At 41.6% G+C, this 144,179-nt stretch overlaps 34 non-coding genes across 34 annotated transcripts; 28 read left to right on the top strand and 6 right to left on the bottom strand.

Annotated features, from left to right (window-relative positions):
- Positions 1 to 37,700: 37,700 nt before the first annotated feature.
- Positions 37,701 to 37,773, bottom strand: TRNAR-UCG (transfer RNA arginine (anticodon UCG)). The gene has a single exon. It is a non-coding gene; the product is annotated as a tRNA-Arg (tRNA).
- A 6,421-nt stretch (positions 37,774 to 44,194) lies between these two features.
- Positions 44,195 to 44,267, top strand: TRNAR-UCG (transfer RNA arginine (anticodon UCG)). Its single transcript has one exon. It is a non-coding gene; the product is annotated as a tRNA-Arg (tRNA).
- Positions 44,268 to 48,020: 3,753 nt separating this feature from the next.
- TRNAR-UCG (transfer RNA arginine (anticodon UCG)) lies at positions 48,021 to 48,093 on the top strand. The gene has a single exon. It is a non-coding gene; the product is annotated as a tRNA-Arg (tRNA).
- Positions 48,094 to 54,750: 6,657 nt separating this feature from the next.
- TRNAR-UCG (transfer RNA arginine (anticodon UCG)) lies at positions 54,751 to 54,823 on the top strand. The gene has a single exon. It is a non-coding gene; the product is annotated as a tRNA-Arg (tRNA).
- A 3,786-nt stretch (positions 54,824 to 58,609) lies between these two features.
- TRNAR-UCG (transfer RNA arginine (anticodon UCG)) lies at positions 58,610 to 58,682 on the bottom strand. Its single transcript has one exon. It is a non-coding gene; the product is annotated as a tRNA-Arg (tRNA).
- Positions 58,683 to 60,994: 2,312 nt separating this feature from the next.
- On the top strand, positions 60,995 to 61,067 carry TRNAR-UCG (transfer RNA arginine (anticodon UCG)). Its single transcript has one exon. It is a non-coding gene; the product is annotated as a tRNA-Arg (tRNA).
- A 2,907-nt stretch (positions 61,068 to 63,974) lies between these two features.
- TRNAR-UCG (transfer RNA arginine (anticodon UCG)) lies at positions 63,975 to 64,047 on the top strand. Its single transcript has one exon. It is a non-coding gene; the product is annotated as a tRNA-Arg (tRNA).
- A 2,912-nt stretch (positions 64,048 to 66,959) lies between these two features.
- TRNAR-UCG (transfer RNA arginine (anticodon UCG)) lies at positions 66,960 to 67,032 on the top strand. Its single transcript has one exon. It is a non-coding gene; the product is annotated as a tRNA-Arg (tRNA).
- Positions 67,033 to 73,131: 6,099 nt separating this feature from the next.
- On the top strand, positions 73,132 to 73,204 carry TRNAR-UCG (transfer RNA arginine (anticodon UCG)). The gene has a single exon. It is a non-coding gene; the product is annotated as a tRNA-Arg (tRNA).
- Positions 73,205 to 76,391: 3,187 nt separating this feature from the next.
- Positions 76,392 to 76,464, top strand: TRNAR-UCG (transfer RNA arginine (anticodon UCG)). Its single transcript has one exon. It is a non-coding gene; the product is annotated as a tRNA-Arg (tRNA).
- A 1,543-nt stretch (positions 76,465 to 78,007) lies between these two features.
- TRNAR-UCG (transfer RNA arginine (anticodon UCG)) lies at positions 78,008 to 78,080 on the top strand. Its single transcript has one exon. It is a non-coding gene; the product is annotated as a tRNA-Arg (tRNA).
- Positions 78,081 to 81,693: 3,613 nt separating this feature from the next.
- TRNAR-UCG (transfer RNA arginine (anticodon UCG)) lies at positions 81,694 to 81,766 on the top strand. Its single transcript has one exon. It is a non-coding gene; the product is annotated as a tRNA-Arg (tRNA).
- Positions 81,767 to 85,407: 3,641 nt separating this feature from the next.
- Positions 85,408 to 85,480, top strand: TRNAR-UCG (transfer RNA arginine (anticodon UCG)). The gene has a single exon. It is a non-coding gene; the product is annotated as a tRNA-Arg (tRNA).
- A 5,563-nt stretch (positions 85,481 to 91,043) lies between these two features.
- Positions 91,044 to 91,116, top strand: TRNAR-UCG (transfer RNA arginine (anticodon UCG)). Its single transcript has one exon. It is a non-coding gene; the product is annotated as a tRNA-Arg (tRNA).
- A 1,380-nt stretch (positions 91,117 to 92,496) lies between these two features.
- TRNAR-UCG (transfer RNA arginine (anticodon UCG)) lies at positions 92,497 to 92,569 on the top strand. The gene has a single exon. It is a non-coding gene; the product is annotated as a tRNA-Arg (tRNA).
- A 1,507-nt stretch (positions 92,570 to 94,076) lies between these two features.
- TRNAR-UCG (transfer RNA arginine (anticodon UCG)) lies at positions 94,077 to 94,149 on the top strand. Its single transcript has one exon. It is a non-coding gene; the product is annotated as a tRNA-Arg (tRNA).
- A 1,637-nt stretch (positions 94,150 to 95,786) lies between these two features.
- TRNAR-UCG (transfer RNA arginine (anticodon UCG)) lies at positions 95,787 to 95,859 on the top strand. Its single transcript has one exon. It is a non-coding gene; the product is annotated as a tRNA-Arg (tRNA).
- Positions 95,860 to 97,545: 1,686 nt separating this feature from the next.
- TRNAR-UCG (transfer RNA arginine (anticodon UCG)) lies at positions 97,546 to 97,618 on the top strand. The gene has a single exon. It is a non-coding gene; the product is annotated as a tRNA-Arg (tRNA).
- A 1,143-nt stretch (positions 97,619 to 98,761) lies between these two features.
- Positions 98,762 to 98,834, top strand: TRNAR-UCG (transfer RNA arginine (anticodon UCG)). Its single transcript has one exon. It is a non-coding gene; the product is annotated as a tRNA-Arg (tRNA).
- A 1,618-nt stretch (positions 98,835 to 100,452) lies between these two features.
- TRNAR-UCG (transfer RNA arginine (anticodon UCG)) lies at positions 100,453 to 100,525 on the top strand. Its single transcript has one exon. It is a non-coding gene; the product is annotated as a tRNA-Arg (tRNA).
- A 1,444-nt stretch (positions 100,526 to 101,969) lies between these two features.
- On the top strand, positions 101,970 to 102,042 carry TRNAR-UCG (transfer RNA arginine (anticodon UCG)). The gene has a single exon. It is a non-coding gene; the product is annotated as a tRNA-Arg (tRNA).
- A 1,789-nt stretch (positions 102,043 to 103,831) lies between these two features.
- TRNAR-UCG (transfer RNA arginine (anticodon UCG)) lies at positions 103,832 to 103,904 on the top strand. Its single transcript has one exon. It is a non-coding gene; the product is annotated as a tRNA-Arg (tRNA).
- A 1,752-nt stretch (positions 103,905 to 105,656) lies between these two features.
- On the top strand, positions 105,657 to 105,729 carry TRNAR-UCG (transfer RNA arginine (anticodon UCG)). Its single transcript has one exon. It is a non-coding gene; the product is annotated as a tRNA-Arg (tRNA).
- A 1,779-nt stretch (positions 105,730 to 107,508) lies between these two features.
- On the top strand, positions 107,509 to 107,581 carry TRNAR-UCG (transfer RNA arginine (anticodon UCG)). The gene has a single exon. It is a non-coding gene; the product is annotated as a tRNA-Arg (tRNA).
- Positions 107,582 to 110,080: 2,499 nt separating this feature from the next.
- On the top strand, positions 110,081 to 110,153 carry TRNAR-UCG (transfer RNA arginine (anticodon UCG)). Its single transcript has one exon. It is a non-coding gene; the product is annotated as a tRNA-Arg (tRNA).
- Positions 110,154 to 112,273: 2,120 nt separating this feature from the next.
- On the top strand, positions 112,274 to 112,346 carry TRNAR-UCG (transfer RNA arginine (anticodon UCG)). The gene has a single exon. It is a non-coding gene; the product is annotated as a tRNA-Arg (tRNA).
- A 2,696-nt stretch (positions 112,347 to 115,042) lies between these two features.
- TRNAR-UCG (transfer RNA arginine (anticodon UCG)) lies at positions 115,043 to 115,115 on the top strand. Its single transcript has one exon. It is a non-coding gene; the product is annotated as a tRNA-Arg (tRNA).
- A 2,350-nt stretch (positions 115,116 to 117,465) lies between these two features.
- TRNAR-UCG (transfer RNA arginine (anticodon UCG)) lies at positions 117,466 to 117,538 on the top strand. The gene has a single exon. It is a non-coding gene; the product is annotated as a tRNA-Arg (tRNA).
- Positions 117,539 to 119,447: 1,909 nt separating this feature from the next.
- TRNAR-UCG (transfer RNA arginine (anticodon UCG)) lies at positions 119,448 to 119,520 on the bottom strand. Its single transcript has one exon. It is a non-coding gene; the product is annotated as a tRNA-Arg (tRNA).
- Positions 119,521 to 123,257: 3,737 nt separating this feature from the next.
- TRNAR-UCG (transfer RNA arginine (anticodon UCG)) lies at positions 123,258 to 123,330 on the bottom strand. Its single transcript has one exon. It is a non-coding gene; the product is annotated as a tRNA-Arg (tRNA).
- Positions 123,331 to 129,889: 6,559 nt separating this feature from the next.
- On the top strand, positions 129,890 to 129,962 carry TRNAR-UCG (transfer RNA arginine (anticodon UCG)). The gene has a single exon. It is a non-coding gene; the product is annotated as a tRNA-Arg (tRNA).
- Positions 129,963 to 134,248: 4,286 nt separating this feature from the next.
- TRNAR-UCG (transfer RNA arginine (anticodon UCG)) lies at positions 134,249 to 134,321 on the bottom strand. Its single transcript has one exon. It is a non-coding gene; the product is annotated as a tRNA-Arg (tRNA).
- Positions 134,322 to 136,728: 2,407 nt separating this feature from the next.
- TRNAR-UCG (transfer RNA arginine (anticodon UCG)) lies at positions 136,729 to 136,801 on the top strand. The gene has a single exon. It is a non-coding gene; the product is annotated as a tRNA-Arg (tRNA).
- A 5,937-nt stretch (positions 136,802 to 142,738) lies between these two features.
- TRNAR-UCG (transfer RNA arginine (anticodon UCG)) lies at positions 142,739 to 142,811 on the bottom strand. Its single transcript has one exon. It is a non-coding gene; the product is annotated as a tRNA-Arg (tRNA).
- Between the last annotated feature and the right edge of the window lie 1,368 nt (positions 142,812 to 144,179).

Raw genomic sequence — 144,179 nt, 5'->3', positions numbered from 1 at the left:
GAGGTAAGTTTGAATGGAGAAAAACTGGAGGAAGTAAAGTGTTTTAGATATCTGGGAGTGGATCTGGCAGTGGATGGAACCATGGAAGCGGAAGTGGATCATAGGGTGGGGGAGGGGGCGAAAATTCTGGGAGCCTTGAAGAATGTGTGGAAGTCGAGAACATTATCTCGGAAAGCAAAAATGGGTATGTTTGAAGGAATAGTGGTTCCAACAATGTTGTATGGTTGCGAGGTATGGGCTATGGATAGAGTTGTGCGCAGGAGGATGGATGTGCTGGAAATGAGATGCTTGAGGACAATGTGTGGTGTGAGGTGGTTTGATCGAGTAAGTAACGTAAGGGTAAGAGAGATGTGTGGAAATAAAAAGAGCGTGGTTTAGAGAGCAGAAGAGGGTGTTTTGAAATGGTTTGGGCACATGGAGACAATGAGTGAGGAAAGATTGACCAAGAGGATATATGTGTTGGAGGTGGAGGGAACGAGAAGTGGGAGACCAAATTGGAGGTGGAAAGATGGAGTGAAAAAGATTTTGTGTGATTGGGGCCTGAACATGCAGGAGGGTGAAAGGAGGGCAAGGAATAGAGTGAATTGGATCGATGTGGTATACCGGGGTTGACGTGCTGTCAGTGGGTTGAATCAGGGTAAGCTTTTACGTTACTTACGTTACTTACTCTATCCACAGCCCACGCCTCGCAACCATACAACATTGTTGGAACCACTATTCCTTCAAACATACCCATTTTTGCTTTCCGAGATAATGTTCTCGACTTCCACACATTCTTCAAGGCTCCCAGGATTTTCGCCCCCTCCCCCACCCTATGATCCATTTCCGCTTCCATGGTTCCATCCGCTGCCAGATCCACTCCCAGATATCTAAAGCACTTTACTTCCTCCAGTTTTTCTCCATTCAAACTTACCTCCCAATTGACTTGACCCTCAACCCTACTGTACCTAATAACCTTGCTCTTATTCACATTTACTCTTAACTTTCTTCTTTCACACACTTTACCAAACTCAGTCACCAGCTTCTGCAGTTTCTCACATGAATCAGCCACCAGCGCTGTATCATCAGAGAACAACAACTGACTCACTTCCCAAGCTCTCTCATCCCCAACAGACTTCATACTTGCCCCTCTTTCCAAAACTCTTGCATTCACCTCCCTAACAACCCCATCCATAAACAAATTAAACAACCATGGAGACATCACACACCCCTGCCACAAATCTACATTCACTGAGAACCAATCACTTTCCTCTCTTCCTACACGTACACATGCCTTACATCCTTTTCACTGCTTCTAACAACTTGCCTCCCACACCATATATTCTTAATACCTTCCACAGAGCATCTCTATCAACTCTATCATATGCCTTCTCCAGATCCATAAATGCTACATACAAATCCATTTGCTTTTCTAAGTATTTCTCACATACATTCTTCAAAGCAAACACCTGATCCACACATCCTCTACCACTTCTGAAACCACACTGCTCTTCCCCAATCTGATGTTCTGTACATGCCTTCACCCTCTCAATCAATACCCTCCCATATAATTTACCAGGAATACTCAACAAACTTATACCTCTGTAATTTGAGCACTCACTCTTATCCCCTTTGCCTTTGTACAATGGCACTATGCACGCATTCCGCCAATCCACAAGCACCTCACCGTAAGTCATACATACATTAAATAACCTTACCAACCAGTCAATAATACAGTCACCCCCTTTTTTAATAAATTCCACTGCAATACCATCCAAACCTGCTGCTTTGCCAGCTTTCATCTTCCGCAAAGCTTTTACTACCTCTTCTCTGTTTACCAAATCATTTTCCCTAACCCTCTCACTTTGCACACCACCTCGACCAAAACACCCTATATCTGCCACTCTATCATCAAACACATTCAACAAACCTTCAAAATACTCACACCATCTCCTCACATCACCACTACTTGTTATCACCTCCCCATTTGCGCCCTTCACTGAAGTTCCCATTTGCTCCCTTGTCTTACGCACTTTATTCACCTCCTTCCAGAACATCTTTTTATCCTATATATATATATATATATATATATATATATATTTTTTTTTTTTTGCTTTGTCGCTGTCTCCCGCATTTGCGAGGTAGCGCAAGGAAACAGACGAAAGAAATGGCCCAACCCACCCCCATACACATGTATATACATACGTCCACACATGCAAATATACATACCTACACAGCTTTCCATGGTTTACCCCAGACGCTTCACATGCCCTGATTCAATCCACTGACCGCACGTCAACCCCGGTATACCACATCGATCCAATTCACTCTATTCCTTGCCCTCCTTTCACCCTCCTGCATGTTCAGGCCCCGATCACACAAAATCTTTTTCACTCCATCTTTCCACCTCCAATTTGGTCTCCCACTTCTCCTCGTTCCCTCCACCTCCGACACATATATCCTCTTGGTCAATCTTTCCTCACTCATTCTCTCCATGTGCCCAAACCATTTCAAAACACCCTCTTCTGCTCTCTCAACCACGCTCTTTTTATTTCCACACATCTCTCTTACCCTTACGTTACTTACTCGATCAAACCACCTCACACCACACATTGTCCTCAAACATCTCATTTCCAGCACATCCATCCTCCTGCGCACAACTCTATCCATAGCCCACGCCTCGCAACCATACAACATTGTTGGAACCACTATTCCTTCAAACATACCCATTTTTGCTTTCCGAGATAATGTTCTCGACTTCCACACATTCTTCAAGGCTCCCAGGATTTTCGCCCCCTCCCCCACCCTATGATCCACTTCCGCTTCCATGGTTCCATCCACTGCCAGATCCACTCCCAGATATCTAAAACACTTTACTTCCTCCAGTTTTTCTCCATTCAAACTTACCTCCCAATTGACTTGACCCTCAACCCTACTGTACCTAATAACCTTGCTCTTATTCACATTTACTCTTAACTTTCTTCTTTCACACACTTTACCAAACTCAGTCACCAGCTTCTGCAGTTTCTCACATGAATCAGCCACCAGCGCTATATCATCAGCGAACAACAACTGACTCACTTCCCAAGCTCTCTCATCCCCAACAGACTTCATACTTGCCCCTCTTTCCAAAACTCTTGCATTCACCTCCCTAACAACCCCATCCATAAACAAATTAAACAACCATGGAGACATCACACACCCCTGCCGCAAACCTACATTCACTGAGAACCAATCACTTTCCTCTCTTCCTACACGTACACATGCCTTACATCCTCGATACAAACTTTTCACTACTTCTAACAACTTGCCTCCCACACCATATATTCTTAATACCTTCCACAGAGCATCTCTATCAACTCTATCATATGCCTTCTCCAGATCCATAAATGCTACATACAAATCCATTTGCTTTTCTAAATATTTCTCACATACATTCTTCAAAGCAAACACCTGATCCACACATCCTCTACCACTTCTGAAACCACACTGCTCTTCCCCAATCTGATGCTCTGTACATGCCTTCACCCTCTCAATCAATACCCTCCCATATAATTTACCAGGAATACTCAACAAACTTATACCTCTTATATATATATATATATACATATATATATTTTTTTTTTTTTATACTTTGTCGCTGTCTCCCGCGTTTGCGAGGTAGCGCAAGGAAACAGACGAAAGAAATGGCCCAACCCCCCCATACACATGTATATACATACGTCCACACACGCAAATATACATACCTACACAACTTTCCATATATATATATATATATATATATTTTTTTTTTTTTTATACTTTGTCACTGTCTCCCGCGTTTGCGAGGTAGCGCAAGGAAACAGACGAAAGAAATGGCCCAACCCCCCCCCATACACATGTATATACATACATCCACACACACAAATATACATACCTACACAGCTTTCCATGGTTTACCCCAGACGCTTCACATGCCTTGATTCAATCCAGTGACAGCACGTCAACCCCGGTATACCACATCGCTCCAATTCACTCTATTCCTTGCCCTCCTTTCACCCTCCTGCATGTTCAGGCCCCGATCACACAAAATCTTTTTCACTCCATCTTTCCACCTCCAATTTGGTCTCCCTCTTCTCCTCGTTCCCTCCACCTCCGACACATATATCCTCTTGGTCAATCTTTCCTCACTCATTCTCTCCATGTGCCCAAACCACTTCAAAACACCCTCTTCTGCTCTCTCAACCACGCTATTTCCCGCAATAGCGAGGTAGCATTAAGAACAGAGGACTGGGCCTTTGAGGGAATATCCTCACCTGGCCCTCTTCTCTGTTCCTTCTTTTGGAAAAAAAAAAAACGAGAGGGGAGGATATATATATATATATATATATATATATATATATATATATATATATATATATATATATATATATATATATACATATATATATATATATATGTATATATATATATATATATATATATATATATATATATATATATATATATATATATATATGTATATGGAACCTTCTAAATCACCAATAACCCCTCTTCCTACAACCTTATATCACAGATATCATTAAAAAAATGATTGAAATGAAACATCCCACTCTCACCCATGCAGCATTCCTTCAAACCCAAACACACTACCATCTCAGTATAAATATTACCTAGCAGGAAATAAGTTTCAAGATTCTGTGGGAAAAGAACTAAGAGTTGACACTGTCCTTAACCTGTCCATGACCTCTACTCAGACATCCCCCAAACCCCAACAAATAGAGCACTAGTAAAACATACACACACCGACATAATCTGGTAAGCACTAAACAAATGACCTCCCAACTCAAGTCTTACATTCCAACCCACTAGAGATACACCCAGTCAGAATCTACACTCACTAGACAACCATGAATTACCTTCTCCCTCTCACTTTTCTATTAACTCTTTCTGCTGCTTTAAGTGCAGTGACCAAACCTGAGAAGCATGTTCTGGTTTTGGCTTTATGCAGGATATGTACAGCTGGCTAAATACTTATTCATACACCTGAAAGATATCTCGCTGGTGTTGGAGTTACAGCATCTTCCACAGTGAAAAGACTTTTGAACTTATCCTTCCATACTTTTGAACTTATCCTTCCATCTCATCCATCTTCTCCATGTTCACCCAACATCCCCCTTAGTTAGTCTTTCCTTACTCATCCTTTCCATAAGTCTGTGGTGAACCCCACAGTTTCAGTTTATTCACATTAATTCTCAACTTCTTCCTTTCACCCACTCTCCCAAACTCAGACATTAGCTTCTACAGTTTCTTATCTGAGAATGCCACCACAGCCATGTCATCTGCAAACAGCATCTGACTGCAGACCTGCCTCTCTCTCTAAAACTCACATTTACATCTCTTACTACCCTATCCATAAACTGGTTGAACAGCCATCTTCACTGGGAACCACTTACCTTCTCTCTTCCAGCTCAAGCACATACCTTACTCTCTCGATAAAGACTTCTTAATCATAACAAAAGTACCGGGAGATTATTCCATATTCACTGAAACACTACACTCTTCAGGCTGCACCACAATTGAGAAAGCAATCATCTGAAAAAAAATAAATTTACAATTTACTTTGATTCCTAAATTTCATTCAAAGGCACACCACACTTTCCTTCAATGCATCCTATTCTTCAAAAACACCAAGGTTGTACTAGGAGAAACCACTTGAAGCACTAAAGCATTGAATTTTGCTGGTGTCCTGCATGTGTTTGTATCAGCAGTAATGAAATAGCAAATAATGGGGCTAAAGCAGCTATATTTTACAATATGTATATGAGACTTACACCTTCCAATGATTTTATGTTCAGAATAAAAGATTTTGTTTGAAGTACAGGGGAAGCTAGATGAAACTTGAAAGCCCCTCATCTCTCAAAAAGAAAGGAATAATAATAATGATAACAATAATAAGAGAGATGGGTGATTGTTGGTGCCTATGCACCTGGTTATGAGAAGAAAGATCATGAGAGGCAAGTGTTCTGGGAGCAGCTGAATGATTGTGTTAGCAGTTTTGATGCACAAGATCAGGTTATGGTGGTGGGTGATTTGAATGCAAAGGTGAGTAATGTGGCAGTAGAGGGTATAATTGGTGTACATGGGCTTGGAGATTTGTGTGCTGAAAAGGACTGAAGATTGGGAATGAAACCTGGTTTAAAAAGAGATATACATATGTAAGTCGGAGAGATGGCCAGAGAGCATTATTGGATTATGTGCTAATTGATAGTTGTGTGAAAGAGAGGCTTTTGGATGTAAATGTGCTGAGAGGGGCAGCTGGAGAGATGTCTGATCATTACCTTGTGGAGGTAAGGTGAAGATTTGTAGAGGTTTTCAGAAAAGAAGAGAGAATGTTGAGGTGAAGAGAGTGGTGAGAGTAAGTGAGCTTGGAAAGGAGACTTGTGTGAAGAAGTACCAGGAGAGATTGATTGAAGAATGGCAAAAGGTGCGAGCAAATGACATAAGGGGAGTGGGGGAGGATTGGGATGTATTTAAGGAAGCAGTGATGGCTTGCGCAAAAGATGCTTGTGGCATAAGAAAGGTGAGAGGTGGGATGAAAAAGTAAGATTGTTAGTGAAAGAGAAGAGAGAGGCGTTTGGACAATTTTTGCAGGGAAGTAGTGCAAATGACTGCGAGATGTATAAAAGAAAGCGGCAGGAGGTCAAGAGAAAGGTGCAAGAGGTGAAAAAGAGGGCAAATGAGAGTTGGGGTGAGAGAGTATCATTAAATTTAGGGAGAATAAAAAGATGTTTTGGAAGTAGGTAAATAAAGTGCATAAGACAAGAGAACAAATGGGAACATCGGTGAAGGGGGCTAATAGGGAGGTAATAACAAGTAGTGGTGACATGAGAAGGAGATGGAGTAAGTATTTTGAAGGTTTGTTGAATGTGTTTGATGACAGAGTGGCAGATATAGGGTGTTTTGGTAGAGGTGGCATGTGAAGTGAGAGGGTCAGGGAGAATGGTTTGGTAAACAAAGAGGTAGTGAAAGCCGTGCAGCAGATGAAAGCCGGCAAGGCAGCGGGGTTGGATGGTATTGCAGTGAAATTTATAATAAAAAAAAGGGGGTGACAATGTTGTTGATTGGTTGGTAAAGATATTCAATGTATATATGGTTCATGGTGAGGTGCCTGAGGATTGGCAGAATGCATGCATAGTGCCATTGTACAAAGGTAAAGGAGATAAAGGTGAGTGTTCAAATTACAAGGGTATAGGTTTCCTGAGTATTCTGGGAAGTTATATGGGAGGGTATTGATTGACAGGGTAAAGACATGTACAGAACATCAGATTGGGGAAGAGCAGTGTGGTTTCCGAAGTGGTAGAGGATGTGTGGATCAGGTGTTTGCTTTGAAGAATGCATGTGAGAAATACTTAAAAAAACAAATGGATTTGTATGTAGCATCTATGGATCTAGAGAAGGCATACAATAGGGTTGATAGAGATGCTTTGTGGAGGTACTAAGAGTATATGGCATGGGAGGTAAGTTGCTAGAAGCAGTGAAAAGTTTTTACCAAGGATGTAAGGCATATGTATGAGTAGGAAGAGAGGAAAGTGGCTGGTTCCCAGTGAATGTTGGTTTGTGGCAGGGGTGTGTGATGTCTTCATGGTTGTTTAACTTGTCTATCGATGGGGTTGTTAGGGGATGAATGCAAGAGTTTTGGAGAGCGGGGCAAGTATGCAGTCTGCTGTGGATGAGAGGGCTTGGGAAGTGAGTCAGTTGTTGTTTGCTGATGATACGGCACTGGTGGCTGATTCGGGTGAGAAACTGCAGAAGTTGGTGACTGAGTTTGGTAAAGTGTGTGAAAGAAGAAAGCTGAGGGTAAATGTCAATAAGAGCAAGGATATTAGGTACAGTAGGGTTGAGGGCAAGTCAATTGGGAGGTAAGTTTGAATGGAGAAAAACTGGAGGAAGTGAAGTGTTTCAGATATCTGGGAGTGGATTTAGCAGCAGATGGAACCATGAAAGCAGAAGTGAGTCACAGTTTGGGGGAGAGGGCGAAGGTTCTGAGAGCATTGAAGAATGTGTGGAAGGCAAGAATGTTATCACAAAGAGCAAATATTATTATTTTTGAAAGATAGTGGTTCCAACAATGTTATATGGTTGTGAGGTATGGGCTATAGATAGGGTTGTGCGGAGGAGGGTGGATGTGTTGGAAATGAAATGTTTGAGGACAATATGTGGTGTGAGGTGGTTTAATCAAGTAAGTGATGTAAGGGTAAGAGAGATGTGTGGTAATAAAAAGAGTAAGGTTGAGAGAGCAGATGTGTTGAAATTGTTTGGTCACATGGAATGAATGAGTGAGGAAAGATTGACAAAGAGGATATATGTGTCAGAGGTGGAAGGAACAAGGAGAAGTGGGAGACCAAATTGGAGGTGGAAGGGAGGAGTGAAAAAGATTTTGAGCAATCAGGGCCTGAACATATAGGAGGGTGAAAGGCATGTGAAAGGCATGCAAGGAATGGAGTGAATTTTAACGATGTGGTATACGGGGGTCGATGTGCTGTCAATGGATTGAAGCAGGGTATGTGAAGCATCTGGGGTAAACCATGGAAAGTTTTGTGGGGCCTGGATGTGGAAAGGGAGCTGTGGTTTCGGTGTATTACACATGACAGTTAGAGACTGAGTTTGAACGAATGTGGTCTTTTTTATCTTTCCCTGGCACTAACCTGTGGGGGGGGGGGTGCTATTTCATGTGTGGCAGTGAGGCAACGGGAATGGATGAAAGCAGGAAGTATGAATATGTACATGTTTATATATTCCAATGAGTCCACGGGGAAAATGAAACACAGTAAGTTCCCAAGTGCACTTTCGTGTAATAATCACATCATCAGCGGAGATACAAGAAAGAAATATAAGTCAGCTGATATACAACGAAGAGATGTAGCTAGGACACTATTTGGTAAACATGTGATTGTCCTAGCTAGTCTCTTCGTTGTCAATCAGCTGACTTATATTTCTTTCTTGTATCTCCCCCAATGATGTGATTATTACGCGAAAGTGCACTTGGGAACTTATCATGTTTCATTTTCCCCGTGGACTCATAGGAATATACTTGATCACACGCAAAATTGTGATCCTTTCCAAAATGTGTATACATGTATATGTCTGTGTATGTATATGTTGAAAATGTATAGGTATGTATATGTGTGTGTGTGTGTGGGCGTTTATGTATATACATATGTAAGTAGGAGGATTGGGCCATTCTTTCATGTTTCCCTGTGCTACTTTGCTAACCTGGGAGATGGCGATTAAGTATAATAAGGTAATAAATAATAAATGATAATAACCTACAAAGGATAAAGCAAGTACAGAATATATGGAATTCCTCCTTTAACAAGAATCACCATTCTGAGATAATTCTTTGTTAAATAGAGATCTGCCCCAGTATGTGACACATGCAATTGCAATAATATGGTGGAACATGTAATAACTGAACACCCAAAAAATAGAGCCTCATAGTCAAATATGAATTATACAATAACAATAGGGATCAAAGTATTGAAGATTATTTTACAATAATGTTGATGTAAATAGTCTTACAAACTTTTGAAGGAAGCTAAAATATATCATTTCATGTAAACAGTTTAAGTTTTTAGATATCTTTTAAAAGAAGCCAAAATAAGTAATGCTAAGTAAAAAGCTATATGTTTTTTGACATTTTTAATGCTAAAAACTGGATTAAGTTCTAGCATGCTACAAATGCCACAAAATCAAATCCTCTTACACCATATATTTGTGGCATCTTCCACAAAGCATCTATCTCAAAATCATCATGCACTTTCTCACGATAAATAAATACTACATAGAAATCCTTATCTTTCTCTCTGTATTTCTCTTACAGATTTTTCAAAGAAAAACTCTTGGTTCACACATATTCTACCATTCCTGAATCCAAATTGTTTGTCTCTAATCTGATGCTCTATGCATGTCTTTACCCATTCATACAACTTATCAGGCATACTGAAATTTATACCTTTGTAATTTGAACACTCACTTTTCTCCCCTTGCTTATTTCCAATGGTACTATGCAAGAACTTCGAAACTCCTCTGGCACCTCATGTTGACCCAAACTTACAATAAAAATCCTAGTTAACCAATCAACAAAACCGTCATCCAGTTTCTTAAGAATTCTGATGGCAATCCCAACCACTCCAGTTGTTTTACCAGATTTCATCTTATGCAAGGCTTTCACAACCTCTTCTCTTTTCACTAAACAATATGCCTTGACTACCTTGCTCTGCATACCTTCACATTGGACATACACCTCCCTTTATACCACCCTACCATCCAACATTCAACAGCGTCAAAATACTCACTCCATCACCTTTTCACTTCAGCTCTGCTTGTTACCGCTTCCCTATCTGCTCCTGTCACTGATGCTCCCATTTGTTCTCCTCAAATTCTTCAGCTTCTTTCAAACATTTTCTTATTCTCGCTGAAGTTTGTCAGTATCCTGTCATCTCTTCTCTCACATGCCCTCTTTCTTAGTCCCTACACCTTCTTGACCCCCTGTTGCTTCCTCTTTTATGTGTCCCATTTACTCGCACTCCTTTCCCAGCTGGTAATGCTCATAATACTTTCTTTTCTCTTTCCCTAGCAACATAACTTCCTCATCTGGCCACTCACCACCCTATCTCACTTATCCACATCCCATTTTCTGCATCATACCACACACTTAAGAATTGCTTCCATTTCCAGAGACCAACCTACCTTCGTTTCTCCCTCTTGCCACATTTCTCTGTCTCTCCTGTCACCTCCTCACATGCATCTTTTTTCAAAGCTCATTCACTTTCACCACTCTCTTCCCATTTATGTTATTTCCTGTCTTCTTAAAGCCTTTACAAAATGTTACCCACATTTCCAACAGGTAATAATACATCCCACCAGCTGCTCTTAGCACAGTTACAGCCAAGATTCTCTCCCTAGTGCATCCACAAATTAGTACATGATCCAATAATGCCAGCTCACCATCTAAACAAGCGTTTAGTATGCCAGTAAAACAATTCATCTGCTCCATCCTAAATTAACCTCAACTACTTGGTCATCTACTGTCAAAAGCAAATACAGACAATCTGCAGAACATGCAAAGTAGAGCAAGTAGAATGAGCACTGGCCGCTTTAAAACCATAAACATTCAGCATCTACAAAGTGGATCTAAAATACTTCTAATACAATCATCTCTTTATGCTTGGCATTCCTCTCTTTGTAAAGGAAGTATGAGAAGGTGTGTGAAAGGAGAAGACTGAGTGTAAATGTGAACAATAGTAAGGTAATTAGGTAAAGGAGGAGGTTGAGACAAGAAGGTTTAAGATTGAATTGGGACAATCTGGAGGAAGTGGAGTGCTTTAGGTACTTGGGAGTAGGACAAAGAGTGGGAAGAGGATGTGAGGTCCTGGTTGCATCAAGAAGCAAGTGGAGGGAGAGTTAGTATCTGAATGGGTAATGATGGTTTCGTATGAAGGTATAGTAATACTGATTATATGGATGTTGGTTATGGGCTTTCAACACACAAAAGAAGGAAAAGAGAGGACGTGCTGGGAATGAAATGCCATTGGATGATATGTGGTGTAAGGTGGGCTGACTGTGTAAGGGATGACAACATAAGTGAAAAGTGTTGTAGTAGGTGCCATCTGACTAAAAAAAAAAAGTTGATCAGGGTATGCTGAAATGATTTGGAAATATGGAGAAGATGAGCGAAGAAGGCTTAGAGAATGTTTTTGTCAAAATTGGAGAGAACAAAGTGGATAAGGAAGACCAAAGGGGAAATGTATAAGGGCCACAAACTACGAAACAACACATCACAGTCCAGTGTTAGGCTTCTCCTCAACCTATAAGAGCATCTGATATGGCCTACGGCCATACAGTACCACTCTTATTTTCCGTAATTTTTTCTCGTTGGAGGCATGGCTCACTTTCAGTTTCTTTCAAACTGTACTCACTGCAGAGCGGGCCACACTGGCCACACTAGCTCTTGCCATCTTCCTGTTGGCATAAATTATTCCAAAGGGTTCCTTTGCCAAGGTAGGTACATTTAAATTTTATCATAATTAGTCCAGGTGCTAATTAAACGGTTAATATTATGAATAACAGTCTTTTGACTCCAAATACTTAAATACCATATAAAATACCATCTATACACAGATTTTCACTAAAATCTGAGGAAGTTGAAAATTTGAGCAAAAAAAAAAAAAATGCTAGGCTAGCCTTGCATTTTTCTTTATTTTTTTGAAAAAATAGATTTTCTTGAAATTTTCAGCATAGATACTTTTATGTAAGCTGAATACTAATCTGAGGTCAAAATCTAAAAGTACGTATAATTAGTCGAGTAATTAGCATTTAAATTTTATCATAATTAGTCCAGGTGCTAATTAACCGGTTAATATCAAGAATTACAGTCTTTTGACTCCAAATACGTAAATACCATCTAAAATAACATCTATACACAGATTTTCATTAAAATCTGAGGAAGTTGAAAAATCTGAGCAAAAAGAATGCAATGCTATAGCCTTGGATTTTTCTTCATTTTTTTTGAAAAATAGATTTTCTTGAAATTTTCAGCACACATACTTTTATGTATGCTGAATAGGAATCTGTGCTTAAAATCTAAAAGTTCGTATAATTAGTCGAGTTATTAGCATTTGAATTTTATCATAATTAGTCCAGGTGCTAATTAAACGGTTAATATCATGATTTAGAGTCTTTTGACTCCAAATACGTAAATACCATATAGAATAACATCTATACACAGATTTTCATTAAAATCTGAGGAAGTTGAAAATCTGAGCAAAAAAAAAAAAAAAAATGCTAGGCGATAGCCTTGGATTTTTCTTGATTCTTTTAAAAAATAGATTTTCTTGAAATTTTCAGCGAAAATGCTTTTATGTGTGCTGAATACGAATCTGTAGTCAAAATAAAAAAATTCGTATAATTAGTCGACTAATTAGCATTTGAATTTTATCATAATTACTCCAGGTGTTAATTAAACGGTTAATATTATGAATAACAGTCTTTTGACTCCAAATACTTAAATACCATATAAAATAACATCTATACACAGATTTTCATTAAAATCTGAGGAAGTTGAAAATCTGAGCAAAAAAAATGCAAGGCATAGTATAGCCTTGGATTTTTCTTGATTTTTTGCTAAAACAGATTTTCTTGAAATTTTCAGCATAAATACTTTTATGTATGTTGAATACTAATCTGTGGTCAAAATAGAAAAAAAAATCGTATAACTAGTCGAGTAATTAGCATTCAAATATTATCATAATTAGTCCAGGTGCTAATTAAACGGTTAATATTATGAATAACAGTCTTTTGACTCCAAATACTTAAATACCATATAAAATAACATATATACACAGATTATCATTAAAATCTGAGGAAGTTGAAAATCTGAGCAAAAAAGATGCTAGGCTATAGCCTGGGATTTTTCTTGATTTTTTTGAAAAAATAGATTTTCTTCAAATTTTCAGCATAGATACTTTTATGTATACTGAATACTAATCTGTGTTCAAAATCTAAAAGTTCGTATAATTAGTCGAGTAACTAGCATCTAAATTTTATCATAATTAGTCCAGGTGCTAATTAACCGGTTAATATCATGAATTACAGACTTTTGACTCCAAATACGTAGATACCATATAAAATACCATCTATACACAGATTTTCATTAAAATCTGACGAAGTTGAAAATCTGAGCAAAAAAAATTGGATTTTTCTTGATTTTTTTGGAAAAATAGATTTTCTTGCAATTTTCAGCATAAATGCTTTTATGTGTGCTGAATACGAATCTATGGTCAAAATAAAAAAAATCCTATGATTAGTCGAGTAATTAGCATATGTATTTTATCATAATTAGTTCAGGTGCTAATTAACCGGTTAATATCATGAATTACAGTCTTTTGACTCTAAATACGTAAATACCATATAAAATACCATCTATATACAGATTTTCATTAAAATCTCAGGAAGTTGAAAATCTGAGCATAAAAAAAATGCTAGGCATTTTTTTGATTTTTTTGGAAAAATAGATTTTCTTGAAATTTTCAGCATAAATATTTTTATGTATACTGAATACGAATCTGTGGTCAAAATAAAAAAATCGTATAATTAGTCGAGTAATTAGCATTAAATTTTATCAATTAGTCCACGTGCTAATCAAACGGTTAATATTATGAATAACAGTCTTTTGACTCCAAATACTTAAATACCATATAAAATACCATCTATAAACAGATTTTCATTAAAATCCGAGGAAGTTGAAAATCTGAGCAAAAAGAATGTAAGGATTTTTCTTGATTTTTTTGGAAAAATAGATTTTCTTGAAATTTTCAGCATAAATACTTTTATGTGTACTGAATACGAATCTGTGGTCAAAATAGAAAAAAAAATCGTATAATTAATCGAGTAACTAGCATTTGAATTTTATCATAATTAGTCCAGATGGTAATTAAACGGCTAATATTATGAATAACAGTCTTTTGACTCCAAATACTTAAATACCATATAAAATACCATCTATACACAGATTTTCATTAAAATCTGAGGAAGTTGAAAATCTGAGCAAAAAAAATGCCAGGCTATAGCCTTGGATTTTTCTTGATTTTTTTGAAAAAATAGATTTTCTTGAAATTTTCAGCATAAATACTTTTATGTATACTGAATACGAATCTGTGGTCAAAATCTAAAGGTTCGTATAATTAGTCGAATAATTAGCATTTAAATTTTATCATAATTAGTCCAGGTGCTAATTAACCCGTTAATATCATGAATTACAGTCTTTTGACTCTAAATGCGTAAATACCATATAAAATAACATCTATACACAGATTTTCATTAAAATCTGATGAAGTTGAAAATCTGAGCAAAAAAAATACTTGGATTTTTCTTGATTTTTTTTAAAAAAAATAGATTTTCTTGAAATTTTCAGCATAAATACTTTTATGTATACTGAATACGAATCTGTGGTCAAAATCTAAGAGTTCGTATAATTAGTCGAGTAATTAGCATTTAAATTTTATCATAATTAGTCCAGGTGCTAATTAACCGGTTAATATCATGAATTACAGTCTTTTGACTCTAAATAAGTAAATACCAAATGAAAATAACATCTATACACAGATCTTCATTAAAATCTGATGAAGTTCAAAATCTGAGCAAAAAAAAATACCAGGCTATAGACTTGGATTTTTCTTGATTTTTTTTGGCAAAATAGATTTTCTTGAAATTTTCAGCAGAAATACTTTTATGTATACTGAATACGAATATGTGGTCAAAATCTAAGAGTTCCTATAATTAGTCGAGTAATTAGCATTTAAATTTTATCATAATTAGTCCAGGTGCTAATTAACCGGTTAATATCATGAATTACAGTCTTTTGACTCTAAATACGTAAATACCATATAAAATAACATCTATACACAGATTTTCATTAAAATCTGAGGAAGTTGAAAATCTGAGCAAAAAAAATGCCAGGCTATAGCCTTGGATTTTTCTTGATTTTTTTGGAAAAATAGATTTTCTTGAAATTTTCAGCATAAATACTTTTATGTATACTGAATACGAATCTGTGGTCAAAATCTAAGAGTTCCTATAATTAGTCGAGTAATTAGCATTTTAATTTTATCATAATTAGTCAGGTGCTAATTAACCGGTTAATATCATGAATTACAGTCTTTTGACTCTAAATACGTAAATACCATATAAAATACCATCTATATACAGATTTTCATTAAAATCTCAGGAAGTTGAAAATCTGAGCATAAAAATAATGCTAGGCATTTTTTTTATTTTTTTGGAAAAATAGATTTTCTTGAAATTTTCAGCATAAATACTTTTATGTATACTGAATACGAATCTGTGGTCAAAATAAAAAATTCGTATAATTAGTCGAGTAATTAGCATTAAATTTTATCAATTAGTCCACGTGCTAATCAAACGGTTAATATTATGAATAACAGTCTTTTGACTCCAAATACTTAAATACCATATAAAATACCATCTATAAACAGATTTTCATTAAAATCCGAGGAAGTTGAAAATCTGAGCAAAAAGAATGTAAGGATTTTTCTTGATTTTTTTGGAAAAATAGATTTTCTTGAAATTTTCAGCATAAATACTTTTATGTGTACTGAATACGAATCTGTGGTCAAAATAGAAAAAAATCGTATAATTAATCGAGTAACTAGCATTTGAATTTTATCATAATCAGTCCAGGTGCTGATTAACCGGTTAGTATCATGAATTACAGTGTTTTGACTCTAAATACGTAAATACCATATAAAATACCATCTATATACAGATTTTCATTAAAATCTCAGGAAGTTGAAAATCTGAGCATAAAAATAATGCTAGGCATTTTTTTTATTTTTTTGGAAAAATAGATTTTCTTGAAATTTTCAGCATAAATACTTTTATGTATACTGAATACGAATCTGTGGTCAAAATAAAAAATTCGTATAATTAGTCGAGTAATTAGCATTAAATTTTATCAATTAGTCCACGTGCTAATCAAACGGTTAATATTATGAATAACAGTCTTTTGACTCCAAATACTTAAATACCATATAAAATACCATCTATAAACAGATTTACATTAAAATCCGAGGAAGTTGAAAATCTGAGCAAAAAGAATGTAAGAATTTTTCTTGATTTTTTTTGAAAAATAGATTTTCTTGAAATTTTCAGCAAAGATACTTTTATGTATACTGAATACGAATCTGTGGTCAAAATCTAAGAGTTCGTATAATTAGTCGAGTAATTAGCATTTAAATTTTATCATAATTAGTCCAGGTGCTAATTAACCGGTTAATATCATGAATTACAGTCTTTTGACTCTAAATACGTAAATACCATATAAAATAACATCTATACACAGATTTTCATTAAAATCTGAGGAAGTTGAAAATCTGAGCAAAGAAAATACCAGGCTATAGCCTTGGATTTTTCTTGATTTTTTTGGAAAAATAGATTTTCTTGAAATTTTCAGCAGAAATACTTTTATGTATACTGAATACGAATATGTGGTCAAAATCTAAGAGTTCCTATAATTAGTCGAGTAATTAGCGTTTAAATTTTATCATAATTAGTCCAGGTGCTAATTAACCGGTTAATATCATGAATTACAGTCTTTTGCCTCTAAATACGTAAATACCATATAAAATAACATCTATACACAGATTTTCATTAAAATCTGAGGAAGTTGAAAATCTGAGCAAAAAAAATGCCAGGCTATAGCCTTGGATTTTTCTTGATTTTTTTGGAAAAATAGATTTTCTTGAAATTTTCAGCATAAATGCTTTTATGTGTGCTGAATACGAATCTATGGTCAAAATAAAAAAAATCCTATGATTAGTCGAGTAATTAGCATATGTATTTTATCATAATTAGTTCAGGTGCTAATTAACCGGTTAATATCATGAATTACAGTCTTTTGACTCTAAATACGTAAATACCATATAAAATACCATCTATATACAGATTTTCATTAAAATCTCAGGAAGTTGAAAATCTGAGCATAAAAATAATGCTAGGCATTTTTTTTATTTTTTTGGAAAAATAGATTTTCTTGAAATTTTCAGCATAAATACTTTTATGTATACTGAATACGAATCTGTGGTCAAAATAAAAAATTCGTATAATTAGTCGAGTAATTAGCATTAAATTTTATCAATTAGTCCACGTGCTAATCAAACGGTTAATATTATGAATAACAGTCTTTTGACTCCAAATACTTAAATACCATATAAAATACCATCTATAAACAGATTTTCATTAAAATCCGAGGAAGTTGAAAATCTGAGCAAAAAGAATGTAAGGATTTTTCTTGATTTTTTTGGAAAAATAGATTTTCTTGAAATGTTCAGCATAAATACTTTTATGTGTACTGAATACGAATCTGTGGTCAAAATAGAAAAAAATCGTATAATTAATCGAGTAACTAGCATTTGAATTTTATCATAATTAGTCCAGATGGTAATTAAACGGCTAATATTATGAATAACAGTCTTTTGACTCCAAATACTTAAATACCATAAAAAATACCATCTATACACAGATTTTCATTAAAATCTGAGGAAGTTGAAAATCTGAGCAAAAAAAATGCCAGGCTATAGCCTTGGATTTTTCTTGATTTTTTTGAAAAGATAGATTTTCTTGAAATTTTCAGCATAAATACTTTTATGTATACTGAATACGAATCTGTGGTCAAAATCTAAGAGTTCGTATAATTAGTCGAGTAATTAGCATTTAAATTTTATCATAATTAGTCCAGGTGCTAATTAACCGGTTAATATCATGAATTACAGTCTTTTGACTCTAAATAAGTAAATACCAAATAAAATAACATCTATACACAGATCTTCATTAAAATCTGATGAAGTTCAAAATCTGAGCAAAAAAAAATACCAGGCTATAGACTTGGATTTTTCTTGATTTTTTTTTTGCAAAATAGATTTTCTTGAAATTTTCAGCAGAAATACTTTTATGTATACTGAATACGAATATGTGGTCAAAATCTAAGAGTTCCTATAATTAGTCGAGTAATTAGCGTTAAAATTTTATCATAATTAGTCCATTTGCTAATTAACCGGTTAATATCATGGATTACAGTCTTTTGCCTCTAAATACGTAAATACCATATAAAATAACATCTATACACAGATTTTCATTAAAATCTGAGGAAGTTGAAAATCTGAGTAAAAAAAATGCCAGGCTATAGCCTTGGATTTTTCTTGATTTTTTTGGAAAAATAGATTTTCTTGCAATTTTCAGCATAAATGCTTTTATGTGTGCTGAATACGAATCTATGGTCAAAATAAAAAAAATCCTATGATTAGTCGAGTAATTAGCATATGTATTTTATCATAATTAGTTCAGGTGCTAATTAACCGGTTAATATCATGAATTACAGTCTTTTGACTCTAAATACGTAAATACCATATAAAATACTATCTATATACAGATTTTCATTAAAATCTCAGGAAGTTGAAAATCTGAGCATAAAAATAATGCTAGGCATTTTTTTTTTATTTTTTTGGCAAAATAGATTTTCTTGAAATTTTCAGCAGAAATAGTTTTATGTATACTAAATACGAATCTGTGGTCAAAATAAAAAATTCGTATAATTAGTCGAGTAATTAGCATTAAATTTTATCAATTAGTCCACGTGCTAATCAAACGGTTAATATTATGAATAACAGTCTTTTGACTCCAAATACTTAAATACCATATAAAATACCATCTATAAACAGATTTTCATTAAAATCCGAGGAAGTTGAAAATCTGAGCAAAAAGAATGTAAGGATTTTTCTTGATTTTTTTGGAAAAATAGATTTTCTTGAAATTTTCGGCATAAATACTTTTATGTGTACTGAATACGAATCTGTGGTCAAAATAGAAAAAAAAATCGTATAATTAATCGAGTAACTAGCATTTCAATTTTATCATAATTAGTCCAGATGGTAATTAAACTGCTAATATTATGAATAACATTCTTTTGACTCCAAATACTTAAATATCATATAAAATAACATCTATACACAGATTTTCATTAAAATCTGAGGAAGTTGAAAATCTGAGCAAAAATAATGCCAGGCTATAGCCTTGGATTTTTCTTAATTTTTTTGAAAAAATAGATTTTCTTGAAATTTTCAGCATAAATACTTTTATGTATACTGAATACGAATCTGTGGTCAAAATCTAAGAGTTCGTATAATTAGTCGAGTAATTAGCATTTAAATTTTATCATAATTACTCCAGGTGCTAATTAACCGGTTAATATCATGAATTACAGTCTTTTGACTCTAAATGCGTAAATACCATATAAAATAACATCTATACACAGATTTTCATTAAAATCTGATGAAGTTCAAAATCTGAGCAAAAAAAAAAAAAATACCAGGCTATAGACTTGGATTTTTCTTGATTTTTTTTGGCAAAATAGATTTTCTTGAAATTTTCAGCAGAAATACTTTTATGTATACTGAATACGAATATGTGGTCAAAAGCTGAGAGTTCCTATAATTAGTCGAGTAATTAGCGTTTAAATTTTATCATTAGTCCAGGTGCTAATTAACCGGTTAATATCATGAATTACAGTGTTTTGCCTCTAAATACGTAAATACCATATAAAATAACATCTATACACAGATTTTCATTAAAATCTGAGGAAGTTGAAAATCTGAGCAAAAAAAATGCCAGGCTATAGCCTTGGATTTTTCTTGATTTTTTTGGAAAAATAGATTTTCTTCCGATTTTCAGCATAAATGCTTTTATGTGTGCTGAATACGAATCTATGGTCAAAATAAAGAAAAATCCTATGATTAGTCGAGTAATTAGCATATGTATTTTATCATAATTAGTTCAGGTGCTAATTAACCGGTTAATATCATGAATTACAGTCTTTTGACTCTAAATACGTAAATACCATATAAAATACCATCTATATACAGATGTTCATTAAAATCTCAGGAAGTTGAAAATCTGAGCATAAAAATAATGCTAGGCATTTTTTTTATTTTTTTGGAAAAATAGATTTTCTTGAAATTTTCAGCATAAATACTTTTATGTATACTGAATACGAATCTGTGGTCAAAATAAAAAATTCGTATAATTAGTCGAGTAATTAGCATTAAATTTTATCAATTAGTCCACGTGCTAATCAAACGGTTAATATTATGAATAACAGTCTTTTGACTCCAAATACTTAAATACCATATGAAATACCATCTATAAACAGATTTTCATTAAAATCCGAGGAAGTTGAAAATCTGAGCAAAAAGAATGTAAGGATTTTTCTTGATTTTTTTGGAAAAATAGATTTTCTTGAAATTTTCAGCATAAATACTTTTATGTGTACTGAATACGAATCTGTGGTCAAAATAGAAAAAAAATCGTATAATTAATCGAGTAACTAGCATTTGAATTTTATCATAATTAGTCCAGATGGTAATTAAACGGCTAATATTATGAATAACAGTCTTTTGACTCCAAATACTTAAATACCATAAAAAATACCATCTATACACAGATTTTCATTAAAATCTGAGGAAGTTGAAAATCTGAGCAAAAAAAATGCCAGGCTATAGCCTTGGATTTTTCTTGATTTTTTTGAAAAAATAGATTTTCTTGAAATTTTCAGCATAAATACTTTTATGTATACTGAATACGAATCTGTGGTCAAAATCTAAGAGTTCGTATAATTAGTCGAGTAATTAGCATTTAAATTTTATCATAATTAGTCCAGGTGCTAATTAACCGGTTAATATCATGAATTACAGTCTTTTGACTCTAAATACGTAAATACCATATAAAATAACATCTATACACAGATTTTCATTAAAATCTGATGAAGTTGAAAATCTGAGCAAAAAAAATACCAGGCTATAGACTTGGATTTTTCTTGATTTTTTTTGGCAAAATAGATTTTCTTGAAATTTTCAGCAGAAATACTTTTATGTATACTGAATACGAATATGTGGTCAAAATCTAAGAGTGCCTATAATTAGTCGAGTAATTAGCATTTAAATTTTATCATAATTAGTCCAGGTGCTAATTAACCGGTTAATATCATGAATTACAGTCTTTTGACTCTAAATACGTAAATACCATATAAAATAACATCTATACACAGATTTTCATTAAAATCTGAGGAAGTTGAAAATCTGAGCAAAGAAAATACCAGGCTATAGCCTTGGATTTTTCTTGATTTTTTTTGGAAAAATAGATTTTCTTGAAATTTTCAGCAGAAATACTTTTATGTATACTGAATACGAATATGTGGTCAAAATCTAAGAGTTCCTATAATTAGTCGAGTAATTAGCGTTTAAATTTTATCATAATTAGTCCAGGTGCTAATTAACCGGTTAATATCATGAATTACAGTCTTTTGCCTCTAAATACGTAAATACCATATAAAATAACATCTATACACAGATTTTCATTAAAATCTGAGGAAGTTGAAAATCTGAGCAAAAAAAAATGCCAGGCTATAGCCTTGGATTTTTCTTGATTTTTTTGGAAAAATAGATTTTCTTGAAATTTTCAGCATAAATGCTTTTATGTGTGCTGAATACGAATCTATGGTCAAAATAAAAAAAAATCCTATGATTAGTCGAGTAATTAGCATATGTATTTTATCATAATTAGTTCAGGTGCTAATTAACCGGTTAATATCATGAATTACAGTCTTTTGACTCTAAATACGTAAATACCATATAAAATACCATCTATATACAGATGTTCATTAAAATCTCAGGAAGTTGAAAATCTGAGCATAAAAATAATGCTAGGCATTTTTTTTATTTTTTTGGAAAAATAGATTTTCTTGAAATTTTCAGCATAAATATTTTTATGTATACTGAATACGAATCTGTGGTCAAAATAAAAAATTCGTATAATTAGTCGAGTAATTAGCATTAAATTTTATCAATTAGTCCACGTGCTAATCAAACGGTTAATATTATGAATAACAGTCTTTTGACTCCAAATACTTAAATACCATATAAAATACCATCTATAAACAGATTTTCATTAAAATCCGAGGAAGTTGAAAATCTGAGCAAAAAGAATGTAAGGATTTTTCTTGATTTTTTTGGAAAAATAGATTTTCTTGAAATTTTCAGCATAAATACTTTTATGTGTACTGAATACGAATCTGTGGTCAAAATAGAAAAAAAAATCGTATAATTAATCGAGTAACTAGCATTTCAATTTTATCATAATTAGTCCAGATGGTAATTAAACGGCTAATATTATGAATAACAGTCTTTTGACTCCAAATACTTAAATACCATAAAAAATACCATCTATACACAGATTTTCATTAAAATCTGAGGAAGTTGAAAATCTGAGCAAAAATAATGCCAGGCTATAGCCTTGGATTTTTCTTGATTTTTTTGAAAAAATAGATTTTCTTGAAATTTTCAGCATAAATACTTTTATGTATACTGAATACGAATCTGTGGTCAAAATCTAAGAGTTCGTATAATTAGTCGAGTAATTAGCATTTAATTTTATCATAATTAGTCCAGGTGCTAATTAACCGTTAATATCATGAATTACATCTTTTGACTCTAAATAGTAATACATAAAATAACATCTATACACAGATTTTCATTAATCTGATGAAGTTAAAATCTGAGCAAAAAAAATACTTGAATTTTTCTTGATTTTTGCAAATGATTTCTTGAATTTTCGCAAAATCTTATGTATATGAATACGAATTGTGTCAAATCTAGAGTTCCTATAATTAGTCGAGTAATTGCGTTAATTTTTATAATAGTCAGGTGTAATTAACGTTAATATAGATTACAGTTTTGCTCTAAATACTAAATACCATCTTTGGAAAAATATTTTTTGAAATTTCACATAAATCTTTATGTTCTGATAGAGCAAAAAAATCTATATAGCGAGAATATTAATTATATTATGTGCTATACGGTATATATGAACCTTGTCAATAAAACATATAATACTCTATAATTCTTAAATAGAATTGAAATTAGAAAATAGGATTTTTTATTTTTGAAATGATTTTGATTCACAATTTTTTTATACAATATAGAGGTATTAACGGTAATATGAATATCTTTGACTAAATACTAATCATAAAATACATCTAACAGATTTTCATAAACGAGATTGAATTAGCAAAAAAATAGGTTCTTGTTTTTTTTGAAAGATTTTTAAATTTTCAGAAAAATTTGTACTAACGATTGTGTCAATAGATCTTAATAGTCGATAAGTTATTTTTCATAATATCAGTGCATTAGTTATATATGATACATCTTGCTTAATAAACTATAAAACATTATAAAATTTAAAATTGAGAAGTTAATCGAGAAAAAAACGATTTTTATTTTTGAAATGATTTTTTGAATTTGGAATACTTATGTTATATACGAAATGGTCAATCAGAGTTCTTATTGCGATAATACGTTTAAATTTATCATATTATCGTGCATTAACTAATAATGAATTACAGTTTTTGCTTAATACGAAATACCATTAATACATCTACACAGTTTATAAATAGAGTTGAAAATTGCAAAAAATCAGGCACCTGATTTTTTTGTTTGAAAGTTTCTTGATTTTCGCAACTTATTTCTGAATAGGGGGGGGGGGGGGGGGGGGGGGGGGGGGGGGGGGGGGGGGGTTTTTTTTTTTTTTTTTTTTTTTTTTTTTTTTTTTTTTTTTTTTTTTTTTTTTTTTTTTTTTTTTTTTTTTTTTTTTTTTTTTTTTTTTTTTTTTTTTTTTTTTTTCATAATTAGTCCAGATGGTAATTAAACGGCTAATATTATGAATAACAGTCTTTTGACTCCAAATACTTAAATACCATATAAAATACCATCTATACACAGATTTTCATTAAAATCTGAGGAAGTTGAAAATCTGAGCAAAAAAAAATGCCAGGCTATAGCCTTGGATTTTTCTTGATTTTTTTGAAAAATAGATTTTCTTGAAATTTTCAGCAGAAATACTTTTATGTATACTGAATACGAATATGTGGTCAAAATCTAAGACTGCCTACAATTAATCGAGTAATTAGCATTTAAATTTTATCATAATTAGTCCAGATGCTAATTAACCGGTTAATATCATGAATTACAGTCTTTTGACTCTAAATACGTAAATACCATATAAAATAACATCTATACACAGATTTTCATTAGAATCTGATGAAGTTGAAATCTGAGCAAAAAAAATAAAAAAAAAATACCAGGCTATAGACTTGGATTTTTCTTGATTGTTTTTTGGCAAAATAGATTTTCTTGAAATTTTCAGGAGAAATACTTTTATGTATACTGAATACGAATATGTGGTCAAAATCTAAGAGTGCCTATAATTAGTCGAGTAATTAGCATTTAAATTTTATCATAATTAGTCCAGGTGCTAATTAACCGGTTAATATCATGAATTACAGTCTTTTGACTCTAAATACGTAAATACCATATAAAATAACATCTATACATAGATTTTCATTAGAATCTGAGGAAGTTGAAAATCTGAGCAAAGAAAATACCAGGCTATAGCCTTGGATTTTTCTTGATTTTTTTGGAAAAATAGATTTTCTTGAAATTTTCAGCAGAAATACTTTTATGTATACTGAATACGAATATTTGGTCAAAATCTAAGAGTTCCTTTAATTAGTCGAGTAATTAGCGTTTAGATTTTATCATAATTAGTCCAGGTGCTAATTAACCGGTTAATATCATGAATTACAGTCTTTTGCCTGTAAATACGTAAACACCATATAAAATAACATCTATACACAGATTTTCATTAAAATCTGAGGAAGTTGAAAATCTGAGCAAAGAAAATACCAGGCTACAGCCTTGGATTTTTCTTGATTTTTTTGGAAAAATAGATTTTCTCGAAATTTTCAGCATAAATGCTTTTATGTGTGCTGAATACGAATCTATGGTCAAAATAAAAAAAAATCCTATGATTAGTCGAGTAATTAGCATATGTATTTTATCATAATTAGTTCAGGTGCTAATTAACCGGTTAATATCATGAATTACAGTCTTTTGACTCTAAATACGTAAATACCATATAAAATACCATCTATATACAGATGTTCATTAAAATCTCAGGAGGTTGAAAATCTGAGCATAAAAATAATGCTAGGCATTTTTTTATCTTTTTGGAAAAATAGATTTTCTTGAAAGTTTCAGCATAAATACTTTTATGTATACTGAATACGAATCTGTGGTCAAAATAAAAAATTCGTATAATTAGTCGAATAATTAGCATTAAATTTCATCAATTAGTCCACGTGCTAATCAAACGGTTAATATTATGAATAACAGTCTTTTGACTCCAAATACTTAAATACCATATAAAATACCATCTATAAACAGATTTTCATTAAAATCCGAGGAAGTTGAAAATCTGAGCAAAAAGAATGTAAGGATTTTTCTTGATTTTTTTGGAAAAATGGATTTTCTTGAAATTTTCAGCATAAATACTTTTATGTGTACTGAATACGAATCTGTTGTCAAAATAGAAAAAAAATCGTATAATTAATCGAGTAACTAGCATTTGAATTTTATTATAATTAGTTCAGATGGTAATTAAACGGCTAATATTATGAATAACAGTCTTTTGACTCCAAATACTTAAATACCATAAAAAATACCATCTATACACAGATTTTCATTAAAGTCTGAGGAAGTTGAAAATCTGAGCAAAAAAAATGCCAGGCTATAGCCTTGGATTTTTCTTGATTTTTTTGAAAAAATAGATTTTCTTGAAATTTTCAGCATAAATACTTTTATGTATACTGAATACGAATAAGTGGTCAAAATCTACGAGTTCGTATAATTAGTCGAGTAATTAGCATTTAAATTTTATCATAATTAGTCCAGGTGCTAATTAACCGGTTAATATCATGAATTACAGTCTTTTGACTCTAAATACGTAAATACGATATGAAATAACATATATACACAGATTTTCATTAAAATCTGAGGAAGTTGAAAATCTGAGCAAAAAAAAATGCCAGGCTAAATATAGCCTTGGATTTTTCTTGATTTTTTTGGAAAAATAGATTTTCTTGAAATTTTCAGCATAAATGCTTTTATGTGTGCTGAATACGAATCTATGGTGAAAATAAAAAAAAATCCTATGATTAGTCGAGTAATTAGCATATGTATTTTATCATAATTAGTTCAGGTGCTAATTAACCGGTTAATATCATGAAGTACAGTCTTTTGATTCTAAATACGTAAATACCATATAAAATACCATCTATATACAGATTTTCATTAAAATCTGAGGAAGTTGAAAATCTGAGCATAAAAAAATGATAGGCATTTTCTTATTTTTTTGGAAAAATAGATTTTCTGAAATTTTCAGCATAAATACTTATATGTATACTGAATATGAATCTGTGGTCAAAATAAAAACTTCGTTTAATTAGTCGAGTAATTAGCATTAAATTCTATCAATTAGTCCACGTGCTAATCAAACGGTTAATATTATGAATAACAGTCTTTTGACTCCAAATACTTGAATACCATATAAAATACCATCTATACACAGATTTTCATTAAAATCCGAGGAAGTTGAAAATCTGAGCAAAAAGAACGTAAGGATTTTTCTTGATTTTTTTTGGAAAAATAGATTTTCTTGAAATTTTCAGCATAAATACTTTTATGTATACTGAATACGAATCTGTGGTCAAAATCTAAGAGTTCCTATAATTAGTCGAGTAATTAGCATTTAAATTTTATCATAATTAGTCCAGGTGCTAATTAACCGGTTAATATCATGAATTACAGTCTTTTGACTCTAAATACGTAAATACCATATAAAATAACATCTATACACAGATTTTCATTAAAATCTGATGAAGTTGAAAATCTGAGCAAAAAAAAAATACCAGGCTATAGACTTGGATTTTTCTTGATTTTTTTTGGCAAAATAGATTTTCGTGAAATTTTCAGCAGAAATACTTTTATGTATACTGAATACAAATATGTGGTCAAAATCTAAGAGTTCGTATAATTAGTCGAGTAATTAGCATTTAAATTTTATCATAATTAGTCCAGGTGCTAATTAACCGGTTAATATCATGAATTACAGTCTTATGACTCTAAATACATAAATACCATATAAAATAACATCTATACACAGATTTTCATTAAAATCTGAGGAAGTTGAAAATCTGAGCAAAGAAAATACCAGGCTCTAGCCTTGGATTTTTCTTGATTTTTTTGGAAAAATAGATTTTCTTGAAATTTTCAGCATAAATGCTTTTATGTGTGCTGAATACGAATCTATGGTCAAAATAAAAAAATCCTATAATTAGTCGAGTAATTAGCATATGTATTTTATCATAATTAGTTCAGGTGCTAATTAACCGGTTAATATCTTGAAGTACAGTCTTTTGACTCTAAATACGTAAATACCATATAAAATACCTTCTATATACAGATTTTCATTAAAATCTGAGGAAGTTGAAAATCTGAGCATAAAAAATGCTAGGAATATTTTTTTTTTTGGAAAAATAGATTTTCTTGAAATTTTCAGCATAAATACTTTTATGTATACTGAATACGAATCTGTGGTCAAAATAAGAAATTCGTATAATTAGTCGAGTAATTAGCATTAAATTTTATCAATTAGTCCACGTGCTAATCAAACGGTTAATATTATGAATAACAGTCTTTTGACTCCAAATACTTAAATACCATATAAAATACCATCTATAAACAGATTTTCATTAAAATCCGAGGAAGTTGAAAATCTGAGCAAAAAGAATGTAAGGATTTTTCTTGATTTTTTTGGAAAAATAGATTTTCTTGAAATTTTCAGCATAAATACTTTTATGTATACTGAATACGAACCTGTGGTCAAAATAGAAAAAAATCGTATAATTAATCGAGTAACTAGCATTTGAATTTTATCATAATTAGTCCAGATGGTAATTAAACGGCTAATATTATGAATAACAGTCTTTTGACTCCAAATACTTAAATACCATATGAAATACCATCTATACACAGATTTTCATTAAAATCTGAGGAAGTTGAAAATCTGAGCAAAAAAAAAAAAAAAAATGCCAGGCTATAGCCTTGGATTTTTCTTGATTTTTTTGAAAAAATAGATTTTCTTGATATTTTTAGCATAAATACTTTTATGAATACTGAATATGAATCTGTGGTCAAAACCTGAGAGTTTATATAATTAGTCGAGTATTTAGCATTTAAATTTTATCATAATTAGTCCAGGTGCTAATTAACCGGTTAATATCATGATTTACAGTCTTTTGACTCTAAATACGTAAATATCATAAAAAATAACATTTATACACGGATTTTCATTAAAATCTGAGGAAGTTGAAATCTGAGCAAAAAAAAAAAAAAAAAAAATGCCTTGGATTTTTCTTGATTTTTTTGAAAAAATAGATTTTCTTGAAATTTTCAGCATAAATGCTTTTATGTGTGCTGAATACGAATCTATAGTCGAAATAAAAAAAAATCCTATGATTAGTCGAGTAATTAGCATATGCATTTTATCATAATTAGTTCAGGTGCTAATGAACCGGTTATTATCATGAATTACAGTCTTTTGACTCTAAATACGTAAATGCCATATAAAATACCATCTATATACAGATGTTCATTAAAATCTCAGGAAGTTGAAAATCTGAGCATAAAAATAATGCTAGGCATTTTTTAATTTTTTTGGAAAAATAGATTTTCTTGAAATTTTCAGCATAAATACTTTTATGTATACTGAATACGAATCTGTGGTGAAAATAAAAAATTCGTATAATTAGTCGAGTAATTAGCATTAAATTTTATCAATTAGTCCACGTGCTAATCAAACGGTTAGTATTATGAATAACAGTCTTTTGACTCCAAATACTTAAATACCATATAAAATACCATCTATAAACAGATTTTCATTAATATCCGAGGAAGTTGAAAATCTGAGCAAAAAGAATATAAGGATTTTTCTTGATTTTTTTGGAAAAATAGATTTTCTTGAAATTTTCAGCATAAATACTTTTATGTGTACTGAATACGAATCTGTGGTCAAAATAGAAAAAAATCGTATAATTAATCGAGTAACTAGCATTTGAATTTTATCATAATTAGTCCAGATGGTAATTAAACGGCTAATATTATGAATAACAGTCTTTTGACTCCAAATACTTAAAAACCATAAAAATACCATCTATACACAGATTTTCATTAAAATCTGAGGAAGTTGAAAATCTGAGCAAAGAAAATACCAGGGTATAGCCTTGGATTTTTCTTGATTTTTTTTGGAAAAATAGATTTTCTTGATATTTTTAGCATAAATACTTTTATAAATAATGAATATGAATCTGTGGTCAAAACCTGAGAGTTTGTATAATTAGTCGAGTAATTAGCATTTAAATTTTATCATAATTAGTCCAGGTGCTAATTAACCGGTTAATATCATGAATTACAGTCTTTTGACTCTAAATACGTAAATACCATATAAAATAACATCTATACACAGATTTTCATTAAAATCTGAGGAAGTTGAAATCTGAGAAAAAAAAAATGCCTTGGATTTTTCTTGATTTTTTTGAAGTAGATTTTCTTGAAATATTTAGCAAAGGTACTTTTTTGTATGCTGAATACGAATCTGTGGTCAAAATGCTAAAGTTCGTATAATTAGTCGAGTAAATAGCATTTAAATTTTATCATAATTAGTCCAGGTGCTAATTAAACGGTCAATATTATGAATAACAGACTTTTGATTCCAATACTTAAATACCATATAAAATACCATCTATACACAGATTTTTATTAAAATCTGAGGAAGTTGAAAATCTGAGCAAAAAAAATACCAGGCCTTGGATTTTTCTTGATTTTTTTGGGAAAATAGATTTTCTTGAAATTTTCAGCATAAATACTTTTATGTATGGCGAATACGAATCTGTGGTCAAAATCTAAGAGTTCCTATAATTACTCGAGTAATTAGCATTTAAATTTTATCATAATTAGTCCAGGTGCTAATTAACCGGTTAATATCATGAATTACAGTCATTTCATTCTAAATACGTATATACCGTATAAAATAACATCTATACACAGATTTTCATTAAAATCTGAGGAAGTTGAAAATCTGAGCAAAAAAAGATGGATTTTTCTTGATTTTTTTTGGAAAAACAGATTTCCTTGAAATTCTCAGCATAAATAATTTTATGTATACCGAATACGAATCTGTGGTCAAAATAAAAAAAAAATCGTATAATTAGTCGAGTAAATAGCATTTAAATGTTATCAATTAGTCCACGTGCTAATCAAACGGTTAACATTATGAATGACAGTCTTTTGACTCCAAATACTTGAATACCATATAAAATACCATCTATACACAGATTTTCATTAAAATCTGAGGAAGTTGAAAATCTGAGCAAAAAGAATCCAAGGCTTTTTCTTGATTTTCTTGGAAAAATAGATTTTCTTCAAATTTTCAGCATAAATTCTTTTATGTGTGGTGAATACGAATCTGTGGTCAAAATAGAAAAAAAATCGTATAATTAGTCGAGTAACTTGCATTTGAATTTTATCATAATTAGTCCAGGTGGTAATTAAACGGTTAATATTATGAATAACAGTCTTTTGACTTCAAATACTTAAATACCATATAAAATACCATCTATACACATATTTTCATTAAAATCTGAGGAAGTTGAAAATTTTTCTTGATTTTTTTGAAAAATAGATTTTCTTGAAATTTTTAGCATAAATACTTTTATGTATACTGAATACGAATCTGTGGTCAAAATCTAAGAGTTCGTATAAATAGTCGAGTAATTAGCATTTAAATTTTATCATAATTAGTCCAGGTGCTAATTAACCAGTTAATATAATGAATTACAGCCTTTTGACTCTAAATACGTAAATACCATATAAAATAACATCTATACACAGATTTTCATTAAAATCTGAGGAAGTTGAAAATCTGAGCAAAAAAATGCCAAAAAATGCCTTGGATTTTTCTTGATTTTTTCGGAATAGATTTTCTTGAAATTTTCAGCATAAATGCTTTTATGTGTGCTGACTACGAATCTATGGTCGAGACAAAAAAAATCGTATAATTAGTCGAGTAATTAGCATCTAAATTTTATCATAATTAGTCCAGGTGCTAACTAACCGGTTAATGTCTTGCATTACACTCTTTTGACTCTAAATACGTAAATTCCATATAAAATACCATCTATATACAGATTTTCATAAAAATCTGAGGAAGTTGAAAATCTGCCTTGGATTTTTCTTGATTTTTTGAAAAAATAGATTTTCTTGAAATTTTCAATATAAATACTTTTATGTATACTGAATACGAATCTGTGGTCAAAATCTAAGAGTTCCTATAATAAGTCGAGTAATTAGCATTTAAATTTTATCATAATTAGTGCAGGTGCTAATTAACCGGTTAATGTCATGAATTACAGTCTTTTGACTCTAAATACGTAAATACCATATAAAATAACATCTATACACAGATTTTCATTAAAATTTGAGGAAGATGAAAGTCTGAGCAAAAAAAAAAATGCCTTGGATTTTTCTTGATTTTTTTTTGTAAAATAGATTGTCTTGAAATTTTCAGAATAAATACTTTTATGTATACTGAATACGAATCTGTGGTCAAAATCTAAGAGTTCCTATAATTAGTCGAGTAATTAGCATTTAAATTTTATCATAATTAGTTCAGGTGCTAATTAACCGGTTAATATCATGAATTAGAGTCATTTGACTCTAAATACGTAAATACCGTATAAAATAACATCATACACAGATTTTCATTAAAATCTGAGGAAGCTGAAAATCTGAGCAAAAAAAATGCCAGGCTGTAGCCTGGGTTATTTCTTGATTTTTTGGAAAAATAGATTTTCTTGAAATTTTCAGCTTAAATGCTTTTGTGTGTGCTGAATACGAATCTATGGTCAAAATAAAAAAAAGAATCCTATAATTAGTTGAGTAATTAGCATCTGTATTCTATCATAATTAGTCCAGGTGCTAATTAACCGGTTAATGTCATGAATTACAGTCTTTTGACTCTAAATACGTAAATACCATATAAAATGCCATCTATATACAGATTTTCATTAAAATCTGAGGAAGTTGAAAATCTGAGCACAAAAAATGCCTTGGATTTTTTTTGATGTTTTTGGAAAAATAGATTTTGTTGAAATTTTCAGCATAAATACTTTTATGTATACCGAATACGAATCTGTGGTCAAAATAAAAAAAATCGTATAATTAGTCGAGTAATTAGCATTTAAATCTTATCAATTAGTCCACGTGCTGATCAAACGGTGAATATTATGAATAACAATTTTTTGACTCCAAATACTTAAATACCATATAAAATACCATATATACACAGATTTTCATTAAAATCTGAGGAAGTTGAAAATATGAGGAAAAAGAATGCAAGGCTTTTCCTTGATTTTTTTGGAAAAATAGATTTTCTTGAAATTTTCAGCATAAATGCTTTTATGTGTGGTGAATACGAATCTGTGGTCAAAATAGAAAAAAAATCGTATAATTAGTCGAGTAACTAGCATTTGAATTTTATTATAATTAGTCCAGGTGGTAATTAAACGGTTAATATTATGTATAAAAGTCTTTTGACTCCAAATACTTAAATACCATATAAAATACCATCTATACACAGATTTTCATTAAAATGTGAGGAAGTTGAAAATTTGAGCAAAATAAATGCCAGGCTATAGCCTTGGATTTTTCTTGATTTTTTGAAAAAATAGATTTTCTTGAAATTTTCAGCATAAATACTTTTATGTTTACTGAATACGAATTTGTGGTCAAAATCTAAGAGTTCGTATAATTAGTCGAGTAATTAGCATTTAAATTTTATCATATTTAGTCCAGGTGCTAATTAACCGGTTAATATCATGAATTACAGTCTTTTGATTCTAAATACGTAAATAACATATAACATCTATACACAGATTTTCATTAAAATCTGAGGAAGTTGAAAATCTGAGCAAAAAAAAAATGCAAGGGTATAGCCTTGGATTTTCCTTGATTTTTTTTGAAGAAATAGATTTTCTTGAAATTTTCAGCATAGATACTTTTATGTATACTGAATACTAATCTGTGGTCAAAATCTAAGAGTTCGTATAAATAGTCGAGTAACTAGCATTTAAGTCTTATCATAATTAGTCCAGGTGCTAATTAACCGGTTAATATCATGAGTTACAGTCTTTTGACTCTAAATACGTAAATACCATATAAAATACCATCTATATACAGATTTTCATTAAAATCCGAGGAAGTTGAAAATCTGAGCAAAAAAAATGCCTGGCTATAAGCCATGGATTTTTCTTGATTTTTTTGGAAAAATAGATTTTCTTGAAATTTTCAGCATAAATGCTTTTATGTGTGGTGAATACGAATCTGTGGTCAAAATACAAAAAATTTCGTATAATTAGTCGAGTAACTAGCATTTGAATTTTATCATAATTAGTCCAGGTGGTAATTAAACGGTTAATATTATGAATAACAGTCTTTTGACTCCAAATACTTAAATACCATATAATATACCATCTATACACAGATTTTCATTATAATCTGAGGAAGTTGAAAATCTGAGCAAAAAAAATGCCTGGCTATATAGCCTTGGGTTTTTCTTGATTTTCTTGGAATAATAGATTTTTTTGAAATTTTCAGCACAAATACTTTTATGTATACTCAATACGAATCTGTGGTCAAAATCTAAGAGTTTGTATAATTAGTCGAGTCATTAGCATTTGAATTTTATCATAATTAGTCCAGGTGCTAATCAACGGGTTAATATCATGAATTACAGTCTTTTCACTGTAAATACGTAAATATCATATAAAATACCATCTGTATACAGATTTTCATTGAAATCTGAGGAAGGTGAAAATCTGAGCAAAAAAAATGCCTTAGATTTTTCTTGATTTTTTTTTTGGAAAAATAGATTTTCTTGAAATTTTCAGCATAAATGCTTTTATGTGTGGTGAATACGAATCTGTGGTCAAAATAGAAAAAAATCGTATAATTAGTCCACTAACTAGCATTTGAATTTTATAATAATTAGTCCAGGTGCAAATTAACCGGGTAATATCATGAATTAGTCTTTTGACTCCAAATACGTAAATACGATATAAAATAACATCTATACACAGATTTTCATTAAAATCTGAGGAAGTTGAAAATTTGAGCAAAAAAGAAAAAAATGCCAGGCTATGTCTTTGGATTTTTCTTGATTTTTTTTTTTTTTTTGGAAAAATAGATTTTCTTGAAATTTTCAGCATAAATACTTTTATGTATGCTGAATACGAATCTGTAGTCAACATAAAAAAATTCGTATAATTAGTCGAGTAATTAGCATTTAAATCTTATGATTGGTCCAGGTGCTAATTAACCGGTTAATATCAGGAATTAGAGTCTTTTGACTCCAAATACGTAAATACCATATAAAATAACACGTATACACAGATTTTCATTAAAATCTGAGGAAGTTGAAAATCTGAGCAAAAAAAAATGCCAAGGCTATATATATAGCCTTGGGTTTTTCTTGATTTTCTTGGAATAATAGATTTTCTTGAAATTTTCAGCATAAATACTTTTATGTATGCTGAATAAGAATCTGTGGTCAAAATAATAAAATTAGTATAATTAGTCGAGTAATTAGCATTTGAATTTCATAATTAGTCCAGGTGCTAATTAACCGGTTAATATCATGAATTACAGTCTTTTGACTCCAAATATGTACATACCATATAAAATATCATCTATACACAGATTTTCATTAAAATCTGAGGAAGGTGAAAATCTGAGCAAAAAAAAAAAAAAATAGAAAAACAAAATGCAAGGCTTGGATTTTTCTTAATTTTTTTTGGAAAAATAGATTTTCTTGAAATTTTCATAATAAATACTTTTATGTATGCTGAATACGAATCTGTGGTCAAAATAAGAAAAAATATTATAATTAGTCGAGTAATTAGCATTTAAATTTGATCATAATTAGTCCAGGTGCTAAAAAATCGGTTAATATCATGAATTAGAGTCTTTGGACTCCAAATACGTAAATACCATATAAGATACCATCTATACACAGATTTTCATTAAAGTCCGAGGAAGTTGAAAATCTGAGCAAAAAAAAAAAAAAAAAAATATTTTTCTTGATTTTTTTGGAGAAATAGATTTTCTTGAAATTTTCAGCATAAATACTTTTATGTATGCTGAATAAGAATCTGTGGTCAAAATAAAAAAAATCGCATAACTAATCGATTAATTAGTATTTAAATTTTATAATTAGTTCAGGTGCTAATTAAACGGTTTATATCATGAATTACAGTCTTTTGACTCCAAATACGTAAATACCATATAAAATACCATCTATACACAGATTTTCATGAAAATCTGATGAAGTTGAAAATCTGAGCAAGAAAAAATGCCTTGGACATTTCTCTATTTTGTTGGAAGAATGGATTTTCTTGAACATTTAAGCATAAATACTTTTATGTATGCTGAATATGTATCTGTGGTCAAAATCTAAAAGTTCGTATAATTAGTCGAGTAATTAGCATTTAAATTTTGTCATAATTAGTCCAGGTGCTAATTATCCATTTAATATCATGATTTACAGTCTTTTGACTCCAAATTCTTAAATACCATATAAAATAACATCTATACACAGATTTTCATTAAAATCTGAGGAACTTGAAAATCTGAGCAAAAAAAATGTAAGGCTATAGCCTCGGATTTTTCTTGATTTTTTTTTTTTTGAAGAAATAGATTTTCTTGAAATTATCAGCATAGATACTTTTATGTATGCTGAATACGAATCCCTGGTCAAAATCTTCAAGTTCGTATAATTAGTCCAGTAATTAGAATTTAAATTTTATCATAATTTGTCCATGTGCTAATTATACGGTTAATATCCTGAATTACAGTCTTTTGACTCCAAATACGTAAATACCATATAAAATAACATCTATGTACAGATTTTCATTAAAATCTGAGGAAGTTGAAAATCTGAGCAAAAAAAATGAAAGGCTATATATAGCCTTGGATTTTTCTTGATTTTTTTTGAAAAGTTGATTTTCTTAAAATTTTCAGCATAAATACTTTTATTGATGCTGAATACTAATCTGTGCCTAAATATAAACAAATTAGTATAATTAGTCGAGTAATCAGCATTTAAATTTTATCATAATTAGTCCAGGTGCTAATGAACCGGTTAACATCATGAATTAGAGTCTTTTGACCCCAAATACGTAAATACCATATAAGATAACATCTATACACAGATTCTCATTAAAATCTGAGGAAGTTGAAAATCTGAGCAAAAAAAATGCCTTGGATTTTTCTTGATTTTCTTTGGAAAAATAAATTTTCTTGAAATTTTCAGCATAAATACTTTTATGTATACTCGAAATGATCATGGAAAATATATCACAATGCTCTAAGTTACCAATACATATCCAGTAAATTCGATGTAAAGGAGCAGAAAATGTCTTAAAATTGATTTCATTTAACAGCTTAAATGATTGTCATAAAGACGAATAAACGATATTTTAACATCAGATTTGTATTCAGCATGAAAGTTACTTCTTATACTGAGTTTTAAATGAAATCTATCTATCTGAGAAAAATGCCAAAAACCGAAGGTTTTTTAGTCCAAAAAACTTTCTGTTTCAAAATTGAAAGATAAGATATTAAAACACATCTACACTTGAAATAATCATGGAAAATATATCATAATGCTCTCTGTTACAGATACATATCCAGTAAATACGATGCAAAGGAGGAGAACATATCTTAAAATTGACTTCATTTAATAACATATAAATGTCTCAAAGACGAATAAATTATATCTTAACACTAGATTTGTATTCAGCATGAAAAATACTCCTTACACTAAGCTTTTTAAAGGAAATCTATTTTCTGAGAAAAATGCCAAAAACTGAAGGTTGGGATTTTTGGATTTTTGGGACTTTTCATCCCAAAAAAACTTTGTTTCAAAATTGAAAGATAAGATATTCAAACACATCTATACTTGAAATGATGATGGAAAATATATCATAATGCTCTAAGTTACCGATACATATACAGTAAATACAATGCAAAGAAGCAGAAAATATTTTGACGGTATACTAAGGCATGAAAATATCTGTGGCTTGAATCGCTCCGAACAAAACGATCCACCGACCGTGACAGGATTCGAACCTGCAATCTTCGGATCCGAAGTCCGACGCCTTATCCATTAGGCCACACGGTCACATGTATTTCTAACGTCCTCAAAAGAAGTTTGAATTGCATGCCAGTATGACACGATGACAAAATGATTAATATCAATAACAGATGACAACTATCATCGCTAAGAGTAATTATTCGGTTGCCTCACAAACAACTGACTCCTAATGTCGTATCTATTCAGAAAGGCGAGGCTTAAGGTGCCACATTGCTGAAGAGGTATCGTACTTCTCTGATGAATGGATGTGACTAATGTTATTCCTCAGAACAATTGCCCAACAGTCCAATGATCAACATAGTCAACAAACATCAATAAGGCTGCTACTCACACAAACACACACACACACACATACACACACACACACACACACACAGTTTGTATTTTCCAACTTCCCGCCAACACCAGACTTATGCCCTCGGCTCTTCAGTAAAACCAATAGAGGAAATTAATCAAAGACAAATGATTTCCTGGTAAATCTCGACATTTTCGATTTGAATGATTCTTCCAGCTGCCGCGCATCCTGCTGACGTCAAGCCCGGGTGCCTGACGTCATATTTGCTGTCTCACGCGAGCTCTCTCTCTCTCTCTCTCTCTCTCTCTCTCTCTCTCTCTCTCTCTCTCTCTCTCCATATATAATATATATATATATATATATATATATATATATATATATATATATATATATATATAATACCCTTTTCATATTTGTTAGCCGTTTCCCTCGTTAACGAGAGAGCGCTAGGACATGCGTCATGTCATGTGTAATACACTGAACCACTAACCCCTATCCACAACCAGGCCCCGCAGACCTTCTTCTTCATGGCTTCCCTCGGACGCTTCACATACCCTGGTTCAGTTTATCGACAGTACGTCGCTCGCTATATACTACATCGCTCTAATTCACTCAATCCCGTGCAAGCCCATAACCCTCCAGCATGTTCAGGCTGCCAGCACCCAAATATTTCATTGATTCCATCCTTCCATTCCACTTTAGTTTCCTCCTTCTCCTTGTCCCTTCCAATTCGGACACATGTATCCTCTTTGTCAACCTTTCCCCACTCATTATCTCCATATTTCCAAACCAATTCAGCATGCCCTCTTTAGTTTTCTTAAACACAAAATTATATCGAACAACCAACAAGGTTTTCGTAATAGAAGATCCTGCCTGACGAATTTGCTGGAATTATTCAATGTTATTCATCAGAATTGGGGCGAAAATTTACCATCTGATGTCGTATATTTAGATTTCCAAAAGGCTTTCGATAAAGTACTTTACAAGAGACTTTTACTCAAACTCAGGGCAGAGAGAATCGGTGAAAAACTCTGTATTTGGATCAGAGACTGACTTACCGGAAGAAAGCAGCGTGTAGTATTAAACAGCGAAACTTCAGATTGTCTAGATGTAACGATTGGGGTGCCATAGGGATCGGTCCTAGGCCCAATTCATTTCATAATATACATTAATGACCTAGAACTCGGTCTCATACCTAAGATCTTCAAATTTGCTGACGATACTAAACAAGGAGGTAGAATTGTAAACAGGCGGGACAGCAAAATGATTCAAAGAGATCTTAACTTACTAACACAGTGGTCAAACAGATGGAGAATGAAGTTTAATGTAGACAAGTGTAAAGTTATGCACTCTGGAGACAAGAATATACGTTACGACTACAATCTATCCGGAAACTCGCTAACTTAAGTAAATGAAGAAAAGAACCTTGAGGTTGTCATTAGCAACAATGTGAATTACACTAAACAGTGTCAAACAGCAAGTGAAAAAGGCAACCAAATGTCAGGTTTCATAGCCAGGAACATAGATTACAAGACACCAGAAATAAATTCTGACAATTTATAAGTCTCTAGTAAGACCACACCTTGAATATGCAGTCCAGTTTTGGTCCCTAAACTACATAAAAAAAAAAAAAAGACGAGGAAAAATTAGAGGGAAAACAAAGACGCACGACAAAATTGATCCCATCCTTGGAAATCTGGCATACGAGGAAAGACTAAAACGACTGGATCTCTTCTCCCTTAAAAATCGTAGCTATCTCGGTGACTTAATCCGAGTGTTCAAAATCCTGAACAAGTTCGATAAAGATTAAGCCACGAACATCTTTTCGAAATACAAGAAAATACGTTTACCGGGACAAATGGAATAAAACTCAAGGCTAAAAGATGTAGTAAGAACGTGGGAAAAAGCTTCTTTTCCTATAAGTGTGTTGAACACTGGAATAATTTACCGTCAAACGTAGTAAATGCTAGGACTATATACATACCTTCAAAGGCGTTTAGACAGATATTCTATAAACTTAGGTATTTTCTGAGAAAAACGTCAGAAATACACTAAATTAACAACGGCGGTAAACCTTCTCATACCACATATTTTCCTCAAGCATTTCATATCCAACACAATTACCCTCCACCGTACAATATCATATATAGCTTCTATACAGCACCGTTGGGACTACTGTACCTTTAGATATAACCATATTCTCCCTCCCAGGCAACGACTTCTCTTTCCACCCATTCCTTTATGCTCCCAGAGCCTTCACTCCATCACCCACCCAATGACACCTCATTTGCCATGGTTCCATGCGCTGCCACGTCCACTCTCAGTTATCTAAAACATTCCACTTCCTCCAGGTTTTCTCCATTCAGTGACACGCCCCAATTAACCCGTCTCTCTCAAGGGCTTAACCTAATAACCTTGCTTTTAGTCACATTTACGCTTAACTGTCCTTTTGCACATTCTCTCAAACTTAGATACGAACTTTTGTATAGACATATACATTGTGTGTGTGTGTGTGTGTGTGTGTGTGTGTGTGTGTGTGTATTTCGTTTAAGGTATGAAATTAACTTCATAACTTGAAGTAATTAATTTCATAACTTGTTTTTTTTCTTGCGAATATGCTGTAGGGAGGCTGCATAGGAAGTCTCCGTGGGTGTCGAATAAGTAAATTTCCATAAAACTCAATGAACGGTTGTATAGATGATCGTAACGATAACAGGAAACTTTCAGGCAAATATAGTAAAGTTATCTTACCAAGGTCTTGATAGGATTATGGGAAAATTAGAATTAACAAAACAGTTGAAAAGCACGAACCCGTCTATCCCACACAAGCATGGCTTTCCCATCACCCCCCCCAATAGGCACAAGTTGCCCCGCTCAGCCTTGTTCTCTCCACTAATGTGCAGATGTTACGTCTAAGCTAAATGGCTGGCCATTCACTTGTCACTAGGTGTAGACAGTGCATTATCTCCACACATTATATATTGGCCAAGCTTCTGTGAAAAGAAAGGTATGTTTGGAACTACCTACGGATCAGTTTGTCAACTGTATTTCTTTATTTACAAAAAGTGCCAATTGTTACTGCCATCCACCTTTTCAAACTAAGTCCAACTCATCCGCAAAAACAAAAAACTATTTCCGATTCTCTAAGCTGTGTGGAGGGTAATATTTCATGGTTGCAGGTACATATTCCAGGCAAAATATCGTTTGGCTGTGAGAAACCCCTTGTCTTCTGGCTAGTCTATTCATAAAGTATTCTGAAACTACTTTATTGTCCCAAATACCTTTGTTCCAACCATGTCTTCTGTTTGGTCCACTAACTGAAAATCTGATGAGCTGTTAAAGCTTCACGTCGTGCATTACTCTATGAATTAAAGTCTGAATAGAAAAATGAGAAGATACACTTGTTAGATGTCATGATATAATAGTGAAAAACACAATCTAAGATTCTAAGTACAAAGGACACGAAAAAATTCTAAATCATACTTTCACACACAGAACTAAGCAGGTGTTATGACGTCGCGTAAAACCTGCCCACTTTTCAACCTGACTCATTCCTGAAGAAGTTCTCATGACATAAAAGCGAATTCTTTTTATAAGAAGCTTGTTCTAGATTACGGGTTTTACGTCTTGAGCAAAAAAATTGGAACATTTAATATCAACAGTGAAGTCAGGTACAAACAATGACATCAGTGCTGATTTCTTCTTTCGCAGATCGCAAGTATCTGCACACACACACACACACACACATATGTATATATATATATATATATATATATATATATATATATATATATATATATATATATATATATATATATATATATATATACACGAATTTAGCGCATACGAACGCACACTTTCACAGAACATACAAACCATCAACAAACAGCCAGGCTCGAACCCGGGAGTGCTCATCCTCTTCGTAAGCTCGCATTAAGGTGTCTAAATGTGTGTGGATGTAACCAAGATGAGAAGAAAGGAGTTATTGGTAATATGTTTGTGGAAAGGAAGTTGGATGTTCTGGCTCTGAGCACCTAGTCCAGAGAAGAAATATCATTAGAGGCAAAGGTTTTTAGAAGAAGCTGAGTGAGTGTGTCAGCAGATTTGATGTAACAGACTGGGGTATCATTAATGACATGCGATTTGAATGTGAAAGTGAGCAATGTGGCGATTGAGTGTATAAACGGGGGGCATAGGGTATTCAGTATTATGAAGAGAAATAGTGAACAGCTTGTGGATGTGTATGCTGATGATATACTGCTGATCGGGAATACCTGGTTTAAAAAGAGGGACATGCACAAGTATACGTATGTGAGCAGGAGAGACAGTCAGCGGGCAACATTGGATTACGTATCAATTGATCTGCATGGAAAAGAGAGACTTTTCAATGTAAATGTGCTGAGAGGGGTAGTCTGATAACTAACTTGTGGAGGCGAGAGTGAAGACTTGTAGAGGTTTTCGGAAAAGAGGATATGAAGTCGGTGAGAAGAGCATAGTGAGAGTAAGTGAGCTTGGAAGAGACTTGTGCAAAGCAATACATCAAGAGAGATTGAGTGTAGAATCGCAAAAGGGGAACTGCAAATGTAGGTGACTGGGTTTGGACAAGTAATTGAAAGCAGTAAGTTGAGGGTAAATGAGAATAAAAGTAAGGTTATTAGGTTCAGCAGAGTTGAGAGACAGGTTAGCTGGGATGTGAATTTGAACGGAGAAAACCCAGAGGAAGTGAAGTGTTTTAGATGCCTAGGAAAGAATTTGGCAGCAAATGGAACCATAGAAGAAGTGAGTCACAGGGTGGGTGAGGGGGCAAATGTTCTCGGAGGACTGAAGATTGCGTGGAAAGAGAGAGAACGTCGTCTGGGAGGGCAAAAATGCGTATGTTTGAAGGTATAGTAGTCACAACTACATTGTATGGATGCGAGGCATGATATGTGCAGAGGAAGGCGGATGTGTTGGAAAGGAAATCTTTGACTGACAACAATATTTTGTGTGAAGTGGGTTGATTGAATAAGTAATGAAAGGGTAAAAAAGACGTGTGATAAAAAGAGTGTGGTAGAGAGAGCTGAGGAGAGTGTTCTAAAATGGTTTAGACATACGGAGAGAATAAGTGAGGAATGATTGACAAAGAGGATATACATGTCAAAAATGAAGAGGACAAGGAGAACGGGGAGACCACACTGGAAATGGAAGGATGAAGTAGAAAATCTCTGGTGCAATCGGGGCCTGAACATGCGAGATGGTGAAAGGCGTGCACGCGATAGAATAAATTGGAACGATGTGGTATACTGGGGTCAGCAGAAGCGGCCAGGATAAACCATGGAAGGTCTGTGGTGCCTGGCTGTGGATAGGGAGCTGTGGTTTCGGGTGCACTACACATGACAGCTAGAACATGGATGTGGGCAGATGAAACCCTGCTTCCTCTCTCTGTTCCTGGGGTTACCTCACTGACGCTGGAAACGGCAATAACTATATACATACCTCGCTGGAGTGGGTTGGGGGGGGGGGGGATTCTGTTTTTTGTGTGGTGGGGTGGCGACGAGAATGGATGAAGGCAACAAGTGTGAATATGTACATGTGTATATATGTCTATGTCTGTGTATGTATATGTTGCAATGCATATGTATGTATATGTGCGTTTATGATCGTTTATATATATATATATATATATATATATATATATATATATATATATATATATATATATATATGTGTGTGTGTGTGTGTGTGTGTGTGTGTGTGTGTGTGTATGAGGGGTTGGGCCATTCTTCGTCTGTTTCCATGCGCAACCACGCTGGCGCAGGGAACGGCGATTAAATATAAATGAATAAATGAATAATTAGATAAATAAATGAATATATATATATATATATATATATATATATATATATATATATATATATATATATATATATATATAGTTTTTGTCTTGATAAGGGAAAAAGTGTATCAGTATAACACAGCACACCCATGTGTGACACGGAATCTTTAACCTTTGACCTTTCACTTTCATTAAAGTAACCCAGGTAGATTATGTCCAGGTTTATTATCACACTTACTGTGACCTCCGTCATTTCATCCACTGTTGATGGCTGGCGTAAATTGTCAGCTATGAATTTGCGAGAAATGTTACTAGACCAAACCCATCCGACCTCACATGACCGTGTGGCCTAATGGATAAGGCGTCGGACTTCGGATCCGAAGATTGCAGGTTCGAATCCTGTCACGGTCGATGATTAACCACCTCCCACATCAAAATCTTTCGACTGCCTACCCTAGCATACTCTTTCATGTGGATTTTGCTTTCCATACTGAGATCACCGAAAAAAAAAAAAGAAGAATCATTGACGGATCTTTTAAACTGTTTCACCGCGCACTGTGAGGCCAGAGTCTCTCGTCTCCCTTCGGTATCACGACTCCTTCATGAACAGTGTCTGGAAGTTCACACAGGGTCTTGCATGTGGGTAAGAATAAAAGGTCAACGGCTAACCCTTTTAACACGATGATACAAACCCTTGGGTATGATACCTTGACCTTTTAACCTAACCATATAGGACCATGTCGTGGGTCACGACATCATACCCAGTGGTCGCACCGACGTCCTCAAGGGTCATGCCCTTCTGCCCAAAGGTCAAAACCATCCTGCCCAAAGGTCACACGTGTCTTTCTCTTTTGCGAGACGAGTCGGCACGAGCAACGGAAACCTTAATCGAGGCGAGGAACGCGAACCAATACACCATGGAGGTGGTTGCATGGACGAGTATTTGGAATCCTCCTCTTTGTCCTTATTGTCTGTCGTTTCTTAGAGTTATGTAATTGTGGAAGGGTGGGAGGCTGTTTGTATTGTATGGGTGGGAGGCTGTTTGGACTTAGCAGCAAATGGAACCATGGAAGCGGAAGTGTGTCACAGGGTGGAGAAGGGGTCGAAGGTTCTGGGAGCGATGAAAATGAAAAATATGTGGAAGGAAAGAACGTTATCTCGAAGAGCAAAGATGGGTATGTTTCAAGGAAAAGTAGTTCAAACAATGTTATATGGTTGCGAGGCAAGGGCTATAGATAGGGTTGTGCGGAGGAGAATGGATGTGTTGGAAATGAAATGTTTGAGGACAGTATGTGGTGTGAGGTGGTTTGGTCGAGTAAGTAATGAAAGGGTAAGAGAAATGTGTGGAAATAAACAGAGTGTGGTTAAAAGAGCAGAAAAGAGTGTGTTGAAATGGTCTGGACATATGGAGAGAATGAGCGAGGAGAGATTGACAAAGAGGATATATGTGTCAGAGGTGGAGGGAGCAAGAAGTGGGACACCAAACTGGAGGTGGAAGATGGAGTGAAAAAGATTTTGATCGATCGAGGCCTAAACATACAGGAGGGTGAGAGGCGTGCTAGGAATAGAGTGAATCGGAACGATGTGGTATACCGGGATCGACGCGCTGTCAATGGACTGAACCAGGGCAAGAGAAACGTCTGGGGTAAACCCTGAAAAGGTTTGTGGGGCAGGGGTGTGCATAGGGAGCTGTGATTTCGGTACATTACAAACGACAGCTAGAGACTGGATGTGAATGAATATGGCCTTTTTTTTTTTTTTGTCTGTTTTCCTGGCGTTACCTCGCTGAAGCAGGGGGTAGCGAGGCTGCATCCTATGGGACGGGGTAGCGACTAGAATGGATGAAGGCAAGCATATATTAATATGTACATGTGTATATATGTATATGTCTGTGTATGTGTATGTATGTATGAGAATATGTTGATATGTACATGTATGTCCATGTGTGTGCATGAGCGTTTATATATATATATATATATATATATATGTTTGAAGGAATAGTGGTTCCAACAATGTTGTATGGTTGCGAGGCGTGGGCTATGGATAGAGTTGTGCGCAGGCAGGATGGATGTGCTGGAAATGAGATATTTGAGGACAGTGTGTGGTGTGAGGTGGTTTGATCGAGTGAGTAACGTAAGGGTAAGAGAGATGTGTGGAAATAAAAAGAGCGTGGTTGAGAGAGCAGAGGAGGGTGTTTTGAAGTGGTTTGGGCACATGGAGAGAATGAGTGAGGAAAGATTGACCAAGAGGATATATGTGTCGGAGGTGGAGGGAACGAGGAGAAGAGGGAGACCAAATTGGAGGTGGAAGGATGGAGTGAAAAAGATTTTGTGTGATCGGGGCCTGAACATGCAGGAGGGTGAAAGGAGGGCAAGGAATGGAGTGAATTGGAGCGATGTGGTATACCGGGGTTGACGTGCTGTCGGTGGATTGAATCAGGGCGTGTGGGGCGTCTGGGGTGAACCATGGAAAGCTGTGTAGGTATGTATATTTGCGTGTGTGGACGTATGTATATACATGTGTATGGGGGGGGGGGTGGGGCCATTTCTTTCGTCTGTTTCCTTGCGCTACCTCGCAAACGCGGGAGACAGCGACAAAGTATAATAAAAAATATATATATATATATATATATATATATATATATATATATATATATATATATATATATATGTGTGTGTGTGTGTGTGTGTGTGTGTGTGTGTGTGTGTGGATGGGCCATTCTTTGTCTGTTTCCTAGCGCTACCTCGCTGGTGCGGGAAACAGCGATCAAGTTTGCTAAATCAAAGATTATATATATATATATATATATATATATATATATATATATATATATATATATATATAGAGAGAGAGAGAGAGAGAGAGAGAGAGAGAGAGAGAGAGAGAGAGAGAGAGAGAGAGAGAGAGAGAGGCGACGGAACCGCGGGAGGGGTGAAGGCTGGAGAGACAGCCAGATGCAGAAACTTCCGACCTACTCAAGAAGTATATACTAAGACGCCGCACCGCCGACTGGAGCCACACCCTTCACGACCTTCCCGCAGTCATGTGTCATAAATGCACGGAAACCACAACCACAACCAGGCCCCTACAGACCTTTCCATGGTTTCCCCCCGGCAGCTTCATATGCCCTGGTGCAGCCTACTGACAACACGTCGTACCCTGTAAACCACATCGCTCCAATTCGCCCTGAGCACGATACTGTCATCAACAGTAAGTACATCTATCAAAGATGTATCATTCTGGATGAAAAAGACACACAAGGATCCCATCTTTATGAGGCCTGTAGGGCGATACAAACGGTATGTTAAGAGGACGATATTTTCCTCTTCATTTTCGTCTTACTTTGAGGTTTTCCACATACTTAAACCACTAATTAATGTCTGAGAGAATTTTTCTTTTCGATAAAAGTGAATATAGGTCAGACTTTTTCATACACGATAATGTTGTTTACAGTATTCAAGATCGGGAGATATTATTGTGATGCATATATTGTGAAACATTTCTGTTTGCCATTTCGTAAGTTTATCCACTTCATGTCGTTCTCATTTGCATCTATAATAACGCAAGAATACGATGATATTATATATGTAGTAACCCAGCAGAGAGAGAGAGAGAGAGAGAGAGAGAGAGAGCGAGAGCCATCGTATGTAAGTTACGTCAGGCGCCCCAGCTTGACGTCAGCAGCGCTGCGCGGGAGTTGGCGCGGCAGATCATTCGAATCGTAACTGCCAAGATGTATGTACCTGGTGATCACTTGTCTTTAAGTGACTTCCTCAGCAGCAGGGAAGAGACTTGCTGATGTCATAAGTCTGGTGGTGCTCGGGACGCTAGAAAATACAAACTGACGTGTGTCTGCAGCCTACATTGATGTTCATGACGCACTACATTACGCTTCTAATAGTTTATAACTATGGATGGTCAGTTGTAAACGTTTTATTAATTTTTTTTTTCAGAATCTTACCATCACTGCAATAATGTAGGTTCTGTAGATATAAGACAGATAGAACGTTAACAATGAGTCGGTTGTTTAGTAACTGAATCATACACAGCGAAGAGTAATATTGAGTCTATAACTAATGAATAGATTATTGATCTCAACGAATAACTGATCCCCACATTACAAAAGCAATATAATTATTTTAATCATCCACCGTGCTTACAGCAGACCGTGTGGCCTAATGGATAAGGCGTCGGACTTCGGATCCGAAGATTGCAGGTTCGAGTCCTGTCACGGTCGAGGTCATGTTTTATTTAGGTAGACGTTCAAACCCGACTGTCAGGCCTACAAACGTGTTCCTACCTGGGCCCAGCCTACCTGGGCTCCGTCACCAGGTACGGTATATTGATCATGTAGCGGTGGTGGTGGTGGCGGTGGTGGTAGGCAAGGCAGGGCTGAGTAAGGCAGTAAGGTTGCAACTCTAGCAGGGTGACGTCATCTCCCTGGTTGTCGTAATGTTGTGGTCGTAATGGTTCAGGATTTGTAAGTGGTGATGGTCCTGTGGTCGTGGTGATGATGGCAGTCGTCGATGGTTTATCTGTCGTCGTTGTGTCGCCGTCGTGATGTCGTGGTGGTTAGGCTAGTAAGTGATCGTCATCGTCACGGAGATCATGTTCTTTATACATTTTGTTGTCGTGGTTGTCATGTTCATGGTGACGAATGGTGATAGTTGTCGTTGTTGTAATGCCTGTGGTGGTGAACGACGTGGTCACCTGTATTGTGTGTGGGTGTGATGTTCACCATAGACAAGAGAAGTTACTCTCGATGTCGTAATGTTCTACAGTCAGTGTTACTGATAACCTTATCAGTTGGTTGTAGACAGCAGCGGCTCAGGGAAGTACTACCCTCCTGACGGGATTGTGTATATACATAGATATTTCTGTTTCAGGAACTTCTAATGATACTCTTACAGCGCACAAGAACCTACTGGTGGTCACGTCCACCAGGCGGAACCACACGTTAAGAAGTGTGGTGGTGTGAGTTTGTCTGTTAGGGAGCGATGTGAGTTTGTCTGTGTGAGGTAAACACAAGACAGTTAAGGAGCAAGTGTTATGTGTCCTTCAGATTGGAAGTTGCATCCGGGGTATGACGGATCCTGTGATATGTTGAATCTGTGTTTGGTGTGTTGTGGAAATGGCTGGTGTCCAGAATGCAAATGAAATAAAGGTTTGCCCACACTGGGCCACACATGACCGGAGAGTTTAGTTTCAGATGGTAGTATGTCTAGTGAGTTACGATTTAATCAATACTAGGCTGGGTGGGAGGTTGTTTCATGCTCGGAGAGTCACTGTTGTGTGGTGGAGCTTTTTCAATGTGATGCTTGCTGGGGGAAGAGGGGATCTGCGAGTACTGGTTGCTGAAAAGTGAGGCAGTGGTAAGTTATGTTGTGGGTGGGAAGAGTTTAGTGCTGTTGTAAAGAACTGGATGTTAAGACTATGGAGGTGTGACTGCACGGGAGGTATTTTTGTTTTGTTGTTCTTGAATGTTTGTGGTTGCTAGACGGTAAGTAATTGTTTTAAGAGCCTTATCGTTTTTGCTTTGCAGTTTTATCACGTTTTCTTTTGAGGAGGTATACGTGAAAGCAGGTGAGGCGTGGTTTAGTGTGGAGTAGATGAACTGTTCATGAACTGTCCAGATTGGTGCCAGCAAGTGTTCTGAGAGCAACTGCTAAGTATAAGACTTATATTCGTGTTTGTGGGGTGAGGGAGTGAATGACAAGTGCGTGTCTTATGTGATAACCAGTGTGGTTGAAGTTCTGCTAAGATAAAAGTGGTAGATCCTTTAGGGTTATAGCAGGTTGCAGGTTAGATTCGTGCCTGTCTAAGAGTTAAAATGGTGATGGTGGATTTCGGTTGGGTTGCAAAAAAAAAAAAAAATCTGATTTGTGTGAGCTAGTGTGCTAATGCTTATTAATAGTTGCTTGAGTGGTGAAGGGTAAAGTGGTGTGACTGTGAGGTCGTATGCTGAGATCTTCATCCGTGTGATCTGTTGAGGGGTGATGGGAGGATATTTGGCAAGGCTGGAGAAAGAACTGCTTCCTGGAGAATTCTGCAGTACAGTTACAACGAGACGTCATTTATGCTACAATCTTTTTTTTTAGGCGATCAATCCAGCGTCCGGTGATCAAAACCCGCCTTTTATGCACCAATACTTAAGAATACAACAAAGTGCATGCATGCTCATAACTCCTTATATGATTTCAAGAGTACATATGAGTGGTCTGCGACGATACTTGAGCCTGCCAGCCAGTAAATTTGAACCAAAAAAATAACTGACACATACGAAAAGAGGGTTCTGTGTCGAAACTGTCGAAGAGAGAGGAATCTGGCAACCACTATCAAAAGAGATAGTGGAGTTCTGTCCTCAGTTTAATCACAGAACCACACATGCAATTGTTTAATACGCAGTTGGGGAACAGGCTACGAAGTAAACTGGCTTGCCTCTAACTTGTCTGGCTGGAGCAGTTATTCGATACTGTCTGTACCTAGGAAACGTCTTGTTCTACTTTGTCCATTCAGGACAACGACGCTCTGCTCGTAGAAGCGGACTCGCAGATATCTAGTCCGTAAGTATTGCGGTGCAGCGTTGCACCCTGTTGCTCTTACTAGAAATAACACTTGTGTACAGATTCTAGCTCAGATCTTACCAAGAACCCGAGACTATGGGTTAGAGTATAATTGGTTACATGTCTCATGGTTGAGACAACCTTCGATGGTAAGTCTTAATTGTTTAAAGCACAGTAAACTACTGATAAAACTCGTGGATGTTGGATACATATTTGTTCCTCAGGACTTATGCAAACATGCGCATCATTTATTTCATCTGAAACGGCACGGACAAATGAATGCCCCAATCAAGCTCATCTCATCAAAGCTACATATTCAAGCTAGGATTGCTCCTCCTCCTCCTCCTCGCAGGCTCAGGCTCGGGTGTCTGAATGTGCATGGATGTACCCAAGATAAGAAGGGAGGGATAGGTAGTATGTTTCATGAGAGGACCCTAGATGTTCTAGCTCTGACTGAAACAAAGTTCAAAGGAAAGGGGGACGAATGGTTTGGGATTGTCCTAGGGGTAAAGTCTGGGGTTAGTGTTAGGGCAAGAGCTGAGGAAGAGGTAGCACTTCTGACGCAGGTTGTAGAAATGTGGGTATAAATGAAAGTCATAAATGAGAGGTGGGTGAATATTATTAGTGCTTATGTAACTGGAAACGAAAGGAATAAGGAAGATAGGAGAGCGTTTTAAGAGGAGCTGAATGAGTCTGTCTGCAGTTTTGAAGCGAGGGAAAGAGTATTAGAGATGGGTGATATAAATGCAAGAGTGGGTAATGTGGCAGTTGGGGGTACGCCTCCGGGGCAAGGGGTATCCAGGGTTGTAAATGAAAATGGTGACTAGCTTGCGGATTTGTGCTGAAAAAAAAAAGATTGAAGACTGGCAATACATGGTTTGATAAGAGGAACATACATAAGTAAACATGGTGAGTTGGAAAGATGGTAAGCAGTCATTGCTGGAATATCTGCTAACTGATAGACGAGCAAAAGAGAGACTTTTGGATTTGAATGAGCTTAGAGCAGCTGTGGGATGTCTGATCACCACTTAATGGAGGTGTGGGTGAAGGTTTGTAAAGGTTTTACGAAAAGCGGAGATTATATGGGTGAGAAAAGGATGACGAAAGTGAGTGAGCTTGGAAGAGAGGCTTGTTTGAAGATATACCAGGAAAGGTTGAGTGTAAAATGACAAAATGTGAGAGTAATTGAAGCTTGGGGAGTGAGTGAGGAATGAGAGGTATTCTAGGGAAACAGTGCAGGCATGTGAAAGGAAATAGGTGGCACGCTGAGTTCGGAGGTGAGCATACATGAAACGGTAGTGAGTGGTGGGATAAGGAAGTAAAGTTGCTTGTGAAAGAGAAAAGAGAGGTGTATAAGCGTTACTTGCAGGGGAGTAGTACGAGTGATTGGAACTATAACAAAGATATTATAGCAGTTCTAAATACATGTGTGATATCGATTTCCATTGGATAGAAGGCTGACAGTATCTTTTTCTTTTTTCAAGAATGCATGGCTAAAGTATCTATATAATTTCTCGAGAAATCCATTGTAACCTCGGCCTCACTGCCTCGATATTAGGCAACAAGAAACTCATTAGTGAATCAGTCATCTTCTTTGCAATTCAAATTTCAGTTGATTATCTCTTTTCTAGAACTTGTTTCAACATTAAAAAAAAAACATAGCAAATTATTACTACATAATGATATGCCTAAACCAAAGTCACTTGCTCGTATTACCTTAAGAAATATCCTCATCAGTTTATGTATTTAGGCAAGTCATTTATTGATATAAACAAGTTACATTGGTTTAGGCAAGTTATTGACATAACGAGCAAGTTCGTGTACTATGAAACGGATGTTATTGACCTGAAAAGCGACCGTGACAGGATTCCAAACTGCAGTCTTCGGATCAGAAGTTCTCCGGCGGCTTATCCATTTGGCCACACGGTGATGATAAAAATTCCAGTCACTGTAACCTAGAATCCCATACGGGCGTCCCTTTCTCAGAGACGTTTTGGCGTCCGTAGCGGCTTTCCAGTCGCTACATGGACGAATGACAACTCTTCTCACGCTCTAGAATTTTGCATCAACCTCACCCACTCCTGAGCCCTGCAGACATACTCTACTCTCCAAAGGTTTACATATATACAAACATGTAAACATAATCCAGCATCTTATTCACTCAGAGTTAAACAGACTATTTCTTAATTTTTCTAAAACTTCAGTTTTCTCCTGTTTCTTCATACTGTGCAGGTTCGTTCCCTACCAAAGATGTAAAGAAGAACCCTCTCCCCATCAGAAGATATACAGCAACCAGTTCCTTCCTATAGTTACACAGGAACCCAGTTCCCATCAAAAGCTGAACATGCTTTTATCGTACCTTTCTAAAGGCGTGAAAGAACTGTTCCTTTATAAAGCTATACAAGCACGTCGTTCCTTTATGAAGGTATCTAGTTATTCCACTGTATAAAGCCATGTTCCCCTCTGAAGCTATATAGCCACCTTGCTTATCTACAAAAGTAAACAGGTACTCTCTTCCTTTTCAGAGATATACAAGTATCCTGTTTACCTTCAGAGCTCTGCAAAGTACTCCTATCCCACCCAAAGCCATACATGCATCCCTCTAAAGCTATTCAAGCGCCCATGTTCCAACTCGAAGTTGTACAGGTAGGTTGTTTCCATTCAAAGTCATACTAGAATATCGCACTTCATCTAGAGTACTGCGAGTACCATCTCTCTGTCCTGAGTTGTCTGTCTTCAGAGCTGTATGCCAATCAAACTTCTTCCAGACATCTCCAAGGTAGCACGTAGGCCCCTCTCTTCATTCAGATCGACACAGATGCCTCCTCTCATTCCAGCGATACACATCTGACTCTTCGTCCCTCCAGATCCTTACACGCACTCCTACCCATACAGGTGTAAGGGCAGCCACCAAACCTTCCTCCAGAACGAACCCAGAATTTCTTTCTTCGCCAGAACTATAGACGTATGCACGTTCCTCTACAGAGTTTTATAGGCTCATCTTTAGAGCTAAGTATGCAATCTTCCCCTTCCTGAGATGTACATACATCATCACCTCTTCACCCTCTAAACCTCAGCAGAAGGAATCTTTGTACCCGTCACAGCCCCTCCATATCCTTATAGAGGCCTTCCTTCCCTCCTGTAGGTCTACAGGCCCCTCCCTCCCTGTCATGAGAGCTTCAAAGCCCCTTCCCCTGCAGAGCAGAATGGTTACCACTTCCCCTGCAGAGTAGAATGGCTACCACTTGCCATGACATTTGCGGCGGTGTACAAGCAGACACTAAACAGTTCAGTAGTCCTGCAGGGTTGTGCAGGCGCCCTCACGCCCCTCCAGAGATGCACCCAAGACATGAATCACCTGATTGTAGTGAAATAAATCTACCTTTGTGACGGTGCCATCAACATGAGATGCCACTAATATGATGGTAGGTGTCATTCTAACACCATCACAAGTGGACGGAGGTTTGAGAACAAAACTGAGTGAGGTTCAAGTGTTCTCATAACGAGGATCAAAGGTCATAAACAGAAACAACGTAAAAAAAAAAGAAATGTACGGTGAGGGAGAAGTGTAATGTATTAATAAAACGTGTGTTCCTGGGTGTCCATATTCTGGTTAGTCTAGCTGACGCCTCTTGCATCACTCCACCAGCTGGGCATGACGCTAGTGTTATCATTGGGCCTCAATGGTGTCGTTATGGGGATTGCTTCATGAGGTCTTTGGCATGACTCTAGCAAGCTGGTGGGCTTGACGACGACGCTATCTGGGAAGTGTGCCTCAGATCACTGATGTCATGGGAGGTCTTCATGGCGTCCGGGAAACGTCCGTCGAACCGGTGGTGTTGATGTGGGAGTGCGGGCGGCGTCAATGGCGTTGATGGAGCAGTTGTGGACGACGACAGTGGCGTCATTGTAAGAGCTGTGGGCGGCGTCAGGGGCGTCGCTGCGGGAGTCGTGGGCGGCGTCCGTGGCGTCACTGTGGGCGGTGTCGTAGGCATCACTGTGGGCGGTGTCGTAGGCGTCACTGTGGGCGGTCTCGAAGGCGTCACTGTGGGCGGTGTCGTAGGCGTCACTGTGGGCTGTGTCGTAGGCGTCACTGTGAGCGTCGTCGGTGGCATTCTCCTGGGGTTGGTGTACAGCGTTGGTGACGTCAGGGTTTTTGTGTGACTACGGTGACGTCGCACGTGACATCATTTCAGAGGCTCGAGATGACGTCATTGGTGTTATTCTGGGAGCTCTAGTTGTCAATACTGGCAACCAGGAACACGCCCCCGGCACTACAGAAGGGGCGCCTGTATGGATCTTTTCGCCACAATGATCAGTACGTTCCATACGACCGTGTGGCCTAATGGATAAGGCGTCGGACTTCGGATCCGAAGATTGCAGGTTCGAATCCTGTCACGGTCGAGTTTCTTGAGTTTAGTATCATTACATTTTGACAAGTTCCTAGTTTGTGATACCTCCTGCCGCTGTCATTGACCTGCTGACACTCCGCCCTGATACTGAGGCAGGGAGGTCGTAGTGGGTTGAGGTCGCTGAGTTCAGCAACATTAGCTTTATAACTGCCGGCCTTGAACCTACCTGCTTGGGAGGCCGAGGGGACTGTGTCGGTTGTTTTAGGCATGGTGCCGGTTGTTTAAGGTATGGTTGGTGCCTTTGTTCTAAAAATGGTTCCGGTCGTTCTCGGTTCGGTGTCCAATCTCTCAGGTACAATACAGGTTGTCTTAGGCACGGTGCCCGTTGTTCTAAATATATGGTCTCCGTTGTTCTAAATAGGGTGCCAGTTGTTCTAGGTACAGTGTAATTCTTCATGGTTCGAGGCCGGTTGTTCTAGGCAAAGTGCCGGTTGCTTTAGGTACGGTGTCGGTCGCCTTAATTACAAAAGCGTCATTAAACTTTTTCCACCGAGTGCCTGAGAGAAAGGTGGACCAAAAACTCACCATTATCAATAATGAGACTGCAGCAGTTGGGATCCTAGAAGAGTAAACAGATACTCGAGTAATGAGTTTCTCAACTGATAACAAGAAAATATATTTGTTGGTCCACCGAACACACAAATCGACGTCGTAATTGTAACGTTGAAATAATTTGTTTGAAGTGTTAACTGAGTGAAGTAAGCTCCTATCATAGATGTAAGTTTTGTATACTAGTAAAGAAATTTTTTTGTAAGCAAATGGATGGTATAAAATTCTTATTAAGATATAAGACAGGCTGAAAGATAGGAGCGGAGGTAAGACAGAAGAGAACTGGGTAGGGAGAGGGTTCACATACAGTCATTATTGACACTGTGAAAGAGAAATATTGTACGAGCAGAATATGAGGGAACGATGCCACGAGGGTGAGGTTTGAAACTGGCGTATAAGGGAAGAGGTAAGTGTGAGGGGTACAGTCTAGGGCTGGCAAGGAAGATGGTGTCTTTACGCCTTAAGAATCTATGGCAACCTCAGTATAGGAAGCTCTACACCCCAATATGTGTATGGCAACATCATTCTGAGAGCCTCATTTTCGGGAGTTCTGCATGGCAATACTATTCTGGAGTCTCTTTACGGCTACATGAGTTTAGTGTCTGTGTATGGCGGCGTCATGCTGGGATCTTGTTCATGGCAGGTGACTGTAGGAGTTATGCACGTTAGCATCTTCAGGGAGTTATGCATGGCAGCTCACTCTGAAAGCTGTGCCTGGCTGGGGTATTCTGATATTTCTGAACTGCTGAACGATTCCTAAAACACTTCATGGCTACAGATTCTCCTGAGATCTCTGCATGGAATCTGCATAATTCCAGACTATTCTTCAATCTGGGGGCCATAACCTCCAAGGGGATTAAAAAGCAGTCTAAAAATCTTCACAAGGGGACGCGCGGAATGCACCGAAATTGTACAAGATATGACTTAGTCATTCAGAAGATCTCATGGTGGTGGCATGTTGCCAAGTTCCAGAGGAGCGTAGAGTTGTCCATCCTTCTTGCCATGAGTGATCATGTTGAGGAAACGAACACCATCATCCTCGTCAGACCTGTACAAATTCCCTCTCTTCATCGTACGAGAACTTATATTCCTCTAGAGCTGTAAGACCGTCCTCTTCAGAGCTTAATAGACATCCTTCCACCTTCAGAGATGAATGTACAACCTTCACCTTCAAGTCCTCTACTGGGGCTTTCCAAATGTATGGCCCTGTACAATACGACGTCAGACCCTCCCTATACCCATAGGTGTCTTCCTTGCCCTCTGGAGGTTTCCATATCCCTCCATCTTCCCTGTATAAAGCTGCACATCACCCCTTCCCTCTCCAGGGCGGCATGCAGCTCCCATCTCACTCCATAGTTTGTAAACATGTGATGCGTGGCTCCCTCTTGGCGGGAGGGTGGCTGGGAGTGGGTGGGTGAGAGGCGTGAGGTGAGGAAGGAAAGTAGACGGGGCGCTTAACAATGATCATCCCACACCCCACCCTCCCTTGAGCGATACATTACACAGTGAAGCTAATGATGATGATGATTAATGTCTTTATGCAAATAGTCTAATTGGGACAAGACAGTGAATGAGTTGGTAAATTACATACTAAGTAAAGTTTACGACAGTTGAACAACAGTGATCGGATTACGTATCTAGATAAGAAAAGATCTATTTACAATAAGTAAATCTATGATACTTTTCAAGTATCCGAGATAGAATATTGATATGTATGAAATGTTTGCACATATCTTCTAAATGAATCAAAGCTTGAGAAAGTAAATAATGAAACTATGAGTTAAAACTTACACAACTTTCGGTGCTCTCCAGGTGTGCCTTTTGAAACTTTTTAGACGGCTTTCCAACACCCTTGGGGAATCGTGCAGACACCATTCAGAGGTCTCAAGAGAATGTAGCCTTGAAGTGTTTTAGGAATCATACAAGAACTGCAAAATATCAGAACACTCCAAGCCATGCACAGCTTTCAGAGTGAGCTGCCATGCAAAACCCCCAGAAGGATGCTAACGAGCATATCTCCTACAGTGACCTGCCATGAACAAGATCCCAGCATGACGCCGCCATACACAGACACTAACTCATGCAGCCGTAGAGAGACTCCAGAATAGTATTGCCATGCAGAACTCCCGAGAATGAGGCTCTCAGAATGATGTTGCCATACACATATTGGGGTGTAGAGCTCCTATACTAAGGTTGCCATAGCTTCTTAAGGCGTAGAGACACCATCTTCCTTGCCAGCCCGAGACTGTACCCCTCTTACTAACCTCTCCCTTATTCGTCAGTTTCTAACCTCACCTTCATGTCATTATTCCCTCATCCTTTAATCACACCTTATTTCTCTTTCCTAATGTCAATATTGATCTTCTGTGAACCCTCTCCTTACCCAATACTCTTCTGTCTCATCTCCGTCACACCATTCATCTTTTTTTTTTTATATATCTAATAAGAGTTTTATACCATCCATCCATTTGCTCAAGAATAGGAAACTTACATTTACAGTATGTTTACCATCCTCAGGAACCACCGCAAGCAAATTAACTTAATATTTCAGACCTAATTACGACGTCGCTTTGTGTATGTTTCGTAAACTAACGAGTATTTTCATATCATTAGTTGACGAACTCGTTACTAGAGTATCTGTTTACTGATGCGGTCTTAATATTGATAATGGCGAGTTTGTCGGTTCGACTTTCTCTCAGGCACTCTGTAGAAAACGTTTAATGACGGTTTACTATTTAAAGCAACCGGTACCGTACCTTGAACAACCAGCACCGGACCTGGAGCAACCAACACCGTGTTTAGAACAACGGACAACCACATCTATAACAACCAGCACCATACCTAGAACAACTGGCACCGTATTTAGGACAGCCGCCACTGTACCTACGACCACCGGTATTGTGCCTAGTTGAGTGGACACCGTACCGAGAATGACCGGAACCATACCTACAACAAAGGCACCATCCCTTAAACAACCGACATCAGACCTTCACACTACAACCGGCACTGTCCCCTCTGCCTCCGAAGCAGGTGGGTTTAAGGCCGGCTGTATAAAGCTAATGTTGCTGAACTTAGCGACCCGCCCATGACCTCCCCGCCACAGTATAAGAGCAGAGTGTCAGCAGGTTATAACAGTGGCAGGTGGTAACGAATATAGATGAAATTATAGTGTTTTTGTACAACATACTTACAGCTTGTTAAAACGATATGATACTATACTCAAGAAAATCGACCGTGACAGGATTCGAACCTGCAATCTTCGGATCCGAAGTCCGACGCCTTATCCATTAGGCCACACGGTCGTATGCAACTATGTTGACGTTACTGTTGCTCAATATACAGGCGCTCCTATCACAGAGGTTGGGCGCCCGGGGCGTGTTCCAGGTTGCCAATATTGACTACTAGAGCTCCCAGAATAACACCCCTGACGTCATCTCGAGTTTCCGGAGTGATGTCATGCGCGACGTCACTGTAGTCACACAAAATCCCTGACGTCATCAATACTCTACACTAATCCAAGGACAATGTCACCGTCGACGCTGACAGTGACGTCTACAGTGACGCCATCGTTGCGCCCACAGCTCCCATCGTGACGCCACCGACAAAGTTCATAGCTCCCATGTTGCCACTATTGACGTCACTCATAACTCCCTCAGTGACGCCACAGACGCTACCCACAGCCCACACAGTGACGCCACCGAGGGGCTACCACAGTGACTCCGCTAACAAAACGCACTGCTCATACAGTCCACCCACCGACGCCGCCCACAGCTCCCACAGCAACACCACCAGTTTGACGGACATTCCCCCGAATGATTCCACGGACGCCATGCTTTCCTCTCATGACAACAGTGATCTAAGGCACAGTTACCAGATAACATCGTCCTGTTATGCCCACCAGCTGCTGAAGTCATGCATGCTGCTCTGGATAGGGAAGGGATGATGTACAGCTTTCTCCAAGGAAGGAGGGATCTGGAAACCTCCAGAGGGTAAGGTACCTATGGATATATGGAAGGTCTGACGTCTACACACAGCCATACACTAGGAAAGCCCATGCAGAGGACTTAAAGGTTGTATGTTCGTCTCTGGAGGTGGAAGGATGTCTATTTTCGTTCTGGAGAGGACGGACATACAACTGTGAGGGAATACAAGTTCTTGTACGATGGAAAGAGGACATTTGTACAGGTCTGACGAGGATTATGGTGTTCGTCTCCTCAACTTCCTCACTCATGGCAAGAGGATGGACAACTGTACGCTCCACAGGAACGTGGCAAGATGCCACCACTATATCTCCCTTACTCAGCTAAATCTGATTTTGATTTTTGCAGCAACTGCGGCTACCTATTTTTGCACTCCTACCCATCCTGTAAGCGGTGAGGCAATAGAGGATACAGAGTGCACAAAAGGTCAACATGGTTTGGGCAACACAATGAATGATTTAGTGAATTACATGGTAAGTGAGGTTTACAACAGTTGGAGAACAGTTGCGCATCTAGATAAGAAAAGAACCTTTTTTACAACAAGCAAATCCACGATACTTTTCAAGTATCCGAGGTAGAACATTGTTATGGATGAAAGGTTTGCACATATCTGGTAAATGACTGAAGTCTTGACAAAATAAATAATGAAGCTATGAGCAAAAACTTACACAACTTTCGGTGCGTTCCGAGTTTTCCTAGTTCAACTTTTTAGACACCAAGTGGACGGAGGTTTGAGAACAAAACTGACTAAGATTTGGGTGTTACAACACTAAGATCAAAAAAGTTTTTAGCGAGAAAACAAAGTTAGTGACAAATGTACAGTGAGGGAGAGGTGTAATGTTATGATAAAACATACAGTGAGGGAGAGGTGTAATGTTATAGTAAAACATGTGTTCCCGGCTGTCCATATTCTGGTTAGTCTGGCTGACGCCTTCTTCATCCCTCCACCAGCTGGGCATGACACCAGTGGTGTTATCATGGGTTAAGCTGTTCATGGGGTGTGTGTGTGTGTGGGGCATGACTCTAGCAGCTGGTGGACATAACATGACGACGACGTTATCTGGGAACTGTGCCTTAAGTCCCTTGGTGTCGTAGGAGGTCTGCATGGCGTGAGGGGGGATCATTTTGAAGAATGTCCGTCGAACTGGTGCTGTTGATGTGGGAGCTGTGGGCGACGGCTTCACAGTGAGAGCACTGGGTGGCAGTAGTGGCGTGATTGTGGAAGCTGTGGGCGACGTCAGTGGCGTCACTGTTGGGAGCTGTGGGAGACGTCAGTGGCGTCAATGTAGGAACTGTGAACACTGTTAGAGGCGTCACGATGGGAGCTGTGGGCGTCACTGTGAGCGTCGTCAGTGACATCATATTGGAGTTAGTGTATAGTATTGATGACGTCAGGGATTTTGTGTGACTACAGTGACATCGCGCGTGACATCACTCCGGAAGCTCGAGATGACGTCAGTGGTGTTATTCTGGGAGCATCCAGAAACACGCCCAACCTCTGTGATGGGGGAGCATATATATATATATATATATATATATATATATATATATATATATATATATATATATATATATATATATATATATATATATATATAATGTTCAGCAACAGTAACATTAATTTAGTCCCATACGACCGTGTGGCCTAATGGATAAGGCGTCGGACTTCGGATCCGAAGATTGCAGGTTCGAATCCTGTCACGGTCGATTTTCTTGAGTCTAGCATCATATTTTAACAATCTTCCAGTATTTCATATAAAAGCACAAAAATTTTATATTCCTTACCTCTTGCTACTATTATGACCTGCTGACACTCTGCTCTTATACTGTGGCGGGGAGGTCATGGTGGGGGAAGATCACAGAGTTCAGCAACACTAGCTTTATACAGCCGGCCTTAAACCCACCTGCTTCGGAGACAGTGGGGACAGTGCCGGTTGTAGTATGAAGGTATGATGTCGGTTGTTTAAGGCATGGTGCCTTTGTTCCAGGTATGGTTCCGGTCATTCTCAGTACGGCGTCCGCTCTTCTAGGTAAAGTACCGGTTGTCGTAGGTACAGTGGCGGTTGTCTTAGATACGGCACCAATTGTTCTAAAGGTATGGTGCTGGTTGTTATGGATGTAGCTGTCCGTTGTTCTAAACACGGTGTTGGTTGCTCCAGGTCCGGTGCTGGCTGTTCAAGGTACGGTACCAGCTGCTTTAAATACAAAACTGTCATTGAAAACTTTTTCCAATGAGTGCGTGAGAGAAAGACGGACCAACAAACTGGCCATTATCAATAATGGGCTCCTTGAAAAGAGATACTATGGTAACGAGTTTCTCAAGTAATTACATGAAAACACTCGTTAGTTTACTAAACATACACAAAGCGACGTCGTAATCAGGTCTGAAATATTAAAACAATTTGTTTACAGTGGTTCCTGAGGACAGTAAACTCATATCGTAAATGTAAGTTTCAAATTCTCAAACAAATAGATGGATGGTATAAAGCTCTCATTAAGATACGAGAAGCTAGAAGATAGGAAAGATGAGAGACAGAAGAGTACTGGGTTGGGAGAGGGTTCACATAAGATCATTACTGATATTAGGAAAGAGAGATATTGTATGAGTAAAAGAGGAGGGAATGATGACACGAAGGTGAGGGGAACAGTCTGGGGCTGGCAAGGAAGATGGTGTCTTTACGCCTTAAGAATGCATGGCAACCTCAATATAGGAGCTCTACACCCCAATATGTGTATGGCAACATCATTCTGAGAGCCTCACTCTCGAGAGTTGTGCATAGCAGCACTAATCTGGAGTCTCTTTACGGCTGCATGAGTTTAGTGTCTGTGTACGGCGGCGTCATGCTGGGATCTTGTTCATGGTAGGTCACTGTAGGAGCTATGCACGTTAGCGTCCCTCTGGGAGTTTTGCATGGCAGCTCACTCTGAAAGCTGTGCATGGCTTGGGTTATTCTGATATCTTTTAATTGTTTTAATTCCTAAAACATTTCATTGCTATATTCTCTTGAGGCATCTACGTGTTATTTGCATGATTCGAGAGAGTAATCTTCAATCTGGAGACCATGATCCCCCAAGGGGTTGGAAAGCAGTCGTAAAAATTTTCACAAGGAAAACTCGGAACGCACCGAAATTTGTGTAAGTTTTAGCTCATAGCTTCAGTATTCGTTTTCTTAAGCCTTCAGTCATATACAAGATACGTGCAAACATTTCATCCATAACAATGTTCTACCTCGGATACCTGAAAAGCATCATAAATTCACTTATTGTAAATATATCTTTTCTTATTTATCTAGATACGCATTCCGATCACTGTTGTTCAACTGCTGTAAACTTCACTTACCAGGTAAACTGCCAAATCATTCATAGTGTGGCCCAAACCATGTTAACATTTTTCTAACTACGTAACCTGGACCTTTTGTGCACTCTGTATCCTCTATTGCCTCACCGCTTACAGGATGGGTAGGAGTGCAAAAAATAAAGTGGCCGCAACTGCTGCAGAAATCAAAATCGGTCTTATCTCAGTAAGGGAGACAATAATGCTGGCTTTTTGCTAAGTTCCTATGGAGCGTACAGTTGTCCATCCTTCTTGCCATGAGTGAGGAAGTTGAGGAGACGAACACCATAATCCTCGTCAGATCTGTACACATTTCCTCTTTCCATCGTAACAGGAACTTGTAATCCCCCAGACCTGCATACAACCCCTCACCTTTAAGTCCTCTACAGGGGCTGACCCAATGTACGGCAGTGTGTACGACCTCAGACCCTCCATATATCCATAGGCTTCTTATTTGCCCTCTGGAGTTTTCTAGATCCCTCCTTCCTTATAGAAAGCTGCACATCATCTCTTCCCTCTCCATAGCCGTATGCATGACTTCAGCAGCTGGTGGGCATAACATGACGACGTTATCCGGTAACTGTGCCTTAGATCATTGGTGTCATGAGAGGAAGGCATGGCGTCCGTGGAATCATTCTGGGAAATGTCCGTCGAACACTGGTGGTGTTGCTGTGGGAGCTGTGGGCGGTGTGGGTGGGTTCACTGTGCGAGCAGTGGAAAATGTCCGTCGAACACTGGTGGCGTCACTGGGGGAGCTGTGGGTGACGTCAATAGCGTCAATGGGGCAGCTGTGGGTGGCGTTAGTGGCTTCATTGTGGGAGTAGTGGGTCACGGCAGTAGCGTCACTGTGGAAGCTGTGCGCGACGTCAGTGGCGTCACTGTGGGTAATGTGGACGGCGTCAGTGGCATCACTGTGGAAGCTGTGGGCGACGGGAGTGTCGTCAGTGTGGGAACTATGACCATTGCTGGTGGCATCACGATGGGAGCTGTGGGCGACGTCAGCGACGTCAATGTAGGAACTGTTGGAGGCGTCACGATGGGAGCTGAGGGCGTCACTGTAGACGTCACTGAGAGCGTCGTCGGTGGCATTATCCTGGAGTCAGTGTATAGTGTTGATGACGTCAGGGTTTTTGTGCATGACTTCACTCCGGGAGTTCGAGATGACGTCAGTGGTGTTATTCTGGGAGCTCTAGCAGTCAATATTGGCAACCACGAACACGCCCCGGGCGCCTAACCACTGTGGAAAGGCTGGCTGCATATATTGAGCTACAGTAATACATGACCGTGTGGCCTAATGGATAAGGCGTCGGACTTCGGATCCGAAGATTGCAGGTTCGAATCCTGTCACGGTCGATTTTCTTGAGTTTAGTATCATATCATTTTAACGATCTGCGTCATACAAAAACACTATACTTTCATCTATATTCCTTACCACCTGCCATTGTTATGACCTGCTGACACTCTGCCTTTATACTGTGGCGGGGAGGTCATGGGCGGGTCGCTAAGTTCAGCAACATTAGCTTGGGAAGCCGAGGGGACAGTGCCGGTTGTAGTATGAAGGTATGATGTCGGTTGTTTAAGGGATGGTGCCTTTGTTGTAGGTATGGTTCCGGTCATTCTCGGTACGGTGTCCATTCAACTAGGTACAATACCAGTTGTCGTAGGTACAGTGGCGGCTGTCCTAAATACGGTGCCAGTTGTTCTAGGTATGGTGCTGGTTGTTATAGATGTGGTTGTCCGTTGTTCTAAACACGGTGTTGGTTGCTTCAGGTCCGGTGCTGGTTGTTCAAGGTACGGTACCGGTTGCTTTAAGTAATAAACCGTCATTAAACGTTTTCCACTGAGTACCTGAGAGAAAGGCGGACTAACAAACTCACCACTATCAATAATGAGACTGCAGCAGCTGGGCTTATGAAAGAGTAAACAGATACTCTCGTAATGAGTTCCTCCACTAATGATATGAATATATTCGTTAGTTTACTAAACACACACAAAGCGACGTCGTAATTGGTTATGAAATTTTTACAATTTGTTTGCAATAGTTCTTGAGGATAGTAAACTCATATCGCAAATGTAAGTTTCCTATTATTAAGCAAATAGATGGATGGTATAGAACTCTTATCAGGATATAAGAGAAGCTGAAAGATGGGACGGAGGTGAGACAGAAGAGTACTGGGTAAGGAAAGGGTTCACATAAGAAATATTGCATAATTAAAGGACGAGGGAATAATGACACGAAGATGAGGTTAGAAACAGGAATAAGGGAGACGTTAGTGTTAGGAGTACAAATATCGGAATGGTAAGGAAGATAGTGTCTTTACGCATCAAGAATCTATGGCAACCTCAGTATAGGAGCTGTACACCCGAACATGTGTACAATATGTGTATGGCAACATCACTCTGAGAGCCTCACTCTCGGGAGTTCTGCATGGCAACCCTATTCTGGAGTCTCTTTACGGCTGCATGAGTTTAGTGTCTGTGTATGCTGGCGTCATGCTGGGATCTTGTTCATGGCAAGTCACTGTAGGAACCATGCACGTTAGCGTCTCTCTGGGAGTTATGCATGGCAGCTCACTCTGAAAAGTGTGCATGGTTTGGGTTATTCTGATATTTTTTGAACTGCTGTATCATTCCTAAAACACTTCATGGCTACGTTCTCCTGAAACCTCGGTATGGTATCTGCATGATTCCAGACAGCAGTCTTCAACTTGGATGCCGTGACCCCCAAGGGGTTGGAAAGCAGTCTTTGAAAGTTTCACAAGGAAAACTCGGAACGCACCGAAAGTTGTGTATGTTTTAGCTCATAGCTTCAGTATTTGTTTTCTCAAGCCTTCAGTCATATACAATATATGTGCAAATATTTCATACGAAGCAATGTTCTACCTCGGATACATGAAAAGCATCATAAATTTACTTATTGTAAATACATCTTTTCTAATTCATCTAGATACGCATTCCGATCACTGTTGTTCAACTGTTGTAAACTTCACTTATCATGTAAACTGCCAAATCATTCATTGTGTTGCCCAAACTACGTTAACACTTATTCTCACTATGTAACCTGTACTGTATTTCAGTCTCTGAATGCCCTACAGTCCCTGGACCTTTGGTGCACACTGTATCCTCTTTTGCGCCATGGCCCACAGGATGGGGAGGAGTGCACAATAAAGTAACCGCAACTGCTGGAAAAAATCAATGTAAGTTCTAGCACCGTCAGGCGGATCTCATAGGGGTGGCTTGTTGCCACGTTCCTGTGGAGCATACACTTGTCCATCCTTCTTGCCATGAGTGAGGAAGTTGATAAGATGAACACCTTAACCCTCGTCAGACCTGTGCAATTCTCTGTTTCCATCGTACGAGAACTTGTTTTCCCCCAGAGTTGTATGGTCGTCCTCTCCAGAGCCAAATAGACATCCTTTCTACCTCCAGAGATGAACATACAACCCTCACCTTTAAGTCCTCTACAGGCGCTGACCCAATGTACGGCTGTGTGTGCGACCTCAGACCCTCCATATATCCATAAGCTTCTTACTTGCCCTCTGGAGTTTTCCAGATCCCTCCTTCCCTGTAGAAAGCTGCACATCATCCCTTCCCTCTCCATAGCCACATGCATGACTTCAGCAGCTGGTGGGCATAACATGACGACGTTATCTGGTAACTGTGCCTTAGATCACTGGTGTCATGAGAGGAAGACATGGCGACCGTGGAATCATTCTGGGAAATGTCCGTCGAACTGGTGGTGTTGCTGTGGGAGGTGCGGGCGGTGTGGGTGGGTTCACTGTGGGAGCAGCGTTTGTGGTGTCACTGTGGGAGCTGTGGGCAGCGTCTGTGGCGTCACTGAGGGAGCTGTGGGTGACGTCAATAGTGTCAATATGGGAGCTGTGGGTGGCGGCAGTGGCGTACTGTGGAAGCTTTGGACAGCGTCAGTGGCATCACTGTGGGAGCTGTGGGCGACGTCAGTGACGTCAATGTAGAAACTGTGAGCACTGTTGGAGGCGTCACGATGGGAGCGTGGGCGTCACTGTACGCGTCACTGTGACCGTCGTCGGTGACATTATCCTGGAGTTAGTGTATAGTGTTGATGACGTCAGGGATTTTGTGTGACTACAGTGACATCGCGCGTGACGTCACTCCGGGAGTTCGAGATGACGTCAGGGGTGTTATTCTGGGAGCTCTAGTAGTCAATATTGGCAACCACGAACACGCCCCGGGCGCCCAACCACTGTGGAAGGGGCGGCTGCATATATTGCGCTACATCTACATACGACCGTGTGGCCTAATGGATAAGGCGTCGGACTTCGGATCCGAAGATTGCAGGTTCGAATCCTGTCACGGTCGATTTTCTTGAGTTTGATATCATTCCATTTTAAGAAGTTGCTAGTTCGTGATACAGGAGCACTGCTAGTTTATCTAGGTTCCTTACCTCCTGACACTGTTATGACCTGCTGACACTCTGCCCTGTTACTATGGCAAGGAGAGCGGGGTCGCTGAGTTAACCAACATTAGCTTTATACAGCCGGCCTTGAACCTACCTGCTCCGGAAGCCGAGAGTGCCGTTCGTTCTAGGCATGGCGCCGGTTGTTTAAGGTATGGTGCCTTTGTTGTAGATATGGCTACCGTCGTTCTCGGTATGGTGTCCAACCTCCCACGTACAGTAGAGGTTAAGTAAAGTGCCCATTGTTCTAGACATATGGTGTTCTAGATATGGTGCCAATTCCTCTAGGTACGTTGCCATTGTTTATGATCGAGGCCGGTTGTTATAGGCAAAGTGCCGATTGCTTTAGGTACGGTGCCGGTTGCCTTTAATACAAAAGCGTCATCAAACGTTTTCCACCGAGTGCCCGAGTGAAAGACGGATCGACAAACTCACCATTATCAATAATGAGACTGAAGCAGTTGGGATCCTTACAGAGTAGATGGATTTTTTTTTCCGTGTTGAAGGCTCCAGTAACGGACAAAACTCCCCATCAAGGCCGGGCCTTAACTGAAGTACAGAGAGGATGATGAAAGGAAAAAAGAAGAGACAAGGGAAAGTATTTACAAATTTTGGAGGAAGCCAAAAAAAAACACCCACCTTTAAAGATATATGCCAATTCATAGTTATTGGGAAAGACATGTGAAGGCAGAGAGTTCTAAAGCTTCGAGGTGTTGGGGAAGAAAACAATGATCAAAACGGCCCACCCTTGAGTTGTCGACGGCCACGCAGCTCATGTGACGTAGCAGCTTGCCGAGCATGACGTGGTGTAGCTAGTAGTGGGGGCACACAAGCAGCCAGCTCACGGGAGCAAAAACCAAAGTAATACCTTTGGGGAAGGGGAAAGTGAACCAACATTGCAGCGATTCGATTCAACCCTGTCAAGTAAGGATACAAAGCAAGAACACTACAGATGTGAGAGCAGAACTCCATAAAAGGACGAATCATATCCTTTGCATTAACGGAGCAACTGTTTAGAAGAAAAGAAATTTCGATATCTAAACAGGACACCCAGTTTTATAGAGGCAGACTTAGCTATTTCCTTAATGTAGGGTTTCCAAGAAAGAGCGGATGTTACAGTAATATTAAGTATGGTCATTATGTCAAGATGTGCAATTACAGAATCGTCAAAGGAGAGGCAAGAGTAGTGAAATTTCCCACTAATAATGTGAAAATACTTGTTAGTTTATTATGCATACACAAGGCCACGTCGTTATCGGTTCTGAAACGTTGAATTGATTTGTTTGTATTAGTTCCTTGGGATACTATACTCATTATCAAATCTACGTTTCCTGTAGAAATAACATTTTGCAACTGCAAATTCTTAAACAATTGAGTGGTATAAGACTCTCATCAAGAAATAGAGAGGCTGAAAGATGGGGAGGAGGTGAGACAGAAAAGTACTGGATGGAGAGAGGGTTTACGTTAAAAAAGGGAAATAAGATATGAGTAAAAGACGAGGAAATGATGACACGACGGTGAGGTTATAAGATGGGGACGAATGGAAGAGGTCAGCGTGAGGGGTACAACTGCGACTGACGACAAGTAAGACGGTGTCTTTGCGCCTTAAGAAGCTATGGCAACCTAAGTATAGAGGCTCTACACCCCAATATGTGTATGGCAACATCATTCTGAAAGCCTCACTCTCGGGAGTTCTGCATGGGAACACTATTCTGGAGTCTCTTTACGGCTGCATGAGTTTAGTGTGTGTGTACGGCGGCGTCATACTGGGATCTTGTTCATGGCGGGTCACTGTAGGAGCTATGCACGTCAGCGTCTCTCTGAGGGTTATGCAAGGCAGCTCATTCTGAAAGCTGTGCATGGCTTGGGGTATTCTGATATTTCTGAACTGCTGTATGATTCCTAAAACACTTCAAGGATACATTTTCCTGACATCTCTGCATGGTATCTGCATAATTTCAGAGAGCAGCCTTCCACCTGGGGGCAGAGATTCCCCCAAAGATTTAGAAAGTCGTCTAAAAAGTTTCACAAGGGACACCCAGGAACGCACCGAAAGTTAAGTTTTAGCTGGGTCACTCGTAAGGTCTCGTGGTGTTGGCTTGTTGCCACGTTCCTGTGGAGGCTGCTGGAGGTGGTGTCCATCATCCATCTTACCATGAGTGACGAAGACGAGCAACAAGTTGAGGGTGGAACCTGACCTGCGTTCTTGCCCTAACCTGTGGCGTTGTCCTGACGTGTAGAATTTTCCTGAACTGAGGTGCTGTCCTGACCTGCAGGGTGGTCATGACCTGCGAAGTTGTCTCGACCAACAAAGTTATTCTGATCTACAGAGTTGTCTTGACCTGTCTCGTTGTCCTGTCGTATGATATTGTCCTGAGAAGAGGTGTAGTTTTGAACTGAGATATAGTCCTAATCTATGGCATTATCATGACTTGTGATGTTGCCCTGACTTGCAAGTGTTTGCCTGACTTGTTATATTGTTCTGACTTATGATGTCTTGACCAGTGGTGTTGTCCTAAGCTTATATTGTCCTGACCTGCGGTGTTCGCCTGGCCTGTGGTGTTCCCTGACCTGTGATAATGTTCTAACCTGTGATACTGATGACCAGTGATATTGTCCTGACCTGTGGTGTTCGCCTGACCTGTTGAGTTCGCCTGACCTGTGATTATGTCCTAACCTGTGATACTGATGACCAGTGATATTGTCTTGACCTGCTGAGTTCGCCTGACCTGTGATTATGTCTAACCTGTGATACTGATGACCAGTGATATTGTCCCTGACCTGTGATGTTGTCCTTACAAGTGATATTGACGTGGCCCGTTACACTGTCCTGACTTAAAGGTGAAGGTTGTACAGTTCAGCTCTGGAGAGGACGACCACAGAGCTGTGGGGGAAATCTAAGTTCTCGCACAATGGGAAGAGAGACTTGTACAGGTCTGACGAGGGAAATGGTGTTCGTCCCGCTCTCGAGTTGAAGGTAGGAGTTGTATTTATAACTTTATAGGAAGAGATAATTCAGGTACAATGTGGAAGGAGCGGAGACATGTGCACATCGCTGCCTCTTGTCTAGTTCTGAAGGGATAGTAGGCGTCTGTGCACTACTGAAGATGTATGGGGAAGGTATACGCACAGCTCCGAAGTCAGTTAAGGAGAGACGCAGAGGGTGGCTGTGAAACTCCAGAGGGAGTGAGGAAAAACCACCGATTAGGACCTGGCATGAATCATGTTTGGCTTCGGAGTAGAAAACGGGTATAGTATGGTTCAGAATGTGGAGGAGGTTATCTGTCTAGATATGGGAGGGAAAGAAATCCGATACCACTGCAGCTTTACAAAGAAAATGGTGTTTCTCTCTCTCTCTCTCTCTCTGCTTTGGGTGGGGGTGGTGGGATGACAGGGAGCCTGAATAGCTTTGGAAGGAAAGGAGATGCGTGCGTTACTTTGGAGAGTAACGGGGTGCACAGGTTCCAGAATTATTTACTTATGAAGTTCCCACACTGATGCTGCCATGCACATCTCCCACACCGATGCTGTCATGCACATCCCTCAGACTGATGCAATAATGAACATCTCCCAGAGTTATGCAATCGCGCACAGCTCCTCGTAAGATATAGTTTTGCAGAAACTCGAGAATGAAATAAACCTATAAATATTCAGGCACAATACAGTCATTCTGATAACATAGAATGACGCAGTCATGCAGAGATCCTAGACTGATGCAGCTATGAAATGATACTGAAATCATGCTGTCATGCACAACCACCAGAATTCATTTCTTTCTCACATAAGGCTCAGAGTGATACTGTCATGCAGAACCTACAACATTATGGTTTTCAGCCTTAGTCTGTCTCGTTGTCTCCCCCTACCCTCTAACCTCCCACAACCAACTCGATCTGGACGCGCCTCATCTTGAGAATTCAAAATACTCAGTTCAACATTTTTTTTTAGGCTTTGAAATGTCACGTTTGTGTATACTACTTTCTCAAATCTGGATTCAGTCATTCGAAATGATAATTCCACACTTGCTTTGTTACAGCTGGTGACATGGTTGACCTTCCAGTTGACCCAACAAGTAACCACATTTGGGTTGAATCACAGCGAGACAACACAGTAGGTCAAGGACAACACCGGAGATAAGGACAATATCACAGGTCAGGACAATATCGCTAGTCAGGCAAACATAACACGTCAGGAAAAGGTCAAGTCAGGACAGCACCACAGGTCGAGCAAAAACTGAAGGTCAGGACAATATCTGAAGTCAAGACAAAATCGCAGGTCATGACCACCCTGCAGGTCAGGACAACACCTCAGTTCAGGAAAACTCTACACTTCAGGACAACACCACAGGTTAGGGCAAGAACGCAGGTCAGGTTCCACCCCTAACTTGTTGCTCGTCTTCGTCACTCATGGTGAGATGGATGATGGACACCACCTCCAGCAGCCTCCACAGGAACGTGGCAACAAGCCAACACCACGAGATCTCACGAGTGACCCAGCTAAAACTTACACAACTTTCGGCGCGTTCCGGGTGTCCCTTGTGAATTTTTTTAGACAGCTTTCCAACTCCTTTAAGGATTTTTTTTCCCCAGGTGGAAGAATGCGCCCTGAACGTAGCCTTGGAGCGTTTTAGGAGTCATACAGCAATTAAAAGATATCAGAATAACCCACGTCATGCACAGATTTCAGAGTGAGCTGCCATGCATAACTCCCAGAAAGATGCTAACGTGCATAGCTCCTACAGTGACCTGCCATGAACAAGGATCCCAGCATGATACAGACACTAAACTCATGCAGCCGTAAAGAGACTCCAGAATAGGATTGCCATGCAGAACTCCCGAGAGTGAGGCTCTCAGAATGATGTTGCCATACACATATTGGGATGTAGATCTCCTATACTGAGGTTGCCATAGATTCTTAAGGCGTAAAGACACCATCTTCCTTGCCAGCCCCAAACGGCACCCTTCACACTAACATCTCTCTTCGTCCACATCTTTTGACCTCACCGTCGTGTCATCATTCCCTTATCATTCACTCATATCTTATTTGTCTTTCCTGATGTCCATAAACACCGTATGTGAACCCTCTCCCTACCCACTACTCTTCTGTCTCACCTTCGCTCCCATCTTTCAGAGTTTTATACCATCCATTTGGTTAAGAAGCTGCAGTTACAAAATTTCATACCAATACAGGAACGCCACATCTATTTATGTATCTTATTCTATCTTAACGCTTCAGAACTAATTACGATGTCGCTTTGTGTGTTTAGTAAAGTAACGAGTATTTTCATATCATTAATTGAGGAACTCATTACTAGAGTATCTGTTTACTCTTTCAGGGTCCCAACTGCTCCGGTCGTGCTATTGATAATGGCACTCAGTGGAAAAGTTTATGGACTTGTTTTTACTTAAGGCAGCCGGCACAGTACGTAGAACAACCGGCACAGTACCCAAAACAACCGGCACCATACTGAGATCAGCAGCACCGTACCTAGATCAACAGGCACCATACCTAGAAAAACAGACACCATATCTAGGACGACTGGCACCATACTTAGAACAACGGGCACGGTATCTAGAACAACCGGCACCGTACCTAGAACAACCTGTACTGCAACTAGAACGACCGAGAACGACTAGGTACCATATCTAGAGCAAGGGTACCATACCTTCAAACAGCTGCCAGCACCATCCTTAAAAGTGACCGGCCCCATACGTATAAAAACCGGGCATCATAAGCGACCGGATTCATAGACAAAACAGCGGTGACATTTTGAGGGCGTTCATGGGGTGTCCGGCATCACGGTGGCAATTGGTAGACATAACATGACAACGTTTTTCTGGGACGTGTTCCTTGGATCACTGGAGTCGTGGGAAGAATGCATGGCGTCCGTGGAATCACCCTAGGTAATGTCCGTCAGACCTGGAATTGGTGCTTGGCACTGGTTTCATCAAGGGTTTAACATATCTACACTCTACTGGAGGGCTGTGCACGGTTGTGTTCTTCATGACCGTGTGGCCTAACGGATAAGGCGTCGGACTTCGGATCCGAAGATTGCAGGTTCGAATCCTGTCACGGTCGATTTTTACAAACAACATTATCCGTCTCATATGAAACGTGTTGGTATAACCTAATTGTTACAAATGTAGAAGTCATGGTACATTGAAATACCTTGCCTCCTGCCACTACTATCATGGCTTGCCTGCGCCAGTATGATGATATACAGCTCAGAGTTCCGCATGAGTGTGAGGGTAGCAGCAGGTTCTCAGTCAGACTGTATGTAGTACAGTTGGTGTGGCACAGAAGATAACTGACTCGCTGAGGAATGTGTTAACGTTGTACTGATACCGTAGCGGACATGTCGTCTGCTGAGGCAATCAACACTGTTTGTACAACACCTGGGTTCCTGAGGCGATATATATACCTGCTCTTGCAAGGTGTGTCCTAAACTGATATGAAAATACTTGTTAAATGTTTTATTTATGTATGTATATATGTACATGTGTTTGTATATATGTATCCTTGTATGTATGTATGTATGTATATATGTATGTGTGTATGTGTGTATATTTTTATGTCTGTCTGTCTGTATGTATGATTTATGTATATATTAATGTATGCATGTATGTATGTATGTATCATCGTTCCTCCATCCCCAGCCTGATGGAACTAAACAGGTACACAAAGCCTTCTCAACATGACTAGCGCACATCATGAACTCGTGTCTAGTGTGTTATGTGAACCATGACCTTTTACGCTTACGAAAACCCTTCTTACTTTTCACTCTTCACTCTAACAAAAACGCTTCTTACTTCTCACTCTTCACACTTGGTGGTTTCGTCACTCAACACCCAAACCTCCATTCATAGCAGCGCCACACGCAAAATGCTTCCGTTGCATCGGATCTTTCTCTATTCATTCCCGTAACAATCTTCATCTAGACATATTCAGTGGTGTAGTGATTGCTCCTGATCTCATATAGTAATAATCTGACTGGCAGCACCTTTCTCAGCGCGGTAATTCGTACCTTAGAAGCAGGTCTCTGAAGTAAGTTAGAATTTTGTACTAATAATAATGCATCGTATCAAAGCTCCCGGATTTCATAAACTAGTTTGAGTATTGTTTTAAACTTCGATCCTCTGAAACAACACCAGCAGCGTAGCTACTCCCCGGCGTCTGTGACTCAGTCCCCTGTCACACCTGCCAAACATGTCTTTATGAACATCTGTAACAGGCGTAACCTTACGTTATGAACATCTGTACCACTAACATTTGTCGTCATTATCTCCTTCAGGATTCGCCTGCTCTGGCATAATCTGTATAATCAAGACTTACAATTCTAATGATTATGAATAACTGGGAAGCCAAATTTCCCAGTACAGAGATAACACGACTGACTTGTCGTCATGCTGGAGATAATCGAATAAATCCAACTGTGATGTACATAGCGTGTGGCCTCCACTTCATGGGTATCTCTTGCGCTCCTTAAAGTTTAGGTAGGCGCTTGCTGCGCTTCCTACGCGCACGTGACCTAAGAAGTAGCTTCTTTTCCTTTTCAAGTATCAACCTTTTAACACCTGTCATTTGGAATGAGCAGCATAGAAATGCTACGTGAACAGATCCAGAAAGAGAAAGAAATTTAGAAAAAAGGCGATCAAGGCTGGCGAGGGTAGGGAAAGGGGGTGACACGAGAAAATTATACGTATTAGGAATGTAAAATGAGAAGTAACTAAGAGACGAGGGAATGATGATATGTGAAGGTGAGGATGGAAGTTGTGGGAAGAAGGGACGACGCGTCAGTGCTGGGTGTACAGCGTGAATGAGGGCAGGCAAAGAAGATGGGAGTCTTTGCAACCTCAGTGAGGAGACTGTGGCAACATCAGTGTAGGAACTGTACACTGCAGAACTCCGGGTACTGTGTACAGCAGCAATATCATTCTGAATGTTGCAGACAGTTAGTTTCCGTAGGTTTGAGAAACTGCCCGCGATAGCATGACTACATGATTCAGATAACCTATTAGCCTGTAATCTGTACTATTATGTAATCTATTGAAGGTTGCTCAGTTTGGGGAGTGTAGGATTGCAATAGCTGGGTCATTCTAAAGTCTTAAATAGTTGATTCATCTTTAAACCACCGTAAGTCTGCGTCAAACTAGAATTTCCTAGTAACAGTTGCATTGTTTTGAGAGCTATGTATAACTGACTACAATCACGATCCCATCCGCTCTCAACTACGATGGGACTCGATCCCTTTAACACAGTATTCCAGGCTTGTGTTAAGGAATCATTACATAAATACATCATTCTTGGATCTATCGATGTCTATACAACTCGGGGATCCCTGCATGACAGTGCTATTGTGGGAGCTGTGGAAAAATAGATCATTCTAGAATTTCATATTGCAGAATCATTCTATGATCCAGGCATGTCTCTCACCATTCTAGAACATCTTTATGGCTACATCATCCTTGTGCGCCATTGCGTACCTGCGTCATTCTGAGAGATGTGCATGACTCCTTCCTTAGTGGAGGCATTGGGGCGTTATTCTTGATACTGTGGCATGGTATCAATGGCGTTATTCATTGATATTCTGCATGATATCAGTAGCGCTATTCTCGCTACTGTGCATGGTATCAGTGTCCCTTTCTTGATGCCGTGCATGGTATCAATGGCGTTCATTTTGAGGACGATGCCTGGTAACTGTGGCGTAACGCCTCTGGTGGTGCATGAAGCCTTATGTGTGAACACTGGGGTTATGCGCGTCTTCGTCCCCAACATTGTCGGAACAGCGCATGACGAATGTCTTCTGGTGTGTCCGTGATGGCATCAATCTGTTTTCCTGGTGTGTCCGTGATGGGGTCAGTCCGTCGTCTAGTGTGTCCGTGATGGCATTAGTGTGTTGTCTGTTATGTCCGTGATGGGGTCAGTCAGTCGTCTGGTGTGTCCGTGATGGCATCAGTCTGTCGCCTAGTGTGTCTTTGATGATTTTCGTCTGTAGTCTCGTGTGTCCGTGATGGTACCAGTCAGTCTGTTGTCTGTTGTGTCCGTGAAGGTATCAGTCTGCCGTTTGGTGTGTCCGTGATGACATTAATCTGTGTGTTGGTATGTCCGTGATGGTATCAGGCTGTCGTGTGGTGCGTTCGTGATGACAGTCCGTGGTTGGTGGGGGGGTGGTGTACGTGGCACAAGCCGACAACCAGAGGGACACCACCTGAGCCACAGCTCTCCTGACAGGTCTGCAGAGGAGAACGAACCTCCACTCGCACAGGACCGTGTGGCCTAAGGGATAAGGCGTCGGACTTCGGATCCGAAGATTGCAGGTTCGAATCCTGTCACGGTCGATTTTCTTGCCAACAGCTAACCCCATCCAACTATTGAGCTGCTCTTGCCCAAGGCGTTTCCCTGACGTTAGTAGCTATGTAGAATCAACCGGCTGCGTGGCTCCACCTTGCTCTTGTTAACAGTTACGAGCTGCCCGAACCAATTTCCTGATGGTAGAGCCCTGTTGGACGTTCCCACCGACGTCACGGTAACAGAGAAGTCGGGGGGGATAAAGAAGATTATGGACGAACGAGAGCCCTGTGTTGTTGATTAGCAATGAAGTGCGAAAATCCCGAACCAGCGACTCAGTCTTGAGCAGTAGGATCCTTCAGTGGACACATCGACGTATTGTTATCAGAGTTCCCAGAGAGTTCATGCGAGATCGCATGAGGTCGTTTCGTAAACAGACTGATATTGCAACAGTGGTTTCCCCGAACTGTATGATTTGTTACAGTGGAGTTCACAGTGGGATGAACGAATATCATGGCAGTGGATTCCTCGAACAAATTAATTCATTCTGTAGCAGAGGGTGTCCTTGTCTAGCAATATATACATCACAAGATGGAATTCATATACTTGTGAATATATCTAAGCAACAGTCATCGTACATGATATTATTAGTGTTACAAGTGGAACAACTGCCCCAGAAGAACGTAAAAAACGAAAAAAAAAGAATAGAAACCAAGAGAAAAGACAGCTTGAAAAGATAATGCAAGAAGAGCTAAGAACGTTCTAGAGAAAGCAAAAGAAGAAAAAGAGAAAGGAATGAGAAAACGATAAGAATGGTCAACAAACGATGGAAGAGAAACAAAAGATGTTTTGATAAGACGTTGAGGACGTCTTCCCCCGCGAGGCAAGGTTTGAGGGGAACAGGCGAGAGTGTATCAGACCAGCCAGTTCTGAGCGGCCAGGGGGATTGTGAAGACGCCTTAGACCAGAAAGTCCCGAGTGGCTGGAGGAAGGACTGTGGACGCCTCACACCCGCTCGTTCAAAATAGACGGGGACTACTGACGCCTTAGATCAGCAAGTTCCGATTGGCCGGGTACTTAAGGCGCCTCAAATCAGCTAGTTCTAAAAGGCCTCGTCAGCTGAATCTGAGGGACCAAGAGCATTGCAATAGCCTTAGACAAACGAGTTCTGAGTGGTTAGGGTCTTAGTACGCCTAAGGCCAGTTAGTTTTGAGTGGACGAGGGAGTGTTGATGCATTAGACCCGCTGGCTCTGAGTGACTCGACACTACAGATGCCTAAGATCTGCTATTTCTGAATGGCTAGGGACTGTAGGCGCCTCACTATCAGCTAGATCTGAGGAGTCTTGGTACTGTGGACGCCTCAGATCAGCAAGGTTTGAGTGGATGGGCGCCTCAATATATCAGGTATCTATGAGTGGGAGGGGGGCTATGGACGCATCATTCTAATGTGTTCTGGTATTGCTGACGGCAGCGTGAAGGATGCATGTACGTGACCAGAGCCGACAACCAGAGGTGTACCACCTGAACAAAATCTCTCCTGACAAGGTCGACTTCACAGACCTGTAGAGCAGAGTGAGCTCCCTCGCTCGTACGACCGTGTGGCCTAATGGATAAGGCGTCGGACTTCGGATCCGAAGATTGCAGGTTCGAATCCTGTCACGGTCGATTTTCTTGCAAAACAGCTTCCATATCCAGCCAATGGGCAGTTACTGCCTAAGGGATTTCCCTGATATTAGCAACCAGCTGATCAGGGTCATGTGACTGTACCTTGCTCTTGTTACACTTACAAGTTGCCCGAACCTGTATAATGATGTTACAGTTCAGAGTTGGACATTCTAATGATGTTACTGTGACGGCTCAGGGTCTCAAGACGTGTGTGGCTGATACTGAAGTCTTGGGGTAGAGAACTTGATGTACCAGTGAGGGGTCCTAGATTGTTTATCATCACAGACACGCAAAATTTCCCGAATCACTGAAGTAAGGTTAAAGGTGGGTTTCCTCAGTACACATACCAATGTATCATCGTCAGCAACAGATTTCCCAGACAATACAAAACTGTGCGAGTCGGTTTCTCAAATCAGATGTGGTATTGCGACAGTGGTCTCCCTGAAGACTATGACCTTTTGTTATAGATTCATAATGTAGGTATGGGCTTCCTTAGCTGTTAGATCTTTCCCTCCTCCTTTTTTCATGGTGACCGACAAGGCACAGACAAAAATGCCCTAATCAATAAAGCATCCAAGGTGAAAGAAATAAAGATGAGAGAAAAGAAAACAGAAATCAGTCATGTCTGCACGCCTAACATCTAATGGTAAAGAGGTTATAAGAAGATGGAAGGACGAAACGTGATGGAGGATTCCTCAATTTAGCTATTCGAAGGAAGAAGGGAGATATCAGAACGGTTAATCCTCGAGTGGCAGGTCTCCACATTGAAATTATCGGAAGCAACAGTGAGACGTGTGCCTTAGGTACAAGCCTTGGGCGCGAGGACACTTGCAGACAGCTCTTCCGTAGTGACAAAGTAGGCGTCTTGAGATAGGGATGGAGGGCAGGCGTGCATAACGAGAAGTGATAGGCATAAAGTTGTGGGTGGACGACCCTAAAGGAATAGAAGTAATGTGGTTATACTGAGAGAGTTCACAAGTGTCTTATGGGCCTGATGTCATCCAATCCCGTGAACTGAAAGAACGCGGCTCTGAACTTGCACCTGTGCTTGCTCGTTTGTGCCGTTTTCGTTAGAAACCAGAAGTCTTCCTTCTTCTTGGAGGCATGTGTCGGTAAATCTCTCATCCCTAAGAAGGATAAACGTTCTAACCCCACTAATCATCGTCCTGTTGCTTTGAAATCTAACATTTCCAAGGTCTTTGAATCCCTCCTCAACTCCAAATCATTCAGACTTCCATCATCTTAGTATTCTCTCTGATTACCAGTACGGCTTCCGTAAGGAGAGGTCCACTGGTGATATATTTTCTTATCTTACGAATGTCTGGTCTTCATCCCTAAAAGATTCTGACAAGGTGTTGCATCGGTGTCTCACGTCTAAGCTTCCCTCTTTTGGCTCTTCTCCCACACTTCGCTGATCTAACTCCGCGGTTGTTGAAGGATCAGCCTATCCTCCTTTTTTTTTCATCAACAACGGAGTCTCACAAGGTTCTGTCCTCTTTCCTTCACTTTCTTTTTTCTCTTTATCAAAGCTATTCTTTTTTCTACAAATATCCCAATGCACTCACACGCTTCCGACTCAACACTGCATTCCTCCACATCCTTCAGTCATGCACCTTTTCTCACCTGTTTGCAGCGCATCTCGTCTCGACATCACTTCATCAAGAAACTCAGACCTGGACAGGATATCTTAATAGCTAGGCGAAATCTTTAAGTTTAATGTCTCCAAAGGGCCAGTTTCTATCCATCTCTCTATCGAAAATTCCCTACAACTTTCCTGTTTCCTTTGACGGTTCTGTAATTCCACCACTTGACCCAATGAAGGTACTTGGTATTACAGTAACATCCACGCTATATTCACACCTCACATTATAGAAATAGCTACGTCTGTCTTTGGGAAACTGGGAGTCCTGTTTAGACGTCAAAATTGCTTCCGAACAGTGCTACCTTTATACAAAGGATTGATCTGTCCTTGTCTGGAGTGCAGGCGTTAAGGCTAGGTCACTTCGACTGGACCTTGTGTAGTATGTGTATCTATGTAGCTGTAACTCTCACATCTGGGGTGGTTCTAGCTCTGCAGCCTTACTTGACAGGGCTGAATCGTAAACGATCTAACTTGGCAACTCTCGTAGACTTAGTTTTAAAGCTTGATCCATTTGCCCTACGCCGCAGTGTTGGTTCACTTTCCCTCTTCTACAAGTATTACTTTGGTTTTTGCTCCCGAGAGCTGGCTGCTTGCGTACCCACACCAGTAGCTAGATCACGTACTACTCGGGAAATTTCTGAGTCAAAGGATTACTGTGTGGCCGTTGGCAACTGTTTCTTTCCCTTCACCCAGAAACTTTGGAATTCTCCACCCTCTCATGTCCTTTCCAATAACTATGACCTGGCACTTTCTAAAAGACAGGTTTTACACTTCCTCCAAAAGCCGTAAACACTCTCCCTCATCTCTTCTTTTATCCTTTCATTAACCTCTTCATATCTTAACTGAGGCCCTGGCCGTGATATGGACAGACTTTTGTCCGTGACTGGAGCCTCGAGGTTTAGAAAAAAAAAAAAGTTAGAAAAAGATGGAAAGATAAAAGACTAGTGGCGACGGTCGGGAACTTGCGTTGAGTGTTTGATTAACTGTTCCACATCGTTAAGGAGGTAAAAAGAAAAGGCCTCAGCACCGACAAGACCAACCCGGGTTGAGCTTAACCAATCCTTGCGGTGTATATTGAATTCCTCAGCTTAATAGAGTTTTCAGGCGGGTGGATGGAAAGGGAACAATGCATCGTGACGGGAAGTTCAACAGTGGAAGAGTTGTACACGGATACAGGAACTGAGAGAGAGAGAGAGAGAGAGAGAGAGAGAGAGAGAGAGAGAGAGAGAGAGAGAGAGAGAGAGAGAGAGAGAGAGAGAGAGAGAGAGAGAGATCACCAAACTTAAAAAAGGGAATGGAAATCCTGACCAGACCAGAGAGTTGCGAGTGATGAGGAAGGCCTGTGGATGCCTTAGTCAGAGTTCTGTATGACCAAAGTGCTGTGGAAGCCACGGACCAGCTAGTTCTGAGTGGCGAGAGAGACTTCAGAAGCCTCAGACCAGCGAGTTCTTAGTGAACGGAGGACTATGGGCGCTTTAGACCAGGTGGATTTGAGTGGCTGGAGGATTGTGGCCGCCTCAGACCAACTGGCTCTGAGTGGCAGAGGAGACTGTGGACGCTGGGTATGGTTGGCTAGGGAACAGTAGCTCCCTCAGACCAATCAGTTCTGAGTGGCCGGGAGTATCAGATGCCTCAGACCAGCTACTTCCGAATTAGCCATGGGACGGCAGACACTTCAGACCAGTTAGGTCTGTATGACCTGGAGACTATAGACGCATCAGTCTACCTACTCCTGAGTGGCCTGGGATTATGGATGCCTCAGGGTAGTTAGCTTTGAGTTGTCGGGGAATAAGGAGGCCTCTTTCTAGCTAGTTCTGAGTGGCCGGATCCCGTAGGAACCTCAATTCAGCGAGTTGTGGAGGATGTACGAGGTCAAAACCGAAAACCAGAGGCACAACACCTGAGCCACAGCTCTGCTGACAGGGTCGCCTTCACAGCTCTGTAGAGGAGAGCGAGCCGTCACATTTGTACGACCGTGTGGCCTAAGGGATAAGGCGTCGGACTTCGGATCCGAAGATTGCAGGTTCGAATCCTGTCACGGTCGAATTTTCTTGCCAACACCTTCCATTTTCGGCCAATAGGCTGTTGCTGAAAAAGGGGTTTCCATGACATTAGTAAATGGGTTGCATGACTATACTTAGCTCTTGCTACTGTTACGAGCTGCCTGAACCAGTTTGCTGCTGTTACAGCTCTGAGTCGGGCATTCCTAATGACATTGTGGTGATAGCTCTGGGTTTCAAGATGTGCAGCTGACACTGAAGGCCAAGGGTAAAGAAGTTAATGCTGCCATGAAAATCAGTGTAATGGATTTAACAAATTGTCACCACTGATGACCAGAGGGGACATTCGTTTAAATGTTCTCATGATTCTGTACCACACTACGTAATCAACAGTTGAATGCTATTGTATTTGTTCCATGCCAATGTAACTGAGTGAATGAAAACCTCCGTGTAGCGAGCTTATCTCCACCCATAGCAACCTTATCCTCTCAGTCCTATGTAGACACAGGTTCCTCAGACCAAGAAGGTTCGAAGATGATCCTAACTCGAGTACCGTAGCTAAACAGTGGCTCTAGTGGTAACCACACATATAGATCAGTTCTTGGTGACCATCGGCTTTCACAGCCCCCAAAAATGCTGAACAGACGTATCAGTATGTTTCATTTCATATCTATGAAATTATTGCTGAAGTTCTTCGACAACGTTTGTCAAACATGAACATAGTGTCACTGCAGACAGGAGGCAGGCTGGCTGGGAAGGCTTTAGATACATATCCTGCTGGGTCTACGGTAATTACGATTATAACTTCAGCAATGTAGAGGCAAATCAGTATCGAGTCAGCTATATACGGGACTCCTCCATTGATGGACTTCAAGCGGGCTCTCATGAGGCAAAACTTGCTATAAGGCCAAACTTGCCGTGCTCAGACCTTTGTGGTGACCAGTGGGAATCAAACTAGTCTTATGGTTCTTGATTATACACAGGTCATCAGCCGTTCCAATCCTACTGGATCTCTACCCATAGCCGAGAGTAGATGAAATGATGGGAAATGTAGTTAAAGATTACGTATTTAGTACTACTGATTTGCGTAGAGTCTATCATTAGCTTTCGGGTAAGTCAGAAAATAGACCTTATACTGCCATCGAAGCTGATCACAGGCAATGCCAATCTGGTCGTATCACCCTCCGTGTTACTACTGGAGTTGCCAGTGCCCTCCTGATTATGGAAAATATTATCTAGGTAGAAGAAATGAAGGTCACGTTTTCACTTGAAGTAACAGAATTTCAGTAAATTCATACATATTGCTGAAATATACAATATATTACTTGATAATGACAAGTTTGTGTTCTCTCTCACAATAGTCAATCTCTCGGTTACACTCATGTAAACGGAACAATGAAGCCAGATCCTGAGAGCCTCCGACCGACGTGCTGCGGCAGCTGGCAACGCCTTCCCTCCCTCCCATGACGTGCCATCATCAAGTCAAGTAATGGTGATGTTCGCTCATTATTCGTGGTGGAGGAGGAGTAACTTCCCCAAGATGATTCATCATCACCTGGTCCATTGTAAAAGCTTGCCACTTCCTGCAGCTCCTTTTTGACACCTAAGGAAGGACGTTGTTGCTTCTGTCGTGGTGGCACAGCAGGTTGATCGTATCCTCCTCATGGTTGGGTCTGATGCCGCACAGCTCACGCGAAGCCAGCCAGGGCAACCAGAAGCATCCCTCTCACGAACCCTTTACTGGAACTACACAGACATCATGAGGCGGTGGAGGAAGAGGCTTACGTAGAAGCGTCGTGTTAATGGAGGCGTTTACTATGGGCATCACCTCACGCTTGTTACGCATCTGAGATCCTTTGCATTCACGCTCAGCAAAAAGCTTTATGGAGAGATCAGAAATGGGGAAAAATTGTGAGGTGCAGGATCGAGCTGCCACGCTACAGCTGCAGTATAATCTCTCGCACGGGTAACACACAGTGCCAAGGGCATGTTCTTCTGTCACACACTGAGATATCCTGTGGGAACTCCACAGCTCTCTATCGTCACCCAGGAGGGACTACCCTGATTCTACTGACGACATTAAGAACATGAGTTCTCCATGCCCAGCCTGGGCTGAAGTCAAACCTTGATTTCACCGAGAGGGTGAACACTGACTTTGCAGGTCCTCGGCCATCGGGGTACATACAGTCTTTACTTGTTAACCATAGCGGATGAATCTTCAAGGTTTACTTTTGCTTTTCCATGCGATGACAAGACAACAGCCATTATTATCCAGTGTCTCTGCCAACTGTTTGCCGTTTTTCGTATGCCTTCTTACATATTCTCTGACCAGGGAATTTCCTTTATGCCTGAAGAATCAGGCGAGTTCCTTCATAACAGAGGCACTGCCACGGGCCGAAAACTACCGGCTGCAACCCACAGAGAAATGATAGCCTGGTGGAAAGGCATAGTGGCATTGTCTGGAAATCCATATCCCCTGCCATGCAGTCAATGCGACCGCCCAATGGTAGTGCTGTCCTCTTTGATGCCTTACTCTGCATATACATGTCAGACTCTCACATGGTTGAGGAACTGTGGTATCAGTATATCACTTAGCCCAACCAGGGGACATTTCTCCGGTACCCGTTAGTGAGGAAGGTACAGCCCGGGACCTACATGACAGTGGACCTGAAGAGTCATCACCGAAGTCTCCTGCTTTTCATGATACGTCACCGTGTGATCTTCCTGCTATAGAGGACACCAATGCTCGAGTAATCTTAGCACCAGATGAGCGCCTTACGCTGATCTGGATGTAAACCATGCCATCAGGATCACCTCACATATACGGTCAGCCTTTAAAAGCAGGGGCAAGTATGGTGACAATCGGGTGAACATGATGTCGGTCTGTGGATTGTTTAAGTTAAAAGAATGTTCATGTTACTGAGGAATGTGTTCATGTTACTGTGCAAATTTGTGTGACCAACAGTTGTACATGACTTCCTTACTTCTTTAATGGCTACGTTAATTCTTGTGCTTGTTCTGTTACAAATGCTACTGTGAGTGAATAAGAGCCTCGGTGTAGCGAGCTTATCTTTCCCCACAATAACTGCATCAGTCAGAGTCCTAAATTATTTATCAGTATTGCAACGCGAAATTTCCTCAGGATACATATCGATGTACCACGAGTAAAATTTCCCAATGGTTAATACAAAACTGTATCAGACGGTTTCTTAAACAGTCGAGTCCACAGTGGTATGAACCAATATTGTGGCAACTTTGCATGCCTTTGTTCAGCTAGCTCTGAGTGGTCAGAGATTGGCGACGTCTCATACCAGCAAACTTTGAGTGGCCAGGGACTGTGGATGCCTCATAGTATCTAGTTCAAATCAGCTGGGTACTTCAGACGCTTCAAGTCGGCTAGCTCTTGAGTGGCTTGGCGACTGAGGACAGCCTCAGCTAGCTAGTTCCGAGTCGCTGGGGACTACAAATGTCTTACACAATTTAGGTCTGAGTGGTTAAGTGCCCCAGATCAGCGATTTCTGATTGGCCGGGGACTATGGACGCCTTACACAAGCGATTTCTGGCATTACTGACGATAGTGTGAGGGATGTACGTGGCCAAAGTCAACATCCAAAAGTACACCAAAGTTGTCCTAACAGGGACGCCTTCACAGAGCTATAGAGGAAAAAAGCATAAGCACTCGTGTGACCGTGTGGCCTAATGGATAAGGCGTCGGACTTCGGATCCGAAGATTGCAGGTTCGAATCCTGTCACGGTCGATTTTCTTACCAAAAGCTTCTATTTCCAGCTACTGAGCCGTTACCATCTACGAGGTTTCCCTAATGATGATAACAATAGAGAACCACTAGTTTGTGTGATTATTTCTTGCTGTTGTTGCTGTTACGAGCTGCCTGAAACAGTCTACTGATGTTATGGCTCTGAGTTGGATATTCCTATCGAACTTATAGTGATAGTTCAGGGTTTAAAGCCGTGTAGTTGACGCTGAAGTCCAAAGGTAAAGATATGAATAAATTATTGAGTCTCTGAACTGCTTCCCGTTTGTGTATCAGTAATGTTAAACAGTGGTACCAGTTTCTCCGCTAGACTTACCGAAGTATCAGCAATACATTACCCAGACAGCTAATGTAAAACAGTATCAGTCGGTTTCTTAAACAAATCGGTGTTGCGACAGTGGTTTCCCTGAAGTGGATGATCATTCGTTACTGTGAGGCTCACACTGTGATAACCCTATTTGGTACCAGTGGGTCTACTAAACATGTCAGTAAAATTGGGCTTCTTAAAAAGTGTATTTGAAGGATAAAAGAGGAATTTTAAACTCAGTAAATATAACTCAAGGATGGATTCCGTAAATCACAAGGGGTTCGATACGATCTGGGAGTGGAAAAATATAATGGAAGAAGAGGTGAGAAGGTTGTAGGGGGAAGTAAGGACGGAGGAAAAGAAGATGATAGCAAGCAAGAAGTTTACAAACGATGGAAATCAATGTAGTGTAAAGACAAAGATGATATTGTGGTAAGACGTTGAGGACGACTTGAACCTCGAGGTAAGATGGAACGGGATGTTGTGTGGACGTCTCAGACTAGGGCATTCTGAGTGGCCGGGGAATTGTTGGACGTCTCAGACCAGCGAGTTCTGAGTGGCCTGGGGAACAGTGGACGCTTCACACCAGAGTTCCAAGTGGCGGGGGTACAGTGGATGCTTCCGACCAGCGATTTCTGAGCGGCCAGGGTAACTGAAGAAGCCTCAGGCCAACGAGTTCTGAGTGACAAGGGGAACTGAGGATGCTTCAGATAAGCGAGTTCTGATTGGCCAGCGGGACTGTGGATGCCTTAGACCAACGAGTTCCGAAACCCCGGGGGAGTGTGAACGTCTTTGACCAGCTGGTTCCGAGTTGCTACAGGGGACCGTGGACATAGACCAATGGTCTCTGAGTGGCTGGGGAGACTGCGGACACCAAACACCAAACATCTCTGAGTGACCACAGCGACTCTTCATGTCTCAGACCAGCGAGGTCTGAGTAGCCAAGGGAACCTTATATGCTTCGAGCCAGCTACTTCTTAGTGGATAAAGGGATCGTGAACAAATCACACAATCGAGTTCTGAGTGGCCAGAAGGAGTGTGAACACTCGACACCAGGCACTTTAATAGGTAAATAAAAAGATATATAAACAATGGCTTATTGGATTAAGGCAACCATTCGGCGGAAAATGCACATGTTGGGTATTACAGATATTAAAGAACTGGGAAGTCATGATAGTTACTGGCTAGCTAATCATAAGAGAGCTTAAGATCAAGGTGGGCTCGACATTTCCACTCTTTGGATCAGCACATGGGGGCAGACATTTAGAAAGACAGGGAAGTTTACGGGGATAATAGCATTTTTTACACATTATGCATTTGGTTGAACATTAAATGATGAATAATTAGAGTGATACAGGAGATGACTTACCACACAACCTAACTTACAGAAACTGAGCTGTTCACTTGTATAGTTATACACTTGTTAATGGTTTGTTTATGACGTTTACGATGGTGGGTATAGGACTATTCTTATATCTCCGTTTGTACGAGCTCTGATTCTGGAACACGTCCATTGTGGTGACGAACGGGCGGTCCGTGGTGGAGGGATATCGTGGGGGAGGAGGTCTCTGTGTGTGTGTGTGTGTGTGTGTGTGTGTGTGTGTGTGTGTGTGTGTAGGTTGTCAGTATTCATTGCCAAACCGCCATGTGGCCTGCTGGTGTTTGTTGGTTGGAAAAGATGGCAGATTGTTTAAAAAGGGCCCAGGATGAGTCTGCATGTCCCTTTCTGCGTTCTTTCTGGCTGGTCCCTCTGTATGGCTGTTATTGAGGAGGCCCAGGCTCGGGAGACGCAGGTGAACGTAGATGGAATGAAGAAGGTATCGACATTCCTGAACTCAAAACTGGTGAGACGCCTAATGATTTCAAACGTTGAACTTACAGACGGTGCAAGGAAGATATGATGAAAGCGCCCATATGACTCTTCCACTTTACACCGTCGTCTATGGTGACTTCACGAAGTCTGAAGTCTCTGACTACCCGGAGGATATCAGATTCTTAGTGCCCTGTGGTCCATCGCATGTTAGCGGTAGTGGTGTCGATGTGGCTCCCCTAAAGCAGAAGGTTAGGTGATGCCCGGTCAGGAAGTCCGCCAGCCACTAAACCAGACATCCACACAGTGCCAGGTCGACTTTTTCCTACATGATGATGTTATGGTTTACTTAGATGTAATCCGAAGTGAAGTCTACGAAGCTGAAAGCCGCTGAGCTCTTGCGGTTCTCCAAGATGCGGTAAATGCAGTAAGTCTAAGACAGTGACAAGGCAGTGAGTGGTGGAGGAAGGCAGCCGAAGTGAAGTCTACGAAGTTGAAAGCCGCTGAGCTCTTGCGGTTCTCCAAGATGCGGTAAATGAAGTCTAAGAAAGTGACAAGGCAGTGAGTAGTGGAGGAAGACATCATGTTTTCCAGACTGCTGAGGGAGGTGGTCTACTGAATCAGCAGTGTCAGCAGAGGTCCAATCAAACACCAAACTTCCACAAATTAGACTGGGGGGGACTGGAGTGATTGCAGCAGGTCGTAAGCAATTAAGAGACTCTGGGTTGGTGGATTTGGATAGTGGAGCAACATATGCCGATCTTCTAAGCTGCAGGACATTTAAATTGTTTTAGAGTGCCATTAATTATGGTAATTAGCGATTTTGGTTAATTCATAGGAGAATTCCTTGTATGGTTTCATTTTCAGTATCTACAGATGTGGTTGAGCGTTTTAAGGAGCTGAATGCGTTTAGCTACTTGATATTCTCCTTCTGTGTTCGCGGGAAATGGGGTTGGTAGGTATGCTGGTAGGGAGCTGATGTCAAGCTGTGGTAATTGTTGACGAATATTAACGAAGCTCTTGTTTAATCTGGCGGGCAGCTTCCTCATTGGTAAGCTGGTCTACACAAGGGAGCGAGGAGAGCCTTTGCCCGTTACTGCCAGTTAAGCTTTTTGATTCTACAGTACCACCATCCGATGTTGGCCTGCTTTAAATTTTGCATCTTGTTGGATAATAGATCTTCTTCGCAGCGCGTACTTCGAGTCACATTTCGTTGCGAAGTTGCTGGTAGAGGTCGTCGATGTTGCGACAGTGGAGCGCTCGATGTCGCCGTTGCGTAAGCCGCTTGATGCGGAAGGTGATCCAGCAGGCCCGTGAGCGTCTGTCGGTTGTAGTGTTCCCGTCTTCTGGGGTGGAAAGAAGTGTTGGTAGGCCTGGCTACAGGTGTCGTGATTCTCCTCCCGCATGATTTCAACATCTTCACAGGTCACCTCAGTCCAGTGATGACGCCTTGCCCACTAACCGAAATTTCTCTCCGCTGAGTCAGGAAGTGACCGATAAATTTTGAGGTGTGTCCGTTGGTGTGGGGTATGGTGGGGACGGGTGATGGTAACACTGATAAATGAATCCTGCGTCAGAGACGAGGGAAAGGCTTGGGTGTTAGGTAGCAGTCAGATATGTCAGTCAGACTCAGGTCAAGAGTATATTGCCCTAGCGAGGGAAAGTGAACAATCTGAGACAGATGTAGACAGTGTTCTTAGAGGATGGAGGTGTCAGTCTCATTGAAATCCCTACTTATCAAAGCTTAGAACGAGGGTACGGTATCCTGAGTGTGTCCGATGTGTAGGCAAGGTGTACTAAAAGTGCCTCCTAGTGGAGGAGACAGGTGGTAATGTGAGCATAAACTTAACACGTAACACCTCCAGAGCCTCAGACTGGCGGACGTAATTCTTCGAGACAAAGGCCTTGCATCTCCTCCACGCTTTGATGTACGAAGGCGGTAGAAGAGAATGTAGTCACTCGTAGTACAAATTTCAGGGAGAAAGCTGCCAGGCCTTAGTTATTCCCATGATCTGGCGGCGAGCAGACCTGGTGGTGATGGATGATAGGTTCCTTTAATTTGTTGAGCAGGGAGGCGACACTCGGTAGCAGCAGGGTCGGTAGGTTATTCGACTTCCGTGGAATTGCAAAATGTTTTAAGGGTTTAATTCTACCTGGCTTGCGTCGCCTTCTATTGTTAATCAATGCCTCGATTGCTTTCCCATGACTGTGCCTGCACTTACCTCTGGCATGATATATACTTAGCGATTTCACTTCTCGCAAACTCTGGTGTCGGTATAACGGGATATCCGTTCCCTTTCATCAGACGTCGGAGCCGAGTGCTTAAGGGTAGGTCGTTGTGGTGTCTACGTTACACGACCGCAGCCTTGACTCTGCGACCATAGGCACTGCGGGAAACTTTATCACCGAGTCACATTCATTGGGATTTGACAACCTTGCGTGAAGACAGGGGTCCAGTCAAGTGTAGAGAGTTCTAAGTAAGTGCTCTCTCTAAGGAGAGAGGAGACTGTGGAAACCTCACAACAGCTTGTTCTGAGTTGCCATGTGAGTATGGACAGCCACACTAGCTAGTTCTGAGTAGCCAGGAGGCTGTGGACACCTCACATTAGCTAGTTCTGAGTAGGCAGGAGGCTGTGGACACCTCACATTAGCTAGTTCTGAGTAGCCAGGAGGCTGTGGACACCTCACATTAGCTAGTTCTGAGTAACCAGGAGGCTGTGGACACCTCACATTAGCTAGTTCTGAGTAGCCAGGAGGCTGTAGACACATCACATTAGCTAGTCTCCGAGTTGCCAGGGGTACAATGAATTGCTTTCACCAGCGAGGTCCGAGTGGACAGGGGACTGCCGATGTCTCACACCAGTTGGTTTTGAGCGACGTTGAGAGCTGTAATAGCTTCAGTCTAGCAGGTTCTAAGTGAGCAGGGGCACTTGTAGACGCCTCAGACCAGCTGGTTCCGAGTGTTCAAAGGGACTGTGGACGCCACAGACAAGCGAATTCTCAGTGGCCGAGGAGGACTGTGGATGTCTTAGACAAGCTAGTTTTGAGTTACCAGGGGGATTATGAACGACTCAGGACAGCGACTTCTGAGTGACTGGGGCACTGTGGACGCCTCACAACAGCTAGTTCTGAGTGACTAGGGTACTTCAAACGCTCATGAACAGATGGTTCTGAGTGGCCTGGGGAACTGCGGACGGCTCAGATCAGTGGGTTCTGAGTGCAAAGGGGACTATGAGCCTCAGACCAGCTTATTCTGAATGGCCGGGAACTATGAACACCTTCGTCCACAGAGTTTTAGTATAACTGATGGCAGTGTCGGGGATGTACGTGGCCAAAGCCGACAACCAGAGGCACACCACCTGAGCCAGAGTTCTCCTGACAGGGAGCGCCAATACAGGCCCGAAGAGAAGAGTGAGCTTCGTCGCTTGTATGACCGTGTGGCCTAATGGATAAGGCGTCGGACTTCGGATCCGAAGATTGCAGGTTCGAATCCTGTCACGGTCGATTTCTTTGCCAACAGCTTCCATTTCCAACTATTGAGCTGTAACTGTTTAAGAGGTTTCCCTATAACATCAAACAATATATGATCACTGGTTTGTGTAATGATACCTTGCTGTTATTCTTGATACGAGGTGTCTAAATCTTTCACTCATTAAACAACTCTTGAGTTGGGCATTTCCAATGGCCTTGCTTGACAGATCAAGGCTTAAAGACGTGTGGCTGACGTTGAAGTCTGATAGTAAAGAATTTAAGAATACTAACATCATTTGTTACAGCCAAGCTCACAGTGTAAAACCCTGATTTGGTACCATTGGGTCTCCTAGACAGTGAGGTTGCCAGACGTATGACACGTTGTCTAATGATTAACCCATTTCCTTAACAGGACAGAAACTGTTGACAGCTGGAATGATATATTTTTAGAAAGGTATATCATTGTTGAGTGAGGAGGTTGTGCCGATAATACAGGAGTTATGAAAAGGAAAAATGGCTGGTGTGAGTGATTATACCACGGAACAATTCCATTCCGCCCTTCTTGCGTAGGAACAAGCATACGTGTGCCTAAAGGGCACGAATTTATTGCTATGTCACCAACACAGAGATGAATACAATCTGTGGAACTGGGGAAATAAAAGGGAAAGATAATGCAAAATGAAATAATTATATGTAGAGTGAGACCAAACAGGGTAGGAAAGAGAAAAGATGATAGTAAAATAGGAGCCTTACAAATGATTGAAAAGAAATGTAGAGTGAAACATCAATGAAGTGATTATGATGAGATGTTAAGGACGTCTAGATCCACAAGGCTATATGAGCCGAGGGACTGTGAACATCTCAGACCAGCGAGTTCTGAGTGGCTAGAGAGTTTAAGTGGGTAGGGAGAATGTGGACGACTCATAAAAGCTGCTTCTGAATGAGTAAAGGGACTGTGGACGCTTCACACAAGCGAGTTCTCAGCGGCCAGGGAAACCATGGACGTTTTGGACCGGCTAGTTCTGAGCGAGTAGGGGGATTGTGAACGAATCAGACCAGCGATTTCTGATTTTAGGCCAAGGGACTGTGGAGGCCTGACACAAGTTAGATGCGAGTGGCCACGGAACTTTAAACGCCTAAGAGCAGATGGCCTCGAGTGACCAAGGGAATTTTGGACGCCTGACCAGTGAGTTCCGAGTGCAAAGCGGACTATGAGCGCCTCAGACCAGCTAATTCTGATTGCATGAGGACTGTGGACGCCTTCGCCCAGAGAGTTTGTGTATCATTGAGGGTAGTATGGGGTATGTATGTGGCCAAGGCCGACAACCAGACACACACCACCTGAGCCAGAGCTCTCCTGACAGGGAGCGCCACCACAGATCTGTAGAAAAGAGTTAGTTTCGTCGCTTGTGTGACCGTGTGGCCTAATGGATAAGGCGTCGGACTTCGGATCCGAAGATTGCAGGTTCGAATCCTGTCACGGTCGATTTTCCTGCCAACAGCTTCCATTTCCAACTCTGAGCTGTTAAGTCTTAAGGGGTTTTCCTAACATTACAAACGATAAAATATCACTGGTTTGTGTGATTGTACCTTGCCGTTGTTACTGTGGCTAGCTGCTGAACCATTCCTCTCAGGTCACAGCTCTATCCATGTAAGACAGTCCTCATGACGTTATGGTCACAAATCAGAGCCTAAAGACGTGTGGCTGACGTTGAAGTCTGATAGTAAGGAATTCAAGAATACTAACATCATTTTCTACAGTGAGGTTCACAGTGCAAAAAATTTGATTTGGTGCGGGTGGGTTTCCCAGAAAAACATATTAACGTTTGAGAAATGAAGTTGCCAGATGTACGATGACTAATCCCTCATACACAATGTCCAATGATTAATCCATTTTCTTAGCAGGACAGAAACTGTTGGCAGCTGGGATGATATATATTTGGGAAGGTATGTCAGTGTTGAGTGAGGAGGTTGTGCCCATAATATAGGAGATATGAAAAAGAAAACTGGCCGGTGTGAGTGATTATACCACTGAACAATTCCATTCCGCCTTTCTCCCGTAGAAGCAAGCAGACATGGGCCAAAAGGGTATAAATTTGTCGCTAATGCCACCAACACAGAGATGAACACAATCTGGGGAACTGGAGGAAAAAAGAGAGAAAAGATAATGCAAAATGAAACAAGTATATGTAGTGACATCAAGCAGGGAAGGAGAAAGAAAAGATCATGGAAAAAAAAAGAAGTTTTACAAATGATTGAAAAGTAATGTAGTGTAAAACAGAAATGAAGTGATTAGGGATTAGGATGAGAGCTTGAGGACGTCTAGATCCACAAGGACATACGTGACGGATGATGTGTGGACGAGTAAGACCAGTGAGTTCTGAGTGGCCGACGGACTGTGGACATCTCAGATCAGTGAGTTCTGAGTGGAGTTCTAAGTGGGTAGAGGACATTTGGACGCCTGAGACCAGCTCGTTCTAAGCGATCAAGGGGGAACTGTGGACGTCTCACACAAGCAAGTTCTCAGCAGCCAGGAGGACTGTGGATGTTTTAGAAGGGCGAGTTCTGAGTGTGTTTTAGAAGGGCGAGTTTTGAGTGTGTTTTAGAAGGGCGAGTTCTGAGTGAGCAGGGGGATTGTGGACGATTCACAGCAGCGACTTCTGAGTGGCCAAGGGACTGTGGAATCCTCACACAAATTAGTTGTGAGTAGCCTAAGAGCCGATGGTTTTGAGTGGCCAAGGGAATTATGGACACCACTGACCAGCAGGTTCCAAGTGCAAAGGGGTCTATACGAGCGCCTCACACCAGCTATTTCTGATTGGACGAGGACTATAAACTCCTTCGTCCAGAGAGTTCTGGTATCACTGAAGGCAGTGTGGGGGGATATACGTGGCCAAAGCCAACAACCAGAGACACACCACCTGAGCCAGAGTTCTCCTGAAAGGGAGCGCCATTACAAATCCTTAGAGAAGACTGAGCCTCATCGTTTGTGTGACCGTGTGGCCTAATGGATAAGGCGTCGGACTTCGGATCCGAAGATTGCAGGTTCGAATCCTGTCACGGTCGATATTCTTGCCAACAGCTTCCATTTCCAACTCTAAGCTGTTACTTCTTAAGGGGTTTCCCTAACATTACAAACGACTTTGGATCACTGGTTTGTGTGATAATACCTTGCTGTTGTTACTGTTACGAGCTGCAGAAACCTTCAACTCATGTTACAGCTCTGGGTTGGAAATTGCTGATGACGTCAAGGTGACAGATCATTGTCTTAAGAAGTGTGTCTGACGATGAAGTTTGATAGTAAGGAATTTAATGAATCAGTGAATCCAAATTCTTTCCTAAACACTGAAGCACGAATAGGTGAAGTAAATCCTTAGCAGGAGGTCTCCTCATACGAAATACAGATATATTATTCGCAATAGGTTTCCTAAACAGTTAACTGTACACTGTATCAGTCAATTTCTTAACAAAATGATAATCTCAAGTGGCCTCCTTGAATGCTAACGTCACTCGTTACGGTGTGGCTCGCACTGCAAAAATCTGATTTGGTACCAGTGGGTCTCCTGGACAAACATATTCACATGGAGCAACAGTGTTGTCAGATGTACTATGAATAATTGCCAACACTGTGTCTAATGATTAATCCATTTCCTTAGCAGGACAGAAACTGTTGGCTGCCGAGATGATATATCATTGGAAAGATATGTCACTGTTGAGCGAGAAGGTTGTGCCCATAACATAGGATGTAGAAAATGGAAAAATGGCCGGTGTGATTGATTATAACACTGAACAAGTCCAATCCGCCCTTCTTTCATAGCAGGAAGCAGATGAAGGCCCATAGGGCACGAATTTGTTGGTATGTTATCAACACGGAGATGGATGGCCACAATCTGGGGAACTGGAAGGAAGGGGGAAATAAAAGATAATGCAAAATAAAATGAATAGAGTAGAGAGAGGTCAGGCAAAGGAGGAAAAAGAAAAGATGGCAAAAAAGATTTACAAATGACTGAAAACAAATGCAGGGTAAAACAAAAATGAAGTAATGAAGATGACAAGTCGAGGACGTCTTTAGCCGCAAGGCTATGTGAGACTGGATGATGTGTGGACGACTAAGACCAGTGAGGTTTGACTCTCCAGAGGACTGTGGCCATCTCAGACCAGCGAGTTGTGAGTGACCAGCGAGTTCTAAGCACTTATGGGGAATGTGGATGCCTCAGACCAGCTGGTTCTGCGTGATCAAGGGGACCATGGACGCCTCAGACAACAGAGTTCACAGTTGCCAGCAAGACTGTGGAAGTCTTACACCGGCGAGTTCTGAGTGACCAGATGGATTGTGAACGATTCAGACCAGCGACTTATGAGTGGCAGAGGGACTGTGATAGCCTCAAACCAGCTAGCTGTGAGTGGCCAGGGAACTTTAAAGACCCAAGAGCAAATGGGTTTGAGTGACCAGGGGAATACTGGACGTCTCAGACTAGTGGGTTCTGAGTGAAAAGGGTATTATGAACGCCTCAGATCAGCTAATTGGAATTGGCCGAGGAATATGGACACCTTCGTCCATAGAGTTCTGGCATCACTGGGGCAGTGTGGAGGATGTACGAGGGCAAAGCCGACGACCAGAGACACACCACCTGAGCCAAAGTTCTCCTGAAAGGGAGCGCCATTACAGATCTGTAGAGAAGAGTGAACCTCAACGCTCGCATGACCGTGTGGCCTAATGGATAAGGCGTCGGACTTCGGATCCGAAGATTGCAGGTTCGAATCCTGTCACGGTCGATTTTCTTGCTAACAGCCTCTCTTTCCAACTCTGAGCTGTTAATTCTTAGGGGGTTTCCCTAACATTACAAACGATATAGGATCACTGACTTGTGTAATTGTACCTTGCTCTTCTTACTGTTACGAGCTGCCTGAACATTTTCCCTCAAGTTCCACCTCTAGGCTGGACATTTCTGATGACGTCATAATGACATATATATATATATATATATATATATATATATATATATATATATATATATATATATATATATATATAGGGCCTGAAGAAGTGTGGCTGACGATGATGTCTGATAGAAAAGAATTTGATGAAAATCAGCGAGAGTCCTAATGAATTTTTACCTAAGTAGTGATGCACGAATCGGTGAAGTAAAATCTTTAGCAGCATGCTTCTTCATGCGATATACCAATGTATTATTCGCAATAGGTTTCCCACACAATTATTGAGAAAGTTTATCAGTCAATTTCTAAACAAAATGGTGTTGCCACAGTGGTCCCCTTGAACAATTTCATTACTTGTTATAGTGAGGCTCACACTGTGAAAACCCGATTTGGTACCAGTGGGTCTCCTGAACAAACATATTCACGTTGGAGCAATGATGTTGCTAGATGTATGATGACTAATCTCCATACATAATGTCTAATGATTAAGCCAATTCCTTAGCAGAACAGAAATCATAGGCTGCTGGGGTAATATATTTGTTGAAAGATTAGCCATTGTTGAGCGAGAAGGTTGTGCCGATAACATAGTAGTTTGAAATGGAAAAATGGCCGGTGTGAGTGATCATACCCTTGAACAAATCCATTCCGCCCTTCTTTCATAAAAGGAAGCAGATGAAGGCCCAAAGGGCACGAATTTGCTTGTATGCTACCAACACAGAGATGGACACAATCTGAGGGAAGGAGAAAAACGAGAGAAGATAATGCAAAATGAAATAAATTAAGTAAAGAGAGATCAAGTAAGGAATGAAAAAGAAAAGACGATAGCAAAAAAGTTTTACAAAGGGCTGAAAACAAATGTAGCGTGAGACATAGATGAAGTAATGAAGATGAGATGTTGATGACGTCTTTATCTACAAGGCTACATGAGACGGGATTACTTGTCGACAACTAAGACCATCGAGTTTTGCCTCCCCAGAGGACTGTGGCCATCTCAGACCAGCGAGTTCTAAGCACTTATGGAGAATGTGGATGCCTCAGACCAGCTGGTTCGGAGTGATCAAGGGGACCATGGACGTCTCAGACAAGCTAGTTCTCAGTGGCCGGCAAGACTGTGGAAGTCTTACACCGGCGAGTTCTGAGTGACCAGGTGCATTGTGAACGATTCAGACCAGCGACTTATGAGTGGCCGATGGACTGTGAAGGCCTCAAACCAGCTAGCTGTGAGTGGCCAGGGGACTTTGAAGGCCCAAGAGCAAATGCTTTTGAGTGACCAAGGGAATACTGGACGCCTCATATTAGTGGGTTCTGGGTTAAAAGGGGACTATGAACGCCTCAGATCAGCTAATTGGAATTGGCCGAGGAATATGGACACCTTCTTCCATAGAGTTCTGATATCACTGGGGCAGTGTGGAGGATGTACGAGGGCAAAGCTGACAACCAGAGGCACACCATCCGAGCCAGAGTTCTCCTGAAAAGGAGCGCCAATACAGGTCTTTAAGAAAAAATGGGCGTCATTTCTTGTACGACCGTGTGGCCTAAAGGATAGGGCGTCGGACTTCGGATCCGAAGATTGCAGGTTCGAATCCTGTCACGGTCGATTTTCTTGCCAACATCTTCCATATCCAACTCTGAGCTGTTACTGCTTAATAGGTTTCCACAACATTACAAACGATATAACATCACTGGTTTGTGTGATTATACCTTGCTGTTGTTACTGTTACGAGCTGCCTGAACCTCTTCCCTCGTCTTACAACTCTCACTTGAAAATTTTTGAAGCACGAATCAGTGAAGCAACATCTTTAACAGTAGGTCTTCTCATAAGGTATACCGATGTATTATCCGCAATAGGGGTTCCCAGACGGTTAATCATAAACTGTATCACTCAATAGCTTTACAAGATGGTTTTGCGATAGCGGTCTCCTTGGCTACCATCATTTGTTACAGTGGGGCTCACAGTGTAAAACCCTGATTTAGCGCCAGTGGGTCTCTTCAGCAAACATATTTCCGTTGGAGTAATGAAGTTGCCAGACATACGATGAATGGTCTCTCTCCCCCGACCCCCATCCCACCCATACACAGTATCTAATGACTAAGCCATTTCCTTAGCAGGACAGAAACTGTTAGCTGCTGGGATGATATATTTTTCGAAAGATATGTCACTGTTTATCAGGAAGGTTGTGCTGATAACATAGCAGGCATAAAGAGGAAATATGGACGACGTCAGTGACTGTACCACTGAACAATTGCGTTCCGCCCCTCTCCCGAAGAAGCAAGCAGACGAGGGCCTAAATGGCACACATTTGTTGGTATATCATAGATGAAAAATGTTTGAGCTTACAAAATACATCTAACCAATAGTTTCCGTAAGGGTACTATGGCTGTCTTAGACCAGGAGGATTGTGGACGACTCAGACCAGCGGCTTTTGAGTGACCAGGGGACCGTGGAAGCCTCACTCCCGCTAACAGTGAGTGGCCAGAGGACTTTAAACGCCCAAGAGTAAATGGTTTTGAGTGGCCAGGGTGGACGCCTCAGACCAGCTGGTTCCGAGTGCGAGGGGGACTATGAGCGCCTCAGATCAGGAAATTCTGATTGGCCGAGGACTATGGATACCTTCGTCCAGAGAGTTCTGGTACTATAGAGGGCAGTGTGGGGTATGTACGTGGCCAAGGCCGACAACCAGAGGCACACCAAGTGCCCCATTACAGGTCTTCACAGAAGAATGAGCTTAATCGCATATGTGACCGTGTGGCCTAATGGATAAGGCGTCGGACTTCGGATCCGAAGATTGCAGGTTCGAATCCTGTCACGGTCGATCTTCTTGCCTACAGTTTCCATTTCCAATTATTGAGCAATTACTGCATAAGTGCTTTCCCTGACATTACAAATGATCTAGGATCACTGGTTTGAGCTGAACTTCCCTAATGACGTTGAAGTTATGGCGACATATCAGGGCCTAAATACGTGGCTGTCGCTGGAGTCTGACAGTAAAGAATTCTATTAATCAGTGAGGGTTATAATTTTTTCCCAAGTACTGAAGCATGAATCAGTGAAGTAAAGTCTTTAGCAGCAAGTATCCTCATACGACATACCGATGTATTATTCGCAATAGGTTTCTCAGACAGTTGATGATAAACTATATCAGTCAGTTTCTTAACAAGATGGTGTTGCGACAGCGGTCTCCTTAAATACTACCATTATTTCTTACAGTTTGGCTCACAGTGTAAAAACTCGATTTGGTACCAGTGGGTCGCCTGAACAAACATATTCATGTTGGAGCGATGAAATTACCAGACGCACGATGACTAATTCCCATACACAGTTAGACGATTAACCCATTTCCTTGACAAGACAGAGATGTTGGCTGCTATGATAATATATTTTGTGGGAGATTTATCACTGTTGAGCGAAAAAGTTGGGCCGATGATACAGGAGGTATGAAAAGAAAATATGGCCGATGCGAGTGATTATACCACTGAACAAGTCCATTCCGCCCTTCTTCCGTAAAAGTAAGCAGAAGAGGGCCCATAGGGCACGACTCTGATAGCATATCGTAAAGGCAGAATTTTGAAACTTTACGCAGTATATCTACCGATAGTTTCCGTAAATCACACGAAGACGGATACAATCTGGAGAACTGGAGGAAAATGAAAAAAAAGATAATGCAAAATTAAGCAAGGTGATGTAGAGAGAGAGAGAGAGAGAGAGAGAGAGAGAGAGAGAGAGAGAGAGAGAGAGAGAGAGAGAGAGAGAGAGAGAGAGAGAAATCAAGGAAGGAAGGAGAAAGAGAACACGATGGTAAGAAAAGTGTTTTGCAAAAGAAATCAAAATAATTATGATCAGGCGTTGTGGACGTTCTTATCCGCAAGGCTGAGACGGGATGATGTGTGGACAGCTAAGATCTGCGAGTTTTGATTGGCCGAAGGACTGCGGACACCTCAGACCAGTGAGCTGAGAGTGGCCAGAGAGTTCTAAGTGGGTAGGGAAAATGTAAATGGCTGACAACAGCTTGTTCTGAATGATCAAGGGGACTGTGGACATCTCAGACAAGCGAGCTCCCAGAGACTGGAGATACATTGGATGTTTCAAACCAGCGAGTTTTGAGTGGCCAAGGGACTGTAGCGCCTCACACCAGCTAGAAATGAATAATCAGGCGACTTTAAATGTCTAAGAGCATATGGTTTTATGAGGCCAGGAGAACTGTGAATGCCTCACACCAGTAAGCTAGTGCACAGGGGACTATGAGCGCCTCAACCAGCTAATTCCGACTGGCCAGGGACTATGGACGCCTTCGTGTAGAGAGGTCTGTGAGCAGTGTGGGTGATGTATGTGGCCAAAGCCGACAGCCAGAGTCACACCACCTGAGCCAGAGCTCTATCGACAGGGAACGCCACTGCAAGTCGTTATAAAAGAGTGAGCCTCATCGCCTCTGTGACCGTGTGGCCTAAAGGATAAGGCGTCGGACTTCGGATCCGAAGATTGCAGGTTCGAATCCTGTCACGGTCGATTTTCCTGCCAGCAGCTTCCAACCACTTGGCTGTTTCTGCTTAAAGGTTTTCATCAACATTACAAACAGTAAAGGATCGCTGGTTTGTGTGACTACAACTTGCTGTTGTTACTGTTACAATTGCCTGATCCTGTTCCCTCATTTTACAACTCTGAGTTGAACATTCCTAATGACGTCATCGTGAGTGATCAGGGCCTGAAGATTTGTAACTGACGCTGACGTCTGATAGTAAGGAAATTTATGCATCAGAGTCCTCATTTTTTTCCCAAGCATTGAAGTACGAATCAGTAAAGCAAAATCTTTAGCAGAAGGTTCTTCATTAGACAAACACCGTGTGGCCTAAAGGGGCCTATGAAGGCAGTAGGTTCTGCCTTCTCAGACAGTCAATGATAAACCATGTCAGTCAATTTCCTAACAAAATGTAGTTAACACAATGGTCTCCTAGGATGCTACCATCATTTGTTACAGCAAGGATCACATAGTAAATAAAACGATTTCCTGTCAGTTCACGCTGGAGCAATAATATTGCCAGAGTCTAATGATTAATCCATTTCCTTAGCAGGACAGAAACTTTTGACCGCTGGGATGATATATTTTTGGAAAGTTTTATCATTGTTGACCGAAGAGGTTGTACCGAAAATATAGGTGTGAAAAGAAAAATGGCCAGAGTGAGTGATCATACCACTGAACAATTCCATTCCGCCCTTCGCTCGTAGAAACTAGCAGCCAAGGGCCGAGAAGGCACGAATTTGTTGGTATAACAGATTTTAAACTTGATAAATATATTCAAACGATCGTTTTCATAAATCACTCGGAGATGGATACAATATGAGGAACTGGGGAAAAGTAAAAGAGAAAGATATAATGTAAAATGAGGTAAAAAGATGTAAAGAGAGAGAGAGAGAGAGAGAGAGAGAGAGAGAGAGAGAGAGAGAGAGAGAGAGAGAAATCAAGTAGAGGGAGAAAGAGGACGATGGTAAGAAAAGAGTTTTATATGCGACTGAAAGAAATGTGGAGTAAAAACGAAATGAAGTAATTATAACCAAATTTTGAGGACGTCTCTATCCGCAAAGCTTCATATATGGGGCGGGACGACGTGTAGACAACTGAGACCAATGAGTTCTGAGTGGCCGAAGGACTGTGAAGGCCTCACACCAGCTAGATGCGACTGGCCTGGGGACTTTAAACGCCTATGAACAGATGGTTTTGAGTGCCAGGGGTAGTAACCTCTTAGTGCAAAGGGGAATATGAACACCTCAGACCAGCTAATTCTGAATGGCAGGGGACGATGATCGCCTTTGTCCAGTGTTTTGGTACTATAGAGGGCAGTGTGGTGGATGTATGTAGCCAGAACCGACAGAGGCACACCACCTGAGCCGCAGCTCTCCTGACAAGAAGCGCCATTGCAAGTTTTCAGAGAAGGGTGAGCCTCGTCGTTTGTGTGACCGTGTGGCCTAATGGATAAGGCGTCGGACTTCGGATCCGAAGATTGCAGGTTCGAATCCTGTCACGGTCGATTTTCGTGCCAACAGCTTCCACTTCCAACTACTGAGCAATTACTGCCTAAGGCGTTTTCCTGGCATTACAAACGATATTGGATCACTGTTTGTGTGATTATAACCTTGCTGTTGTTACTGTTACGAGCTGCCTGATCCTGTTCTCTCATGCTACAACTCTAAGCTGAACATTCCAAATGACGTTACGGTGACAGATCGGGGCCTAAAGACGTGGGGCTGATGCTGAAGTCTGAGAGTACTGTATCCTACTTTTTTCCCGAGTGTTAAAGCACGAATCAGTGAAGTAAAATCTTTAGAAGTAGGTATCCTCACGAAACATATCGATGTATTATCTGCATTAGGCTTCTCAAACAGTTAACGAACTATATCAGTCAGTGTCCTAACAAAACTGAGTTGTTCTATTGGTGTCCTTGAACACTACCATCATTCGTTAAAGCGAGGCTAACAGTTCAAAAACCCGATTTGGTGTCAGTGGGGTCTCCTGAACAAACATATTCATGTTGGAGCGATGAAATTACCAGACGCACGATGACTAATCCCCACACACAGAGTCGAATGATTAATCCATTTCTTTAACAAGACAGAAACTGTTGGCAGCTGTGATGATATATCTTGGGAGGGATTCGTCACTGCTGAGAGAAAAAGTTGTGTCGATGATATAGGATGTAAGAAAAAGAAAAAGTGGCCGGTGTGAGTGATTATACCACTGAACAATTCCATTCCGCCCTTCACCCGCAGAAGCAAACAGACAAGGGCCCAAAGGGCAGGAATTTGATAGCATATCATAAAAGTAGAATTTTTAAACTTAGAAAATATATAAGAACATAAGAAGTGAGGACAATGTAAGAGGCCTATTGGCACATACTAGGCAGATCCAGAGTCTGTCCACCCTATAATCAACCGCCTGACCCAATAAGACATCCAACCTTCGTTTAAGCTACAACCATCCTTCGTTTAACGCTAACCGATAGTTTCCGTAAATCACACGAAGATGGATATAATCTGGGGAACTCGGGAAAAGTAAAAAGATAATGCAAAATGAAGCAAGATGATGTAGAAAAAGATCAAGTAAGGGAGGAAAAAGAGAACACGATGATAAGAAAGGAGTTTTACAAAAGATTTAAAAAAAATATGTAAAAAAGAATTGAAATGATTATGACCAGACGTTAAAGACGTCCTTATCCGCAAGGCTAGATGAGACCGATGTGTGGACACTAAGAACCGTGGATATGAAGCGGCTGAAAGACTGTGGACACTTCAGACCAGTGAACTGTGAGTGGGTAGGGGAAATATGGACACTTCAAACCAGCTGGTTCTCAGTGATGAAGGGGACTATGAACATCTCAGACAAGCAAGTTCTCAATGGCCGGGGGTACCATGGATGTCACACAGACGAATTTGAGTGACCATAGGGACTGTAAACAACTCGGCCCACCAACGTCTGAGTGGTCGGGGAACTGCAGACGCCTCACACCAGCTAGTGATGAGTAATCAGGGGACAATAAACACCGAAGAGCAAATGATTCTGAGTGGCAAGGGGAACTGTGAACGCCTCACGCAAGTAAGCTCCTAGTGCAAAGGGGAGAAGAGCGCCTTAGATCAGCTAATTGTGAATGGCAGGGGACTATGGACGCCTTCGTTCAGAGTTCTGGTTCTATGGAGGGCAGTGTGGGGGATACAAGTGGTCAAAGCCGACAACCAGAGGCACACCACCTGAGCCAGAGCTCTCCTGACACGGAGCGAAATTGCAGGTCTTCGGAGAAGAGCAGTGACCCTTGTTGTTTGTGTGACCGTGTGGCCTAATGGATAAGGCGTCGGACTTCGGATCCGAAGATTGCAGGTTCGAATCCTGTCACGGTCGATTTTCCTGCCAGCAACTTCCAACCACTAGGCTGTTCCTGCTTAAAGGGTTTAATCAACATAGCAAACGGTAAAGGATCGCTGGTTTGTGTGATTATACCTTGCTGTTGTTACTGTTACAATTGCCTGATCCTGTTCCCTTATGTTACAACTCTGAGTTGAATATTCCTAATGACGTTATCGTGAGACATCAGGGGCTGAAGATGTGAAGGTGAAGTCTGATGGCAAGGAAGTTTACGAATCAGTGAGAGTCCTAATCTTTTCCTCAGTCCTGAAATAAGAATTACCGAAGTAAAATCTTTAGCAGTAGGTTTCCTCATACGACATACCAATGTATTATCTGCATTAGGTTTCCCAGATAGTTAATGATAAACCATATCAGTCAATTTCCTAACATAATGGAGTTGCGACAGTGGTCTCTTTGAATACTACTACCATCGTTAGTTACAGTGGGACTCACAGTTTAAAACCCCGATTTGCTGCCAGTGGGTTCTCGTACATAAACATATTCACGTTGGAGCAATGAAATTGCCAGACGCACGATGATTAATCCCCCATACACAGTGTCTAATGGCTGATCCATTTCCTTAGCAGGACAGAAACTTTGGGCTACTGAGATGACATATTTTGGAAAGATATGTCATTGTTGACTGAGGAAGTTGTACCGAAAATATAGGAGGTATGGAAAAAAAAAAAAAAGGCCGGTGTGTGTGATTATGCCACTGAACAATTCCATTCCGCCCTTCTCTCGTAGAAACAAGCAGCCGAGGGCCAAAATTTGCTGGTGTATCATAAAAAGAAATTTTCTAAACTTATGAAATATATTTACCTGATAGTTTCCATAGATAACAAGGAGATGGATGCAGTATGAGGAACTGGGAAAAGTAAGAGATAAAGAATACAAAATAAAGTAAAAAGATGTGGAGAGAGAGAGAGAGAGAGAGAGAGAGAGAGAGAGAGAGAGAGAGAGAGAGAGAGAGAGAGAGAGAGAGAGAGAGATCAAATAAAGAGGGAGAAATAGAAGACGACGGTAAGAAAGAAGTTTTACAAACATTTGAAAAGAACTGTGAAGTAAAACAGAAATGAAGCAATTATGGCGAGATGTTAAGGACGTCTTTATCCGCAAGGCTCCATGAGACGGGACGATGTGTGGGCGAGTGAGACCAGCGAGTTCTGAGTGCCCGAGGGAATGTAAATGCCTAAAGACCAGCCAGCTGTGAGTGGCCAGAGATTTTGAACTGGGTAGGAGGAATGTCGATGCCTGAGACCAGCTGCTTCTGAGCGACCAAAGGTGACAGTGGACGTCTCAGACAAGCAAGTTCTCAGTGGCCGCGGGTACTATAAATGTCTTAGACCAGCCAGTTTTGAGTGATCAGAGGGATAGTGGATGACACAGACCAGCGACTTCTGAGTGGCCGAGGGACTGTGGACGCCTCACACCAGCTAGATGCGACTGGCCTGGGAACTTTCAACGCGTAAAAGCAGATGGCTTTGAGTGGCCAGGGGAAATGTGAACGCCTCACACCAGTAAGTTCTGAGTACAAAGAGGACTATGAGCGCCTAAACCAGCTAATTCTGAATGGCCAGGGACTATGGACGCCTTCTTCCTGAGAGTTATGGTACTACGGAGGGCAGTGTGGGGTATGTATGTAGCCAAAACCGACAATCAGAGGCACACCACCTGAGCCACAGCTCTACTGACAGGAAGCGCCATTTCAACTTTTCAGAGAAGGGTGAGCCTGGTCGTTTGTGTGACCGTGTGGCCTAATGGATAAGGCGTCGGACTTCGGATCCGAAGATTGCAGGTTCGAATCCTGTCACGGTCGATTTTCTTGCCAACAGCTTCCACTTCCAACTACTAAGCAATCACTGCCTAAGGGGTTTTCCTGACATTACAAACGATATTGGATCACTGTTTGTGTGATTATACTTGCTGTTGTTACTGTTACGAGCTGCCTGATCCTGTTCTCTCATGTTACAACTCTAAGCTGAACATTCCAAATAACGTTATAGTGACAGATCATGGCCTGAAGACGTGAGGCTGATGCTGAAGTCTGATAGTAAAGTGTTCAAATTTTTTCCTGAGTGTTAAAGCACAAATCAGTGAAGTTAAATATTTAGCAGTAGGTATCCTCATGAAACATACCGATGTATTGTCTGCATTAAGCTTCCCAAACAGTTAACGATAAACTATATCAGTCAGTGTCCTAACAAATGGAGCTGTTACAGTGGTATCCTTGAATATTACCATCATTTGTTACAGTGAGGCACACAGATCAAAAACCCGATTTGGTACCAGTGGGGTTTCCTGAACAAACATATTCACGTTGGAACGATGAAATTTCCAGGTGCACAATGACTAATCCCCACACACACAACCTAATAATTAATCCATTTCCTTATAAGACAGAAACTGTTGGTTGCTGTGATATCTTGGGAGGAATTTGTTATTGGTGAGCAAGAAAGTTGTGCCGATGATTTAGGAGGTATGAAAAGGTAAAATGGCCGGTGTGAGTGATTATACCACTGACAATAACATTTCACCCTTCTCCTGTAGAAGCAAACAGACGAGAGCTCAAAGAGCAAGAATTTGACTGCTTATCATAAAGGTAGAATTTTTAAACTTACAAAGTATATAAATACATAAGAAGTGAGGACACTGTAAGAGGCCTATTGGTCCATGCAAGGCAGATCCAGAGTCTGTCCACCCTACAATCAACCGCCTGAACCCATAAGACATCTAACCTTCGTTTAAAGCTAAAACCATCCTTCGTTTAAAGCTAACCGATAGTTTCCGTAAATCACACGAAGATGGATACAATCTGAGTAGCTGGGGAAAAATAAAAGATAATGCAAAATAAAGATGATGTAGAAAGAGACCAAGTAAGGAAGGAGAAAGAGAGCACAATGGTAAGAAAGAAGTTTTACGAAAGATTTTAAAGAAATGTGAAAAAAGAACTGAAATAATTATGACCAGATGTTGAGGACGTCTTTATCCACAAGGCTATTTGAGACGGGACGATGAGTGAACGACTAAGACCCGTGAGTTTGGAGTGGCCGAAGGACTGTGGACATCTCAGACCAGTGAGCTGTGAGTGGCCAGAGAGTTCTAAGTGGGTAGAGAAAATGTGGATGTCTGAGAACAGCTGGTTCTAAGTGATTAAGGGGATTATGAACGTCTCTGACAAGCAAGTTCTCAGTAGCCGAGGGTACTGTGGATGTCTTTGATAAGCGAGTTTTGAGAGACCAAGGGGATAGTGGACGACTCACAGCACAGACTTCTGAGTGGCCGAGGGACTGCAGACGCCTCACACCAGCTTGTAATGAGTTATCAGGAGACTTTAAACGCCTAAGAGCAGATCGTTTCGGGTGACCAGGTGAACTGCGAACGCCTCACACCAGTGAGCTCTTAGAGCAAAGTGGACTATGACTGCCTCAGATCAGCTAGTTCTGAATGGCCAGGGACTATGGTACTATGGAGGGCAGTGTGGGGGGATGTACGTGGTCAAAGCCGACAACCAGAGACACACCATCTGGGCCAGAGCTCTCCTGACAGGGAGCGCCATTACAGGTCTTTAAAAAATAATGAGTTTCATCGCTTGTGTGACCGTGTGGCCTAAAGGATAAGGCGTCGGACTTCGGATCCGAAGATTGCAGGTTCGAATCCTGTCACGGTCGATTTTTCTGCCAAGAGCTTCCATTTCCAACTATTGGACTCTTACTGCCTAGGGGTTTCCCCTAACATTATAAACAATAAAGGATCACTGGTTTGTGTAATTATACCTTGCTGTTGTTTCTGTTACGAAGTGCCTGATCCTGTACTCTCATGTTACAGCTCTGAGCTGAACCTTCCTTATGTCTTATAGTGATAAATCAGGGCCTAAAGGCGTGTGGCTGATGCTGAAGTCCGATAGTAAAGAAATGAATGAATCAGTGAGAGTCCTAATTCTTATCTAAGTACTGAAGCACGAATTAGTGAAGTAGAATCTCTATGTTACCTCATTAGGCATACCTATGTATTATTCGCAATATGTATCCCAGACAGTTAGTGATACACTGTATCAGTCAATTTCTTAACAAAATGGTGTTGCTACAGTGGTCTCCTTGAATGTTAACATTATTTGTTACAGTGTGGCTCACAGTGTGAAAACCCGACTTGGTGCCAGTGGGGTCTCCTGAACAAATATATTCACGTTGGAGCAATGAAGTTGCCGCACGCATTATGACTAATCCACCCCATACACAGTGTCTAATGATTAATCCATTTTCCTTCGCCCAAAGGCACGAATCTTGGTATATAATGAATGGAAAATCTGACACCTCATGAAATATATCTAACTGACAGTTTCCGTAAGTCACGCGGAGATGGATACGCTCTAGAGAACTGGGAAAAATAAGAGAGAATAGATAATGCAAAATGAAGTAAGAATATGTAGAGAGAGAGATCAATCAAGGAAGAAAGAAGAGAAGATGCTAAGAAAGAAGTTTTACAAACGATCGGAAAGAAATGTAGTGCAAAACAGAGAGGAAGTATTTATGATGAGATACTGAGGACGTCTGGATCTACAAGGCTAATCGAGACAGAATGGTGTGTGGACGCCTCAGACCAACGAGTTGTGTGTGGCCAAATGACTGTGAACGCCTCAGACCAGGGAGTTCTGGGTAGCCAGAGGGACTGTTAATCTTTCAGTCCATCGATTTCTGAGTGGTTAAGGGGACTGTGAATAACCTGGGCCACCAAGTTTTGAGCAGCCTCAGACCAGCGAATTCTTAAGGTTTGCGTACTACAGACACTGCAGACAGGGAGTTTTGAGTGGCCAGGGGACTATGAACGCTTGCAACTAGCGAGATCCCAAGTGCTCGGCGACCGTAGACAGACGACTCAAACTAGCGAGCTGTGAGTGACCAGAAACTCTGAACTCCTCAGAACGGCGTGTTCTCAGTGGGTAATGAACTTGAAATTCAACAGATCAGTTCTGGGTGGTCAGGGAACTGAACCCTTCCGTAAAATGGGTTATGAGTAGTCATGGGGACTGTAGACAATTCAGACTGGCTACTTCTGGCTGTCGAAGTGGAGTGTGAACTCCATAGACCATTGGATTCTGAGTGAAGAGGGGACTATAAATGTCACTGGCCACTTAGGTCTGAAGGCCAGAGAGAGAATGTTGACAACTCAGACCAGCAAGTTCTGAGTGACCATGGGAACTAAAGATGATTCAGACAGTGATTTTAGAATGGCCTGGCGGCTGTAGACTCCTCAAACCAGCGAGTTCTGAGCGGTCGTGTGACTACAGACGACTCAAGCAAGCGAGTTCTGAGCGGCCGTGTGACTATAGACGACTCAAGCAAGCGAGTTCTCAGCGGCCAAGGACCGTGGATTATGCAAACCGACCGAGTTCTGAGTAGGCATGGTGACTGTGGAGGCCTGGAATATATTCCTGTAATTGCCAAGATCCAACGAGTTCTGAGTGGCCAGGGGATTCTCAACTTTTCAGACTAGATTGATCTGAGGGGCCAATGGCCTTCAAACACCTCATATCAGCTAGTCTCGAGAGTGGGGGGGGGGGGGGGGGGGACGGATGCTTCACACCTCCGACTAGCTGGGAACCTTAAATGCTTTAGACAAACTAGTTTTGAGTGATTATGTGGACAATGGATGCCTCAGACCAGGTAGTTCTTAGTAGCCGGGATACTGAAGATGTCTCAGACCAGCTACTTCTGAGTGGCTTGGGAAATGTAGACGCCTAATACCAACAAGTTATAGGTAGCCGTGAGTGGGACTGTGCACACCTCAGGCCAGCTAGTTCCGAGACGGCGAGAGTTGTAGGGGTCCTCAGACGAGGTAGTTCTATGATCTCTGGGATCATGGACGCTCCAAACAGCTAGATCCGAGCTGCCAGAGACTGAAGAAACTTCAAAGCAACGAGTTCTAAGTGGGCGAGAGGTTGTGGATGCCACAAACCAGCGAGTTATATGTGGTCTAGACTGTAGACGCTTCAGATCAACTAGCTCTGAGTGACTGGATTCATCAGTCCAGCGAGTTCTGGTTTTAGTGATGGCTGTGTGTGTGGCAGTAGCCAGGAGATGACAACCGAAGGCACACCACCTGAGCCACAGCTCTCCTGACAGGAGAGCCTTCACAGGTCTCTAGGGGAGAGTGAGCTTAGGTGCTTGTATGACCGTGTGGCCTAATGGATAAGGCGTCGGACTTCGGATCCGAAGATTGCAGGTTCGAATCCTGTCACGGTCGATTTTCTTGCCAACAGCCTCCAACTACTGAGCTGTTACCGTGCAAGAGGTTTCCCTGACATTTACTAACGGTATAGGATCACTGGCGTGTGACTTTACCTTGCTTTTGTTACTGTAACGGGCTGCCTGAACCAGTTTACCGAGTTGGATATTCCTAATAAAGTTACGCTGACAGCTCAAGTGTTTAAGGACGTGTAGCTTACGCTGAAGCCCAAGAGTAAAGAAATTAATGGATAGGCGAGTCGTTTATTGTTTACTGTTAATGTAGCCTTAAAGTGATGTTAAGCAGTGGGTTTTCTCAGTAGACATACCGTAATACATATCCCAGACAGCAAACAAAACTGTGTTGCGACAGTGGCTTCCTTGAAGTGTGTGATCATTTGTTACGGTGGGGCACGCACTGTGATAACCCTATTTGGTACCAGTGGGTCTGCTGAACATATCTATGTCAGTAGAATGGGACTTCCTCAAAAGTGAATCTACATTATAAAAGAGAGATAACTAAACTTATGAAATGTATCTAAAGGATGGATTCCGTAAATCACAAGGGATTCCATACCCTCTGCTGGGGAGGTGGGGTGGGGATACAGGGCTTAAAGGGATACTGTAAGAAAAAGATGAGCTGGCTGTAGAACGGGAAAAAGTAAGAATGGAGAAAAAAAAGACAGTGGTAGAAGAAAAATTAGAAATGATGGACCATGAATGTCACGTAGAGAAATGTTTTGTGGACGTCTCAAACCAACGAGTTGCGAGTGACCAGAGGAACTAAGTGAGCCTCAAGTAAGAGTTTTGAGTGACCATGAGGACTGTTTGACACTCAGACCAACGAGTTCTGTGTGCCCAGAGATACTATCGGACACTCAGACTAGCGAGTTCTGTGTGACCAGGGATAGTGTTCGACACTCAGACCAGCGAGTTCTAAATGGCCTGATGGACCGTGGACGCCTTCAAACCAGTGAGTTCTGAGTTGCCAGGGGGTCTGTTTGCATACCTCAGACCAGCGTATCCCGAGTGACAATGGGAACTGTTGGACACCTCACGCCAGCGAGTCAAGAGTGGCCAGGGGGACTGTGGATGATTCAGACCAGCGTCTTCTGAGTGGCGGGGGACTAGGGACACCTTGGACCAGTGAGTTTTGAATGACTGGAGGGATGCAGGAGCCTCACACCTACTCATTCTGAATGGCTGAGGACAGTACAAGCCTCAAACCAGTAACTTTGGAGCAGTCAGTGAGACTTTAGACCCCTCAGACCATCCGCTTCTGAGTGGCTAGAGGGACTTTTTACGCCCCAAACTATCGGGTTCTGAGTGGTGAGAGAAACTATGGAGCCTCAGTCCAGTTAGTTCTGAGTGGTCAGAGGGACTTTGGACGTCTCACGCCATCTGGTTCCGAGTATCCAGAAAGGCTGTTCATGCCTCAGATCAGCGAGTTTTGAGGAGCTGGGAGGTTATGGGCGCCCCAGAACAACCGATTCTGAGTGACCAGGTGGCCTTTGGATGCCTCAGACCAGCGAGTTCTGAATGGCCAAAGATACTGTCGGCGCCTTGGACCAGCAAGTTTTGAGTAGCCAAGGATAGCGTGGAAGACTCAGACCAGGGAATCCTGAGTGGCTAAGAGGACTGAGGACGACTTAGATCAGGGAGTTCTGTGTGGCCAGAGATACTGAAGACGCTTCAGACAAGCGAATTCTGATTGGCCACGTGGATAAGGAACTTTTTACGCCTCAGAGAAGCAAGGTCTGAGTGGGCAAGTGGATAAGAGACTTTTCACGCCTCAGGCCAGGAGAACTCAGGACCCCTTAGACCCAGGAGTTCTGATTGGCAGAGCAGCAAGTGGTTGGGGAATGTTAGCGCCTCAGACCTGCCATTACTTAGTGACTGGGGAAGGTGGATGCCTCAGACAGTGAATTCTGAGTGGCCAGGGAAGCTGTGGACGCCTCAAACCAGCAAGTTCTGAGTGGCCGGGGGCTTGTGGGCGCCTCAGTCCAGCGAGTCAAGGTATTACTGAGGGCAGTGTGGGGGGATGTACCTGGCCAAAGCCGACAACCAGAGGCACACCACCTGAGCCAGAGCTCTCCCGACAGGGGCGCCTGGTCGTATAGGACAATGAAATTCCTTTGTGACCGTGTGGCCTAACGGATAAGGCGTCGGACTTCGGATCCGAAGATTGCAGGTTCGAATCCTGTCACGGTCGATTTTCCTGCCAACATCATCCATGTCCAGCTAAGGGGCTACTACCCCTTCGGGGTTCCCCGTGACATTACTAACGCTGTAGAATCACTGGGTTGCGTGACTATGCCTTACTCATGTATCGAGCTGCCTGATGAACCAGTTTACTGATGTTACAGCCCTGAGTTGGACATTCCCCATGACGTTATGGCGACAGTGTAGGGGTCTGAGGACGTGTAACTTGACACAGAAGTCCGAGGGTAAATGTGTTTATGCACCAGATGTCCTAACTTGTTTATCAGCCCTGAAATGTGAAACGTCCCAAGTAACTGAAGTAAAATCTTTAGCAGTTGGACGCCATAGTATAGAAACCGATGCATTTATCTGCAGTGCGTTCCCCAGATGACTAATGTAAAACTGTTATTAGTTACTTTCTTAAACTGGTACAGCGAGAGTGGTCTCCCTAAAGTGTGATATCTTCTTTTTTTTTACAGTGGGGCTTACAACGTGATCACCCACTTTTGTGCCAGTGGGTTTCCTGAACACACCCATTAATGACGAAATAATGGGTTTCTTAAACTAATGAATTTATGTATAACAAAAAAGTTGGTCTTTTCCTGTCTGTAAACATGCCGATCAAGTTGCCAGCGCACGATGACTAACTCCCATACGCAACTGCTAAAAATATATATCCATTTATTTGGAAGGACAGAAATTGAACTTCTAGGACGATGCATCCTTGGGAAAATAAGTTAATTCATAGTGTTATCCCTGGGCATAGGGAAGAAAGTATACTTCCAACGTATTCCCTGCGTATCGCAGAGGGCGACTAAAAGGAGGAGGGAGCGAGGGGGGGCTGGAAATCTTCCCCTCCTGTTTCTCTTTTCCAAAAGAAGGAACAGAGAAGTGGGTCAAGTGAGAATTTTCCTCCCGAAGGCTCAGTCATATGTTCTTGACGCTACCTCGCTGACACAGGAAATGGCGAAAAGAATTAAAAAGATATCATTGTATCATATCACATCATATTGTATTGTACTGTATTATGTAGAAATAAAGAAAAAAAAAAAGGCAGGAAGTTGCCACGAGCACGATGACTAACCCCACACACAATTATCCAAAAATTCATCCACATATATTTGGAAAGACATGTTACTATTGAAGGAAAAGACTTTGCTGGCAATATGAGAGGTGGGAAGAGGAAAAACGGTAGGGATGAATGGTTATATCACTGAACAATGCCATTCAAGTATTCTCACGTAGGAGCGAGTCTATTATAAAAGAAGGATTTATAAAATCAAGAAATTTACCTAAACGATAGTTTCCGTGCATCACACGGAGAGGGATACAAGCTGGGGAACTGAGGAAAGAAAAACAGGGCGAGAGAGATAATGCAAAATGAGGTGTTAGCGAGGAATGATGTTTATGCACCAGTGACAGACCTAAACTATCCACTAGCACTGCAATGCTAAATTTCCCGAAGTAGTAAAGTCTTTTTTTTTTCATATCCTTGGTTTCCACACACACACACACACACACACACACCTATGTATCGACAACAGTTATCCTAGACAGCTAATGTAATCTGTTCCAGATGGTTTATCAAACAAGATAATGCTGCAACACCGAAACCCTTGACAGTCCGATTACCCGATTTTGTGCCACTGACTCTCCTGAGCATATACATCTATGTTAATATAATAATGGGTTTCCTTAAACGTGAAATACAATGTATAAAAAAGTAGGGTTCTGATACTTACCGAGTGTAGCGAGACGCTGATTTCCGTAAACCACACTGGGATGGATTCGATCCGGCGAACTGAAAACAAAAAAAAAAAAAAAAAGGAATGAGAGGAGTAGAGACGATTGTGCAAATTGAGGTAAGCAGGTTGTACAGAGAGAGAGAGAGAGAGAGAGAGAGAGAGAGAGAGAGAGAGAGAGAGAGAGAGAGAGAGAGAGAGAGAGAGAGAGAGAGAGAATGGAGGAAAAGAGGACGATGGTATGAAAAATATTTGTTTACAAACGAAGTTAGGGGATCGTTGTGTAAGAAAACATGGATATTATGATAAAATTTTAAGAATGCCTAAAACAGAGTGGCAAGACGAGACGAGATGATATGCGAAGGTCCCAGACCAGTGAGTTCTGTGGGGCCTGGAGAATTAGACGCCTCAGACCAGCGAGTTCTATGTGGCCTGGAGAACTAGACGCCTCAGACCAGTGAGTTCTATGTGGCCTGCAGAACTACAAAGGCATCAGACCAGCTTGTTCCGAGTGGCCAGGGGATTTCATACGGCTCGCAACAGCTGCTTCTAATTGCCTTAGACTTGCTAGTTCTGAGTGGCCAAAGACTGAGAACGCCCTCAGACCAGTTAGTCCTGAGTGATTAGGAGCGATGTGGACACATCAACCTTTTGAGTTCAGACTGGTCACGGGGATTTGAAATGGCTCAGACCAGCGAGATCCGAGTGGCCAGGAGGACCGTGGACGCCTCACACCAGCTATTCTTAGTGGGCCATGGACATCAAACGCTGCAGACCAACAGGATCCGAGTGTCCAGGGAGACTCCGGGCGTGTCAGATTAGCGAGTTTTAAGCGCCCGGGGACAATGGACGCTTTAGCTCATCGCATTCTGGTATCGCCGAGGACACACAACTGAAGCCAGAGCTCTCCTGACAAGGGCACCTTCACAGGTTCGTAGAACAGAGTGAGCTTGAACGCTTGTACGACCGTGTGGCCTAAGGGATAAGGCGTCGGACATCGGATCCGAAGATTGCAGGTTCGAATCCTGTCACGGTCGATTGTCTTGCCCAAAATATTCCATTTCCAATTATTGGGGTGTTATTATCTAAGGGGTTTCTATGACACTATTAACGATGAAGGATCACCGAGTTGCGGTGGCCATACCTTATACTTGATACCGTTACGAGCTGGTACAACCAGTGTACTAATGCTACTGCTCTGACCTGAACAATACTGACGACATCATGGTGGTGACAGCTCTCAGACATGTAACTGACAGAAGTCGGAGAGTATAGATGTTAGTGGATCCGATTCCTATGTTTTTTATCAGTACTGAAGTGCACAACTTCCCAAATTAGTCAACTGAAATTTTAAACATTAGCTGTCTCCTCGAGTAGACGTACCGATACATGATCCACAATTGGTTTCCCAAGCACTTAATGATAAATTGTAATAGTCGGTTTGCTTAAAAAATAATCATGTTGCGACATCGATTTCCCTGAAATCTACCGTCATTAGCTGTGGTGAGGTTCACAGTGTGATAACCCGGTTTCGTGCCAGCGGAAAAAACTGAAGTTGTGGGCTTTTCTAAACTAACGAATATATATATATATATATATATATATATATATATATATATATATATATATATATATATATATATATATATATATATATAAGTGTCCGTCTGTTGACAGGCCAAGGAAATCGTGATACGCATGATAATCAACCTCCATACAATTACGAATAATCTATCCATTTTCATAGCGGGATAGAAACCTCTGGCTGCTGGGGTGATATAATTTCGAGAAAATTCTATTATTGTTGAGGGCGTAAGTTGTGAAGAATGGGAGGTATGGAGGGGAAAAGTGGCGAGAGTCAGTGGCCATCCCACTGAACAACGCCATTCCGCCTTTCTCCCGTTAGAGCGAGCAGACAAGGGCCCAGGTAGTCCGAATACGTTCGTTTATTGTAAAAGAAATGAGCATGAATTATAAGACGGAAGTAATCAATAGTTTCCATCATCACATAGAAATGGACACGACCTGGGAGAATGTGAGAGAGAGAGAGAGAGAGAGAGAGAGAGAGAGAGAGAGAGAGAGAGAGAGGCAGTAAATATGATCCTTAATCAGGTGGGGAACTGTAGAGAAAGGTAAAGCCAATAAGTAAAAACAGATGATGGCAAAAAAAAAAAAAAAAGGAGTTTTAGAAATGACTGGAACGAAATGTTGTGTTTAACAATAGAGAGGAAATCATGAACAAGCGTTATAGGACGCCTTTGACAGCGAGACAATACAAGATGGAGAAATAGGTGGACAACTCTGACCAGTGGATCTCATCGGCCAAGGGGAACAGACGCGTGAGACCAACCACTTCTGACTCGAACAAGGGACCGTGTACGACTCAGAAAACCTACGTCTGAATGGCAAGGGAGACAGACTACTGACACTTCATACCACGGAGTTCTGACTGGTCAGGTGACTGTGGATACCTCAGACCAGCTTCTGATCAATCAGGGAAGTTAATACGTCTCAGACAAGCCACTTCTGAGCGGCGATGGAAAAATGTGGAAGTAACGGACCAGTGGGTTTTAAGTGACCAGGGGATTGTGGATTGCCTCAACCAGCGAGTTCTGAGTGGCCAGGGAACTGTGGGAAGCGTAAACCAGCGAGTTCAGAGAGGCCAGGGAACTGTGGGATGCCTAAACAAGCGAGTTCTGAGTGGCCATGGGACTGTGGGATGTCTCAACCAGCGAGTTTTAAATGGCCAGGGGGACTGTGAGATGTCTCAACCAGCGAGTTCTGAGTGGCCAGGGGGGACCTGTGGGAATGCCTCAACCAGCGAGTTCTGAGTGGCTAGGGGAACTGTGGGATGCCTCAGCAAGCGATTTGTGAGTGGCCAGGGAACTGTGAGATGCCTCAACCAGCGAGTTGTGAGTGGCCAAGGAACTGTGAGATGCCTAAACCAGCGAGTTTTAAATGGCAAAGGGGACTGTGGGATGCCTCAACCAGCGAGTTCTGAATGGCCAAGGGGACTGTAGGATGCCTCAGCCAGCGACTTGTGAGTGGCCAGGGAATTGTGAGATGCCTCAACCAGCGAGTTGTAAGTGGCCAGGGAACTGTGGGATGCCTCAACCAGCGAGTTGTGAGTGGCCAGGGGGACTGTGGGATGCCTCAACCAGCGAGCTCTGAATGGCCAAGGGGACTGTGGGATGCCTCAGCCAGCGACTTGTGAGTGGCCAGGGAACTGTGGGATGCCTCAACCAGCGAGTTGTGAGTGGCAAGGGGGACTGTGGGATGCCTCAACCAGCAAGTTCAGAGTGGCCAAGCGTGGGGGATGTACAACAGCTCTGCTGTTAGGGTCGTCTTCAGAGAGATGTAGGAAAGAGTAAACATTGTTATTCATACGACCGTGTGGCCTAAGGGATAAGGCGTCGGACTTCGGATCCGAAGATTGCAGGTTCGAATCCTGTCACGGTCGATTTTCTTGCCAACAGCTTTCATCTCCAGCCAATGGGCTGTTCCTAACTACGGTGTCTCCTGTCATACGTAACGATGTAGGATCACTGGGTTGCATGACTATACCAGTTTATGGACGTCACAGTTGTAAGTTAGACGCTATGATGAGGGCTCAAGGTCTAAAGATATGTTGCTGACACTTAAGTTCCGAATTTATTCTTTTATGTTGAAGGTTCCAGTCACGGATAAAAGTCCACATCAAGGCCAGGCATTATTTGAAATATAGAGAGGATATGAAAGTGAAGAGACAAGGGAAAGCATATACGAGTTTTGGAGAAAGTAAAAAACTTGTCTTTTAAATTGTGCTAGGTCATGGTAATTGTGAAAGACATGAGAAGGTAGAGAGTTCCAAAGCTTCGGGGGTGTAGGGAAAGAAACAGTTATCAAAGTGGCCCACTCTTGAGTTGCCAACGGCCACACAGTTATGTGACGCAGCAGCTTGCCAAGTATTGCGTGGTCTAGTTGGTAGTGGGGGCACACAAGCAACTAGATTTCGGGAGCAAAAAACAAATTAATACCTACAGAAGAGGGGAAGAGAACCAACATTGCGGCGTAAGGCGAGAAAGTCAAGTCTGAAAGTTCGCCAGGGAGATAACAGTGAATCAGTGAGAGTCCTATGTTGTTTACTTGAATGGAAGAGCGGGATTTCCCAAACTAGTAAGTAAAATCTTTACCAGTTGGTTTCCTCAGTAAACATACCGATCTATTATCAGAATAATATCGATCCCAGCACAGAGCCCTAGGGTATACCACTCTTTACGGTAGACCAGTTTGACGAGACTCTATTGATATAATCATTTTCTATTTACGGTCCCAGAACCATTTCTCAATCCAGTATGAAATCATGTCAGAGATGCCTTGAGCTTTCACTTCCCTAATGAATCTATTGCGAGGGACCTTATCAAAGGTTCTACTAAAGTCAAGATATAATAAGGCTACAGGATGTCCCTCGTTAAGGTATTTTAGCAACTTCCTCCAAGAACTGGAGTAAGTTTGCGAGGCAAGAGCGATCACTTATGAATGCATGTTGACTGCGTCTGACAAGCTTGAAGCAGACTAAGTGTGATATAACAGCATCTTTCAAAATGGCCTCCAGTGCCTTACTGATTTGGTTTGTTCAACTAACAGGTCTGTAATTTGATCTTAGTCTGCGAGAGCCTTTTTGAAAATTGGAGACACACATTGCTTTTACATTCCTTGGGGACTGTACTCTCTCTTAGATCAGCCCGAAGGAAGGGGGGTTGTTGTGATCCCATGTCCAATTTCTTTGCGAGGTGAAGAGTGTAAACCATCTGCTCCAGGAACCTTGCCAGGTTTAAGTTCATAAGCAACAACTCAGGGGATGTGTCTAAACTGGAAAGATGTTCTCCTAGTGATCCGGGAAAAGCTTTCACAGGGTCAGACAGATCTTGCAGGATTTCTTCTGTGAATACCGAGCTAAAATATCAATCAGAAGTGAAGCAGTCTTTTCATCCTCTGTAGTGGACTGCTTTTTAGGTGGATATGCGTGTTGTTGGGTAAGAAGTAAACGACTTCACGTGTTCAGCCTCCAGAATGCTGCTGTGGCACACACCTGCAAGATACAGACTTTAGAATGACGCCACCTCGAACAATGATTTAGACGTTGCTGCTGCTTTAGTGTTTGAGGCACGCCTGACGGATATAAAGGTGACCCGAGACGAACATTCTGATTCTCTCTCTCCCTCATTGCCAGTTCGAAGCGGCACACTCCATATTGCCGTGAGGAACGTCGAATTCAGAGCTGCGGTACCAATAAGCTGGTTCAGGTAGCTGGTCACAGCAACAATAGCAGAGTTCCTATAGACAGTAGCAGCCCTTTGGCCGGAAATGGAGGTGTTGGCAATAAAATTCGACCGTGACAGGATTCGAACCTGCAATCTTCGGATCCGAAGTCCGACGCCTTATCCATTAGGCCACACGGTCATATAAGCAAGGAAGGTTACTCTCCTCTACAAGTCTGTGAAGGTGTCTCTGTCAGCAGAGCTCTGGCTCAGGTGGTGTGCCTCTAGTTGTCGACTTTGGCCACGCACAACCCCCACGCTGCTATCAGCAATATCACCCAAACCCGCTATACTGAAGCTTCGGACGGTATGTCATCATGTGCATACCACACGACAGGTTAATGCCATAGCGAACACATCAGATGACAGATTAATGCCACTACGGTGTGTGTGTCATCACAGATACCAGACGAGATCCCAAAAATTTTACGGACAATAAAGACTAATGTATTCACAGACACATCACACAATATATTGATGTCATCACGGACGTAGCAGACCACAGATTAATGCATTCACGGATATATCAGACGACGGACTGAGTACCCTCAGTTACACATCAGACGACAGACTGAGTACCATCAGTTACACATCAGACGACAGACTGAGTACCATCAGTTACACATCAGACGACAGACTGAGTACCATCAGTTACACATCAGACGACAGACTGAGTACCATCAGTTACACATCAGACGACAAACTGATGCCAACACCGACACCCCAGACGACAGACTGATGCCATCACTACCATACCAGAAGACAGACTGATGCCATCACGGACGCAACAGAAGACAGACTGACGCCATCATGGACGCAACAGAAGACAGACTGATGCCATCACGGACGCAACAGAAGACAAACTGACGCCATCATGGACGCAACAGAAGACAGACTGACGCCATCATGGACGCAACAGAAGACAGACTGACGCCATCATGGACGCAACAGACGACAGACTGATGCCCTCATGGCTACACCAAATGACAGACTAATGCTTTAAGCCACAGTTGCCAGGCACTGTCCTCAAAATGACGCCACTGATACCATGCACAGTTTCAATAATGACGCCACTGACACCATGCACAGTATCAAGAATAACGCCACACAGCCTCCACTAAGGAAGCAGGAGTTATGCACAACTCCCAGAATGACGCAGGTATGCAAAGATACATGAATGAAGTAGCCATAAAGATGTTCTAGAATGATGGAGACATGCCTGGATCACGGAATGACTCTGTAATATGAAATTCTAGAACGATCCATTCTCTTTTTTTTCAAAGCGTTCAAAATGGTACAGCGATCCCAGAATTATGTAGTCATCTATAGATCCAAGAAGGACGCATTATGGACAAACTCCGAGTCTATGCAGTCATCCATAGCTCTCATAGTAATGCAACCGTCACATAGAGATCCCAGGATAACGCAGACATGCAATGGTTTAAGAACTAGGCAGGTATCCTTGATTGCGGGATGTCCCTCCCACTTACATCTTCCACACTGATGATACATGTGTGCAACAGCTCCCTAACTGAGGAGCCATTGAACAAGATTCCAGAATAATGCTGCTCATCAAGTTCTCGAGTTACTTGGTCAATCACGACAGTCATATGAAGCAATCATTTGGTCATGCAGTCCTATGCAGCTTCCCACACCGAGACAACTTTCTACAGCATTCAGAATGATCTTGCCAAATACAGTTGCCAGAGCGCAGCAACATACATTTTCTATTTCAATGTTGCCATAGTTCCCCCTTGAAATTGTAAAGATTCCATCTTCCATGCCTGCTCCCCCTACACTGTACGCCCAGTACAGACGCGTCTTCCCTTCTTCCCACAACTTCCGTCCTCACTTTCCCATCATTATTACCTCATCTTTTTATCTATTTCCTATTCATCTTTCCTAATGTCTTTAATCTTTGGATGTAACCCCCGTCCCTACCCGGGCGCGCACTAGCCTTCCTGAAGGTCGGATGTGTGTATACTGCGTACTCCTGCAACTCGACACTCCACCTCAGACTTGTTGACGACCTTTTTCTCATTTTCTCTGTCATATTTATATATATATATATATATATATATATATATATATATATATATATATATATATATATATATATATCTTTTCTTTCAAACTATTGGCCATTTCCCGCATTAGCGAGGTAGCGTTAAGAACAGAGGACTGGGCCTTTGAGGGAATACCCTCACCTGGCCCAATTCTCTGTTCCTTCTTTTGGAAAATTAAAAAAAAAAAAAATATATATATATATATATATATATATATATATATATATATATATATATATATATATATATATATGTATACATTGAGTTATATAGGTATGTATATTTGCGTGTGTGGACGTGTATGTATATACATGTGTATGTGGGTGGGGTGGGCCATTCTTTCGTCTGTTTCCTTGCGCTACCTCGCTAATGCGGGAAACAGCGACAAAGCAAAATAAAAAAAGAAATAAATTTTTTTTTCACCTTTACATATAGAATTTTTATGTTAATTCAAGTTTCTGCTGATTACATCTGAAGTGACTCGTGCGACAGCCTGATACCTAAAAAGGGAGGAAAACTACACTACGTGTCCTTTTAAAGTTGAGGGGAAACGCCGTAAGCGTCTACCTAAAATTAAGGCCAACGCTCACAAGGCTTGAGGAGTCCTAAAATTTAGGTCGCAGGCTGTAGTATTGTTATCAATGGACAGTTGATTTCAACCTCTGCCAATCAGAATATTACTAGATCAGATCAGGGGCGATCACACCACTATACTACTGTATATGTCTGGATGAAGTTTATGGAAATGAATGGGAATCCGATACGACAGATGTATTCTGCGTGTGGCGCTGCTATGAATGGAGGTTCTGGTGTTGAGCCACGAAACTACCAAATGTGAAGAGTGAAAAGTAAGAAGCGTTTTTGTAAGCGTGAGGATTGAAAAATAAAAAGCGTTTTTGTAAGCGTAAAGAGTGAAAAGTAAGAAATGTTTTTGTAAGTGTAAAGAGTGAAAAGTAAGAAGCGTTTTTGTAAGCGTGAAGAGTGAAAAGTAAAAAGCGTTTTTGTAAGCGTGAAGAGTGAAAGGTAAGAAATGTTTTTGAAAGTGTGAAGAGTGAAAAGGACGAAGCATTTTCGTAAGCGTAAAAGGTCATTGTTCACTTAACACACTAGACACGGGTTCATGATGTGCGCGAGTCATGTTGAGAAGGCTTTGTGTACCTGATTAGTTCCCTCAGGCTGGGGATGGAGGAACGATGATACATACATATATACATCTACATACATACATATATATATATATATATATATATATATATATATATATATATATATATATATATATATATATATATATATATATATATACATACATCATACATACATACATACATAAAAAGATACATACGCAAATACATACATAAATACATTACATATATACATACATACATGTACATATATACATACATACATAAAACATTAACAAGTATTTTCATATCAGTTTAGGACACACCTTGCTAGAGCAGGTATATATATATATCGCCTCAGGGACCCAGGTGTTGTACAAACAGTGTTGATTGCCTCAGCAGACGACATGTCCTCCACGGTATTAGTACGTTAACACATTCCTCAGTGAGTCAGTTATCTTCTGTGCCACACCAACTGTACTACATACAGTCTGATTGAGAACCTGCTGCTGCTGCTACCTTCACACTCCTGCGGAACTCTGAGCTGTATATCATCATACTGGCGCAGGCAAGCCATGATAGTAGTGGCAGGAGGCAAGGTATTTCAATGTACAATGACTTCTACATTTGTAACAATTAGGTTATACCAACACGTTTGATATGAGACGGATAATGTTGTTTGTAAAAATCGACCGTGACAGGATTCGAACCTGCAATCTTCGGATCCGAAGTCCGACGCCTTATCCGTTAGGCCACACGGTCATGAAGAACACTACCGTGCACAGCCCTCCAGTAGATTGTTACCGTGGCCGTTCAAAGCCCCTGAAGTTCCCAGCGCCATGCACGAACTATACCAAAAGATAGATTGATGCTATCACGGACACACCAGACGATAGACTGATGCTATCACGGACACACCAGACGACAGACTGATGCTATCACGGACACACCAGACGATAGACTGATGCCATCACGGACACACCAGACGATAGACTTATGCCATCACGGACACACTAGACGATAGACTTATGCCATCACGGACACGCTAGACGATAGACTTATGCTATCACGGACACACCAGACGATAGACTGATGCTATCACGGACACACCAGACGACAGACTGATGCTATCACGGACACACCAGACGATAGACTGATGCTATCACGGACACACCAGACGATAGACTGATGCTATCACGGACACACCAGACGATAGACTGATGCTATCATGGACACACCAGACGATAGACTGATGCTATCACGGACACACCAGACGATAGACTGATGCTATCACGGACACACCAGACGATAGACTGATGCTATCACGGACACACCAGATGACAGACTGATGCTATCACGGACATACCAGACGACAGACTGATGCTATCACGGACACACCAGACGATAGACTGATGCCATCACGGACACACTAGACGATAGACTGATGCTATCACGGACACACCAGACGACAGACTGATGCTATCACGGACACACCAGACGATAGACTGATGCCATCACGAACACACCAGACGACAGACTGATGCTATCACGGACACACCAGACGATAGACTGATGCTTTCACGGACACACCAGACGATAGACTGATGCCATCACGGACACACTAGACGATAGACTGATGCTATCACGGACACACCAGACGACAGACTGATGCCATCACGGACACACTAGACGACAGACTGATGCCATCACGGACACACTAGACGATAGACTGATGCTATCACGGACACACCAGACGACAGACTGATCCCATCACGGACACACTAGACGACAGACTGATGCTATCACGGACACACCAGACGATAGACTGATGCTTTCACGGACACACCAGATGACAGACTGATGCTATCACGGACACACGACGATAGATTGATGCTATCACGGACACACCAGACGATAGACTGATGCCACCACTACCACACCAGACGATAGACTGATGCTATCACGGACACACCAGACGATAGACTGATGCTTTCACGGACACACCAGACGATAGACTGATGCCACCACTACCACACCAGACGATAGACTGATGCTATCACGGACACACCAGACGATAGACTGATGCCATCACGGACACACTAGACGATAGACTTATGCTATCACGGACACACCAAACGATAGACTGATGCTATCACGTACACACCAGACGATAGACCGATGCCACCACTACCACACCAGACGATAGACTGATGCCACCACTACCACACTAGACGATAGACTGATGCCACCACTACCACACCAGACGATAGACTGATGCCACCACTACCACACCAGACGATAGACCGATGCCACCATGGACACACCAGACGATAGACTGATGCCACCACTACCACACCAGACAACAGACTGATGCCATCATGGACACACTACTAAACAGACTAATGTTTATAGTCCGCAAAATAACACATTACGTTATGCAATTATCTTAATAATAGCGGCGACAAAGACACGCATGACCGATGTTCACACCTACGAACAACCCAGAGGCTTCAAACAAGACATTCCAGACATCATTCTCAAAAAGATGTCATTCACACCATGCACAGCATCAAGAATAACGCCACTGATACCATGCACAGCATCAAGAATAACGCCACTGATACCATGCACAGCATCAAGAACAACGCCACAGATACCATACACAGCATCAAGAACAACGCCACAGATACCACGCACAGCATCAAGAATAACGCCACTGATACCACGCACAGCATCAAGAATAACGCCACTGATACCATGCACAGCATCAAGAACAACGCCACAGATACCATGCACAGCATCAAGAACAACGCCACAGATACCATGCACAGCATCAAGAATAACGCCACTGATACCATGCACAGCATCAAGAATAACGCCACTGATACCATGCACAGCATCAAGAACAACGCCACAGATACCATACACAGCATCAAGAACAACGCCACAGATACCACGCACAGCATCAAGAATAACGCCACTGATACCACGCACAGCATCAAGAATAACGCCACTGATACCATGCACAGCATCAAGAACAACGCCACAGATACCATGCACAGCATCAAGAACAACGCCACAGATACCATGCACAGCATCAAGAATAACGCCATTGATACCATGCACAGCATCAAGAACAACGCCACAGATACCATACACAGCATCAAGAACAACGCCACAGATACCATGCACAGCATCAAGAATAACGCCACAGATACCATGCACAGCATCAAGAATAACGCCACTGATACCATGCACAGCATCAAGAACAACGCCACAGATACCATACACAGCATCAAGAACAACGCCACAGATACCATGCACAGCATCAAGAATAACGCCACTGATACCATGCACAGCATCAAGAACAACGCCACAGATACCATACACAGCATCAAGAACAACGCCACTGATACCATGCACAGCATCAAGAACAACGCCACTGATACCACGCACAGCACAAGAACAACGCCACTGATACCATGCACAGCATCAAGAACAACGCCACAGATACCATGCACAGCATCAAGAACAACGCCACAGATACCATGCACAGCATCAAGAATAACGCCACTGATACCATGCACAGCATCAAGAATAACGCCACTGATACCATGCACAGCATCAAGAACAACGCCACAGATACCATACACAGCATCAAGAACAACGCCACAGATACCATGCACAGCATCAAGAATAACGCCACTGATACCATGCACAGCATCAAGAACAACGCCACAGATACCATACACAGCATCAAGAACAACGCCACTGATACCATGCACAGCATCAAGAACAACGCCACTGATACCACGCACAGCATCAAGAACAACGCCACTGATACCATGCACAGCATCAAGAACAACGCCACAGATACCATGCACAGCATCAAGAACAACGCCACAGATACCATGCACAGCATCAAGAACAACGCCACAGATACCATGCACAGCCTCAAGAACAACGCCACAGATACCATGCACAGCATCAAGAACAACGCCACTGATACCATGCACAGCATCAAGAACAACGCCACTGATACCACGCACAGCATCAAGAACAACGCCACTGATACCATGCACAGCATCAAGAACAACGCCACAGATACCATGCACAGCATCAAGAACAACGCCACAGATACCATGCACAGCATCAAGAACAACGCCACAGATACCATGCACAGCATCAAGAACAACGCCACTGATACCATGCACAGCATCAAGAACAACGCCACTGATACCATGCACAGCATCAAGAACAACGCCACAGATACCATGCACAGCATCAAGAACAACGCCACTGATACCATGCACAGCATCAAGAACAACGCCACAGATACCATGCACAGCATCAAGAACAACGCCACTGATACCATGCACAGCATCAAGAACAACGCCACAGATACCATGCACAGCATCAAGAACAACGCCACAGATACCATGCACAGCATCAAGAACAACGCCACTGATACCACGCACAGCATCAAGAACAACGCCACTGATACCATGCACAGCATCAAGAACAACGCCACTGATACCATGCACAGCATCAAGAACAACGCCACTGATACCATGCACAGCATCAAGAACAACGCCACAGATACCATGCACAGCATCAAGAACAACGCCACAGATACCATGCACAGCATCAAGAACAACGCCACTGATACCACGCACAGCATCAAGAACAACGCCACAGATACCACGCACAGCATCAAGAACAACGCCACAGATACCACGCACAGCATCAAGAACAACGCCACTGATATCATGCACAGCATCAAGAACAAACGCCACAGATACCATGCACAGCATCAAGAACAACGCCACTGATACCATGCACAGCATCAAGAACAAACGCCACAGATACCATGCACAGCATCAAGAACAACGCCACTGATACCATGCACAGCATCAAGAACAACGCCACAGATACCATGCACAGCATCAAGAACAACGCCACTGATACCATGCACAGCATCAAGAACAACGCCACTGATACCATGCACAGCATCAGGAACAACGCCACTGATACCATGCACAGCATCAAGAACAACGCCACTGATACCATGCACAGCATCAAGAACAACGCCACTGATACCATGCACAGCATCAAGAACAACGCCACAGATACCATGCACAGCATCAAGAACAACGCCACAGATACCATGCACAGCATCAAGAACAACGCCACTGATACCATGCACAGCATCAAGAACAACGCCACAGATACCATGCACAGCATCAAGAACAACGCCACAGATACCATGCACAGCATCAAGAACAACGCCACAGATACCATGCACAGCCTCAAGAACAACGCCACAGATACCATGCACAGCATCAAGAACAACGCCACAGATACCATGCACAGCATCAAGAACAACGCCACTGATACCATGCACAGCATCAACAACAACGCCACTGATATCATGCACAGCATCAAGAACAACGCCACTGATATCATGCACAGCATCAAGAACAACGCCACTGATATCATGCACAGCATCAAGAACAACGCCACTGATATCATGCACAGCATCAAGAACAACGCCACTGATATCATGCACAGCATCAAGAACAACGCCACTGATATCATGCACAGCATCAAGAACAACGCCACTGATATCATGCACAGCATCAAGAACAACGCCACTGATACCATGCACAGCATCAAGAACAACGCCACTGATACCATGCACAGCATCAAGAACAACGCCACTGATACCATGCACAGCATCAACAGCAACGCCACTGATACCATGCACAGCATCAACAACAACGCCACTGATACCACGCACAGCATCAACAACAACGCCCCACAGCCTCCACTAAGGAAGCAGAAAGTCATGCACAACTCCCGGAATGACGCAGGCATGCAAATCTACAAGAATGAAGTAGCCAGAAAGATATTCTAGAGTTGAGGACGCCATGACTGTGTCATAGTACAAGTTATGCATAGTCTTTTGGTTCCCCTTCATAAACAGGATGGAAGGGTTCGCAGACCCCCCACTCGCGAGACAGAGCTCCCCTCTCGCAATGACTTATCATCGATAACAGATAACGGTACAGACGCTGCACTCGTTACGATCCATCAACATTCTCGGGTGGATTCCACTGGGACCTGGAGTGTCACTAGTTTTAGGGAGCCGAGATCTTTTTTTTTTCAACAATATTCCTGTCACTTACTATGCCATTCAATGCTGGAGCGTGTTTGTTGGTTCTTACATCTGGTAATGTACCGATTTATCGTCTAACTCTGCTGTGAAGAAGTCCACAAGAACACATGCCTTCGCTTTGTCTCTTTATCAGTGAGATCCGTGTCGTGTCATCGCAGTATATGTCTGGAACTGACGACTATATTTGCGTTTTTGACTTTACGTATATCCAAAATTTCTCGAAATTCCTCATAATTCCCTATCTTTTTTTTTTTCTTTCACAGCGCTCCTGGTTTTTCTTCTAACCTGACTGCGGGTTCGGTTATACTCTTATCGGACCATCTGCAGAAGGTCTGTAAACGTTACTGTAGAGAGTGACGTTTGAATGTAGGTGGAGGATTGCCGGCTGCGTTTGAATGTAGGTATAGGATGCCGGCTAAGCTTTGGAGACGGAGGCCAGAGAACTGCTGATGGTAATGAGTATTACTGATGAAGAGAAGCCATCTTTTAAGTCGAGGGAAAGGTATGGTGGACGTATACACAGCTCTGAAGATGACTAAGGGCAGGAGAGGGGCATCTAATGAAAACCCGGATGGACAAAGGAATGTTTGTGCAGCTTCGGGACTGATACAATCTCAGAGGGAGAGGAGTTGTCTCTATCGCTCTGGTAAGGAAAGGTATGCCTGCGGACCTCTGAAAGGGAGCAGGGAGGAAGGTGGAGTGCTTGTAGAATGTATGGCTTCGGAGGGAAAGAAAGCGTTTGTATAGCTATAAAGGAATCGGGTTGCCTGAGAGACCTGGGATGGGGGAAGGTAGGACCTGTGTACCACGACAGCGTCCTAACCCGAGCCGTATCAGAGGAGGACAGGGCACCTGTACAGTTCTGTAGAACAGTGGAATGCTATGATAGCTTCAGATGGGAACGGATCAATGTTGATGTGGAGGGTAACGCAACAGTATAGAGGGAGAGGAGAGGTTTGTATAGAGAACGCTTGTAAAGTTAGCAGTTGGAAGGGTGGGAGGATTGCCAGTGTAGCTTTGGAGGGGAAGCGGAGTTGTCACTAGTCAATACCGGCAGCCAGAGAGCCACCCTGGGTGTCAGACCCTCCTTATGAGGGGGCGCCTATACGGTGCGCATGACACAGTAACCTCTCATTTCTTCATGACCGTGTGGCCTAATGGATAAGGCGTCGGACTTCGGATCCGAAGATTGCAGGTTCGAATCCTGTCACGGTCGTTAACCATATCTTTTTCTTTTCTTTCATACTTGTCCTCCGTTCCCGTGTTAGAGAGGTAGCGCCAGGAACATACGAAGATAGGCCACGTTCATTCACATCCATTCTCTATCTGTCACGTGCACTGCACTGAAACCTCAGCCCCCTATCCACAAACACGCCCCACAAACCTTTCCATAGTTCCCGGCCGCTTCACATGTCCTGGTTCAGTCCACAGACAGCACGTTGGACCCTGTATACCACATCATTCCAATTCACCCTTTCCCGTATATGCTTTTCACCCTCAAAATCCTTTTCACTCCATCTTTCCACCTCCAATTTGGTCTTTTCCTTGTCCCCTTGTCCACTTTTGACATAAACATCCTCTTTGTCAATCTCTCCTCACTCTTTCTCTCCATATGTCCAATCCATTTCAGCACATCCGTCCCAGCTCTCCCAACCAAACTCTTTTTATTGCCACTCCTCTCTATCCCTTTATCACTTCCTCGATCAAACCACCTCACACCACATACTGTCCTGCAACATTTCATATCCAGCACATCCACCCTCCTCCGCACATCCTTATCTCCATCCCATGCCTCGCATCCACACAACGTCCTTGGGACTACTATACCATTAAACGCACACACTGTCGTCCTCCCAGAGCCTTCGTCCCCTCACCCACCCTATGACTCACTCCTGTTTCCATGGTTCCATTCCATAACAATAGCCTTCATATTAATTTTCTATGCCTGAATTCATATAAATTTTCTATGCTTGATTGCTCTCCCCGCCTGACTTGTGAAGATCAGAAATGTACGAACAACGACCTTATCTGAACACATACATTGTCTGCCACGTAAAAATATTAGGATGGATGTATTTCATACCAACGTTCTAATATTACACGGACTGTAACTTGCCTAAACCAGTTTGTTGCTGATATTCAGCCTAGAGTTCCGTTGTCTATTATGTTTACTGGCTTAGCAGCAGGTACTCGCAGTCAGATGATGAAGAGGATGTTGGTTAGGTTAAACAAGATTATCATTTCGCGAACGAGTTTCCTCACTCTGTGCAAACACTGTGGCGGTAGGGAGACTGCTGAATCGAGTGGTATAGTTACAGTGGGATTCCGGAGTGTATGTTCATTATACTCTGGTAGTGAGTCTCGCAACAAACGACTGGGAAATACTTGATTCTACCTTACCCACATGAATCGCTATTACAGTGTTGCTGAACCGCTAAAATTATTTAAGTATGGTGGCACGTTAGAAGTGTGCGTTCCTCCTGTATAGGTTGTCTTCCTTATATACTAAATCTCATGCGATAATAAAATCAAGAACTTCTGAAAAACATAAACACAGGGGAGTTCCCTAAAACATCTTAAACATTACTTAAAGATCTGCTGCTGTAAAATTATTTTTTCACGAAGAAAATGAATATCAAAAGGAGGGAGCTGAAAATTAGAATGGAGAAATGATCGCTTGGTCTGAAATGAGTTTTGGAAAATGGTTAAGGATGTTGAGAGAGAATAGGATATGTGGAGAAGAGGAATGCAGATAAACATGAAGAAGATGGAGGTTGGGAAAGACGGGAAGAGGTCTGTGGGGAGTGTTGGGGTGGCTGGAGATGTGAGGTCGGTGAGGAGTGCTGGGGGGGGCTGAAGGTGTGAGGATTGGTGGGTGGCTGGAGGAGGTATCTGGGAAGGAAAGAGAGCATCTGTCCACCTTCGGTTAACAGTTTACGGCAGACTGACACAGTCCCCGTGATTACCCTCTCGTCTCCATCATGGCAGGCCCTTCCCATTAGTCATCCTGGCTGGGTCCATCATGGCGCTCAGGTGGCAGCCTCGCAATATGGAGCGATTGTGACGGTGCCATTCCAAGGTGCGTGTGATCAGCGCGGCAGTAGTACGTACTTAGGGAAGCTTGGGTCATTGTTGGTGTGTCCGAGGCAGTGCGATTCATAGGCTGGGCATGGTAGTCCCCCTGCAGGAAGCTCGGTCTAGCTACACCATTCCTAAGGTACTGGGGCCACTTGTGTCAGCGTTGGAGTAGCCAGGACCAGTGTCCATTCTGGGGGTCTCTCAAATGCAGCCTCCTTTCTGGAGGCTGGGTACGCACACGGCACTGGAAAAGTCAGTCTGGGAGACTCAACATGGTGTCGGCGGCGTCATCCCGGGGAACTGCGCGTCACTTTCAGTGTATGTGTGTGGCGCCCGAGTTTGGCAGGGAAACTTCTATCGGGAGAGAGAGAGAGAGAGAGAGAGAGAGAGAGAGAGAGAGAGAGAGAGAGAGAGAGAGAGAGAGAGAGAGAGAGAGAGAGTCTCCTGTAGCATTAGAATTCCTCAGAAACAAATCGCTCGAACATAGTCAATCACTGTCGACACTCAGTTACGATATAAACGAATTGATTCAAGGAATTCAGTGACAAAGTAGCAGCTATAGTTTGAGATGCGGTACAACATAATGATGTTTGCTTTGGTTGAAGACGAACAGTCTCGTGGTATCAAAATACTGGCTTAGGAAGCCGACTGATACAATATTGTTACACCTAAAAGGACAACTTAGTCCATGAAGCTCCAGCTATCGCAGCGGTAAAAGTCTCTACACTCTAACGACTGGAATGAATGTAACAAAACCAACTTAGCTAGAGTCATCTGGATATGAGATGTGCTTGCTGATATTACATAAGATGAGCTTCCATAACTCTGTGGGATAGCACGGGAGAAGGATCCAGGAGTTTGGAAAGAGGGTGGAGTGCAACTGGTCGAGATTGCTGAAACATCTAAGGTCAGTAGGGCGTTTGAATTAGATACGCCAATATGAAAAAATACAGTTGTGTCGCACTATCTTATTCTATCTTTTTTTTCTGTATTTTCAGGGCATTCACCAGCACTGCAAAAGTAAACCTACCTGGGAAAAAAAATTCGTGAAGTAAAGAACAGAGGAACATTCTGCGCTGATGTTTCCGAGTGATTGTCTGACTGACTTTGTCTGAGGGATGTGTGGTTGAACTGGCTTTTTTTTTTTGTGTGTGTGTGTGTGCGTTTGTGTTGTTGCCTGCCAGACATACTCTGTGTGATAATCTCGCTGCCGACATCCATTGATGATTCACTTGCAATGTACCACATGTCTCCCATCCTTGTGGTCACGCCAGCATTCAGTCTGGCCAATGCTTTCATACAATTGTGGCCAGTGGCAGAGTTACCTGCAATACTGTCGGATGTCTTCACGCTTGTCAGAAGACCTTGAGCTCTCGCTTTCGTGTCTCGGTCTCACGACCACTTCTCCCATGGCTCTTCATCGCTGTCCTCCACCCTCCTGGTCACACTAGGCAGACCACTCGAGTTCATATTGCATTCCGAGTGTCAGCTCCTGGGATGTGTCAAGGCAAGTGTACCGTTCAACCCAATTTTTCTTGCATCGACCTTCCAGTTTTTTGGGGGCGCGAGGTTTACGTAAACACCCTTCTCTACCAGTGCTCTTTCCAGTAGCTCTGTCGCCCTGCGGAGAAATCAGAGAACAGAATGATCTGGTCGAGGAAGTCCACCATGTTTCCAATTAAGGACGTCTTGCCAAATGATATGACCCTGCGATTCCTCATGTGGTTGTGGCGGCGAGTGTAGAGCCACTCTTACCCTGAACCCACATCCACTCTGATAACGCAACACTAGCTCCATCGTGGGCCTCCTGCCCTCGCCCTCCTCCAGCACACCTTCAGTCTGTCATTTCTCTGGCATTTTGAAAGGATGCCCACGTGGGTAACTAGTGCTCTAGCCAGGATGGCCCACGTGGGTAACTAGTACTCTAGCCAGGATGGCCCACGTGCGTACCCCACTCAAAAGCCATATGGAAGACCACGAGGGGTTGGGGGGGGGGGTGTCCCTAAGACAGACCTAGGGGATGAGAAGCATACAAGATATACCTTCCTGACCTCCCGTTCAATATCGCGTCCTGGGAGTCATGATAATATATCAGAGGGCAGTAATGGACGGACGTCAGGACTGTAACACAAGTGTCGACCAGATGGGGGGAAGGTTGGGTTGGTAGATTGGGGATTGGACGGGTGGGAGGTAGTTGTCTCGATCCCCATGAACCCTTCTGCTCACCCAACCTCGGATCCGCCCCTTGTACGTTACCAGTAACCTAGTTCTGGCACGGTATGACAAGGAGGAGGAAGATGAAGGTGGCTAGGTCCTCAACTTTACCCTACGTCGCTAAGCCATTGCAGTGTTGCCCAAGGCTGTATTGGTATGTTAGCATACAGATGAAGCTTTAAAAAAAAAAAAACGAAAAAAAAAAAGGTTCGACCGTGACAGGATTCGAACCTGCAATCTTCGGATCCGAAGTCCGACGCCTTATCCATTAGGCCACACGGTCCTGGTGACTGAACTAGTTACTGTGGCCTAAGGATCCATTCACGCGCCCCTTCCCTATAACCCCTGGTGCCTGGGGCGTGTCCTTGGTGACCAGTATTGACTATACTGGAGCTCCCAGAATGACGACACCTTACGCGTCCTCCCGGTATGGAAGAAGGTCAACCATGCGGAGCCTCTCTGACCTCACCAAAGCCATGCAGCGCTTCTTGACGTCACTGACCGCCAGGTGGCCTACAGGTTCCAGAATAACATCATCCTATGCCCACCAGCTGTCATGAAGCTGCCACACACACACCCCATGCACAGCTCTATTGATAACACCACTGACGCCATGCTGTGGCCCCGTGGTAACTCAACTAGCGTCATGCGCAGCCGATGGAGTGTTGCAGGAGGCGTCAGCCAGACTAAACAGGTTATGGTCAACCAGAAACACATGTTTCATTACAACATTTACACCTCTCCCTCACTGTACCATTCCTTACTAATTTTGTTTTTCATCAATAACCTTTTTTTGATCTCAATTGCTCCTAACATCTGACCTTCACTTACTTTTGGTCTCGAAGCTCCGTCCACTTGCGACGGCGTCAGTACGACACCCGCTATCATATAAGTGGCACTGCAGGATGAGGATACCGCCACATATATTACATTTATTACCGTCACAATCATGTGATTACGGTCGTGTGTACAGCATTGGGTATAGGGTTGTGACTACTTGTACACCTTCCCTGGGGCGTGATGGCGTCTACACATCCACGAAGAGTGAGTGATTACCCGTGCAATCCAAGTGTTTTTGTTTCTAATCACTGTACATGGAGTGTCTTCACTGTTTAAGAGTGGGAGGAGACACATGCACATCTCAGAGGCAGGCGGTGGGGGATTTGATGGGCCTGCAGTTCCCCTGAAGGTGAGAGGAAGGGACGACCTGTAGACCACCAGAAGGGGAGGCAGAAGTACTCCAGGGATCCCGGGGGAGCAAAGGGTGTGTACAGTGTGTTTATGAGCGGAGGCACGTAAGGGATTTGAGGATGAAGGTCGTATGATTTGAAATGGAGGGGGATGGGTTGCCTGTATATTATTGATGAAAGGGATGATTTTGACAGTCCAGTCGAAGATAGATACGTTTATATCGGTCTGGAAAAAGACTGGGGTTACAACTTCAGAAGCCAGAGAGCTTTGATGTATAGATTAGGAGGGACTTTTAGAAGGCATCTATACATCGTTGGAATCCGAGAGAGAACCTGTACAGTTCTAAAGGATAAGGCGGGAGCTCGTGCAAACCTCTCGGGTTGTACAGAGGGAGGAAAGATGTCTTATAAAGCTCCGAGACTCGAGGAGGGTGAATTGTGCAACTCTTGTGGGGGGAATACACCATCAAAACCATTCTTAAGACGACTTCGTTAAACCCAAATACACTCTTAAGGCCTATGACCTGACGTTGAGGAAAAGTCTTGTCTGACCTTCATTACAAACTCGTCCTTATCTTCATTACCTCATTTTTACCACACCATCGACCCCACTGGGGTTTTTAAACACATATTTGACACCAATGGCTTCTGACGTAACTCTCTCCATCTAGAACAAAGACCATATACTCTCCACCACCCTCTTCCCACCTACATGTCCAGCAACGATGGTCTTTGGCGATGCTCGGTTTGACCTGACCCTTGTGGATCAGGTCGAATGTACCTTCGCTATACCAGTGTTCAGGGTTGATTGTTGTGGAGAGAAATAAGGCATTGGTGACCTGGGCTGACCATTGTTAACCTATCAGCAAGTCATGACCTGGGTTGACCTCTGCTGACCCAGAGGTAATAATGATGGTCTGGGCTGACTCCTGCTGACACAACAGTTACAGTGGTGATGTGGGCTGACTCCTGCTGACCAAACAGCAACAGTGATGACCTGAACTGACTCCTGCTGACTTAACGGTTACAGTGATGACCTGGGCTGACTCCTGCTGACCTAACGGTTACAGTGATGACCTGGGCTGACTCCTGCTGACCTAACGGTTACAGTGGTGATGTGGGCCGACTCATGCCGACACAGCAGTAACAGTGATGACCTGGGCTAACCGATTCTAAGCTAGCAGTAACAGTGATGACCTGATATGACCCCTGCTGACCTAGTAATAACAATGACGACCCCAAGTTGTCTCCTGTTTATCCAGCAGTACCAGTGCTGACCTTCACCGATTCCTGCTGACCGAACAATAACAATGGTGACTTGAGTTGACCCCCTGGTGACCCAGCGGTATCGGTGATGACCTGGTCTGAATTTTGCTAATCTAACAATAACACTGCGATAACCTGGGTTAACCCATGCTGACCTGGTAGTACATTGCAAAAGGGCAGTTAACCTGAACTGCTCCTAGAAGAATAAACTTGCGTGGTACACAACAAGTGTACGACCGTGTGGCCTAACGGATAAGGCGTCGGACTTCGGATCCGAAGATTGCAGGTTCGAATCCTGTCACGGTCGTTTATATTTTTTTTTTCCCCCTCGTGAATGTGAAAAGTAATTTGTCAATTGAGAGTACGCGAGGGGATCCAAACAAAACGACTATAAAGATGGAAGAATAAACATATGAGTTAACAGACGACGCGCATTCCCCAAGAGGTATTTGCAAAGGTATTGACCGGGGGATTCAATGCTGCTGTAAGACCCACCAGGTGAGGCTACTGCTGCGGTGGCTTCCCTTCACGCGCTTACAGGTGCTCTAGCAGAAATGTTCGCTGGATGAAAGCAACATTCATTCCTTCGTAGAGAAGCAGACCTAATCGAGAGAGATGAACCGAGTCCACTTGACAACACAGCGATATTGCGTGCGTTACATCCAGCGAAAGACACGCCACATCTGGCTGGCGTCGATAAAACAGATCTCCCACTCTTTCGATTACCGAAGTTAAAAGTGTAGCACCCAGTCTTTTAGGAGGAGTGAGGTCGCCATGGGAGATAGATATATATATATATAGGACGTTAGTTACATGGGACTAGTTTCTGAATGAGGATGACAGGGGGAAAGACGGTACTGGGAAAGAAACTGGTTATGGAGATTTGAAAAAAAGGAAGAAAAAAAGAAAATTATGGATAAAGAGAAAATGAGAAGGCAAGGCAACTCTGGTCGTGTCGGTCAGGAAGCCAGATGGGCTGAGACGAATCTAAGGTCTGACTGCTGGTAGGATGCGACGCGAGGCAGGTTACAGAAGGGAGAGGCTCGTGGGTCTGCAGGGTTTATAGGCTGCCCAAGGGACGGACTACCCTAACCACAAGTTACACTCACCTCCCCCACGAGCACAGTATCCCTCAACGTCACTTAAGAGGGTGTGTGTGTGTGTGTGTGTGGCATAACTCTGGCCAAAGGCAGCGTAGGGAAGGTATTGGTGGCACGACTTTGTAGAAAGGAGTGTCGGTGATACCGATGTCGCGAGGAAAGAGACGAGTCTGCACAGGTAAGGCGCAGGAAGACGGCGAACTTGCACAACTCCCGGTGTGTGAGAGGGAGGTTCCCTATACAGTCCCACGTAATTAAGGTTGATAAGGAAGAGAGACATCTGTAACACTGCAGGGGAGGAGAAAGGCATTTTGATTGATCACGAGGACGAGTGCCGGGCTGAGAATGGGCGTCTGACGTTAAAACTCAGATCACACGGTCACGTCCCGTCACAGTCATAAACACAGACCCCAGATTGACGGATCGGATAGAGCTCTGATTGTCAGCGCCATATATATATATATATATATATATATATATATATATATATATATATATATATATATATATATATATATATTATCCCTGGGGATAGGGGAGAAAGAATACTTCCCACGTATTCCCTGCGTGTCGTAGAAGGCGACTAAAAGGGGAGGGAGCGGGGGGCTGGAAATCCTCCCCTCTCGTTTTTTTTTTTTTTTTTTTTTTTTTTTCCAAAAGAAGGAACAGAGAATTCGGCCAGGTGAGGGTATTCCCTCAAAGGCCCAGTCCTCTGTTCTTAACGCTACCTCGCTAATGCGGGAAATGGCGAATAGTTTGAAAGAAAAGAAAGAAATATATATATATATATATATATATATATATATATATATATATATATATATATATATATATATATATGGCGAGGAAGTGGAAAACCTGGGGTCTCTTAAAAAGGGGAAGGTCATAGTTGTTAGGAAAGACAAGAAACACTGAAGAGTTCCGAAGCTTGACATTGACGGGGAAAAGATGATTAAAACAAACATGACACCTGCTCTCCGCTGTTTGCCAACAGCTACACAGTAATTATGACCCCGTGCCTTGCCAAGCATTATGTGGTTTGCTATAGTCATATCCTTCGTTACATTATTATGCCAGTGTTTGTTTACTGGGACTTATAAACTCTCTTTGACCCGCCTACTCCACGATGCAAGTTGGCTCACTTTCCCTCTTCCATAGTTATTACTTTGTTTTTTTGCTCCCGAGAGCTGCCTGCCTGCGTGCCCCCACCACTAGCTAGACCACGTGATGCTTGGCAAGCTGCTGCGTCACATGATAGCTGTGTGACCGTTGGCATCTCAAGGGTAGGTCGTTTTGATAACTGTTTCCTTCCTACACGTCGAAGCTTTGGAACTCTCTACCCCTCTCATATTTTTCTCAATAACTATGACCTGGCACATTCCAAAGGGCAGGTTTTCTCACTGCCTCCAAAATTCGTATATACTTTCCCTTGTCTTTTCTTTTTCTTCTGTTAATAAACTCAATATTTCAATTAAAACCCCGCCCTGATGTCGACTTTTGTCTTTGACGAGAATCGACAACGTAAAAAAAAAAAAAAAAAACCAAATCCTGTGTCGAGAGAGGATCAACAGATAGACATAGGTGATTCTGCGTGGAGGGGACTGACAGACACACATGGGTGACTCTGCTGGGAGGGGATCAACAGACACACATGGACTATTTGGTGGGTCGGGAACAACAGACACACATGGCAGATCTCATGCCAAATGAAACGAGGGTATGATATGCCTGGGTTACGACGTCCCCGGCATCATCCTCTCACTGATCGACGCCCGTGGATCACGCACCGGGAGTAATGAGGTGGCTATAATACGTAGGTACTTGGGAGGGATGAGAACACCTGGAGCTGATGGATCCTCCAAATTAACACATGAAGGCTAAAAAATTCTTTTAGCGAGACAAGTTAATGCCGCTGGTCTGACGTAAGTATAACTTGTGTAGCAATTTTTTTAAAATATATGTAAATGGGAAAATTAAGAATACAAGTAAAAACGCAAGTTATGTCTAACAGAATGACACTAAAAGGGAAAATGAATGTTACTCTCGCGATGTGCTGTTAAGTTTGCCGACTACAAATTTTCTTTTTTTCCCTTTAGCCAAAACTTAAAAAAAAAGATGGCGACTATAAAGCCAACAGCATGTCTAAAGCTGTTATATCGTAGTAGTGGTGGTTAATGCAGAGGGTGGTTGTTCTTTTGAGTTTCAGGCTCGTTGAGTGCCAAGGCCATTAAAGCCAGTCAACGTTGTCTTAATCACCACACACGAAACGTCTTTCAGATTTTTTTTTCTTGGGGTTTTCGACATATTGGAAGTGATCTTACTCGTTCTACTGCCATCTCGTCGCGGACTGTACCTCATTTGAAGCTTTACCTATTGAATTATAAGCAACGTTCGAGTGTCGACCAATGGATAAGGTGTCGGACATCAGCTTCGTAGGTGGCAGGTTCGGATCCTGTAACGGTCCATGTAACTCAAAGCACTCCAAGAAAACTTGTTGCTCGATCCTGTTATTCTGAGTGGCCTCTAAACCATAAGACAGCTTCGACGTCGACGAACGACTTCCCCTCCAATTACTGCCCGAACAGAATTGGTTTTTTTGAAGTACCTCTACAGATATGTGGTCTTCAGACTCCCCTTCGACTCCCCTTGCTGAAGTGGGCGAGTGCCTTAACCTCCAAGATCCCAATCGCCTAACCTAATGGACTGCTGGACTGCTACAGACACACTCAATCGTTATCTTGGGCGTGGTGGATACAGCACTCTTGTGCAGCAGACGTCAGCTGCTGCACAGTGGTTCTTGTAGTGACAGCCGACGCTGCAGCTGGGGCGCCACGTCTTCTCTTAACCCCCACTGAAGACATTGGTATACAACAACCTTTGATCATGTCTATGCGAACCTTGAGCAAAGGCGGTTCGACCCATGGTTCGAACCGCCTGGTCTTTGACCTGCCCTGATCCTTTGCCCTGACCACTAAGGGATCGAAACCTCTTGGACAGACAGAACCTAAACTAGTAACGCTTGTGTATAGCGGTGTCGTGTGATTAACAATTTGTAAAGTATGAGGAAGGGAATTCTACCTTCATGGTGCCCCCATCTATCGAACTTTCTCTTCCTATCTTACAGCTTTTCAGAACCGTGTATGCCGCTTCCATTCGTTATCTCACCACATGCCGCTTCCATTCGTTATCTCACCACATGCCGCTTCCATTCGTTACCTCACCACATGCTGCTTCCATTCGTTATCTCACCACATGCCGCTTCCATTCGTTATCTCACCACATGCCGCTTCCATTCGTTACCTCACCACATGCTGCTTCCATTCGTTATCTCACCACATGCTGCTTCCATTCGTTATCTCACCACATGCCGCTTCCATTCGTTATCTCACCACATGCCGCTTCCATTCGTTATCTTACCACATGCCTCTTCCATTCGTTATCTCACCGCATGCTGCTTCCATTCTTTATGTCATAACTCATTCCGCTCCATTCATCCAATATACTCGTATACGAGTACTTCTTTATATCCTGTGTAACCATTTCTGGCTTGATTTCACATTACGTCTTGTGACTATTCCATCCCGGCATTCCGCGAGTAGGGTGGGTGGTGTGGTGTGGTGTCCGCCGGAGCACGTGCGTGTGGTGACGCCGTTCGTGGCGCAGAACGTGCGTGCGGTGATGTCGTGTGCTGCAGAGTGCACACACGCGTGTAACAACGTCGCGGCGTGGCCAAACAGGTATGTGTGGTGGAATAGTGGAGTCCACAGTTTCATACACACACACACACACACACACACACACACACACACACACACTTATCTTACAATATCCGGAAAATCAATTACGTTGTCTGATAACAAAATGAGTTTCCATTCCAGGTGTATATCGTACACCAGGGTATGAATTACCCAGAAAAGTTGTGCGTACTTTGTCTCGGAGTGGGACGACGATGATTGGATGAGGGAAGACCCGGTTGGCGGCAAGGAAACTCGTTTTCTTTGTGTGTAAATACACGATCGTACGATCGTTATACGATAAATCATATAAGGCAATTCATTTCCAAGTGATTGTTCCTGAGCATATCTCATCATAGTTCATACTCTTTCAGTTTTATTTCCCACTTTGAACATATGCCTCGTCTAAACAGTGCACGTTACTAAACTTATCTGCATATCCTTTTAAAAACTGGCAAAACTCAATGTTCATGTATAAATGAACAGGTAAGACGATTTCGTGGGTAACCAGAGACGTACTTTTCTCTAGCAGTGGCCAGCAGCAGGAGCAGCGTCAACCAACTCCCCTCATAGAGTAGTGCCTGGGAGACAGGCAATACCCACAAAAGCGGTGAAAAAATCTAATCCATTTAATGACATGCGCCAGAGTTGTTTACGCTCGCCTCCGTTCACGCAAGCAACAGTTTTTATTTTAGAGCTGAAGAAGCACAATGAAATGATAAGAAAACGTGTATAGGAGGAGAGTGAACACAGTATCTGAAATGAATGAATGAGAGAGAGAGAGAGAGAGAGAGAGAGAGAGAGAGAGAGAGAGAGAGAGAGAGAGGAGATCTGTTAGACCTTCAAGGCCACCAACCTACCCTGCCCCCTCCCGCTAAGGGTAATTTGGGTTTTCACTCGCTTTGATTGCAAAGGGGGGGGGGGGGAGGCTACATCTCGCCTCCGAGACCCAATTACTCTACACTGCTCTCAGTAAACACGGGCAGTACAGACCCATCCTGTACTATGCTGCTATCCGTGTGCTTCATACATTACGTAAGTCACATCAGCCTACCTATCTACCTTGCCTCATCTATATCATTTTATCTATTATGCTTGATCGCCGTTTACCACGACAGCGGCAAAAAAAAAAAAAAAAAAAAAAAAAAAAAAAATATATATATATATATATATATATATATATATATATATATATATATATATATATATATATATATATATTTGCATAAATACATGTGCTGGTTCATGTCAAGGGGCTGTAAATGTCATACCCACGCCACAGAAATATGATGGTTTGGTAGAAGTACCCAAGCTTCTAGTGTCTTTGAACGTCATTTAAACTGGCTTTTCAAAAGTTTGTTTTCGAAGAATTTGTTTTCTCAACACAAAAAAAAAGTGAAAAAACTACCTCGACCGTGACAGGATTCGAACCTGCAATCTTCGGATCCGAAGTCCGACGCCTTATCCATTAGGCCACACGGTCACACTGTACAATTGTGACCCCAGGAATACGAATTGAGAATATATGGTAACCGTTCACCACTCTTGGTTGGCAGTAAACTTGTCTATCCACTTAAGATTCATCTTCCGATGGCAGAGTTTTCTTACATATATATATATATATATATATATATATATATATATATATATATATATATATATATATATATATATATATATTTTTTTTTTTCTTTCTTTTTTTTTTTTTTTTTTTTTTTTTGCTTTGTCGCTGTCTCCCGCGTTTGCGAGGTAGCGCAAGAAAACAGACGAAAGAAATGGCACAACCCACCCCCATACACATGCCTTGATTCAATCCACTGACAGCACGTCAACCCCGGTATACCACATCGCTCCAATTCACTCTATTCTTTGCCCTCCTTTCACCCTCCTGCATGTTCAGGCCCCGATCACACAAAATCTTTTTCACTCCATCTTTCCACCTCCAATTTGGTCTCCCTCTTCTCCTCGTTCCCTCCACCTCCGACACATATCCTCTTGGTCAATCTTTCCTCACTCATTCTCTCCATGTGACCAAACCATTTCAAAACACCCTCTTCTGCTCTCTCAACCACGCTCTTTTTATTTCCACACATCTCTCTTACCCTTACGTTACTTACTCGATCAAACCACCTCACACCACACATTGTCCTCAAACATCTCATTTCCAGCACATCCATCCTCCTGCGCACAACTCTATCCATACCCCACGCCTCGCAACCATACAACATTGTTGGAACCACTATTCCTTCAAACATACCCATTTTTGCTTTCCGAGATAATGTTCTCGACTTCCACACATTCTTCAAGGCTCCCAGAATTTTCGCCCCCTCCCCCAACCTATGATCCACTACCGCTTCCATGGTTCCATCCGCTGCCAGATCCACTCCCAGATATCTAAAACACTTCACTTCCTCCAGTTTTTCTCCATTCAAACTCACCTCCCAATTGAATTGACCCTCAACCCTACTGTACCTAATAACCTTGCTCTTATTCACATTTACTCTTAACTTTCTTCTTTCACACACTTTACCAAACTCAGTCACCAGCTTCTGCAGTTTCTCACATGAATCAGCCACCAGCGCTGTATCATCAGCGAACAACAACTGACTCACTTCCCAAGCTCTCTCATCCCCAACAGACTTCATACTTGCCCCTCTTTCCAAAACTCTTGCATTCACCTCCCTAACAACCCCATCCATAAACAAATTAAACAACCATGGAGACATCACACACCCCTGCCGCAAACCTACATTCACTGAGAACCAATCACTTTCCTCTCCCTACACGTACACATGCCTTACATCCTCGATAAAAACTTTTCACTGCTTCTAACAACTTGCCTCCCACACCA

This window comes from Panulirus ornatus, chromosome 1, assembly GCF_036320965.1.
Source record: "Panulirus ornatus isolate Po-2019 chromosome 1, ASM3632096v1, whole genome shotgun sequence".
Lineage (NCBI taxonomy): Eukaryota > Metazoa > Arthropoda > Malacostraca > Decapoda > Palinuridae > Panulirus > Panulirus ornatus.
This window is presented reverse-complemented; position numbering and strand designations above follow the sequence as displayed.